General features: G+C 42.2%; 3 protein-coding genes, 1 non-coding gene and 1 pseudogene across 10 annotated transcripts in view; 2 read left to right on the top strand and 3 right to left on the bottom strand.

The window, feature by feature from the left end:
• Nucleotides 1-643: 643 nt before the first annotated feature.
• On the bottom strand, nt 644-52,593 carry GPLD1 (glycosylphosphatidylinositol specific phospholipase D1). The gene is made up of 26 exons (XM_045551889.1): nt 52,581-52,593; nt 48,219-48,430; nt 44,717-44,772; nt 36,667-36,745; nt 33,623-33,720; nt 33,095-33,205; nt 32,271-32,319; nt 31,236-31,290; nt 25,557-25,664; nt 25,301-25,328; nt 25,071-25,210; nt 22,069-22,134; nt 17,422-17,545; nt 16,041-16,180; nt 14,332-14,518; nt 11,322-11,432; nt 9,934-10,008; nt 9,677-9,833; nt 8,977-9,118; nt 7,771-7,876; nt 7,590-7,683; nt 6,035-6,211; nt 5,472-5,632; nt 3,299-3,325; nt 3,124-3,174; nt 644-743 (listed from the first exon to the last, which is right to left on the bottom strand). Exons 1-26 carry the CDS (start codon nt 52,586-52,588, stop codon nt 657-659), a joined length of 2,649 nt encoding a protein of 882 aa, XP_045407845.1. The 5' UTR covers nt 52,589-52,593; the 3' UTR covers nt 644-656.
• Nucleotides 52,594-53,741: 1,148 nt separating this feature from the next.
• On the top strand, nt 53,742-87,136 carry ALDH5A1 (aldehyde dehydrogenase 5 family member A1). The gene is made up of 10 exons (XM_045551891.1): nt 53,742-54,200; nt 60,419-60,502; nt 61,510-61,680; nt 63,105-63,221; nt 67,276-67,419; nt 70,082-70,225; nt 72,762-72,920; nt 79,102-79,271; nt 82,383-82,441; nt 83,707-87,136. Exons 1-10 carry the CDS (start codon nt 53,847-53,849, stop codon nt 83,910-83,912), a joined length of 1,608 nt encoding a protein of 535 aa, XP_045407847.1. The 5' UTR covers nt 53,742-53,846; the 3' UTR covers nt 83,913-87,136.
• On the top strand, nt 57,576-57,684 carry LOC123638944 (annotated as a pseudogene).
• Nucleotides 87,137-96,955: 9,819 nt separating the features above from the next.
• KIAA0319 (KIAA0319 ortholog) overlaps nt 96,956-144,179 on the bottom strand; it is a 78,544-nt gene continuing 31,320 nt past the window's right edge. For 2 of the 7 annotated variants that reach the window (XM_045551893.1, XM_045551894.1), the window contains exons 2-21: nt 143,245-143,404; nt 138,883-139,631; nt 130,839-131,031; nt 127,688-127,786; nt 126,441-126,538; nt 125,256-125,343; nt 124,180-124,272; nt 122,621-122,753; nt 118,891-119,119; nt 118,324-118,447; nt 116,682-116,814; nt 115,554-115,702; nt 112,907-113,058; nt 111,157-111,295; nt 110,557-110,716; nt 106,631-106,773; nt 105,155-105,277; nt 103,829-103,919; nt 100,157-100,248; nt 96,956-97,369 (exon numbers count right to left, since the gene is read on the bottom strand). In XM_045551893.1, the coding sequence (XP_045407849.1) occupies nt 97,191-97,369; nt 100,157-100,248; nt 103,829-103,919; nt 105,155-105,277; nt 106,631-106,773; nt 110,557-110,716; nt 111,157-111,295; nt 112,907-113,058; nt 115,554-115,702; nt 116,682-116,814; nt 118,324-118,447; nt 118,891-119,119; nt 122,621-122,753; nt 124,180-124,272; nt 125,256-125,343; nt 126,441-126,538; nt 127,688-127,786; nt 130,839-131,031; nt 138,883-139,631; nt 143,245-143,299 (3,222 nt within the window). In that variant the 5' untranslated portion in view covers nt 143,300-143,404 and the 3' untranslated portion in view covers nt 96,956-97,190. Of the gene's footprint in view, nt 97,370-100,156; nt 100,249-103,828; nt 103,920-105,154; nt 105,278-106,630; nt 106,774-110,556; nt 110,717-111,156; nt 111,296-112,906; nt 113,059-115,553; nt 115,703-116,681; nt 116,815-118,323; nt 118,448-118,890; nt 119,120-122,620; nt 122,754-124,179; nt 124,273-125,255; nt 125,344-126,440; nt 126,539-127,687; nt 127,787-130,600; nt 130,620-130,838; nt 131,032-132,754; nt 132,786-136,581; nt 136,741-138,882; nt 139,632-143,244; nt 143,405-144,179 lie in introns of those variants that run through there. The other 5 variants (XM_045551895.1, XM_045551897.1, XM_045551896.1 and 2 more) reach the window with 5 other exon arrangements.
• LOC123639074 lies at nt 142,227-142,364 on the bottom strand. The gene has a single exon (XR_006735640.1). It is a non-coding gene; the product is annotated as a small nucleolar RNA SNORA76 (small nucleolar RNA).

The raw sequence follows: 144,179 nt of genomic DNA on the forward strand, positions 1-144,179 counted from the left end.
TGACTGCAAATTTTTAGTGATGCTGAAACCGTACAGTACATTCATTTCCCTTAAATGTGCCACACTGCGGGGACTGGTAGATGAACTCTACCCTACTAAAGATAGCCCAAGATCAAGTGAAGCCAAAGCCTGCTTCCTCCTGTTGCTCCCTCACTTAGTTTGTCCCTTACAGTAAGTAGCCTTTGGCTCAGGCCAGATCTCTCCTTTCTGCTCAAGTTCTGTTGGCACAACTTGGGGCAAACATGCAACAAAGGCCCCTCATGAAGTGACTTAAAACTAGTGGAGAGTCTCTAGGTTCATCAACTGTTAGAGCAGCTGTCTCTACAAAAGCATTTGAGGACACAGGTGATAAAGTTTTAGTTTTTATATTTGTCCTTCACCATATAAAACATTGAAAAAGCAATAATCTTCATTAAAAAAGTATCAAATGAGAAGTGATTTGGGAGTGTGAGGTTATCCCTCACTCCCATACTCTTCTCTCTATACCGTTTCTCACTAGTACTGTTAGTGCGTGTCTCTACTCCTAGGAGCCCCACCTCTTTTCAGGATGTACCACAGCTCCACTTGATATGCCACTTTGTCCGCCAGAATGCTCATCCTGGAGATGACCCAACACATGAAAGGGAGAGGCAGAGCGGGAAAATGGAGTGAAACTTTTAATCTGAGCCGAGGCTATAGACATGAAGTGCCCCAGACAGTCGGGCTCCCAAAGAACTCCTTCCAGCAGCAACAACAACTTGGTTCTGCAGGGAACACAATACGGACAGAATTCACGATTCACTTGCAACGTCTGTTAAGTTCCTACTGTGGTCCAGGCATTGTGCTATGCTCTGGAAATGTAAAGATGAATAAAACATTGGCTAAAAATCCCGTGGCTTGGACTTAAATGTTTCTTGACCTTTGTTTGTATACCACTTTCTCAGATCTGTAGGTTCTAAAAAGCACAGCTGAGGAGTTCACCCCCAGTACCTTCTCTGGCACGTAAAGAATAAAGGGAAAGTACCTTACTATATGCTTATTCCAGAATTCTAGTTGTGGTACAATGCAAACGACATATCTTAAACATTTTCAGTGGTGGCAAATCTTTATACTTCAAGGTTGGATTTGATTGAAACTGCCAAAAGTTACACTGAACTAACAAGGGTAGCAAATGAGGTATGGGTGGTCAAACTGCGTGATGGTGTTTTGGTCAAAGCAGGTGTGACAGTTTCTCACTGATTTTATTTTGAAAACTACTGATGAAATCCAGAAATAATAATATTGGCTAAAATGTATTGAGCTTTTTCCATTGTGAGATACTATACTTAGCCCTTTGCTAGTATTCTCTCTTAATACCCCAGTGTAAATTAAAAGGGAAAATCAAAACTTGAGAAAGGAAAATGAACCAAATAGTTATTTCTTCTCCCTCTCTTATTTATGGAATTACTCATTTACTAAATTTGTCTGTGCTTTGGCTATGAACTAAGTCTCCTCTCCATCCATTTCCCGGTCAAATCATGCCCATTTCTAAAATCAAATCTTCGCTTGTTTCTTTTCTTGCTCTCTGTCTGCCTAGTGAGAGTCTAATCATCTTTCCAGATGCAGCGCGGAGCCCTGAGCGCTGCACAGCCTTCCCTGATACTCCAGCACAAACTTCTACTGCAGCTGCTGCCTGACTGCCTTTGGCTCTTGGTCATCATATGTTGACCTGGATAGTCTTGTGGACGTGTTTTATTTTCCCACCTAGATGATAGGCACCTAGGGGCCAGGACCCTGTCTCAGGTTTCCTTGTCTAACTCTCTGGTGCTCAGTATCACTCTGCTCATGACACTCACTAGTTGCTGCTCTGCTGAGGCTCACACGTGACAGAAGGCAGTCCCATGAGAGGTTTCAGACATATGGAGACAGTGACAACACTACCTAAGTAAATGCTGATTTTAGGGTATACACTCTAAAATCTATGAAGGTTTCCCCAGGCCTTCATCCCCCAGTGAATACTTATTGTTCACACTATTTAGCATTCAGTCCCACGCTGATTTGCATTTTATTTAACTTCCCACGTGTATAAATCTTATTTCTCAAGAAAAAAGGACTTTGCCTTCTCTTTGTTTATAGCTCTCAGAAGCCGAGGACAGTTCTGTACAATGTCATGTCATAAAATGAATGAATAAATGGAATCAGTAGTTTAGAGGTATGTTTTAAGGTAGAACTCTTTAATCTGCTGTATCTGTTAAAATTTAAAATGTGTACACTCTTTGATGTAGCAGTCCCACTTCTAAGATTCTCACCTACAGGGAAAGCACAATCATATAATGATGTAGGTGCAAGAATGCACACTACAGCATTGTCTGTAATAGTAAAAAAAAAAAATGGAAATAACCTAAATGTCGATGAGAATGTGAACTAAAGAAATAAAATATGATGCATCCAGACAATAAAATACTATGCAGCCATTAAAAAGAATCAGGTAACTCTGTATGTACTTGTCTGGGAGGAGGCAAAATATAGTACCTAAAAATGAAACAATGACTAGAAGTATGTGTGTGGTGTGTCTGTGTGTGTTATATAAAAACTCTGAAAGTCTTAAAACACAACAAACTAGTAAAAATGATTATCCTATCAGGCAAGGGCTGGCCAACATTTTCTGTGACAGGCCAGAAAATAAAAATTGTGGGCTTTGTAGGACATCTGTCTCTGAAGCAACCAATCAGTTCTGCCATTGTAGCATGTTAGCAGCCATAGATAACGTATAAACAAATGTGTGGCTATGTTTCAATAAAGCTTTATGGACGTTGAAGTTTAAATATCATAAATTTCACATGTCACAAAATATTGTTTTGATTTTTTTTTCAACCATTTAAACATGTAATGACCATTTTCAGTTCATGACCATACAAAAACAGGTGTCAGACTGGAGCTGGCCTGTGGTCTGTAGTTTGTCAACCCCTGCTGTAGATGATATAAATCAGGAGTAAGGGGTGGGGAAACTTTTCACCCTCCAAAAAAAGTGATGGGATTATGTGTGAATGTAACTTTGTGTGTTCCTCTCTTTTTCAAATAAAAATAAAATCTAAAATAAAAAAGCAAGGTCACCAAATCCCAGCCTTAGAACAGTCATTAAAGAAGTGCAGTCGTTGTACTCACCTTTTCCTTGGACCTCACGGTGACCAGAGAGCTCCCAAACCTTGAGCTTGCCTGTAAGACAGACTCTGTTAATGAGCTTTTGAGAGCATACTATAGTATTTTACCAGTTTAAAATTAGGGAAAAGGGCATTTTTGGTAGTTTTTCTTTCTTCAGTCCTTCAGGAGAAATACTTACTTCTGGAGAAATCAACACGTATTCTGCCTAAAAGAAAAAATAGGGGAGAAAAGGAGACTGTTATTACTGTTTATGTAGTTTTTGTAAACCAAATTTAATTACACCTTTACATTCATATTTCTACATTTTTTGATTGACCTTACAAATGTGCATGCTCTTTGACCCCAGAAATTCTTATAGGAATATAGCTCAGAAAAATAATCAGATGTATACAAATGTTTATGTGAATATTTACCACATCATTAATTATAACACTGAAATTGGAAATGGCCTAAGTGACCAGTAACAATTACTTAAATAATGGGTAAATAAACTACAGTTTATGTCTAGATAAAATATTAGGCAGCCAGTAAATATATTGTATAAGAATATCAGATAACATAAAAAAATGTTCTTGATATATCAGTAGATAAAATCAGGTTACAAAATTGTATACAAAATCATGAATATGATCACAATTATTAATAAAAATATACACACACATAGTGTAATAGTTAAGAGTAGGTTGGCCGGTGTTGTGGCTCACGCCTGTAATCCTAGCACTCTGGTAGGCTGAGACGGGTAGATCTCTGGAGCTCAGGAGTTTGAGACCAGCCTGATCCTGAACAAGAGCAAGACCCCATCATCTCTAAAAAAAAGTAGAAAAGTTATTTAGCCAGCCATGGTGGTGTGTGCCTGTAGTCCCAGCTCGGAGACTGAGGCAGGAGGATCGCTTAAGCCCAGGAGTTTGAGGTTCCTATGAGCTAGGCTAATGCCACGGCACTCTCGCCCAGGCAACTGAGCGAGACTCTAAAAAATACAGGCTTTAGGCAGGAGCGAGCAGCTGCTTGCACCTGTAATCCCAGCGCTTTGGGAGGCTGAGGCTGAAGGCCCACTTGAGTCCAGGTGTTCGAGGTTGCAGTGAGCTATAATCGCATGACTGCACTCCAGCTTGGGTGAGAGAGCTAGAGCCTGTCTTTAAAATGAATGAGTGAATGAATAGATAAAGTAGGCTTTAGAATCAGATTTTTGTTCAAATCCCTGTTCTGCCACTTCCTAGCAGTGTGACCTTGAATAAACTTCCTCTCTGACTTCACTTTCTTTATCTGTAAATGGGCATAATACCAACTTCATAGCTTTGATGTGGATTAAATTATATACATAGTACTTAGCATGTGCATAGTAAATGCACAATAAATGGTAGTGATAAGATTCATAGAAAAAGTACAAGAAGGATCCACTCTAAAGATTAATAGGCATTAGCTGTGCAGAGCAGAATTCTGGGTAGATAATTTTTAAATTTCATCTTGTACTTTTTCATATTCTCTACAATTTTCACAGTGAACTTTCATTAATTTTGCAAGTTAAAAAATAATTTTTTTTTAAAGAGACAGGGCCTCGCTCTGTTGCCCAAGCTGGAGTGCAGTGGTGCAGTCATAGCTCACTGCAGCCTAAAACTCCTGGGCTCAAGCAATCCTCCCACCTCAGCCTCCTGAGTAGCTGGGACTACAGGCACACACCATCACGGTCAGCTAATTTTTCTTATTTCTTGTAGAGATGGGGAATCTCACTATGTTGCCCAGACTGGTCTCAAACTGGCCTCAAGGGATCCTCCAGCCTTGGCCTCCCAAAGTGTTGGGGTTGCAGGTATGAACCACTGTACCCAGCCAAAAAATAATTTTTTTTGATACCCTACAATGGATTCATCCTGAAAAAAATAATTTTTAAATTAAAAGGATAATGGTCAGATAGTTTAGGTCCAGGAAATGTAACTTAAGGAAACTCATGGAATAAAGCAATAAAACAAGAAGCAAGAGAATGAAAATTTTTACCAAATGAGGGAAGCATGATGAAAAAAAAAAAAAAGAGTGGAAGTTTTAATGAAACTGCAATGGCTGTGGTCTGTCTTCTTTCTTCTGCTGTGGGCCCCTAACAAAGCAGTGGCAGGCTGTGACCAGGGACCAACATAACACCAAGTCCTGTGGGACTTTAGCTCTAGGGACAAACACTGCAGAACTACAAGAACTGCAGACAGCTGGTGCTTACAAAACACAGGCAAATGATTGTGTCCTGCCCCAGGACCTCTGAGTTCAGGTAAAAATTCCAAGAGTTTCACAGTGGATGTGAGTTAACGAGGAATCAGCAATTAGAGATCCTTCCCCAATGAGGTATAGAATTTTGCAAAACACTTTACCTTTTCTTCTGGACATGGAGTTATCCATGATTTACATTTGCCTGTCATGTCACCAAGGGTGGCCTGTGTGCCATTATATACATAAACTCGGCCATCTTCTCCCCCAATCAGTCCAGAGGTTACATCTGAAATCCTCAGCGGGGCTGCCATGATGATTTCATCTGTAAACAATAAAAACCGGCAGAAGGAAGGATCTGACTCCTCACTATCATCCTTTCCTTGTTCCAGTACTGGATCCTAACCCAAGCTCCTGCAAATATCAGTGTCTCCTTTGAATAATGTGCCCTGATTGCACCCTCACAAAGTCAAAGGCTTTTGTTTCCTCCTTCATCATTCATCAGTAACAATTATCATGGGTGACTCTCATGTTACCATCTTCAAGAAGTGCAACTCACTCTTGTACATCCAGCTCTGGTCTTACCTGATTCAAAATCTATCTAAAGGTCCTTGGGTCACTGGGCTGTCAATTATAAGGGCAGATCCTCTAGATTATCCAATTAGGGGACTGATCCACTGGGGCAAAGGGATTCCATTCTTGGCAAAAGGCCTTGTTGCTTTCTTACCTAAGCCATCATTATCCAGGTCACTCAAGTGCAGAACTCCACCAAATCGCGAGAAGCGGCGGTCTCCACTGAAGGTGCTGAGCAGCAGGGGCTGTGTGTCTGGTGTGAGCGCATACATCCGAGTTGTTCCACCTTGATGCAAGGTCATGGTCAGGAATGCCATTTTAGACACGTCATCTGAAATGAACCACAGTACCTGCTCGCATCACACGAATGAAGATGTAGAACATTGAATAGAATCCTATTCTTGCTCCGTGCTTGTGTACCTCAGGCGATGCAGATCACTCAGAATCACACAGGGCAGTTGGTTTCGGTGCTGGTCAGCCCTGACGGTTAGGAAGGCCCAGCTAGCTTGGGTCTAAGACCAACATTGCAGGAGCTCAATGATTTCCCAACAAACAGGTGTTCCTTCTTCCAGTCTTACCCCCTTCTAACACATCCTCCACACAACCACCACTTTTTTGGCTAATTTTTTCTATTTTTCTGTAGAGACGAGATCTCACTCGTGCTTAGCCTGGTCTCAAACTCCTGGCCACAAGTGATCCTCCCACCTTGGCCTCCCAAAGCGCTAGGATTACAGGCATGAGCCACCGAGCCGTTTTTTTCGTACATCACAAACTGCCTGTGTCACTCCCCTGACTTATGCGTCTAAATGTTAGGGGACTTCAGATGGAGTCAAAACGCTTCACAAGGCCCTATGCAATCTAACTCCTACTTAGGGGTCCAGTGATATCTCAGGCCACTTTCCCCTTTTCACCCACACTTTGTCCATAATTAACTTAAACCACAGCCCATTATACTTCTTAAATCTGGGCCTTTGGACATGATGTGTTCTCTGCCTGGAAAAGACACCCCTCCCCCACACCCTTGCTCTCTCTGTTCACGCCCCTCTGCCAGCCACTCCTGCCCATCCTTCAGAATTTGGCTCCAGTGTCCCGTCCTCTGGGAAGCCTTTCCTAACCTCTCTGGTCTAGAGTAGGTGCCACCAACTCGCACTCCCACACCACGTCCAGGGCCTTCCTGGCACGTGTCACAGGGCAGCAGCGTTTTCTATTAACTTTTGGGTCTCCTGCATCAGGCTGTCAGTTGCATAAGTGACAGGTCCATGTCTTTGTCTTTCTATCCACTGTACTAGCATGCAGCTTGGTTCTGCCCAAGCACTCCATAAATGGTTTTTCAATTAATGAATTTTGAATAAATTCAAAACAAAGTTAATTGTTAGATTTTTGCCTATAAATGTAATCATCTGGAACACAACTTTGATTTCAGAAATGAGTACCTTCTCCAAAAGACATAACGGCATTGTGGGTTGGCGGGGCCGGTGGTCCTCTGGGTGTGTGCCCTATGTAGTCACCAAGGCACTGTGTTTAGAAAGGCCCTATTTGGCTTCATGCAGTCCTGTCACTGACTTGAAATTCTTAACAATCTTTTAACAAGGGGCCCCACATTTTTATTTGGGACTGGCCCCCACAAATTGGGTGGACAAAATACAAGTGAAATAAAAATGGGAAAATCTGAACAATGTTGGTGGATTGTATCAGTGGGCGTGGCGTACCGTGAGTCGGGGCCCCGACCAGCAGCACTTGCGTCAGCGTCCCATTCACCATGACACGGCCACTGGACAGGGAGGTGCCCAGTTTCCCCATGGCCTGTGAAACACAATAGATCAGTACTGCAGAGCTGAGAAAGCTTCCTCGGCAGTGTCCACTCTCCTGGGGAGGAAGGGCTTGCCATACCTTGTCTCCGGAAATGGTGAACCAGCTCTGGCAGTTTGGGGGGAAGTAGCCATACACCCTGCCAAGGCTCTTTTTCTCATCACGGCTGTGGTACAAATGGCCCGGCCTAGAATGAAGCACACAGAAGCCAGGGCACAGGATTAAGAGTGGCCAGGTATTCAGGTCGCCAGGTATTCAGGTCCAAGGAAAGGAAACACACCTCACCCCAGCCAGGCCTCCCTGCATGCTCTCTGTCCCTGTGATCCTAGGTCTGGACATGTGGGGGCTGTCGGAGTTACCCCCAACATCCAGGCTCTCCAGATGCCACACCCAGCATTCTGCCCGACTGACAGCCAACACACGGAGACCCATTGTTGTGGCTGAACACCGTGTTCCCCCAAACTCCTGTAGCATCTCAGAACGTGACTGCATGTAGAGATAGGGTTTTTTTTTTTTGGGGGGGGGAGACAGAGTCTTGCTCTGTTGCCCGGGCTAGAGTGAGTGCTGTGGCGTCAGCCTAGCTCACAGCAACCTCAAACTCCTGGGCTTAAGCGATCCTCCTGCCTCAGCCTCCCGAGTAGCTGGGACTACAGGCATGCGCCACCATGCCCGGCTAATTTTTTTTCTATATATAATTTTAGTTGGCCAGATAATTTCTTTCTATTTTTAGCAGAGACAGGGTCTCACTCTTGCTCAGGCTGGTCTTGAACTCCTGACCTCAAGCGATCCACCCGCCTCGGCCTCCCGGAGTGCTAGGATTACAGGTGTGAGCCACCGCGCCCAGCCTACAGATAGGGTCTTTAAAGAGGCAATTAAAGTTAAAATGAGGTCATTGTGGTGGGCCCTAATCCAATATGGTTGGTGTCCTTATAAGAAGAGATGAGGACACAGACACATGCAGTGAGGACACAGGGAGGGATGGCCATCTGCAAGCCAAGGAGAGAGGCCTCAGAGAAACTAACCCTGCCGACACCTTGATCTCGGACTTCTAAGCTTCCAGAACTGTGAGAAAATAAATTTCTGTTATTTAAGCCTCCCCAGTCTGTGGTACTTGGTTATGGCAGCCCAATATACTTGTCTTTTGCATTTTTAAACTTCCAAGGAGAATCTGCAGCCTTGCCCCAGAGTCTTGGCTGTTCCTTCGAAGGGCGAGAATGTCTCAGCCCCATTCCCTGAGCCCCACACTCGGTGGGTTCCCACAGCAGCAGGCACCGGCACCAGCCTCACCTGCTGGCATTCTTCCAGGTCGGGCTCCCGACCACCAGCAAGGTCCTGTTGTCCACACCGACGCTGTGAAGGGAGTATCCAAACCAGGCGTAGTCCTCCTCACCGCTCACCGTCCAGTCGGCTGCCCCCACGTTCAGCTTTTCTAAAGAAGTGACCAGTCCCTTTTACTGTAAGTGGGGAGACTACTGGGATGGAAAGAATGAGTCCTTTTTTTAGGCTAGCGAGAAATGGGTTTGTTCTGCCGAGTTTCTTCCAGAACTCTTAAATGTCTCCATGCTGATCCGGCACTCTGACGTCAGAATTGGATCTCACACTTCACAGAAGAAGTATTAAATACATTTCCAGAGTTCACTTCTGTGGAGTGGAGGATGCTGTTTTAAAAGGCCCTTCTTGGGACAAGTCAAGACCACCACAGGGATATTTCTGGTCCTATGCCGCCCCTGTGTTTCTACTTACATGGGACACTATGGGAGTAGCCTATTGGCCTTCTTTGGATCTGGCTCTAGAAGTTGGATCACTGTTTGTATATTCAGTGAATCTATGCATGTCACTCGCCACATCTCTAACAGTGAGGGACTGTTAGGAAATTTTGGTAAAATGATACAGAATGAGGAGAAAGAACATAAACCCATACGCAGAAGTCATCGCAGACCACACAGGGCACTAGAAGGTCTCTGTCCATCCCCCCGTCGGGCACTACCTTTGTCGCTCCGGCCGGGGTCAGAATAAAATGCAGCCACAATTCCCTTCTGCTTCCCTCCACCTGGTGCAAAAGGGGAGCCAATCACCAGATCCGGCTCGCTGTCTCCGTTCACGTCGGCAGCCAAGAGCGTCCAGCCCAGGTTACAGTAGACGGCCTTAAGAGGAAACCAGGAAAGCATGTTTTACCCAGCCTTGGAGGCAATCAGGATGCAGCAAGTTCTAGATTCCTGCACCTGGCTAACACGGTAAACATACCTGGCAAGAGATGGTGATGTTAGGGGGAGAAGACATTCTTCTTTGTTTGGAGCCAAAGTAGACGTACACTGCACCCTAGACAAGGACAGCAGACAGACCATGAGGATCGGGTGGTGACCCAAGAACCTTAAATAATAGCAAGACAATGAAATAAATCACCATCATTCCTGATGGTTGGGAGGTTAATGACCGACAGAAACCGATCCTGTGCGCTGCTGCTGGGCTGAAAGGAATTTTCTTTAAAGCCTGTCACTTCCATCAGACTATGCAAGCCCCCAAAGCAGAAACCGTGTCATTTTCATCCTTGCCTCCCCAGGGTCTTGCTCAGCATCTGCCATAGATAATGGTGCCGTGAGTTTGCAGAATGACTCACTCAACTCCCCACTTCAAGGCCAGTGCGGTTTCTGGCTCTTCCCCGCCCCAGCCTATTGTACCTCTGAACACTAAACACACCACGTGCCATTCGTTCACCTGGGGACACACGCTATTATGCTGTGTTATGAATCAGTTCCTCTTACAACGTGCCTGTCTCCATCCCCATTCATCTATAAGCAATTATGTTCCATCATGAGCCACGTACTAGGTACACGATGACAAAAAGACCAAGCTCTGTCCTCCCGCAAAGCTGGCAGGCAGGTAATTACAACACCGCGGTATGGAAGGGGCTACAGTGGGTGCAGGCACAGGATGCTACATGAGGACAATGTAGCAGTGGCCTCACCCAGGGGTTAGGTGACATTTCCTGCAAGAAGTGACATGTCACTCCTAAAGGGAGACAGAAGAGAACGGGCTTTTCAGGAGGAGGATGCCATGTGAGCAACGGTTCCTAAAGTGAGGTAGCCTGCTGGGTTCAGGAAGTGACAGATCGGTGGCATGTCTAGAAATGAAGCACGAGGAGGAAGGGGCAGGAGGGGCCTGCAGAGAGCAGCGGGCGATGCAGGGCCTTTGACCTCGTGGTCGCACAAGGCGCCTGACGCTTGGGCCCCGCTGTCGCTGTCGTATGAAGCACACGTGGGAAGGAGCCCTGGGGGCCAGGGCCCAGGACCTCTGCCTTGGCAAGGCAGCAGGCAATGGGCTGGATTCCGAGAGGAAAGGACCCCGGGAAGTCACCTCCTGCCGTGATGACCAGATTAGCCAGGATTTCTGTCTGCTGCCACTGACATTCGGCATCATGGAAAAGGGAAAAAAGAGCAAAGTACCTGGTGGAATTTGGAAACTGTGAGGCCAAAATAGGCCAGGGAGGCAGGAACAGGTGCTACAAGGGAACCCAAGGTCACGGCAAGGACCCACAAATTCTCTGCCTGGCACGCTGGCCATCTGCTTTGCTCCAACGGCTCCCCCAGTGCGGGGCCCCTTCTCCTCCCCGTGTCCCCCACCAGCAACCTTACCTTGTACGTGAGACGCTCGGAGTCCACCGAGGGGGCTCCCACGGCCAGGTCGGGAACACCATCCTTGTTAAAGTCCAGCACGGCCAAGGCTGAGCCAAACCGACCTGAGGGCTGAAGAGGCACAGGTTACTTCCCCTGGGCTACGCCACAGCCTGCAGAAGAGCACTCCTGACTCCCTGCGACAGAGAGGCCCGGGGACCTCTGTCACCCAAAGACCGAGGCACAAAACCACAGCAACCTGTAACACATCTGCAACACGTCAGTTGGGCAGCTCTGCCCTGAGGATATTTTTGGCACATCCATCTGCCTTGAGGGGAAGTGGAGACGCCAGAAAGAAGAGGGTAGATTGTTACAAGTTCTAGGTTTGTAGAAAATAATCTTGCATAGACTCCACCCCACATTAAGCATCAAACTTATCTTTGAAAGCATCTGAAATAATAATCACACAACAGCAGCTAACATTTATCGAGTAGTCAGGATGTTCTAGAGTCATGCTGTTCAAGGTGGTTGCCACTAGCCAAATAATTAACATTAAATAAAATCTAACACTCATTTCCTCAGTTGCAATAGCCACATTTCAAATACCCAAAAGCCTGTGTTCAGTGGCTCCCACAGTGGACAGCGCAGCTATAGAGCGTTCCTGTCATTGCAGGGAGTCCCACAAGACCGTGCTGCTGTAGACACTGTTCTAAGCACTTTTCATGGATTAAGGTAGGCAGTTATGATCCCTACTTTCACAGTTTACAGATGGAAAAACTCTCTTCAGGTACAATTTTCTTCCAAGGTGGATTTTATAGATCTTTCTTCTCCTACTGTCTAGAATCAGGCCAGACCTAAAAGCAATAATTAGCTCCTTCAATTCTTTCACAGCTTACATAACAATGAATAGCTTTTCACATGGTGGTGCTTGCTACATAACACGCATGCCCGAGCGCCCACATTCATTATATGTTGGCTAATCTCTCCACGCCCGTGTGCAATGGCATCTGTGGGCACTGCCCCTTTCACCAGGCAGAAACTTGATAAACAAGAGAAGATTGCTTGGGGACACAAAGCACGCGGGGGCAGCGTGGGGACCAATAACCACTGAGGACCAGTTTGTCTCATCAACACCAGCTGCACCATCCGGCCCCTCTGCAGGTCGGCCGGTCACTCCCAGGGAGCACAGAAGTTTAAAGCCGACAAGTCCTTGAGACACGTACCCTAATTCTCCGTGGTATACATGAGGACACGGAGCGTGTCGCTGCAGCCAGGGCCAGAGGGCAGGATCCCCATCCCGAGTCCGTGCCTTAATCTTGCTGCAATCTTCCTGCCATCCTCCAAATTATGGAAGGTCACTGGGGGAGGAGGGCATGGAGCCACCTCCTTCCTTGCCCAAGTGCTCTTTGAGAGAGTTCGTCACCCACGGGAAGGAGCTGCCTCTCTCATTCCCTGCCTGTATCAGCCCAAAGGATTGTGCTTTACACAACGGTCTGACAGGGGAAGGGCTTTGTAGAGAGGTAAGAAGCAACCGGATTGGTTTATTTTAGAAATTTCTTGTGCAGTGTCAGAAGGCTCCAGAAAATGCTGTCCCTCTGGGACTGTGTGACTTTACACACTCACCAGTCAACGTGTTTATACATGTTGGATTCAGGGCTCCTTTCAGCAGAGCCTAAACTAGATCATAAACCATTATACTTTTTATCTTTTAATGTATGGTCAGGTGTGCCATCTTCTCTTCTCTTCACAGCACTTTTTTTTTTGAGGCAGACTCGCTCTGTTTCCCGGGCTAGAGTGCCGTGGCGTCAGCCCAGCTCACAGCAACCTCAAACTCCTGGGCTCAAGTGATCCTCCTTCCTCAGCCTCCAGGGTAGCTGGGACTACAGACGCGCATCATCATGCCTGGCTAATTTTTTCTGTTTTTAGTAGAGCTGAGGGGTCTCACTTTAGCTCATGCTAGTCTCAAACTCCTGGTCTCGAACTCCTGACTTGAAGGGATCCTCCCACCTGGGCCTCCCAGAGTGCTACGATTACAGGCATGAGCCACCAAGACTGGCTAATTTTTTCTATTTTTAGTTGCCCAGCTAATTTTGTCTATTTTTAGTAGAGAAGGGGTCTTGCTCTTGCTCAGGCTGGTCCCCAACTCCTGAGCTCGAGCGATCCTCCCGCCTCGGCCTCCCAGAGTGCTAGGATTACAGGCGTGAGCCACCACGCCTGGCCCTCTTCACAGCATTAACTTCACAGCGAAAGGTTACATGGCTTCCCCAGGGCAAGAACCACAATCTGACCCAAAGACTACATTTCCTTCCCCTGGTGCTTGATACTCACAGCATGCAGCACCAGGCCAGGGTCACCAAAAGCCCCTGCACTCATCTGTGACTAGCAGCAGGGCTCTGCCTGCCCCCCGTTATTTCTGCCATAAGGGCTAATCCCTCTAATGTTTGGAAACCCTTCGGGACCCCGCACTTCCAAGAATTAATGCTCAGACTCCGTGAGGAACATTTGTATAGTCACTATGGATTTGTTTCTGGTGATAAGTAACCACTTAAAGCCAAAGAATGCAATCTGAACAAAGTCTAGAGTTTAGTTACTAGCAATGTACCAATGTTAGTTTTTTATTTTTGACAAGTGTACCATAAATATGTAAGATGTTAACACAGGGAAAATGGGTAAAGGCATATGGGAACTCTTTGCACTGTCTTTACAACTTCTCTGTGACTCTAAATTTTTTAGAAAGTTTTGTAAGTATAAAGAGGTTTGTATTATCAAGAAATCATATCCCATTTGGCCTCTGGAAGCAGTTCTAAAGAGCATGCATGTTTTTGGAAGGCGTTAGACTACACACTCAAAGTTAATGAGATAAATGACATGAACAGAATTTGAAGAATAAAAAGTATGACATGCATGTAGGCCACCAGCTGTTTGTTATGGTAATTATTCATTATTGATTATTCACCCTGGAGAATTTGCCACAAGATGCAAGCAGTGACTTACTGACCACTGAAAGAGAAAACATGAGATGGTGTCTCACCTGGAAGCCCTCGAGGATCCCGTGGGCCTCCTTGTCTAGGTCCAGGTCGACGGGGGGCAGGCCCAGGTCATTGCCGTAGATGAGGTACACACGCCCCACCTGCACGTGGCCAGGGTGGCTGTAGCCTGGTGCGCCCACCACAAGGTCACCGTGCCCATCCTGGTTGAGGTCAGCCGAGGTCATTGCCCTTAGTGAAGAGAAGGGACCCACGGCAGTGCCACTGAGCACTAGGGTTAAGACTGCCTCCTGTTTCTTTCCTGCCTAGAATCCAGGGCTTTAACTTTCTCTCACTGATTTTTCCATCTGTCATGACTATTGAACATTCACTTCTGAGACTGTACTGTTTGTGATTCAGTCTCACTCTCCAAGGGGAAAAACAAAACAAAAATGGACAAATCACGGCCTCTGAGCATCTCTGGATCACATAACCTGAGCAGATGAAAAGTATCTGCACGAAGCATCATGGCTCAGATGCGACACCCAGGGTAGCCGAAGCACAACCCGGGGCTCGCCCTGAGAACAGAGAGGAAGTTCACGTCCAGCCAAGCCCCTCCAGCCAATGGCACAGGCCGCTTTCTGATCTGCTCAACCCGTTTCAATTTGTAACCTGATCAAAGACAAGCTTGTGTTATAGACTGTTTATTTCAACCACAGCTACAGAGGGTGCCTAGTACTGGGCCAACAGAAATGTCCAGCACATTTAGTGGATGTGCCTAAATGCAATTCCATGACCTACCAGTTATAGTGCTGGCCAAGCTGAGCCAAAGGTTCAAATGTCACTACTGGGGCTGGAGAGACCTCTTACTGCCACATTAAGAACAGATGGCAGAACGGAGGGAAACAGCAAGAGGAGTTTCTCAAGGCTGTGATGCCTGGTGGAAAGGGCAGGGACCCCAGTGGAGCTGCTGCTGTTCTCTGCACTCCTGAGGCTGATGCTGGCCAGTGATGGCCCCCCAGGGAAGGCCTTGTGGATGCTGGCTGGGTGTGGCCACCAGCCCTGCAGGAGGCTGTCTTTTGGATCTTGCAGGAATGCGGCCCAGGAGATCCATTATTCACAAATCAATGGCCAGTAAAGCAGCATTCATCTCCCAGTCCCCTGTGCTAACGCTGACCACAGTAGTGTCCCCCAAAGGAAGAGCTATTGAAAAACTGTTCAGAGGAAATGCAATGCCACTCGGATTTAAAGAGTGTGGTTTAAAAAAAACAATAAGCCTTCACCAAAACCTCCAGAAAAGTCAGTTGGGCCCAGTTTGGGTTGAATTTTAAAATCAGAGGAATCCCTAACATTCTCTTTATAAAATTAGCATGATATACCAGGCTTTTACTATATGAAGTTACAATACTCTAATCACTATAACAGCTATCTGCTTATATCTTTCTAATGTCATTAGATTGCAAAAATAAAAATGTAATGACTCCAAGAATATCAGAGCTTTACAAATATTCTGAATATTTATTCTATAAATAACCACAACTTTATTGTGATTATCTAGCAAAGTGAAAGCTCTTTGTATTTAAATATATTTGACCAACTTTAAGGAGATCATTTCGTCTTAACAATAACGCAACCACTAAATCAATGCTTTTGTTGATGATGAACCGATTTGAAAATAAGTTGCTAATGAGTATGATTTTAAAAAGTTGCTGAATGACTAATGAAATGAATTTACTGATGAAAGCATTCGCAAGTTAGATAAACTTATACGTACCACCCAAGCCGTGCATAGGGAAATGACAAGAAGTAAGACGCTAAGGGACTGGAGACATGCTTCCGCGACCCCTGAGAGCCACCTGTGAACATTGTCCTTAAGTTCCTTTCCAAAGCCTGGTACATAAAGGATATGGAATCCTGAAATAAAAAGATTATTATAGACAGAGAAAGACACAGAGCATAATCAACAAAGCTAGTATTTCCTGTCAAAAGTGTTGGACTTTTGTGGCAGAAATGAGTTTTTACAAGTGCTAAAAAAAATAAAACATCGATTCTTATCAACAAGTAAGATCACTTAGGACAGACAATTGCACAGTGAGATTGTACCCCCAACTTACGCTGGAGGATGGTAGAGTCTTAGCCTGAGAGGTTGGGGCCAGCATGAAAAGAAAAGGGTTAGCTAGGACTTATCCCAAACCAACTACGTCAGGACGGTCTGTACTAATCTGTAGAACCCAATGGAACAAAATAATTTTTATGGACTAAAATTTTTTTAAAGTCCATTCAATCTACAACTATAATTTTATTTGTGCATATATCCTTTTTCCCCCCCCCAAACAAATAAACTGGAACACCACCAGAATGCCACAGACGCCCTCTAAACCACACCCAAATTAAGATGCCGCTGTATTTGCTGCCTGGCAGGCATGACAGGTCATACACAGAGTGCTGGGAGCCGTAGGCAAGAGAATCTAGGAGACAACAAGGTCCTCAGCCTGGGATGCTGAATTGTTCCTAATGTGGTTACTGCAGAGACACAAATCCAGACCGGAGTGGCTCTGAGCAAGCTGGCCAGGCACTAGATTCATCCAAGTTACGGGGATGCAACTCTAAATTCACCCATGGGTGGGTGACATGGAACCAAACATACTTCCCAGGCCTGCTCCAGAACAGAGCAGAATTGTCCCAGAGCCACGAGGCAGCCCAGACAGCCCAGCTCTGGAGAAGCACAGGGTACAACGCTCCTGCAGGTGGGACCACACCTTCTGCTCTGCCCACTCTAATCCCACCAGCAGGCTGCGCACAGATTGCTCATCCTAATGCCCAGCTCTGACTTGCTCATCCATCCAGGGGAAGCATTTAATCAGCTCCTGTTGTATACCAGGCACCATGAAAGATGCTGGGAATATAAAGTCCCCTGTTATACAACTCATTTTTTTGCAAAGGAGACAAATCCACATATGGCAAGACAAAATGATATGTGCTTTGATAGAGGTTCCCAGGTCCCAGGGTGTCCCTGGAACAAATCACATTTGGAGGCCAAGGGTATTTGCTGGCCTGGCACATGCTGCCCGGGTGACTTTCCATGGACGACTAAAACAAGATATTCCAAGAAACAGCATGTTCCTCTTTCTCAATATAAAGCAGAAAATTCTCACCGGGGTCCAGGAATCCACACTAAAGTACACTCCTCTTTCAGTATAGTGTATGCTTCTTTCAATATTTTTAGTTAGGGATGCAGTCACATTTCTGTGAAAATCATTCTTCTGCACTTTTGAGCTGCTGAAGAGAAAGAGGAATAAACCAGTTAAGGCTGAGAAAACAACCAACCCCCTGAGTAACTGAGTTGAGGCACGCAGACAAGTTAATCACGGGTTAAAAGACCATAACATTTCAACATCTGACGGTTGAAAGAACAACACAAAAAATTGTAGAAAAACTTCATTCCACAAAATCTTTCAGATAATATATTTTCAAGGGTTGAAAGCCCATCCTTACAAAAAATGATTATTTCCTATAGCCTCAAAGTTCTACAATGAGTATAAAAGGCTTGAATTTATTCCAGATTAAAAAAATTAAAGCTGTATCAATATTTCACATAAAAGGTCAAGAAGAAGGTATATAGCTGGCAAAGAAACTGGTATGCAGGCATACTGATTTATCTTTTGTTGTTGTTGTTGAGACAGGGTCTTGTTCTGTCACCCAGGCTGGAGTGCAATGGCCCAGTGATAGCTCACTGTAATGCCAACTCCTGGGTTCAAGTGATCCTCCTGCCTCAGCCTCCCAAATAGCTAGGATTACAGATGCATGCCACTATATCTGGCTAATTTTTTTTTTTGTAGAGAGGGGGTCTTGCTATCTTGTCCAGGCTGGTCTCAAACCCCTGGCCTCAAATGATCCTCCTGCCTTGGCCTCCCAAAGTGCTAGGATTACAGGTGTGAGCCACCACACCTGGCCCTGATTTATCTTTAAAGATATGCTAGAATTAATACACAATAAAAATACATTTTCAAATTCTGAGGTTTTAACAAGCTCATAAAGTAGGTGTCTAGAGGAGGCAGACAAGCCTCAGAAGCGACTACATGGAAGGCAGGTGGCAGCCATGAATAAAGGGGATTCTGGACAAGATGCTGGGAGTGTAAGGGTTCTGGCAATGCAATCTAAAGATGTTCAGCTCAATTGAAAAACAACCACAAAATTCACCTAATTCAAATAAATTAAACAATAAGGGCTTAACTGAACCTTTTCTGCATATTCTCAATTCTTCCAAAGTGCTAAGATCATTCTTCTTAGGACCTTTCAATGCAGACGCTCCTTTTGAGTATCTAACTCTTGCTCACCCTTAAAGATCTCACGTGAGCCATTACTTCTTCAAGCAGACCTCTCCGGTGCTGGGGTTAGGACACTCTGTTGCACCATTCCAGCGTGCCCTGCTCTTTTCCTTCCTAATACTTACCAATGGCTACAATTGCTTGTGCAGTGCCCATCCCCCTGCCAGGCCATATGCCCTGATAGCAGAACAGTTTCTATCTTGCTCACAATGCTATCTCTGGTGCCTGAGCCAGTTACTGGCACCTAATGATTAATAAATAGCATTTTACATTATTTACACTATTTTGCTGTTATATTTATAGCTAATAAATATACCTTGGAGATATTGCAGGTATTGTTCCAGATTACTGCAATAAAGCGAGTCGCATGCATTTTGTTTCCCAGCACATATAAAAGTTATGTTTGCGCTATAGTGTAGTCTATTAAGTGTGTAATAGGATTATATCTAAAAAATGTATATACTTTAATTTAAAAATACTTTATTGCCAAAAAATGCTAACAGTTATCTGAGCCTTCAGCAAGCAGTCATCTTTTTGCTGGCGGAGGGTCTTGCTTTGAGGTAGATGGGTGCTGGTTGCTGAAGGCTGGGGTGGCTGTGGCCATTTCTTAATATAAGACAACAATGAAGTGTGTCACATCAACTGACTCTTCCTTCATGAAATATTTCTCTGTAGCATGCCATGCTGTTTGCTAGCATTTTACCCACAGTAGGACTTCTTTCAAAATTGGAGTCAATCCTCTCAAATCCTGCAGCTCCTTTATTCCCTTAAGTTTATGTACTGTTTTAAATCTTTTGTTGTCATTTCAACAAAGTTTACAGCATCTTCACCAGGAGTAGATTCCATCTCAAGAAACTACTTCCTTTGCCCATCCTTAAGAAGCAACTTCTCTCTGTTAAAGTTTTTTTGTTTTTGTTTTTAGAGACAGGGTCTCACTCTGTAGCCCAGACTGGAGTGCAGCGGTACAATCATAGCTCACTGTAACCTCAAACTCCTAGGTTCAGGCGATCCTCCCACCTCAGCCTCCCAAGTAGCTAGGTGTATAGGCATGCACCACCATGCCCAGCTAATTTTTTAAAAAATATTTTGTAGAGATGGGGTCTCGCTACATTGCCAGGCTAGACTCAAACTACTCCTGGCCTCACGCAATCTTCCTGCCTCAGCCTCCCAAAGTGCTGAGATTACAGGCATGAAGCACCGTGCCTGGACTCATCTGTTAAAGTTTTATTGTGAGATTACAGGAATTTAGTCACATATTTCAGACTCCATTTTTAATTCTAGTTCTCTTGCTTTTTCCACCACATCTGCATTACTTCCTCCACTGAAGTCTTGAACCCCTCAAAGTCATCCACGAGGGTTGGAATTAGCTTCTTCCAAATTCCTGTGAGGGTTGATAATTTTTACTTATTCTCGAATCATGAACGTTCTTAATGGCATCTAGAACATGAATCCTTTCCAGAAGGTTTTTAATTTACTTTGCCCAGATCCAAAGAAAACATATCAATGGCAGTTATAATTTTATGATGTGTATGTCTTAAATAATAAGATTTGAAAGTTAAAATTAGTTCTTGATCCACAGGCTGCAGAATGGATGTTGTATTAGCAGGCATGAAAACATTCACCTCCTTGTACATCTCCATCAGAGCCCTTGGGTGACTCAGTGTATTGTCAATGAGCAATAATATTTTGAAAGAAGTCTTTTATTCTAAACAGTAGTTCTCAACAGTGGGCTTAAAATATTCAGTAAACCATGCTGTAAACAGATGTGCTATCATCCAGGCTCTGTTGTTCTATTTTTAGAGCCCAGGCAAAATACATTTAGCATAATTCTTAACAGCCCTAGGATTTTTGGAATGATAAATGAGCATTGGCTTCAACTTCAAGTCACTAGCTGCATGACAAGAGAGTACCAAGAGAGTCAGCCTGTACTTTGAAGCCAGGTATTGACTTCTCTCTAGCTATGAAATTCCTAAATGGCATCTTCTTCCAATAGAAGGCTGTTTCATCCACACTGAAAATCTGTTGTTTAGTGTAGCCACCTTCATTAATGATCTTAGCTAGTCTTCAAGATCATTTGCTGCTGCGTCTCCATCAGCACTTGCTGCTTCACCATGCACTTTCATGTTAAAGACATGGCTTCTTTCCTTAAACCTCATAAACCAATCTCTGCTACCTTCAAACTTTTCTTCTGCAACTCCTCACTTCTATCAGCTGAAGAGAGTCCAGGCTTTGCTCTGGATCAGGCTTTGGCTTAAGGGAATGTTGTGGCTGGTTTGATCTTATATTCAGGCCACTAAAGCTTTCTCCATATCAGCAATAAGGCTGTTTCACTTTCTATCATTGGTGTATTTACTGGACTGACACTTTAATTACCTTCAAGAACTTTTCCTTTGCATTCACAACTTGGATGTTTGGCACCAAGAAACTAGCTCTCGACCTTTGGCTTTTGATATGCCTTCCTCACTAAGCTTATTCATTTTTGGCTTTTGATTTAAATTGAGAGATGTGTGACTCTTCCTTTCATTTGAATAGGTAGAGGCCATTGTAGGGTTAGTAATTGGCCTAATTTCAATATAGTTGTGTCTCAGAGAATAGGAAGGCCCAAGGAGAGGGAGAGAGGTGGATGAATAGCTGGTCCATGGAGCAGTCAGGACACATAATATTTATCAATTAAGTTCACCATCTCATATGGGTGTGATTCATGGCACCCCAAAATAATTACAATAGTAATATCAAAGATCACTGATCACAGATCACCATAACAGATATAATAATAATGGAAGCTGAAATATTGTGAAAATTACCAAAATATGACAGAGACATGAAGTGAGCACATGCTGTTGAAAAAATGGTGATGATAGCCTTGCTCAACAGGAGGGTTGCCACAAACCTACAGTTTGTGAAAAGCATATCTGTAAAGCACAATAAAAGAGGGTATGCCTGTATTTTTTTATGATATTAATCACATTATTGAATGAATGAATGGTGGTTGGTACCTGGCTCCCTCAGGCGATATCACCTCTTACAATGCAAATCAAGCCTTCTGGCTCTCTTCCTAAGAAATTACCAAAGAGGGCTTCTCCTCACCCTGTCTTATTGATAAATACTTTTTAAGGTGAAATTTGGGTAACATTTATGAGTAACAACAAAAATAATGATAGTAATAATAATACTAACTACCAGTTAGTGAACAACTTACTACGTGCTAAGTGCTTTACATCCACTATTGCATATGATCCACACCATAATTCTGGGAGTGGGGATGTGTCTTTTCTTCCATTTTGCAAAAGGAGGAAGCTCTGGCTCAAAAAAAAAAAAAAAAATGAAGCAACTGACTTAAAAATCACACAAGTACAAATGGCAGAGCTAGAACCTATATCTGTCTGTCCACAGATCCCATGCTCTCAACCTCTGCAGGGCACCCCCTCCAGGTGAGATGCTCTTTTTCTATGAACAATTTTGGAATCTACTTACCCCTGGGTATTGTTTTGCTGGCCACCGCATGCAATGAACAGAGGGTTCTCAGGTAGGTTGCAGTCACTGGGGAAACAGTCAAATGAATTAGGCATTTTTCTACATTCTTTTCAAGTATGAATTTCACTGAGAGTCAGTGATATACTTTGACCACCTCCAAAAAAGGCTTAAAGTGTTCATGACCTAACCATATAGGACCGATTAAGAGCCGAGTCCTCCTAGACAAGGGTGGTTAGGCTGACAGCTGGTGGTTTTATGGTCATACAGGTAGCACCCCCACCCCCACCCCAGACTCACAGCCTCCCTCTTCCCTCCTGCTGAGCTGCTCCAGGCTGACGTGAAACATCTCAGAATCAGATACTGTGGTAGAAACTGGTTCCCAACTACATCACCTTCTGCCCACTTCTGCCCATTTATGTCCAAATATGTCTGAAGTTCTCAATTTTACTTCTTTAAAAAAAATTCTATAAATTCAATAATTAAATAGGTAATGCAGTATCCCCTTTTACAAGTGAAAAGACTGGTGAGAATGTAAGGGATGAACGCTCTTAATTAGGGGCTTTCCTCCAAGTCTGAACAGAAGCATCAAGGGAATGGGGATTAATATTAGAAGAGTATTCCGGAATGAAGACTATTTTTGAGGAAAAGAAGAATTGTATGGAGGTCATGAGGGAGGCTCAGGGTAGTCTGAAGCTAGTAGAGAGTGTAGAGGTGAGAAAAACTAGTTGTAGAAAAGGAATTTAGAAAAGGAAGAAGATGAAGGCAAACTTTTCCTGCTAAAATCTTTCTTCAGGCCAGCTTTGGGATAAAGTAAATGTTCTCTCTTTGAAGCCTCTTTTTTCCACCCCAGGATTCAGAAGGCAGTCATCCAACATTAGTATTCTATTTACAAATACACTTTGAGGTAAGTAGCGATCTGGGAATGTAATTAGCACTATTTCTTTAGAAAAATACACCATGAACTCCAAAGAACATACATGAGCTTTGTAAGATAAGCTATTACTATTAAGTTGGGAAATGCCTGCTTATGAAAATATTTATAGTTTTTCTTTTTGTCATGAATTTGTGTTATCTCTCTTTGGAGCCTTCTCTAAATTTTTCAAAAATTCCTGTAAATTCTGACAAAGCTTTCTTTGTACATGTGTGTGAAAAAGCAATCAATTCACGGAATTTCATGCCTTGGGAAATTGGGACAGGGAACCAAGAGACAAGAAATGTGTTCCTTCACAATTATTTCTTCCTAATTAAAGAATAAGGCCCAGCTACATATCTTTCCTGAGCTATTTGGAAAACTAAACCAAAAACAAACACCACAAATTGTTTTCCAGTTTGAGGGTTGTTACATGTGGATTATGTAAAACAAGTAAACGCAGGTCATTCTCTCCCCAACGTGGCCATGTGTTAAGAATCCTTCCAATATAAACTTAACTTCCTTCCAATAATAATTATAATAATAGCAGCCAACATTTATTGTTTACTACATGCTAAGCCCTTTACATGAGTGATCTCATTTACTCCTCACAACAACCCTATGATAAAAATAGTCTTACTGTCCTCATTTTGCAGATGAGGAAACTAAGGCTTAGGGGCGTGGGTTAGCAACCAACTTGTTCCAGATAACTCAGTAGCGAGTGGCAGGTCTCTTAAATTCCAAAGCCCATCCCCTCTACAACCACGCTAGCTGCACCTAGAAACCCACAACCATGGAAGGAAGGCTTGGACGATTTTACTTGAGATGTATTTCACTATTGAAAATGGCATTCATATTAGATTTTTTATCCCTGCCAAATTGTTACTCACCAAGTCTTAAAAACAAGTTTACTATGTACAAAGCTAAGGTTGAATTTATCATCAAAAGGAATTTAGTTTCAAAACAACACAATATGTAATTAACATTATTTCAATGCTAGCAAATGTGTTTATAAGGGCAAGGGAACATCATGCAGTATAATGCACTGGAGCTATGCCTCCGTGGGTCACTCCAACATATAAACACCAGCCCTCCTATAATCCCGACCTGGGACAGTTTCCCAGGCACAGCTCCTGCCCAGAAAACCCTCTTTCCCACTGCTAGTGACACAGCCTAAGCTTTTGGTGTGTCCCAATGTCCCATTGCTTTCCTACTCACACCTGCATCCTGGCCCTGTTCAGGTCGGCAATGGGGAGAGACTGCATACCCCATGGTGTGTTAGAAACGAGTCCTCAGAGGAACCTTGGCTCCCCCAGATCGAGGGCTGGACTCTGTGAGACCCTAATGGGAGTGGGGACAATCCCAGTCTACGCTGATCTATATTTGGTCCGAGTTTCTGATGAACACTTGTCCTGAGCATGCTGAGTAGGAGAAGAAAAGGAACGGGAGACTGAGCGACTCTCCCATCTGGGTTAGATATCAAATTTCCCCAGAAAACTGTGCTGTATAAATGCATTTATTTATGATTTTATTTTGGAGTGTATGTGTGTGTGTGTGGGGGGCATACCTGGGGTTCTGTTTGCATCTGTTTTTTTTTTTTAGTAGTAGGTGAAGTACCCTTTGAAACCCTCAAACCCTGAGAGGTGAGTTGGGGTGGAGAGGTGAGTCACCACACCCCTGCTGCTACAGCAAGAACACAGCAGCTGAGCCACTCCCAACTCTGGGCCCCACAAGGAGCTGGGATTCAGGCTCCCAGTATGGGTTCTCCCAAAAGAAACAGATGGAACACTATCTGTAGAGGCTGATTCCTTCCTGCCTGAGCCATTTCTCACAGACCATAAATTCTGCAATATCTGTCTCCCTATCCCTAAAACATCAGAGGCATCAACAAAGCCAACCGGATGGGAACTAGTCAGGTTTTTGAGATGACTGTATTTCTATTCTTTTCCTCCTTGAATAGGTTAGGAAAGCACTTCATGAAACTTTTTGGGTTTTGTTTGTATTTGATCAGTTGAAAAACCTGAGAGCTATATTGGGGAACAAGGTAGAAAGACAGGGAGTGACTGGTATAAGAAATGGAGTAATAACTCACCTGGTCCCATTCTCTAACATGAAGCTTGTTAGACGGTAAATGTTAGTGGACCAAAACGCCATATCATCCAGTCCTCCAAGGAAATACTCTTGGAATTGTTCTACCAAAAACGGGGACTTGGTAGAGTAAGTAGGATAAAGCTACGGAGCAGGGAAAGAAAAATAAATCAACAAGGAACTCTTCCTGGTATTTTTATAATCCTTTAAGATTTGGAAGAATGAGGCCTTTACCTTGGAAACAGCCAACATTTCGCCATACCTGCAATACAAACAATGATTTTGACTGTTAAGTTGCGGTTTCTAACACAAAAATGAAGCAAATCATGACGAAAAAGTTCCAACCACCCATAGCCCACTACCACACACTGCCTTTGAATAAGCAAAATCCATAAACCCCAAATCCACTCTCAGGAACCTAGAACATGACAAGTGTGCTAAGGAAGTCACGATAAAATCAGTTCCAAACTTTCCCCTGGGTTACACTTACATTTCCAAGAACTGAAGGTGTGAACAATCAACAATTACATTTTTGGTGATGACTTTTCGACCATAAAGTTTATCATAAATTCCCAATAGATCTTTGACAGGCACATACCTGAAAAATGTAGAATAAAATAAGAGTTGCTTTGATTCTGAAGTTGAAGATAACAATGACGCCGGCAGCAGCAGCAACTGCCAGTTATTCCATGTTTATTATGTACCAGGCACCATGCAAAGTCTTTACATGCATGAGTTATTTAATCCTGCCAGTGACCCAAAGTGGTTAGTACTATTATATTCCCATTTTATATAACAGGAAACTGAGACACAGAAAAGTTAAAAAATTGGTCTAATATGCAGAGCAAACAACTGGTACCTTAAGCAAATAGTGACCAAGATACGCTCAGAGATTGGAAACTATTAATAAAGTATAAAAGGAGTGTTTAACTTTGTGACTTGAGAGTTTAAGAAGCAATTTAAAGTATTTTCATTCTTTTGAGCTGAATTTTTCTCAAGAATCATTTTAAAAACACCAAAAATGACTCCTCACTCCAACATCTTAGTTTCAAAGTAGACAGTATAAAGTAGTGAAAAGAATTCTAAGTCACGCTTTTGGTTCACAGATATTGTTTATTTCAGTTGGAGGAAGAGCATCATTTAAAAATTAGATTTATATGGATCATCTTTTATCTTAATTTTGACATCCTCAGAATACACAAGACAGGCCGGGCACAGTGGCTCACGCCTGTAATCCTAGCACTCCGGGAGGCCAAGGCGGGTGGATCGCTCGAGGTCAGGAGTTCGAGACCAGCCTGAGCAAGAGCGAGACCCCATCTCTACTAAAAATAGAAAGAAATTATCTGGCCAACTAAAATATATACAGAAAAAAAATTAGCCAGGCATGGTGGCGCATGCCTGTAGTCCCAGCTACTGGGGAGGCTGAGGCAGTAGGATTGCTTAAGCCCAGGAGTTTGAGGTTGCTGTGAGCTAGGCTGATGCCACAGCACTCACTCTAGCCCAGGCAACACAGCAAGACTCTGTCTCAAAAAAAAAAAAAAAAAAAAAAGAATATACAAGACAAAAATCTCAACCAATAAAATCTGGTCTTAGTGTATTTACAAGAAAGAAGCAATTGAGATGTTCACTTTTTTATTCTATATGAGCATTGGAATGGCCTTCCCAATAAAAATAGCTTAAGAGACTAGACAAAATAACAATATTTTTTTAAATGAATCACTAAGCTAGCAAGAAAGTGGAAATGTTCCAGAGGCCCAAAACTAACAGAAACTGAAAACCTCGGGGGGGTTAAGTGAGTGGGAAAGCCAGTTTTCGCCCTGAGGACATCTGCCTCTCCCTGGGACAGGGCTGTGTAGTGTGCAGATGACAGGAGACAGAGCATAGGAACCACGCACAGTGGCCATCTCAGAGGCGATCCCTGCATTCAACCTAGAACACAAAAGGCTTCATCTTCTGCATAAGTATCAGCTAGAAATAAACCAACATACAAACAGGGCAGCAAAGAAGACTGATTGTTTTCATCTTGGCATTGGAGAGAGAAAAAAAAAAAATCTGTTTCCAGAATGCGTAACCACTAGCCAGTCCCACAAATGTTTTGTCCTGCATTTGTGTCACCTGTGTGGTCAGAAAACTTCAAGAGTTGACTGTGACTTAAAGGGGTCCCTGGGTAATCGTGCCTCAAGGCAACCTGCAGAAGGCAAGGCAAACCCTCTCTGGAGAAATGCAACTCTAACTAGAGCCCCAAGTAATTCAGGTACCACAGAATATAACCAAAAGATGACCAATATAACTAATCATATCTGATAAAATAGACTTTAAGGCAGCAAGCATTATTAGAGATCAAGAGGATCACTATATCATGATAAAAGGCTCAATTTGCCAGAAAGATATGATTTCAAAATTGAATGTACCTAACAGTACATATTCAAAGCATATATAGCAAACTTGGACAGACTTACAACAAGAAATTGAAAAATCCATCATCATAGGGGGAGATTTTTAAAACTAATTTCTCCCTCAATTAGACTGACCTGATCAAAAGTAAAAAAAAAAAAAAAATAGTAAGTTTTTCTTACTTATAGCTTACAAATCTTTTTAACTTAAATGTAAATTTAGTAAGTTAGAGCTAATAAGCATATATAAGTCATCAAACCAAAAATTAGGGAATTAACATTCTTTTTAAGCATGCATGGAATATTTATAAAAATTGATCCTGTTCTAGGCTATAAATCAAGACTCAATGAATTTCACAGGAATCCAAAAAATGTAGAAGGAAGAAAAATATGAATAGAAAGTAACAGAAAATGAACATATAATAGGGAAGATCAATAAAGGCAAACATTCATTCTTTAAAATAATAAAAAGAAATACTAAACAAGATTAATTATTTAGAAATATGAGACAGGATAAACAACATCATGGTAACAAAAAGAACATAAGTACAAATAAAACAGGAGGAAAAAGGATAATAAGAGCATATTATGAGCAAACATATGCCAAAATGTTTAAAGACTTAGACGAAATAGAAAAGTCCCAGAAAAATAAAAAAATTCCTTAAGAAGTTTAAAAAGTATATAGTCCTATAACCATTAGAGAAGTTTTTTTTTAAGTCTCTACAAAGAAATCAGCAGTCCTAGATTGCTTTACAGGCAGGTTCTACCAAACATTCAAGTAATCAATGTTTGTTACAAAACTACCAGGGAATATAAAACAATCCCCAGCTAATTTCATGAAGCCAGCAAAACAAAATCAAACAAGTAAAAAGAAGAAAGGAAAACTACAGTACAAGCTCACTCATAAACATATATGCAAAAACCCTAAATAGAATAGATTCAAAGAATATAAAAAAGATGATATGTCATGACAAAATTGGTTTTGACTCAGGAAGTAAGGTTCGATTTAATATTAGAATATAGGTTAATATAATTAGCTATATTAACAGAGTAAAAAACAACTATCTCAACAGATATAGAATAAGAGTTTTTAATACAATCTGAAATTAATTTATGAATAAAAACTACTAGCAAACTAGAAGTAAAACGAAACTGCCTTAACTTGATAAAGGGTAAACACAAAAATCTATGGCAAACATTATACTTGATGAAATTTTAAAAGCATTTTCTTTACAATCAGGACCAAATAAGTATGCTCAATATCACCACTTCCATCCAGCATTGTACTGGAGATATTAGCCAGGGTGAATAGCAGGAAGAATGAATTAAAGGTATAGACATTGAAAAGAAAGTGCAAAACTGTCACAATTTGTAGATGATAAATTGTGAGTCTATAGTAAATTTAAAAGAATCTCCAGATAAATTATTAGATTAATAAAATACCTTAGAAATGTTGCTAGATATAAAATCAAACTGAGAAAATCACTTGCATTTCTATATACCAACAATCAGTTAGAAAATATAGCTATTAAAAGTTACCGTTATGGTAGTAAATAAAAATATAAAGTCTCTGGAACTAAATCTAATAAAATGCATAAGACCTTGGTGGAAAAACTTATCAACTTATAAAACTTTAAAGTCATTAAAGAAGATTTAAATAAATGGAATATAAAACATTTATTGATAAAAATATAAAATATTGCAAAATTCTTAATTCTCCCCCTATTCAACTCTAGATTCAATATACTTCTAGTCAAAATTCCAGTACAGTTTTTCTTGGAACATGATGACCTGATTCTAAATTTTTATTTGAAAGAGCAAAGGCAAAAAGAATAGGTAAGGTACTTTTGAAGAAAAAGGACTAGTTGAAAGCTCTGCCCTAAAAGATATCAGAGTTCAAGACTTATTATAAAGCTACAGTAATTAAAGAATTATTATAAAACTACAGTAATTAAAACAATCACTATTAGGCCGGGTGCGGTGGCTCTTGCCTGTAAATCCTAGCACTCTGGGAGGCCGAGGAGGGAGGATCACTTGAGGTCAGGAGTTCGAGACCAGCCTGAGCAAGAGCGAGACCCCATCTCTACTAAAAATAGAAAGAAATGATCTGGACCGCTAAAAATCTATATAGAAAAAAACTAGCTGGCCATGGTGGTGCATGCCTGTAGTCCCAGCTACTTGGGAGGCTGAGGCAGGAGGATCTCTTGAGCCCAGGAGTTTGAGGTTGCTGTGAGCTGGGCTGACGCCACGGCACTCTAGCCCGGGCAACACAGTGAGACTGTCTCAAAAAAAAAAAAAAAAAAAAAAACAATCACTGTTGTTCAGGATAGTCAATTAGACCAACAGAATATAACAGAAAACCTAGAAACTGACCCATACACACAAAGAATTTTAATTTATAACAGAGTGTATTGCAGATCAGCCAGGAGAGTATAGATAAATCATTCTGGGACAATTTAATTATCTCTTTAGGAAAAAGTGAAATTAGATTTACATTTCAGAATATACAAAAAAATTAATTCCAGGTAAATTAAAGACATAAAGCTAAAAAATAAAACTATAAAAGCTTTAGAAGACTAAGTAAGAGAATAACCTACTGTAAGAGAATTAACAAATTCTATTTGCCAAGATATACCATAAAATAAGTAAAAAGACATACCACAAACTGTAAAAAGATATTTGCAACAAGTGACAAACTGACAAAAGATTAGAAGTCGGAATACACACATGCAAATAAAACGGAAAAACAACCCAGCAGAAAAACAGACTAAAAACCAAAAATGGTTTTCACTTAAAGTCAAACACAAATGATCAATAAAAAAGAAAAAAAAAAGTTCAACCTCATTACTAATCTGGGAAATTCAAATTAAAACTTTAATGGCATACCATTAGAAACCAAATAATCTGGAAAAATGTAGCCATTGGACAATACCAAGTACTAGAGAATGCAGAAGAAGCAGAACTAATTATACAAAGCTGATGGGAGGATAAATTGGGAAGACCATTTTGAAAAAGTAAAGTTAAATATGCATAAACCCTATGATCCAGCAATTCCACTTTTGGTGATGTTTACTTGAGAGAAATTCCCCTCTGGTGCATGAAAGTATGTATGAAAAATGTTCATACACAACACCAAGTGTAATGCAAAAACACTTAAAACTATTTCCATGTGCATCAACATTAGAATGAAGTAATTCATTTGGTGTATCCATACAGTGGAGGACCACATAGGGGTGAAAATGAATGAACTACATAGCTAAATATATCAGTATGATTAAATCTCAAAAACATAATTATAAGAAATTTGTAGAAGAATATATACTTTATAATTCCATTTAACTAAACTGAAAAACCATATAATAATTTGCATATGGATACATACATATGTAGCAAAACTATAGAGAAAAGCAACAAAATGGTTAACAGGAAACCTAGAATGATGATTACCCTACATGGGAGAGAAGGTAAAGTGATCGTAAAGGTAAGATAAGGAGCTTCCAAAATATCAGTAATGCTCTATTTCTCAAGGCAGGCAATAGCTACGTAGGTATGCATTATCTTCTTCTATTTATAAATATATATTCTTTTATGTGTTTGGTATAATTCACAATTGTTTTAAAGAATCTACTTAGACTATTCTAATCTGCAGTTTTGCTTTTCAAAATTTACAAATGCAGAAGACTCCTAATTATATTGTTATTATCCTTTCTAAGAAAAAGAGTCAAGGTCCAAAATGCCATTAAGGTATCACATATTTAAATGTACATTGCTCTTACCAGCGCCGTGCGAGGTAATTAAAATTAAATTCAAACTGGCTCAACACATCTCCTCCTACAGTATGAGAAAAATTTACACATGGTGGATTAGTGACAATCACAGCATGCTTCTTTCAACACAAGTTCTCACAAGCTAGATTATTAGTTCTTCACATTGTTACACATTTTTGTTAATAGTTTTAGGAACAGGCATTTTTTTTTTTTTTTTGAGACAGAATCTTGCTCTGTTGCCCAGGCTAGAGTGCAGTGGCATCAGGCTAGCTCACAGCAACCTCAAACTCCTGGGCTCAAACAATCCTTCTGCCTCAGCCTCCCATGTAGCTGGGACTACAGGCATGCGCCACCATGCCTGGCTAATTTTTTCTACATATTTTCAGTTGTCCAGCTAATTTCTTTCTATTTTTAGTAGAGACGTAGTCTCACGCTTGCTCAGGCTGGTCTTGAGCTCCTGACCTTGAGAGATCCTCCCGCCTCAGCCTCCAAAAGAGTGCTAGGATTACAGGCGTGAGCCACCACGCCCGGCCTGGCATGTCTTTTTTTAAGAAGCAATATTTTAAAAATCTTAGCTAGTGAAGCATATGAATTAAGAAAGAATTGTCTGGGCACAGTGGCACACGCCTACAGTCCTAGCATTCTGGGAGGCTAAGGTGGGAGGATTGCTTGAGGTCCAAGTTTGAGACCAGCTAGAGCAAAGGCGAGACCCCATCTCTCCTAAAAACAGCAAGAACTAGCCAGGCGTGGTGGTGCGTGCCTGTAGTCCCAGCTACTCAGGAGACTGAGGCAGGAGGATCGCTTGAACCCAAGAGTTTGAGGTTGCAGTGAGCTATGATGATGCCATTGCACTCCAAATGGGGCGACAGAGTAAGACTCTGTTTCAAAAAAAGAAAAAAAATAGATAGTATGCATATGTCTATGCATATACATATCTATGCACTGGCAAAATATAAAAAAATAAATATTTAAAGTACATTAGTGATTACATTATGAGTGAACTATAACTATCACAGGAGAAAATCTGGCAAATGTAAACAGTACCAAAGTCACCAGCCGAATGAGCCTCAGAATAAGAGTTGTGAAAATCAATCTGCAAAAGAAAGAGAAGCATCTGGTGTGTATCACAAATTGTAGCCCAAACTCTTACCCCCACAATCAAGCGAGTACTGGGAAGATGATAACCTAACCCAATGAATTGCTGAGGATGCATAATAGATGCACTCAATTTTCACACTAACATTTTATTATTAATAGTAACATAATTATATTGGCAGCTGAGTTGTATATGCAATGTCTGGTAATGAAGCTATTGCAAGGGAATTATGCCTTATAGGGTATGTATAAAAACCAGAGTCCAAGTTCAACCTTCTAAAAGAATGAAATTAATATCAACTAATGACTAGAGGGGACTTCCAGAAGACAAGTCACCAGGTAAAAATGACAATTTTCAGTATGATATATGATATTTTCATATAGAAAACTAGAAAGAAAAAACAAAAAAACTGGAACTATTACTTCTAAATAGAACTATGTGGCCAATATTCTCATTAAGACACACAGCTTGAATGAAATGTAAAATTTCTCAAATATTTTTTTGTGACCAGAACAGAACACATCTCTCACTGTTTTTAGTGCACATTTGTCACTCTGCTCTTGATGAATCTACCCAGGCGGCATGAAGAATAAAAGTAACAAATTAGAAAAGATGCGACTCTAACCAAACACTGCTTTGGGCAAGAAGTCTTGTTTGCACATGACATCTGAATAACCTAACATTTTCCTTTCCTTTAAAAGGGTCAGTTTTTGATCTTGTGTATGACAGTATAACTCCCGTAAAGTTATTAACCATAAAGAGATGTACTCACAGCTCCCATTGTCCTAAGGAATCCTTGCTCAATGCCCAAGCTGTGCCAGCTGACATCTGCCACCATGTGAGAGGTAATTCCAAACAAGAAAGCTACCAATTTCTCTGTGTCCTGCCAAATAAGCAAATTAGAGTCACGTGTGATTTTATAACAATAATCCTATTAAAAGTTTTAATAAACATGAATTAGTTTACATTACTGAGACTTAACAAAAAGTTAGAGGCAGATGCACTGTAGTTTCTAGTTATCAAAAATCACATAAGAAGTTTTTGAAATGTTTTGTAGAGCCTTGAAAGTGTTTTCAAATTAATTACTATTACAGCAAAATGACCAAATGACATACTCCAAACTTTTTTTTTTTAATAGCTTTCTCAAGTATTAACCAGCCATCTGCTATGTCACAAGTACTGTGCTTGGCATCGAAGGTAGAATGGTGAATAGCCCTCACAGGGTCTGGGGGGAGGGTGCAAAAGCAGTACTTGGCAGGTTTGGAGCTAAATTTTCTTAGGATCAGAGGGCCGTGCCTACCTTCTCCCAGGGAAGAGGATAGTTCTCTCGGATGTAATGAATGCTTGCATTAAGAAACGGAGTCCAGTGAGTGCTCTCAGACACATCATGGAATTTTCCTGACAAAACAAAAGCAAGGCTCTGGATTCTTTCTTAAAAGTTGGAGCATCTAAATCAAACTTTCTACCACCCCCCACTGTGTTGGCATGTTCCTTCTCCTCTTTCCCTCTAAGCCCCTTAGTTTCTTCTGCTGACATTCAAAGGAAGCCTCCTAAACAGAAGAGTCAGCTGAAATTTTGGAACAGGCATAGTGCTGTCTGCCGGATGAGTAGAGCCCTCAGTAAGAGGAAAGGAGGCTAAGTTGGCTCACGGCATCTTGTATCACCTGGTTAGAACAGAAACCAGAAGTATTTCCATTTCTGTGCCTTATAAAGCTAAGGAGACAAGTTGTTTGTCTGTTTGGGTTTTAAAAAATATCCTTTGTCCATTACTTTCAAGCTCTCTAGGAGTACAAAAAACAAAAAGCATAAACTCCAAAGACTTTCAAGCATCTGAATCTATAATAATTGTTTTAAAATGGCACAGGCCCCCACAAATATTTTACAAAAGCATCATTTGAGTGGGCCAGTGTGTGCCCCGTGTAGCTCTTTCTTCCCACAGGAGGGGTAGGAGACAGAACTGGCATCTGTTCTAAATCTCTAAGTGCCACAAATTCTTCATGGGGTTCCAAGTGTTACGGGGGCAACTGAGAGCAAAACTCCAGAGTTCAGATCCCTCAGTTCCAAATTTTTATGCTGCTGCTAAAGTTGCATAACCAGTTTTAAATCATTGTTTTTCTGAAAATGATTTTTATAGAAGTTGGAACTAAGAAATTTGATTTGCTCCAACAGTTTTCCTAGAGATAAAACTTTAAATAATTCCTGTTCTCCAAAATACAGTTAAAAATACAGAATTAAGTATAGTAGTCGTTCTTTTGATCAACCTCCACTTAACCAAACTGCCAAATGAACCAAAGCTCTCTGGTCCCTCTGTAAGTCATACAAACCAGAAGCTAAAGAAAGTCACCCCAGGGCTCGCCAGATGCTGACAGGCAGCAAGCCACTGCCCAGAGGGTTGGGCTCATCTGTCCGCACCATCATACCGCAGCTCACCGAGGGTCAATCAGATCTGTTTCTAATCCTGTTTAAACCAGTTGTCCTCGTTGTAATTATGAAAGTTAATTCAATATTAGGTGAGCCGATGAAATATGAATATATAAACAAAGATCTTTTTGTTTGGCAACTAAGTATCTAAAGTAAGTACTTCCCAAAGATACAATAAAAGCGAATCAGCAAAGAAGAAAAACTATTGTTGCATTAAGTATGTGTAAAACAAGGTAAGACTTAGAAAAATTCAGTAAAAAATCTAAGAGAAATCTGTATTTGGAGCTGATATATAATGATTCCTTGCAATCATTATATAATGCTTTCTAATTGACCTTTTGATTTGTCAGTCATACATGGGTCTTTATATCACATAAAAGATTACTGCTTTATAAAAAATATATAAAATGTTAAATAGTTTGAATTCCTTTTCCACTCTTCTCAGAACCTTTATTATTGTGTGTTTTGTCTGTCTCTAAAAATGGCAAATATTAAGCAATATTTCTCAAATTTAATGGATGAAAAAATCCTTCTTTTTTTTGTATAAGACATAAAGGGACTGTTAAGATATCAAAGAACAGTAAAGGTCTCATGAATATGGTTTGGGAAACGCTAAATTAGAAATTATAGGTTAGAAAGAAGGAGAGGCCGGGCGCGGTGGCTCATGCCTGTAATCCTAGCACTCCGGGAGGCCGAGGTGGGAGGATCACTTGAGGTCAGGAGTTCGAGACCAGCCTGAGCAAGAGTAAGACCCCGTCTCTACTAAAAATGGAAAGAAATTAGCTGGACAACTAAAAATATATATAGAAAAAATTAGCCGGGCATGGTGGCACATGCCTATAATCCCAGATACTTGGGAGGCTGAGGCAGGAGGATTGCTTGAGCCCAGGAGTTTGAGGTTGCTGTGAGCTAGGCTGATGCCATGGCACTCTAGTCCGGGCAACAGAGTATGACTCTGTCTCAAAAAAAAAAAAAAGAAAAAAAAAAAGAAAGAAGGAGAACTACAACATGCAACATGAAGGCAAAATAATAGGATTGAGAAATGGCAGTTAACAGACTAAGAGGGAAACAGAAAAAAACTACTTATAAATATGAGCAATACAAAAGCTTAGCTGTCTGGGATTCTAACCACAGGAGCAGGTAGCCCTAAACATTTCACTGACCCTAAAGGCATCACTGTATTAAAGGAATGATTAATTGGCAGATGACCCGTTGGCCCAGAAATGGTTTATACGACCACTCAGTGTGCTGGATGGCTCCCGTTTGTCCCCCCAGATCCACTCTCCATCCCTATCCACCCTGCAGAGCGATTCTGAGGTCCCCTGATTCAGCTGGCTTCTTTGCCTTCTGGCGTTGGCTGGGTTGGGTTTGGCCAATGGAGAGAACCGACAGGAGGTCAGAGAAAAGGAAGACAGAGAGGTTGGGGGCATTTATTTTCCCACCTCTCCTTCTGTGGGGTGGCAATGGGCTGGCTGTGTCCCTCGGCTGAAGGTCCAGCTCCCCTCAAGTGTCCCTCCCCGTGCAGCTCTCTGTCTGTAGTTCCAGTAATCGCTCCTTCCCCTGTACTATCCCTCACAATTCCTGACCTTCTTCTTACACTTTTGAAAACAGTGGCTGCTTTATTAAAGTCCCCTCCAGCTACTCAGTTTGAGTGTGACTTCTGTGTCCTGCTGGGGCCATGACCGATATAACCCAGGAGCCCAATTTATGAATAGCACTACCTTAGATGTGCACAACATTTGACAATACACTACACAATAATGCCAACAACAATCCAGTGAAGAAGCAGGTAAATACTAAGTCACTGACCAACAATAATGGAAAATATATTGTGCTATTATATGTATATACATCTTTAAGTCACACTGATTCCTATTAACCAAGTAAAAGTGATATTGTTTGGTCTGCAAACCTTCATCTTACCTCCTTTGCAGATGCTAGGGTAAAAACAATCAGGAAACACAGCTCCAGCCTGATATGCATCCTGGTGTTCTAGTAACAGCTGGGGAACAGGAAAACACAAAGATTGGGGAGAAAGAGTCAACAGCCTGGGAAATTCAGCCTCTCCCCTCAATTTCCAGTGATGAGATGCTAAAACTATGGGGGATATGGATGGAATGAAGGAAAAAAGAAGGCAGGTATAAGTAAATAAATGATTAAAATCCATGCATAATCCAAGACAACACACTACAATATACAACTTCAGGTTCTTCCCTCCCTAACACAATTGGTAATTAAGAAGTAGCAAAAATCACCTATTTCAACTTTATCTCATTTCACTTTCTCTTTCACCTAGTAGAGTAGGATTTCCCTAAGTCTATTTCACTGACCTAGAGCTGGTTTTTGATAAGATTTTCAATGTTCCATAGTGAAATGAGAAAAATACATATATGAGAGAGGGTTTTCAAAAATTTCATGGAAAAATGCATATTATGAAAAAACTATGCATGGCTTTCAAATTTTGGGAACCAGAATAAACTCATAGTAACTTGTTATATTGGAACAGGATCTAGTTTGAGGCACTAAGAAGGATAAGACATTAGTTTGAAAAGAACCCCTAACACAGCAACTCAAATTCAGCTAAAATTAAAACAAGGATAAATATCAAACTTATGGTGAAGCTTGGGTGGAAGAATGGTGAAATCGTTAGTGTTTTAGAAAAGTTTATGGGGACAGTGCCCCAAAAATCAGCAATTTACAAATGGATAACTCATTGTAAGGAGGGACAAAATGATGTTGAAAATGAAACCCGTAGCAGCAGACCATCCATATCAATTTGCAAGGAAAAATTCATCCTGTCCATGCCCTAATTGAAAAGGGCTGACAGTCAACAGCACAAACCATAGCCAACACCACAGACATATCAGTTGGCTCAGCGTACACAATTCTCACTGGAAAATTAAAGTTGAGCAAACTTCCCACACGATGGGTGCCAAACTTGCACCCACATCGGCTGCAGACAAAAGCAGAGCTTCCGATGGAAATTTTAAATAAATGGAATCAAAATCCTGAAGTATTTCTTCAAAGAACTATAACAAGAGATGGAACATGGCTTTACCAGTATGATCCTGAAGACAAAATCCAATCAAAGCAATGGTTACCAAGAAGGGGAAGTGGTCCAATCAAAGCAAAAGTAGACCAGTCAAGAGCAAAGGTCATGACAGCATTTTAGGATGCTTAAGGAATTTTGCTTGTTGACTTTCTGGAGGGCCAAAGAATGATAGCATCTGTTTATTATAAGAGTGTTTTGGGAACGTTATGAACCCTTTGAAGTCTCCTCGTGTGTGTGTGTGTGTGTGTGTGTGTGTGTGTGTGTGTGTGTGTGAGAGAGAGAGAGAGAGACATATATACCTACATGTATTTAACAGTTTGTATACATGTGCTTTAGTGTAAGATTATGTCATTTGTGCTTTTGAAGGGTTACAAAAAATCCTTGAGCTTCAAATCTGTGACAAGTAAAAAAAATATTTTAAAATTTAAAAATATTCCTTCCCATTTAAAATTTTGTGAAAGTAGATGGTAGGGGATTTCTTTTAAATATTCTTCCTTGGTTGACTAGCTCAGTCCATTCTAGCTTGCCTAGATGCATGGTAGAGACTACAAGACAAAGAGTACATTTCCCAGGCTATCCAAAGCTCAGAGTCTGATGTGGCCCAGCCTCCATCATGGTGCACACCTGCTTCTTTGGCTAACATGGAAGCATTTGGTCTTTTGCCAGCACAGGAAGCAGAGGTCCCAGCATTGCAGCTCTAGCTTCCCACATGTCCATGGGTGCATGGGGCATCCATTTTGCTAGTGAGGAGTGTGGCTGGAGTGATGAGGTCCCAGAAGAGTCAAGGTGGTGCCTTCTTATTTTCTAAAATGTACATGAGACAGTTGAATCTTGAGCCAGAAAATGGGGCAGTGGCTGTCTGACAACGGCACAGGTAGCAGCTCCTTGGCAAGGCCAGTCCTGGGAGTCCTTTCTGGACACTTGGCCTAGAGCCTGCTCCTCCAGTTCTCGCGGTTTATAAGCAGCGAATTCCCTAGTTCTCAATATTAAGCCCTTCCCTGCCTAAGCTAGTCAGGTGGGTTTCCACAATCTGCAATGAACTCTGATTGACACATTGGGCAAAGTAAAAGTTTGTCAACACAACTTTTTTCTTTTTCAGTAAGGACTTACTAATAATGTGGACCATACATGGAGGCAACAAAGAAGTACCTCGGAAACTTAAAACACAAGAAAGATAGTATCATCTGTTTCTTGGTTTTGTTTTCCCAACCAGTATCCCACTTCCCTCCTTCTAGAGACAGAATCATCCTCTCCTGAGAAGAGCCCACCCCACGCTGCTCAGGTGGGGCTGACCACAGGGACAAGTGGCCGGTGCATCCAAGCCCACCACAGTGGTTGGCTCAGACATGGACATTTGGTCGAAGCTAGTGTAGTCAGCACCTTCCCCAGGACTGCTCAGCGAGAGCCATGGGAAGACACCCTCTTCCCTTTGGGGTTACTCAGCTTTGAGGCTGCGTTCCGGGCTATCAGTGTCTTCCGTGTGGAGGGAGATACAACACCATCAAGACCTCTGGGCCCAGCTCTACTCTGGCTATCAGTTACATGAACCAATGAAGTCCCCTTTTTCTCAAAAGACAGCTTGAGTTGGACTTTTGTCACTTAAAAATAATAATTAACTTTATTGACTATTTACTTTACCAGCCACTGTTCTAAGCTCTTGATATGTATGAAGACTTGTTGAATCTGCATCTCCCAGTGAGGTAGATATGTTATTGGACGTGACAAAATGATTCTGAAGTAAATTTTGAAAAACGTGCAAAATAGTCAAGAAACTGATACGGAAGAAAGAAGAGTACTAAGGAAGGATGTATCCTTCAGATATAAAAATGTATTTTTAAGCTACAGAAACAAAAATAGTATACCAGAACCAAAAGGAACAGAACAATGAAACAGAACCAAGAGTACAGAAACGACTTAAGCACACGTGTAACTTAACGTAAGACAGGTGAATAAAGGATGGAGTGATCAGCAAACGGTGCTGTCATAACCCCACAGCAAAGAGTATTCCATCTTTGCATGGGCAAATCCATGTTTTTGAAATTAACATTACCAATAACAGGTCACTAGATCCCAATCAAGCTTTATGCCAAAATAAAGACAAGATGAATTAAAAATTAAATGTCAAAAATGGAGCCATAAAATTAACAGTACAAAATTTAAGTGAATAATTGTACAACTGTGAAATGGGAATGATTTTTCTAAGCATTACAAGTAGAAACCATAACAGAAATGATTGTGCATTTAATTACACAAAAATTTAAGAGTTTTGCATGGCAAAAAGCACTAACAACACATTTAAAAGAAAAATAAATAACCATGAGAATCATTTGATAGATTAAGGGCTAATACCTTTAATACTAAACCATGCTTACACATCAAGATAAATATCCTAATAGAAAAATGAGCAAAAGACACAGGCATTTCACAAAAGAGGTGACAGAAATGGTCAATAAACACTTTAAAATATATTTAACCTCATTAGTAAGTTGATAATTAAAATGCCAATTTAACTCAAAACAAAACTGATTTTTCACCTACCAAACTGACAAAGATGAAAAGAAATAAAAATTAGGTCCTAAAAGCAAAATCATTTCCAAATCTGAAGATACTCAAGAAATTTCAGTGAAATACATAAGCAATTAAGGCTATTTACCCTTCCTCTGTCATATATAATATATCTTCTCTATATGTCTGTCATGTTATGTTTTGTTTTGTTTTTCATTTGTTTCTGGGCCAAGAGGATTTGTCAAGCATGGTTAAAAAATTACATACAAGGAGACTGAGCATGTAAATAAGTATAATTGAGATTAATGGAGTCAGGTTTCTCAATATTGGAGAAAGGAATTACAGACAAGGACACGTAGAAGGGTAGAATAAATCCTATAATGTCAGATTAGAATTAGTGGTATTTTTGTGTGAATTTATGGTTTCAGACAGGTAGATAGATGATATAGATAGACAGACAGACTAGCCAACTTGAACCCAAATCTGGGGCAATTTGGTATCAAGATAAATGACAGTAATGTATTATAAGCCATTAAACAAAAAAGGAATCCATGAATATACACTGATGTAAATAAATGTATAAATGGAGAAGAAAGAGCTCTACCTCACAGGAGAACACCAACTAATAAATGTAGAAGGAATGATGGAATCAGACCAACACCATTTGGCAACCATCATAATGACAATGATTTCAGGCAAGAATCATTCATGGATGCTAAAACTAGTGGGTAAAAGTTTCATGAGAAATGGGATATTTACATAACCTCAATATATCTCCCCACAAAATATTTGCTTACTAATTAATTGAAAAGTCGAAAATACTTACTGATTAACTTTCCAGCGTAAAAATGTGGCAAACACCATCTTAACCAAGTGATAAAAATTAACATCCCTAGGACTTCTGCTCCCAGGGGGATGGAGCAGATGTACTTTTCCCTATTCCTCCTGCTAAGTGCAATGAAACGCTCTGAACATAAGACGGCTCTGAAAGGTGGAGGTAAGTATGCAGACTGGCTGGGGAACTTGGGACCCAAGGAATGACACTGACCCAAGGAATGACAAGTCACTGTGGTGACTTCTCTGGGCTTTCTATTTGCCTCATATATTCTAAACTGGATAATGGAAAAGCTACCAACATGGAAACACCATGGGGTATACACCAATAAAAAGCCCCAAATGAAGCCTGTTCTCTCTAGCCATGGGACCAGGAAAGGGGCAGCCAGGCAAGAAGAAAACTTTTGACCACAGTCTCTCTGATCCAGCAAAACACCACAGACAAAACAGTGGCCAAGGGTAGATTACCCTGCTGTTAGCTAAAGCCCAGTGAGGAGCCTAGACTTCCACTGTCACCAGACTATGATGAGGTACTCAATACTCCCACCAGGGCAATGTCAGAGAAGGTCAAAGAGGGAGCCAGGACTTTCATCCCTGCCGTCCTGCCCCCACCTCTACACTTTGGTGTCAGTGGCATCCACCAGAAGAACCTGGACACCTGATCCCAATTGGCAATAACGAGGCACCTCACCCTTCGACCTGGCAATGAGGAGGTGGGGTCCCCCCACCCCTTCCACTACCAGAGTGATGTCAGAAGCAGCCGTCTAAAACAAGGTTTAAATAAGATTCAGAATCTCATAACCTAAGATCCAGGTTTCAATCAAAAATCACTTATCACATCAAGAACCAGGAAGATCTCAAAAGTTATGAAAAGTCAGTCAACAATACCACCGCAGAGATCACAGAAATGTTACAATTATCTGACACATATTTTAACACCATCATAAAAATTCTTCAGCAAACAATTAGGAGCCCGCTTGAAACAAAAAAACATAGAAAGTCTCAGCAAACAAATAGAAGATATAAAGGTGAACCAAATGGAAACTTTAGAACTGAAAACTACATTAACTGAAATAAAAATTAACATCACCATAAATGGGATAAATTGTCATTGCATGCTTTCTGGTGTGATACAATAAGAAGAATGCAGCATCACTTCAATGTTCTACGACATTCCTGCCCAAAATGTGTAACCTTCAGGGGAATCTAATCATGAGGAACCATCAGATGAAATCAAATTAAGGTACATTGTACAGAGTTACTGGATTGTATTTTTCAAAAATATCTGGTCAGTAAAGACAAGGTAGGCCTGAAGAGCTATTCTGGATTGGAGGAAGCCAAAGAGAACTGACAACTACATGCAACACTTGGAATGAGTCCCGATCTTAGACTGGCCCTAGACCCATAAAGGACGTTATTAGGACAACTAGCAAAGCCTGAATGAGGTCTGAGACTTGGGTGATAGAGTTATTTCAGTGTTGACTTCCTGGCTGTGGTTATTATTAATATTACGGTTATACAGGACAGTGTCCTTGTTTTTAGGAAATACACAATGATGTGTTAAAGGATAATGAATATGACATCAGCAGCTAACTTGCAAAGAGTTCAGGGAAAAAAACACTGTGTATAAATAGACCATGAAAAGGCAAATAGGATAAGCTTTCAACAATTGGAAAAGCTAGGTAAAGGGCATACAGAAATTATTTGTCTAATTTTTCCAACTTCTCTATCAGCTTTAAATTATTTGAAAATAAAAAATTAAAATAGGGAATTAGTTAAACAAATTACCATACATTCTGGATAATAAAAAAATATGTAATTGTTAAAAATTATTCTGAAGATCTATTTACCGACACAGGAAGATATCTCTGATACATTAAACGAAAAAAGGCAAACTACAAACAGGGTGCAGAATGGAATCTTTTTTTTTGAAAAAAAAAAGTGCAAATAAATATAGAGAAAATGCCTAGAATGACATAAAGCAAAATGTTAATATTGGTTATCTCTGAGAATTTTTTTTCTTTGTAAATTTTTCTTTTTTTTAAAGATGGAGTCTCACTATGCTGCCCAGCTTTGAACTCCTGGGCCGCTTAAGCAATCCTCCTGCCTCAGCCTACTGAGTAGCTGGGACTACAGGTATGTGCCACCATGCCCAGTTGTTGCAGAGACAAAGTCTCGCTATGTTGCCCAGGCTGGTCTCAAACTCCTGGCCTCAAGTGATCCTCCCACCTCAGCCTCTCAAAGTGCTGGGATTACAGGTGTGAGCCACCACACCCAGCCTAAAATTAAGTTAATAATACAAACTCCAAATACCTCTACTAGAAAATCACTCTGCGCGTACTCAGCAATGATTGTTCATGTGACTAATTAGGCAGATTCCTGCTTCTCCTGCTCTTTCCTGACTACTTTCCATCAAGGTCAATGAAGATGACGATCAGACATCAATGCTGTTTTTCCTATAGGGCCTGTTAAATTGGCAAGTAAAAGGAAGTTGACTCCTATGACTTAAAACGGTTTGTGGATACAATAAATTTCTTTTATCTTACCATCCTGCTTTCTATAATGGACTATCAAGATTTACCGGTAATAATTTGATCCAATTCTGATATCATTCACGACAGAATGCTAACCACTCTTATCAAATGTAGGTATGAAAGAATCATCTTTGTCACAAAGCATTATTTAGCCATAGAACTAGAAATAGTACATAGGGTCAGAATGTGTTCATTTGAGGACTGGTAAAGGTGAGTCATCAGATAGTCCTACCAGGATATAATAGAACATATAGCAAGAGGGAAAACAGAAGGAGCATCTCAATGCATACTTCTTTTTTTTTTTTTTTTTTTGAGACATAGTCTCACTCTGTTGCCTGGGCTAGAGTGAGTGCCGTGGCATCAGCCTTAGCTCACAGCAACCTCAAACTCCTGGGCTTAAGCAATCCCCCTGCCTCAGCCTCCCGAGTAGCTGGACTACAGGCATGTGCCACCATGCCCGGCTAATTTTTTGTATATATATTTTTAGTTGGCCAGATAATTTTTATTTCTATTTTTTGTAGAGACGGGGGTCTCACTCTTGCTCAGGCTGGTCTCAAACTCCTGACCTCGAGCGATCCACCCACCTCGGCCTCCCAGAGTGCTAGGATTACAGGCGTGAGCCACCGCGCCCGGCCCCATACTTCTTAACAAATAATTCGTTCTCCTCTTACTGATACAATTTGTGTACAACACACAGTGACAAGAAGTGTAAACTAAATGATTTCTCTTAAGTATGACCTCTCTTCATAAAAACAAAAAAGATATACCATTTAAAAAATTCTGTCTCAAATATTTTTTAAAATTATGATTCATATCATTAAAATCTTTAAATTTTAAAATGTGATATATATGTGTATATATATATATATATATAAAGTTCAAGCAACACTTGGAGGGGACATACACTTTTTAACCATAATATATTAGCATTTTGTAAAGAAAAATGACTCTTAAAATTACTGTTTAAATATCTTTTATGGACTTTAGTTTGGCATCTACATAATAAAGTTAATACACAAGGAATAAAGGAAAAAATCAAGCTTTATACCTCTTTGTAGTTAACATGCCCATCTTGAAGATGGAGAAACTCCAGGGCTCTGTGTCCTGAGAGAAATGAACACATAAATCGATCAAGTTCAAGAATAACTAAAAACAAAACTTACCAGAGGTCACTTTGGGCGAAAATCTATAATTTTGTGGTTGTAACTGTCAAGGAAGCAGGAAATAAAAATTACATTTGTATTCTCTTGCAATTTTTATTAGGCATAATTAGATTTGTACATTATTTATATTGTTATAATACCAATCAAATTTACATGGTGATTTGAAGTTTCTGCTTAACCAGCTCTATGACCTTGGACAAGTTATGTAACCTTTCTAGGCCTCAGTTCCCTCCTATGGAAAATCGAATTAAAAAAATACCCACCTTCTAGGTTGGTGGAGAGAATCACAGAAAATAAACACTAAGTGGCAAGCACAGCAGTAGGAGGGCAAGAAAAAAAACTGTCATCAACATATTTTGCCTCAGAACTGAGGTAGATAAGTAAGCCTAAGTAGAAAATATAAGGCCTAATCCCTGGGCTGATCAATGATCTCCAAATGGTTTTTCATCATTGGACCACTTTGGAAGCACAAAATAGTCTCAGAAGGCCACCTAGTCTGCCCACAGCCACCCATATTCAGACACACCCCACCCCCAGCCTGGACCTACAGAGAATCAACAGGAAGACCAACATTCCTTGAGAAGATACACTCAAAGGTGATATCTTATTTCTATTGTGAATCATATCGAATTTTTTAATTCATGCAACACAAAAATATTGCCACTACTACATTATAAGCATTGATACCATAAAAGACAAGTCACAGCCCACACAAATAATCTATATATAGGATTCCAGTGATTTACGCTGCATGAGGCCAATTCTAATGAGCTAACTCACATGATGTCAACCTTCCACTCAGGCCCTTTATAAGAAATGAAAAAGTGAACCAAAATATTGATAAAATCATCTAAGTTATTAGTAAATAAATGATGGAGTTTTTTTTATTCTCCTTTTATGTAGCAAATTCTCAGAATCTGTGCTGACTCTATTTCAGGAATTGCCTTCAATTCACATAAACATATATATATAACTGTTTTTGGTTTGGTTTTGTTTTTTTGGAGATAGGGTCTCACTCTGTGGCCCAGGTAGAGTGCAGTAGCATCATCTTAGCTCACTGCAACCTCAAACTCCTGGGCTCAAGTCGTCCTCTTGCCTCAGCTTACCAAGTTGCTGGGACTACAGAAGCACACAACACCCAGCTAATTTTTCTATTTTTAGTAGAGATGGGTCGCGCTTTTGCTCAGGCTAGTTTCGAACTCCTGAGCTCAAGCAATCCTCCCACCTTGGCCTCCCAGGGTGCCGGGATTACAGGTGTGAGCCACTACACCCAGTCTATATTACTCTTAAAATATCCATTAGGATCTCTGGCACTTGATGAAGAAAGGCAAGCAATGATTTGATTTTATTAAAATTTCATATGTCATCTGTCTTGTAAATTCTTAAACTCTAAGGATTAAAGAATTGAATATTTCCATTTATATTGATTAAAGAATTGAATATTTCCATTTATATTTAGCCCCTCTTCCGTTCACTCTATAGTTCTGGCAATTGCAACTTCACAGAGCTTAGAGCTGGAAGACACTTTAGAATTCATGAAGAAGTTCAACTCTCTCATTTTATAGTAGAGGAATTGAGAGATTGGTAAAGTCCATTGCTCAGGCACACATCTACCTTACAGCACAGCTGGTATTAGAACCTAAGTCTGATTCTCTTTTCCATTATTGTTTCCTGACTCCCTTTTAGCAATAAATGTTGTTGTTTTTAAGTGACAGAATCTCACGCTGTGGCCCAGGCTGGAGTGCAGTGGCATAGTCATAGTTCATTGCAACCTAGAACTCCTGGGCTCAAGTGAGCCTCCTGCCTTGGCTTCCTGAGTTGCTGGGACGACAGATGGCTAAGCAATAAATGTTTAATGGAAAGAACACTGGACTAGCTGTCAGACATGTAATTCTAGGCCAAGCCGCTAACAAGTTATCTGTAAAACTATCTAGTATCAGTTTCCTCATCTGTAAAATAAAAGAACTGGACTCAGTGACCTCTAGTGTCCTTTCAGATTGAAAAATTTTGTGATCATAGATAGGTTCTTGCTCACCATAGCTCAATATCTAGGTCTAGTTTGCGCTGATAAATTCTCATATTTTATCTATAGTCTTGTTATTCTTTGTAACTTCTGGAGATGGCATAACTATAAAATATTGTTATTGTTTTTATCTAAAGAAAACCCAGAACATCAGATATATCAGAAACTAATCTGAAAACTGCTGTAGAATGTACTTATAGCTAATTATGTTACATTTACCATGTGCTAAAAATATTACACATATACTTCATATAAAAAGCAAACCTTTGGCCAGGTGAGGTGGCTCACGCCTGTAATCCCAGCACTCTGGGTGGCCAAGGGGGGAGGGTCCCTTAAGCTCAGGAGTTCGAGATCAGCCTAAGCAAGAATGAGACCCCCCTCTACTAAAAATAGAAAAAATTAGCTGGGTGTGGTGGTGTGTGCTGGTAGTCCCAGCTACTCAGGAGGCTGAGGCAGGAGGATCGCTTGAGCCCAGGAGTTTCAGGTTGCTGTGAGCTATGATGACACCACTGCTCTCTACCTGGGGCGACAGAGCGAGACTCTGTCTCAAAAAAAAAAAACCAAACCTTTTTGCTAAGAGAGTAGATAACATGTTCTCACCACACATGTAACTATGTGAGGTGATAAATATATATTTATATAATTTATATATCAAAATATCACATTGTACACCTTAAATTTATACAATTTCTGTTTGTCAATCATACCTCAATATAGCCGAAGTAAGTAAATTAAGAAACAATTCTTTGTGCTACCATCTACCTATATCCAGATAACTCTGCCTTTGCCGTTGAAGTCAGTGGCACCAGCTTGCTGTACCCTCTCCTCCCCAACTCCTGCCATCTTCCCAGGCACCTCTAATGCCAATGACCATCCAAACTCCCTTGTTTCTTTGACATTCCAGAAGCCAAACACCTTTAAAGCTGGTTTGACTCAGGGGATCCACTCCCATAGCCACCACACATGGTTCTTTACACATACTTGGAAATGCCTGCTTTTGGAAATGTAAAACAACAAAAATAAATTCCTCCCTCCTACCATATTCCATCCATCTTTCTCCTCTCCCATTCTATTACTATCAGTTCTGCTTCACTGCAACCTCTAGTTTATTGAGTTCCTCACTATTTCCCAGAGAAACACCTAGGAACCCTGTGACCCAGGGGCAGCGGCTCTCTTGCTTACTTGCCCTCCACTGAACCCAGCCTGCACGACTGCAATCACAGCCTTCTCTTCCCCACAGTGAGGCCGCTCACTGCAGCGGGGGGAATTGCATCAACACGTAGGACAGATTTTCAACCTCTTCCTTAATGTCTTCTGACAGATTTATTGTCCTCTCAATAACACGTCAAGGCACCAGCACTCACCTATTTCAACGTGTGTTGAAATGCCACATGCTGAGCCTCTAGGACAGAGAGAACCCAGCAGGACGAGCAGCCCAGACCACAACCTGAAAGCAGACATGCTCTCGTTCCTCACCGGCTCCTCAGGGCGCACGGGAATTCTCAGAGCTGTGCCAGGGCTGGGACTCTGAAATCCAGGCGCAGATCCACTGCTTCTCTCTAAGCAGGTCAATGACCTGGAAAACCAAGCCTCATTTCAAAATAATATTGTTTTCCAATGAAGTCAACTGTTCAACTACTGTTTAGCTTCACCAGAACAGCAAACAGACTCTGTCCTCCTGGAGAGGAGAGGGCATGATACACTGAAATCTAAAAGCCTCTAGGTGGACGCATTGCATCTTCTGACCCAGGTTTTTCTCTGGATTTTACTTTTACATGAAATTTGCATGGAGATACAAGCAAAGTTGTCTCCAAATATATTTTGCTTTCTAAAAAAAGACTCACCTGTGCATATTGATGTCACTATATTGGACTGCCTCAACTTACAAGGGGGGTCTCTCATGCATCCTTTCCACACATTTCTCCGTCTGCCCTGCTTCCGCAGCCTCCGAAGCTACAAGTGCTGGGAAAGCTTTTATGGTGATCAGCTGGAACTGGCTTCTCTTTCAGTATTTGGCAACAGATACTGACACTTGTATGGGATTACACAAGAGCAACCACTCCTGGTCTATCTCTGGCTGTTCTGAAAGGGCTTATCCAGAGCCTGTGGCAAAGTCAGATTCTAGCAGCCCAAGCGAAGATGCTGATTCCATCTTGGGAGGTGGAGGGAAGGGCAAGATTTAGGGGGAAGAAACAAGGGTTTGGAAAATGCTAGGCTCAGAACATACCAGTCATGAAGTAGCCAATCCATTGTACTTAACCTTGAAAAAAATTAAGCTCTTTATGAAAATGATGGTAATCTTAAAGCACAAATTATGCATGTTATACATCAAAAGCAAGAGAGAAGCTCCTAAAAGAGTGGGAGGAAATGGTAATCATTCTCAGGTTAGCCAGATGGAAGCGTGAATAGAAAGGGGGGGTCTTTCTCCGCTTGTGGAGACTGACCTGTTCCTCTCCCTGCAATGCATTTTCACCTGGGGTAGCTTCCTTCTTTACTTTCACTTGGTGAGACCACCTTTACAAATCGATGAAGGGGTGCAAGGCGAGAGCTGTGGGAAGGGCCTAGCTAAAAATAAGGCACAGGCCTAACTAAAAATGATAGTAATTAGCCACTGTCCCCCTATTTGCATCTCTATAATTGCCACCCTGGAGCCACACAGCTGGTGGTCATAAAGATTCTCAGCTTTCCTCATAAATGACATCACCTTTTTGAAGCTTCTGAGTTATTTTCAAGGTCCCGCCTTCCCGAACTGGCTGACCCACCCAGACCAGCCACCCAGACAGAGGAACTGACTTAACCGGTCATGTGACCCTCCCCCCTCCAAGAACCTGGTCAGCAAAGAAGAGGATTTCTACAACCCTATGGTTTTGTCCCAAACCCAGCCAATTAGCAGATGCAATTGCCTACACCAAACTGTCTTTTAAAGCCCCGTCTCCCAAATTCTCAAGGAGGTGGATTTGAGAAATTTCTCCCATCTCCCCGCTTAGCGTTATGTGGAATAAACTCTTTCTCTGCTGTAAAGAAAAAAAGAAAAAGAAAAAGAAAAGAAAAGAAAAGTGGGATGATTTGAAACAGTGTGTGCCAATAGTTTCCTCTGTAACCTTAACTCAGCCACCTGCAAAGCACCAAGGAAATGAATCCTGCTGCGCTCCCCAACCCTGAAGGCATTAGGCCCAGCTGCTTCTGATTACTTTTAGGCTAGAGGCCACACACTGATGTGTTTTGTGTGGCAAACAAGGTGTTGTATAAACTCAGGCCAATTTTTTTTTAATGAGAAAATTCATATAGAAATCTAGATTTCTGGCTCTCTTAAAAACAAACAAAATAATTGGCTACAGGAACTGACATCCCCATGTGACGTAACAATCTCCTGGAGCTGAGGAGCCAGCTGCCCCACTTTGCGTGCCCTCCTAGATGGCCTCCTGTCCCCACCATACACAATGTGTGCAGGTCTCCATACCCCTTCTAGCCACCAAAGGCCTTTCAGTTTGCGTCCCTCTCACTCTGGGCCTTCTAAAGCTTGTGGGTGAGGAGGTGGCAATTATAAATTGGGGCTTCGGTAAATTCAGAGCCTTCCAGGAGTAGTCAATCAAAGGAAACAGTTTAAGAGAGTTGCAAAGGGTCGCTAGGGGGGAAAATAATGCTGCCTGGAAACAACATCTAACCTGATATAATAAAGCAAACCCATCCAAAAGGCACCAGAGAAAGAAATGGGTTCAGTTACTAAATAATACTAATCCCAAATTTCTCATTATCTCAGTATTTAAGGTTCAGAATGACATGAGCGTATGAATTTAATAAAATAGAAGGGAATTATTTGCTGAGGTGGTGTGATGATTATGAATATGGCCTTTAGGTGACAATACTGCTTAAATTTTTATGAAGTTTGTATTATTTTTGTAACCATGAAAACATCAAAGATATGACTTTAAAAGAAAGTTAAAATGTCGGTTGCAATATTAAGAAAACTATCTGACAAATAATAAGTCTATGGAAATCTTTTTCTAAGCCACACCCCCTTTTCTAATACAGGTGGCTTTGTGATAAGCAAGACAGCATCACTCTGTCATTTAGAACTCTTGTGGAAATACAGACACAAGATGCAGTTACTGTAGGGAAATATGGGCTTGAGAGCCAAAGGGCCTCAAGCTTCATTTTAGTCCCTGTTCTGCTACCTTCTATATCTGGATGACCTTGCACAAGTTATTAAAAATTTTTATGCCTCAGTTTCCTTGTATATAAAATGCAGATAATAATAGCGCCCACCTTATGGGGTTGTTATGATGATCATCTGAGTAAAGTGCCTAGACTAGAGCCTAGTATATAGTGTTTAATGCATTCAAAAGAAATTTTCCTTCTTCCAAAGATTCACCATAGATTTCTATTAAATAACTACCTTCCTTATGGAATTTTTCAAAAATCAAGAAAAAAATATTTTACACAATGGTACTCAACCTTATATCTTTTTTTAAGCATTATATCTTTTGTAACAATTTAGATTTCTGTATAAAGCAAAATTAGGTGAGGATTTTGAATTGAAGGTGGTTCTCCTTGTGCAGATAAATGAGATGCAGCTTTTAATGTCCAGAAACTTTTGAAATAATAGCAGACAATTCCAACTCACTTCTACACCAGTCTCAAAAGTTGCTGTCATCATAGGGCCATTAGAGCAAATGGGGGAGAGGATGGATAAAGGTGGCAATTGGCGGGTGGAGGTGCCCAGGACAAGAGCAGGGTAAGGAGAAAGGAGGAAAAGTTCCCTGTCACCTGGTGGTCTTGTCCTTGCAGGCCCTGGTGAGCACACCTTGCAGGGGGCACCAGGGCAGCCCAGAAGTAAGACACAAGCCAGGAGGGAATTGTTCCCTCTCTGAACCAGGGCTTGCAGAATGCACAAAACAGTGAGGGGGAAGGAGAAGGCCACACTGTGAATTTCCTAGGCTCTATGCACTTTTGCCTTTGTTAAGCCCTCCCTTTCATAAAAAATACATAAATAATTAATTAAAATCACATTTTACATCTGCATTGGTATAAGATTAATATATTAATATTCCACCTAAAAGTTCATTTTCTTTTTTAGAAGAAATGAAACATTTTTGTTTGCTCCTGAAAGTACTATGGGCTCCAGGCTTCGTACCTACTATGCCTAATGGATAAGTCAGCAGGGAAGGGGAGAGGGCACCGTTTGAAATAGAACTTTAAAAAAATAACCAGGCCAGGCACGGTGGCTTATGCCTGTAATCCTAGCACTTTGGGAGACCGAGGCGGAAGGATTGCTAGAGGCCAGGAGTTCCAGACCAGCCTGGGCAATAGCGAGACCCCATCTCTACCAAATATAATTTTTTAAAAAATTAGCCGGTTATGGTGACGCGCGCCTGTAGTCCCAGCTAGTCGGGAGACTGAGGCAGTAGGATCGCTTGAGCCCAGGAGTTGGAGGTTGCTGTGAGCTAGGCTGACGCCACTGCACTCCGGGCCATCACAGAGCGCCCCCTGCAGGCAGCAGATGTAAACACGCCTACTCCCCAGCCCAATCCGGATACCCATCGTCTGACGTCTCCATCAGCACTCCCTTGTCCTCCCCAATTCCTTCAATAAGATACAGAAGGAGGTAGTGAATCCACACACATAAAAGATTAAACTCTGCTGTCACCACTCCTGCCATCTGTGAAGGGCTCAAAACTGAGTGGATCTGACTCAGCAAAAGACAAAGTCAAAATTTAAAGCATTACCTCAGCATTTTGCCAATGTCCAAAAAAAATCCAACGTCCCAGAAAAAAGTGAAGAGCTCACAAGCTCCGCAAAAGCCAGCAAGACACACTCAACTCTGTAGGAATGGAGAATGGGAGATATGTCGACACTAGTGATCTAAAATCAGTGCATAGGGTTGGGCTTCATTTGAACCCACAAATTCCGAGTATAGGCATGCTATTTTTCTTTTTATCCTCATTAAGGTTTAAGCTTCCTTGCTGCTTCCGGAGTTTTAAGCCCAAGTCTAATTTTTGAATGGACGAAGAGTGCTGTTTAAAGGTGACCATAGCTCCTATATGAAACTTAGTTTTGCAGAAAAAAATAAAAAAATAAAAATAAAGGTGACCACAGTATGCTCAATCTTTTTACCTTCATTAATTCAATTTTGACAAATTGTTCCATTTACTAGTTGGCAGCCTAACTTTAATCTTACTAGTGGCTTGACTAGGACAGCTAGTATGACTTTGAACAATATACTGAATTTAAGGTAGCAACTGTAGTACGCATTGCACGTTATCTCACAACAAACCTATAGCATGGGTATTGTTGCATTTTACAAGTAAGAGGACTGATGCTAATTTGTCGAAGGTCACACAGCTTGTCGGCAACAGATTCTGAGTTTGGACATAAACAAGTCTGTTTATGTCCAAAAGCGCTGATACTTATCAGGAGCACACCGAAGACACCCCTAGACGCACACAGAACAGCGCCCAGGCAGCAGAACGCGGAGCGGCGCCGCGTCCCCGCATCCCCCTAAACCTACGTGCGCAGAAGCTGCAGAGATGAAGGAGGAACATGATCGCGGCCTTGGCATCTGGGGCAGGCACCAGTGCATCTGTGCACGGAGCACAAGTTCCTGTGGCAGGGGGTGCCGGATTTGGGGGATGATAGGGGGAGGGAGCGGCTCTAAGGCAGTTGTTGGGGGTCTACGGAGTAGTTACAGACAAATGAGCACCAGAGCGGGGGAAAGGTGACGGCGGTCGGCAGGTGCATCTCCCGGCGAGCCTGCCCCAACCCTGGCCCCAACCCTCCCCTGGAGAAGGTCGCCGAGGGCGCGCGGCCACAGAGAGCGGCGCGGCGGCACAGCGCGCAGGGCGCGCGGAGAGGGCGCTGTTCCGCGACTCCGCAACCTTCAGCCCGCGCGTCCCCGCTGCCTCCTCGCTCCTCCCGCTTCCCCGCGCCCCCCCCCGCGCTCCCGTGCGCGCGCACCCGCTTGCCTGCTTCCAGCCGCCGCAGCTGCCCGCGCCATGGCGATCTGCTTCTGGCTGCGGAGCTGCGGAGCCCCGCGCCTCCGGCCACCTCCTCCCAGCCGCCTCCTCTGCCCCCGCGCTGGCGGCTCGGGGCCCGCCTCGGGGACCGCGCCCAGCCCGGCTCAGCTCCGCTGCTACGCCGGGGGCCCGGCGGGCCTGTCCGCGGCGCTGCTGCGCACCGACAGCTTCGTGGGCGGCCGCTGGCTCCCGGCCGCCGCCACTTTCCCGGTGCACGACCCGGCCAGCGGCGCCGCGCTGGGCATGGTGGCCGATTGCGGGGTGCCAGAGGCCCGCGCCGCCGTGCGCGCCGCCTACGAGGCTTTCTGCAGCTGGAGGGCGGTCTCGGCCAAGGTGAGAGCGCGCCGCGTGCTGGGCTCGAGAGCTGACCCGGGGCCCGGCAGGGAGCACAGGGGTCTTGGCTCAAAAATGAAACCAGCCGTGTCTCCTTCCCCACCTCAATTCCCCGGGGTACACAGAACGGACAGTCAGAGCAACAAGAAAGGAGCCGATCAACAAATAAGTTTGGAACATTGACTTTGGCCAACCTCTGCACCAGGCGCTAGGGACACGGCCCCTGCCCTCAACCCTCATGTAGTGTACTGCCCAGTAGGGGAGGCAGAACACAAGCACGTACTACAAGTGAGCTGCGTGTTATTGGTAACCGCCTGACCTTGTGTGTGTGTGTGTCTGTGTGTGTGTGCAGGGGTGGAGGGTCAGGGCAGTGAGAGAGCACGTGTGGCGCTTCAGAGGATATGAAATACCTCCCCTGCTGCATTGAGCCCCCCTAGGAGGGCCACTGCAGTGGTCTGTAAGGCGGCTGGTAGTGAGTGCCCTGGTTTAGTCGGCATCAGGAACAGAGAACTGTAGAAAGATTCAGACTTTGTGCAGGGGAATGGAGGAGTCCAGGACTATTCTCCAGGTTTTTAACCTGAATAGATAAATACTATTTACTGACATAAAGAACTAGAGACTTGGGGGTAAGGGTGGGGATCATTAAGTAGGGAGAATAGAGTAAGAAGAAAACTAAGAAATGTTCTTCCTCCTTCATTTATTATATTACACCTGGAGCCAATCTTGTGAAGTCATCTTCTACACTATCCTTGAAAGCCCTCCCTGTGAAGATATGCATCCAACGATCTGTACAAGTACCAGAGATTCTTAACATTCATCTGTCCTTCAGCTGTTTACTGAGCACCTGCTATGTGCCATGCACTGGTGGAGGTGCCTGGGATACAGTTGACAAAAGAAATATTCTGCCCTTATGGAGCTCATATGAGGCAGAGGGGAGATCTGAACTATAGGACAATGAACATAATGCCTATGCAAATAAGTATGTTAGAGGTGGTATCATGACCGGGAAAAGGTAGAGGAAGCAGGAGAAGAGAATCAGGGGCCAGAGGGAAGGGGCAGGCACAGTACAATGCACATAGTGTCTGGTCAGGTGTAGTCATGTGCTTGGGCTGCCATTACAAATACGCAGACTGGAAGGCTTAAACAACAGAAATTTATTATCCCACAGTTCTGGAGGCTAGAAGTCCAAGGTCAAGATGTCATCAGGGTTGGTTTCTTCTGAGGCCTCTCTCCTGGGCTTGCAGATGACATGGTCCTCCCTCTGTATGTCTGTGTCCTCATCTTTTTTGTAAGGCCACCAATCAGATTGGATTAGGGCCCACCACAATGACATCATTTTAACTTAATTACTTCTATAAAGACCCTCTCTCCAAATATAGTCACATTCTGAAGTACTGGGGGGTTAGGACTTCAACATATCAACGGAGGGGGACACCTTTCAGCCTGTAACATCGGGGTAGGCCTCACTGAGGACATGACATACAAAGAGCAAAGGAAGTGAGGAGATTCAGCTGGAGCCAAAGTTGGGAGCGTGGCTGATGTTTTTTGCAGAACAGCAAGGAGGCTCACGTGGACTGAGCATGGGGGAGGAGTTGTAGGCAAAGAAGTCGTAGAGATATGGGAAGGAGGGGGCTGGACCATGTGGGAGGAACGGGGCCTTCTAAGGACTTTGGGTTTTACTTTGAGTGAGGTAAGGGCCGTGTCAGGGTTTTAAGTAGAGATATGATCTGATTTACATTTTGAAGGGACTACTGTGGCCACAGTGCTGAGGACAGATGAAGACGGAACAGTGGTGGAAGCCCGGAGACCTATTGGAAGGATGGTGCAGGGATTTCAGTGGGAGTCATGGTGGCATGAACCAGGGTGCAGCAAGGGAGGAGTCCATGAGACCCCAGGGCTTTTGGCCTGAGCCACTGAAGGATGAAGGGGGTTGAGACTTCGGAGCTCAGTTTTAGACTCTGAGTCCAAGATGCCCATTCACACCCCAGTGGGAATGTAAAGTAGGCAGCCGGCTCTGTGAGTCCGGGGTTTGAGAGTGAGCCCTGGGCTAGGGATGTAGATGTGAAAGTCATAGCCATGTGTGCTGCAGGTATGCTTACAGCGGTGGGAATGACCTGGCGTGTTCAAGGCCTGATCCCTGGTTCCTCCAGCGTCATTCCGGAGTCCCTCTAGGGCCTGCAGGATCAAGGCTGCTGTACAATGATGTTACAGTGCAGGGGTCGGTGGTAGTTTGGCGACCACAGGGCTGATGTTGGGGCTTCTCGCTGATGCCAGCAGTGTCACCCTGTGTTCTGCTCACACTACTGTGCTGATAATGTCTGTGTCCCTTGAACATTGCAGTGATGTCAGCTTCCATCTCAAGGGCTTTTTAGGGAAACTTTGTTCTTGAAAGGAGGGATTCTTGGGTCCTAGAACATCTTATTACACTAAGGGAGTGGTACCATCAGCTTCCCTAAGGGCCTGGCACTGCAGCTGGGAGATGGTGGGGCGCAAATCCAGTAACGTGGCAAACACAGTTTGCAAGGTGGCTCTGTGATTCATCCCTCTCCTGCCTCCAGGGCTTTGCTGTCTTTCTCCTGGGTCTGTTTTCCCCTCCCTTCTCTAGGCCCATCCATGTCCCACCCATTCTTGAAGGTTTACCTCTTGTGTAACTTCTGCCTTTGAGCCTGTCTAACCACAGCCTTCTATTATTCTCCCTCTTCCAAACCCCCAGGCCTGTTCCATGCACCTTGTCATCTTCTGCATTGCCTCATGTGTTTTATGACCTCCTTTTTCCTACCTCGTGAACTCCTAGAGGACAGGGGAGGAAGGGAACTAATAATTGTTGGCTGCCTTATGCATGGATGCGTCTGTTGCCCATGGCCATTGTAACGTATTACCATAAACTTAGCAGCTTAAAACAATACAGATTTCTTCTCTTTCAATTCTGGAGGTCAGCAGTCCAAAATAGGTTGGCAAGGCTAGGTTCCTTCTGCAGGCCGCAGGGACAGTCTGTTTCCGTGCCATCTCCAGCTTCTACAGGCTGCCCACATTCCGTGGCCCTGGCCCCGTATCACTGCGACCTCTGCTTCTGCTGCTGCCTGGCCTTCTCTCACTCTGACCCTCCTGCTCCCTCTTATAATGACCTTTATGATTGCACTGGGCCCACCCAGATAATCCAGAATAGTCTCCCCACCTCAAGACCCTTAACTTAATCACATCTGCAGCATCCCTTTTGTCATGTAACTAACATAGTCACAGGTTCGGGGGCTTAGGATATGGACATATTTGGGGGCTATTGTCGTGCCCACCACAGCTAAGTATTGCTCTTGGTGCTTCACGTGTGTTTGATTTCGTCCTTTCAGAGTCCCCGTGAAGTAGATATTTGATTGGTGTATTGCTTCTTGGCCTTTTGGCTGAGATCAAGTGTAGTATCTGTTCTTACCAGTTTAACAATTCATGGTACACAGGAGGGGGCCGACTGAGAGATCCCAGGTCACCATCCGTCACTTCGCTGGTGGTCACAGGGAGGCCCTGAGGTCTGAGCACCACGTGACTCTGTCCACTGTCCCACCTCTCAGGAACCCTGTCTGAGTCTGGCACTTCCACACAGCCCCTTATACAGACTGTATTAGTTTTTTACAGCTGCTGTAACAGAATACCACAAACTTGGTGGCTTAAACAAAAGAAGTTTATTATCTCAGGTCCGGAGCTTAAAAGTCTGAAATCAAAGTGTCGGCAGAGCCGGTTCCTCTGGGGGGCCATGAGGGAAGGGTCTGTCCTAGTCCTCTCCACTCGGCTTGTAAGTGGCCTCTTTCTCCTTGTGTTTCTTCACGTTGTCTTGCTTCTATGTGTGTTTCTGTGCCTGTGTCCAACTTTCTCCTTTGTATAATGACACAGTCATATCGGATTAGCACCCACCCCAATGACCTCATTTTAACTTGATTACTTCTGTGAAGACCCTGTCTCCAAACAGGGTCACAGTCTGAGGTCCTGGGCATCAGGACTCCCAACATATCATTTTTAGGTAGACACGATTCAACCCATACTTACTTTGTGTACCGAGGGCTTTGCATGCTGAGGGTATTTTGTGGCTTCTGCTGGTTTATGTGTTCAGCCTGAACATTGTGTTTTCTGCCACCAAGCAGAAGCTACTTTTTGTTCTTGTAGTTCTCATGCTATTTCATGTCCTTCTCTCATTCTTTCTCAGACTCAGGATGGTGCTTTATTCACAGCAGGCCATTTGCTTCAGTATTTAATTTACTTCTCTGAGCCAGATCTCCTAGATTTTAGTATGTCATCTCTCGCCAGAATAATCCACAGGCCTGGAGTCACCAGATTCTTAACTGATATTGCAGGGCGTGAGGGTAAACAAAATGTAATGACTGTAGTAATATTGTTTTAAGAGATGTTGATGCCTCTTCTCCAGGGTTTGAGATTTAGAGGCCTTAACAACACCCTTGAGAGACAAGAAAATGCAGCTGTTAGCCTGTCCAGAATAGAGAAGGGAAGTTACCCAGAAAAAGACAGCTAGTGATATTTACACACGCTCAGGCTCTCTGCTCATGAGTGTTATAAGGAAAGAATTAAAATCTTAGACCTGCTGAATGGATTAGCACATCCAAATGACAAACCAGGTGTACTCACTGCAGTGGGCAGTCCTTCAGGCAGGGAGGAGTAAACCAAAGATTCTTTGTGGCTTTGGATACACCTGTTCTGATGCAGGAGGCTGAAGCCCCGGGCACATCTCTCTCTACGGTGCCTCTGTGCAGCCCTGCTGGCCTGATTCTCCCAGCCACCTTCTTTTTTTTTCCAACTGGTTTTATGTAAATGGATTTTTTTTTTTAAGTTTTTTTACTTTTAGAAGACATTTCTTCCATAAGCTGAATAATCTAATTTATCCTTTTATCTATTCTTTGCTCATTGGGAATTTTTTAAAATTGTGGTGAAATATACATAAAACTTACCATTTTAACCATTTGTAAGTATACAGTTAAGTGCCATTAAATACAATCACATTGTTGTGCCTGGGCCCTCGTCTTAAACGTAGAAAAGCCTTTCTTAGGCCTCACATACCCCTCCATCCCCACCCCAGTCTGTGGGACAAATCCAACTTGCCAGCAAGTTGACAAAATAGAGAATGATACTTGAGGACATTACGTTGAATGAAAGGAGCCAGTCACAAAGGGGCAGATCCTGCATGATTTCACTTATACGAGGTACCTAGAGTTGTCAAATTCATAGAGACAGAAAGAAGAATGGTGGTTGCCAGGGGCTGGGGGAAGGGGGGAAGGGGAAGTTATTTAACTAGCACAGAGCTTCGGGTTGGGAAGATGGAAAAGTTCTGGAGGTGGACGGTGGGAATGGTTGTACAACACGGTGACTGTACTTAATGCCACTGAACCGCACACCTAAAAGTGGTTAAGATGATAAATTTTATGTTATGTGTATTTTATCACAATTAAAAATAATAATATAAAAACTGTAGGGAACTATACCTTTGTGTAGTAAAATTGAAGTTATTCTTATTTACCATAAACAATAATAGCTGCTTCCACAAAACTTTTTTCTTTCGTATTTATGACTCATACAGTCCTTTAGATGCAACTTGAAGTTGGATCTCTGTTATTACTTATCAAAGAAGGGTCAACATTTGTCTTCCCAAGGACATTGCTTGGGGTTCTGAAGAGGAAGAGAACTAATAGGATATAGATAGGTAGGAAGAGACTTATTTTGAGAGATTGGCTCACATGATTGTGGATGCTAGAAAGTCCCACAATCTGCTGTCTGCAAGCTGGAAGCCCAGAAAGCTAGTGGTTGTAGTTGCAGTTGGTTCTGAAGGCCTGAGAACCAGGAGTGCCAATGTCTGATGTCTGAGAACAGGAGAAAATGGATGTCTCAGCTCACACAGAGAGCCAGTTCTCCCTTCTTCCGCTTTTTTGTTCTATTCAGGTCCTTAATATACTGGATGATGCCTGCTTGTATTGGCAAAGGCAAATCTTCTTTATTCAGTCTACTGATTCAAATGCTAATCTCGTCTAGAAACACCCTCACAGACGTGCAGAATGATGTTTTACCCACTATCTGGGCATCCCTTAGCCCAGTCAAGTTGACACCTGAAATTAACCATCACACCAAGGATGAATCCACATAACTATTTTAAGAAATTGAAGATTATTTAGCAGTCTGTCTTATACTTGGCATTTCATTACTTCTCTGTCTTGTTACTTCTTTTTCAGGAAAGGAGTTCATTACTGAGGAAATGGTATGAGTTAATGATACAAAATAAGGATGACCTTGCCAAGATAATCACAGCTGAAAATGTAAGTTCAGGGTCCTGGCTCACTGAGAACATGTCCAGGAATTCTTAGACTAAACTTGGGAAGTCCTCTGACTTCCATCAGTGCTGTCTGTAGCTAAAGTATATGTGATTTCTGATCTACTGATTAGATACCAAATCATTATTGTGCCAGGGCACTCACATTTGGTAGAATAAAATTTGTGTGTTCTGGTTTATTCATATTGGCATCCAAAATTAGATTTTGTTTGGAATTATATGAATACTGCTTTTTCACCATTCCAATTTTTTTTTCTATGTGACTGTTATGGTTGATTTTTCCTGTTGTTTTATATATTTTAAAATGTACCGGCCGGGCGTGGTGGCTCACGCCTGTAACCCTAGCACTCTGGGAGGCCGAGGCGGGTGGATCATTTGAGCTCAGGAGTTCGACACCAGCCTGAGCAAGAGCGAGACCCCGTCTCTACTAAAAATAGAAAGAAATTATATGGACAACTAAAAATATGTATAGAAAAAACTAGCAGGGCATGGTGGCGCATGCCTGTAGTCCCAGCTACTCGGGAGGCTGAGGCAGGAGGATTGCTTGAGCCCAGGAGTTTGAGGTTGCTGTGAGCTAGGCTGACGCCATAGCATTCTAGCCTGGGCAACAGCATGAGACTCTGTCTCAAAAAAAAAAAAAAGTACCAGTAGTTCCTCCCTAAGTATAATAAATGGTTTTACACCACGGTTACAGTATTTGGATATTATTGGAAGGAGGAAAAAATTAGAAGATGCAGTTCCAGGTGTCTCCTAAACATATTGAGAATGCAAATGATTCTTGTGGTTTAGGGTGCTACAACCATGCTTAATCATTGTTTCTAGTTCTGCTTTCTGAAAGTCACACCCAAGTTAGAAATTTCCCAACAACCCTGTAAGTTTTGTAATGGGAGACTTTTCTACTCTTTTTGCAGTCTTGACGAATTTAGAAGCACAGAGTCCTTGTTTTATTATTAGAAGGTAATAATAAATGGGTTCTTTTCTGATTTAATTTAGGGAAAGCCACTGAAGGAAGCACAGTCAGAAATTCTCTATTCCGCCCTTTTCCTAGAGTGGTTTTCAGAGGAAGCGCGCCGCATTTACGGAGACATTATCTATACCTCGGCAAAGGACAAGCGGGCCCTGGTCCTCAAGCAGCCTATAGGTGTGGCTGCGATCATTACCCCGGTACGTGCCAGGATCAGCAATATCCCAGGGTAGGAGGTTGGGAAACAGTTCATGCTTCCCCATGAGCCGGTGTGCTTGTCCTGCTAGCTTTATCACCTGTTCTCGGTTTCCTGATTCCTTTGCTGGAGGCAGAGCTGTGTTTCCTGGTCCTCTGTGGTACGGTGGGTGTGGTGGCAGCAAGTGGGAGTAGTATTTGCTAATGCCTGGGAAAGGGATGACCCACAGGAGGACCCAGGCAGCTTGTCTGACTGGGCATGAAGGCTTCTCCCTGACATTGTACCTCTGAAAAGATCTTTTGGTATTTATCATTTTTAAAAGGACTTAAAATATGACATATTTGTTTAATGTGCCATAGTTTAGAAAAAATGTTTCATTTATGGTTATCAACAACAAAGCATTTGTGTATCTACCTACGGGCACTAGACCAGGTTCTGCAGGTTAAAAGGCTAAGAAATGAGGTATTGCATCTGGCTGGATGGGGCTGCAGCACATCTGTGGGTGCTCGGCTTCCTCTCTGGGTGACCAGTCTTTCTAGGACCTACCTTCTATGAGGTCCCATACTGACTTCTCTCCAGTGTCTGCCAGCTGGTCTCAAGACTGCTGTTCTTTCCCTGCTCGCTGTAATTACAGATAGAATCCCCCTTACTGCCTGGACTTCCTAGGTTTGGCTTGAAGCTTCCTATATACTAGCTGTGGGACCTGGGGCAAGTTGCATAACTGTGCTGTCTCAGTTTTCCTAGACCTGCTAATGAGGATAATACCAACATTGTTGGGTTGTGATAAGAATTTAATTAATTATAATTTTAAAGTGCTTGGAACCATACCAGAATAAGCACTATATATGTGTTTATCGAAATAAAATACTGTTTTTTACAGGTATAGATGTCTATAGATATCTATAAATATGTATATAGAGGGACATAACAAATTATCTGCGATTTTCAGAATCACTGTTGCTAATATTTTCTCCCAAGGTCCTCAAACAAATCCAGCCCACTGTCTGAGTTTGTGAATAAAGTTTTATTGGGACATGGCCACGCCCATTCACATACATACCATCTGTGGCTGTTTTCACCATACACCTGCAGAGTTGAGTAGTTGTGACAGGAACTGTATAACCTACAAAGCCTAAAAGATTTACTGTATGGCCCTTCACAAAAAAAAAAGTTGGCTGACTCCAGTCTAGATAGTTTTATACAATGTTAAATTCTGAAAATACTTCCTGTCTTTATCAGCCTTTATCTCCCAAGTCCCTCAAGCTGGCAGGGGTGAGGTGTTTGGAGAGTGCACCTGTGCAGCCAGAGAACAGGTTTGTTGGTCAGTTGTGCAATGGAATTTGTTGACTGACTCCCTCACCTGCCTTCCTTTGGACTAACGAGGCAGTCTTTCCTCTGACATACTTTCCTCCGCTCTTCTGACCCCAGTGGAATTTCCCCAGCGCCATGATCACCCGGAAGGTAGGGGCCGCCCTGGCAGCCGGCTGCACCGTGGTCGTCAAACCTGCAGAAGACACGCCCTGCTCGGCCCTGGCCCTGGCCGAGGTGAGTGTCCCTCCCTGTGTTTGTACAGAGCCAACAAAGTCCAAAAATGGATTTTTTACTCTGTGGCACAATCAGTAATGCATTGGACTTCTAATGCAAAAATGGACTTTTTTATCTGGGACAGAAAGAAGCAGTTTCGGAGCCTCCTTCTTTGTGTCTGCTGCTGCATGGTGTTGTGTTTTAATCAGATATTATTTTAAGTCAGATGTTGCTCTTTTCAGAAAAAAAAAATGGGTAGGGGATTTTCTGATATTTGTAGGCCATGTATTTTTTTAGCCCACCATAAAAATGGTATCTATCCATCAAATAGGCACTATCATCACATAGGCACTAGAATGTGGACGTTCCTCACATGTAGGAAACCTCTTATTTACCACTCCCATCCCCAGTTCAATGTGCATTCCATCAGATCTTGTCATTGTTCTGTTTGGAACCCCCAAATGGCTTCTCACATCATTTAGAGTAAAATCCAGACTCCCTGCAGTGGCCCTCAAGACCCTGTGAGATGTCACCCCCAACCCCAGTACCCCTCTGACCTGATCCGTCCCTCCAGAGCCCCCTCACTCATCACTCATCTGTTTGGGCCACGCTGGCTCCATGCCACCAGCCTCACCCTCGACTTGGGATTTATTCTTTTCCCTCTGTCTGGAGCACTCTCCTCCCAGACACTCCTATGACTTGCTTCTTTGTCTTTACTCAAGTGCCACCTTCTCAGAGAGGCCTTCCATGGCCACCTTATTTAAAAATCACAGCCTCTGTCTCAGGTGCTCCTGATCCCCCTCTCTGCTTTGTGTTTTTCCCCAGAGCACTAACACCACCTACCCAACCAGTGTTTCTAGGCCTTTTCAGTGGGCAGGACTGGGGGAGGTACAGTATGCACGCACACACACACAAGTGCAATAAAATACTGCATAGATTCCTATAGAAGCTTGGGATTCAAATTTAGTCCTACAGGGTTTTTACTTAACCTCTTTATATTATACCTGCATCTCCTTTCTTCCTGGGTCCCAAGGATTCAGTGAATGACTGAATTATTAATATCCCATAGTTACTCATTATACATACCACAGCCCCTGAATATTAATTTTAATATCATCACCAGTATGTCTACTGAAAATGGTTTAACTTTGTTGTATTTTCTCTCTCCATGCTCTCATTTTTACTAATAACCTTTTTATTTTAGAATAGTTTTACATTTACAGAAAAATTGCAGAAATCAATACAGGGGTTTCCCACACTCCCCACACTCAATTTCTCCTATTATTTGCACCTTACATTCGTAGGGTACATTTGCTACAATTAATGAACCAATATTGATACATCATTATTAACTAAAGTCCATACTTTAAAAAATTCATTCTTGGGATTTTATTAGTTTTTACCTAATGTCCTTTTTATGTTCCAGGATCCCATCCAGGGTACTACATTACATTTAGTTGTCTTGTCTCCTTAAGGATCTCTTGGCTGTGACAGTTTCCCCATATTTTAAAATATGTTGTACTGTATCTGAATTGCCAGGACTATACCCATTGCATACTCTGCTCTCTCCCTTTTAACCCACCTTTAGATAAATTCAAGAAGCAGCCATGTATTTGTTGCTCACCACCAGTGCTCGTGTCAATATCTCTCTAGTCATTTGGTTATTTGAACTTTATTCTCTATTAGATTCCTCAGGAAGGACTCATGGGAATGATACTTCTGATTCTTAAATATTGACAGTAGTTTGTGCCCAGTATGCTTGTAAATTAGGGTTTTTTTAATTTTATTTTGGGTGGAGTGCAGTGATACATCATAGCCCACTACAACTTTGAACTAGCTCCTGGGCTCAAGCCATCCTCCTGCCTCAGCCTCCAGAGTAGCTAGGACTACAGGCCCACACCACCTCAACTCAGCTAATTTTTTTTTATTTTTTGCAAAGGCAGAGTCTCACTATGTTGCCCAGGCTGGTCTTGAACTCCTGGCCTCAAATTATTCTCCCACCTTGGCTTCCCAAAGTGCTGGGATTATGGGCATGACCCACTGCACCTGGCCATAAATCAGTATTGCTGGGTGTAAAATCCTTAGCTGACATTTTGTTTACTTGATTATCTTAAATACATTCTTCATTTTCCAATGATATAAAGTGTTGAAAAGTCTGATGATAATCTAAGTTTCTTGCCTTTATAAGTCAAGGTTTTTTGGGGGGGTTAGGTTTTTGTTTTGTTTTGTTTTATTTTTGCCTAGATATGCAAAACTGAGTGGTTTCTTTCCCCCTTTATCTTTAAAGACCAGTAATATCACTAGAATATTGTTCTGGGTCCATGCTCTAGTTATGCAGCATGCTCTTTCAATATGTAGTTCAGAACTTTTTTTTTGATTACTATAAAGTTTTCAGGATTTATTTTTCATCCTTGATTTGGTTTACTTCTTCAGAAGCTCCTGTTATCCATAAGTTGAATCTTTTTGTCACATTCTCTTCTATCCTTTTCCCTAATGTTTAAAATTATCTTCCTTTTCACGTTCTATTTTTGTTAAGGTTTTATGTGTTGTGTTTATTCGTTCTTGTGTGTGTTGCTTCTAGTTCTATGTTTCTTTTTTATTCCTTATATCTTCTTTTTATCCCATTAAATATAGTAGTATGTTCTACATTTCTGAAATGATTTTTTTCTTTTTATTTCTAATTCTTTCCTATATTCCCTCACCTCATTTCTAAATTTTTCTAGCTCTGATTCATGTTGTTCTTTTGTATCTCAGTATACTTTTCTTATTGTCTTTTACCTTGTTTTGAAATAGTAAGTTACAGTTAGGGTCTGTTTTGTGGGCATGTCTTTCTGTTATTTTGTTGTCTATGAGGATGTTATTCTACTCCTTATTCTCTCTTTTTTTTTCTTTTAACAACTTTATATGGGATTTGACCTCAGTGCTTTTCTGAGAGTTTAGTTTATTTTTATGTGAAGTTAGTTTTCCCAAACTTTTAGAAGAAGGCCTGGTTAGAAATAGTTTCTCTGCCTTCATGGAATAACTTTTGCTCTCTTGTGTGTTGTGTTCGAAGATAAGGCAACTTGCTTGCCGAGATTCCCTGGCTTCGTGCCCTTCCCCACTTTTATCTGGGCCTTCTCCTCTTGCGTCACACTGTTCCCAGGGGCTGGACCCTCCACGCCCTCTCCTGGATCGGGCAAGGCCCTCCCACTCGCAGCCGCTGTTTTCCTGTGAACACCTGTGGGCTGTCAGGGGCTCCGTGTTACCAGGGGCATCCTGCAGCCTGCTGCTGCCCTCTGCTCCCTCTCATACAGGTGCTGACGGGACGCCCGGGTCTTATCACCGTGGGCGGTGTGTCCTCACCCACTTGTAGTCTGTGTTTGTAGAGATACCTTGTCATCTAGCCCTGTAAATGTCTCTGATATTTTGGTTTTGCTATATAATTGCTGGTTTTAGGAGGAGATTTAGGGAGATTCCAAAACTCTGTTGCTATCACCATCTTCGTCAGATGTATGCAATAAGCTACTTGTTAATGGAATCCTGAAATTAAAATAATTCAGGATATGCCTTATCCAAAGAGAATGGCCATAGAAAGAGCACGGGTTTCCAGGTCAGGCAGCTGTGGGTCAGCATGCGGTTCTGTTACTCCCTTGCGTGTGGCCTCAGCTGGACTCTTCCCTCCTGAGCCTCCCTCTTCATCACTGCCCTGGGAAATAACCTATGGAAAAGCTTTGCCCCACTGTGCTGCACCTAGTACATGCTCACTAAATGCCGATTTCTACACTGCCATGCTTGGTCCTACAGGTGAATCAAATAACTTTTTTCTTGGAATATCTGATTTTTTCTTGGGAAAGAAATTCGAGATTGTTTGAACAGAAGGTGGCATTGAAACTCACACTCTAAGAAATTGTAATGATGTTTAACAATATATTAATATTAGTGTCATTTTAGCACTAATAAGAATCTTATTTCAGTTCCATACATATTCTTACTCAATACCCAAGATCAGCTTAATTTTTTTTCCATTACTTTTTGAGTTGAACATCTATTTGTTTCTGTTTTTTTCAGTTTGATAATTTGCTATTTCTCTTTATAGCTCGCAAACCAGGCCGGAATTCCTCCAGGTGTATACAATGTTATTCCCTGCTCTCGAAAGAAAGCCAAGGAAGTTGGAGAAGCACTTTGTACTGATCCTCTGGTGCCCAAAATTTCCTTTACTGGCTCAACAGCTACAGGAAAGGTATGTGATTTAAGTCTCAAAGGAAAATAAAATTCCATTCTAGTATTTTCTCTTTATAGAGTATAAAAAGACTGTTTCATCTTAGTCACCATATTTAGAAAGATTCCAGCAGAGTGTTAAAAGCTCTGTCAAATAAAGCAATGTCTAATCATCCTCTGGAGATATTTTTGAATGATGTTTCTTATGTAACATGACGTACATTCCTATTTGACAATACCAAACGAATTGAGGCTGCAGGTCCTCATTATTTTCCCATTATTTGTTGTATGTGAAGTAGTTAAAAGCTATCCATTTTATTTCTTCAATTCTTGAATTCATGTTTTTTCATAATCTAGAATTAGAGATTCCAGAAACACACAGTTGATGTTGAAATGGATGCCTTAGAATTGAACAAAAATTGTATTTAGTATAAAGGTATTTACAGAAATGGAAAGATATCTTGTCTTTTTTTTTTTCCTTGAATGTCGAAAGGGTCTTTCCTTAAAACTTCATATGTATGCCCGTAAGTAGATTTTTATTTATCCTTTTAAATGTCCAAAAGAGAAAAAAGTCACGGTAGAACAAAAGTTTTTGTTTATGGTGTCTCTTTCCAGATAGTATACTTCTTTCTCCTAGTTTGCATTAATACATACATGTATACACATATGTATCTATACTCATCCTGGATATGTACATAAACACACAGCAGACAGAAATAATATAATCTAATTGGAAAGTTTCTGTGAACCTGTGGTCATTTTTGGAAACCATGAGAAGAGGAAGGAAGAAAGCAGTTTTAATACCTGCCAACCATAACTACTTTTGTCATGCCATAAACTCACACTCAGGGAGTAGCACTTTGGAATCCTACCATTCATTCACGTCAGAAATAGGAATTTTTTAATCCATGAACTGCTACGTTCCTGATTAATGGGTCTTACAATGCAAATGTTACTATGAAGCAGAGAAAAAGAGAGCGGCCTGGGAGAAAGGGTTGTAAAACCTTTGCCATTCAAGCCAGAGAAATTCCCAGGATACTGGGCGAACGGCAGCATTATATTGCTTTTCCTCAGTTTTCCCAGCAAATTGTCATCATCTGACAGGCCTCCAGGAAAATGTCTACCATGTTCCTGCCAAATCTAGATTTGCTCCTATTTACTCTGGACAGCGATTGACCACAAGTGGCTTAAAGGGAAGAATGACAAGTATAGCTAAAAGAATTACTAATCTGTATTGCAAGGGCCTCTTCTGAGCTGGTCTTCACAGAGGTCAGTGGCTGAGCTCCTGGTCCGGGGGCACAGAATCTTGTCTCTTAACTGAGGCCCACACCATGAGCCTCTTCTAGAGATGCCTGCCGTGCCCTCCCCGCTTTCTAGGGGCGCCACCCCTCCCAGGGCCCTGCCGAGGAGACAGCAGCCGTGTTTTATAGCATGTGACACCTTGGCTCTTTCTGCACAGAGAACTGAACCATGAGTGGTCATTGACTTGAGGGAAACACCTCAACAATGTATAGGCTGGCTGGGGACCTAGGACAAGTAGCCTGGCATGGAAAGGTGAGCCGGCTCAATCACATTCCATCTTTGGAGGCTGTGGGCCTGAGGAGGTCCGCAGTGGGAAGTGGAGCTGCAAATATTCGTGAAGAGGTGCCAGGAGTTCACACAGTACTGCAGGAGCCATGGCAAGCCATCGTGGGAAGTGGAGCCTGAGTGGGGAGGAGACACTGTCAGAGGACGCAGAGCTAGTGCACCTGGAGGGACAGACACGAGGAGACAAGGCCGGGTGGAGGTGAAATGGAGTGACCCAATAGTGAGAACCTTTTTTATACTGGAGCAAATTCAGGAAAAGTCAGTGGCCTGGCAGATGGCATTTCTTTAAAATTCAAAAATAAAATAGCTATGTTGAGTCCAAGAAAGAAATATATTTAATCTTAAAACTTGTACTGTTTTGTTGAATGGTGACATTTCAGTGAGATAATTGTTGCCACCGTTTGGCTGCCAGAATATTAACATCTGGGCACGTAGAGAAGTACTGGCACAGGCCCGGCTTTCCAGCCATTCTGGATTTTTACCAAGGGCCCTATCACAAAACCCACAACCTCGGGGTGTGCATCACTTGGGGAAGTGTTTGTATAGCCACCTTGGGCTTGTGAATACTGCCTGCTTCATTTGAACTGTCTCAAATGGTTCCATCTTGCCTGTAGCCATAACTGGACCAAGACCTACTATCCTGACATAGAGAGTTTAAACAGTATCTCAAGAATGGAAAAACAGACATGACATGTACTCACTGTTAAAGTGGAACTAACTGATGAGCACTCATGTGCACAGAGGGAAGTAAAACTCAGGAAATCAACCAGGGGGGAGGAGGGGAGGGGAAAAAAAAAACCTACCTAATAGGTACTGTGAACACTATCTGGGAGATGGGCACGCCTATAGCCGGGACTCAACCGTGACAAAAGCAATCCATGTAACCAAAACATTTGTGCCCCCATAATATTCTGAAAATAAATAAATAAATAAATATTCTTGTTTCTCCCTTTTCTTAGGCAAAGAATTATCCTGTATACGCATACACACTGCTATGTACCTTGCTTCTTTAATGATTGGGTAATTTTTTAAAACAAAGGCTTAATAGTCATGGTAGTTGGTTTCAGTGCTCACAGCACTCTCTCCTCTGCTTTCAGATCCTGTTGCACCATGCGGCAAACTCTGTGAAAAAGGTCTCCCTGGAGCTGGGTGGTCTTGCTCCATTCATAGTGTTTGACAGTGCCAACGTGGACCAGGCTGTAGCAGGGGCCATGGCATCTAAATTTAGGAACTCTGGGCAGGTAAGTCCTATGGAGCAGTGGTCCCCAACCTTTTTGGCACTAGGGACTGGTTTCATGGAAGACAATTTTTCTATGGATGGTAGGGGCTAGGGGAGCATGGTTTCAGGATGATTCAAGTGTGTTACATTTATTGTGCACTATATTTCTGTTATTGCATTGTGACTTGCTACTCACTGATAGTGTTTTGATATGAGTGTGCAAGTAATTGATTTATTATGGTCTCTGTACAGTCAAACCTCTCTGCTAATGATAATCTGTATTTGCAGCCACTCCCCAGTGCTAGCGTCATTGCCTCAGCCTCACCTCAGATCATCAGGCATTAGATTCTCATAAGGAGTGTGCAACCTAGATTCCTCGCATGTGCAATTTACAGTAGGGTTCACGCCCCTGTGAGAATCTGATGCCACCGCTGATCTGACAGGACAGGAGACGGAGCTCAGGCAGTGATGCAAGCTATGGGGAGTGACTGTAAATACAGATGAACTTTACTCCCTCACCAGCCAATCACCTGCTGTGGGGCCCAGTTCCTAACAGGCCACAAACTGAACCAGTCTGTGGCCTGGGGGTTAGGAATCACAGCTGTAGAGTTTTTCAGAGGGGGGGGGTTGTGTGTGTGTGTGTGTGTGTGTGTGTGTGTGTGTGTGTGTGTGTTAGGAATCACAGCTGTAGAGTTTTTCAGAGGGGGTGTGTGTGTGTGTATTACAAAGATCTTATCGCCTCATCTCCTGGAAGAAAACCTTTGGGTTCCTTCCATTGTTCATTCTTTATTCATTCACTCTTTTGGCAAATATTTAGTAAGTGCTTTATTTTTTGCAAAGCTATGTAAGGCAAGGAGGGTCCACAAAGAAATAACATATAGCCCCTGGCTTTCTTTAAAGAGTTTCCTAAACAGCCAAATGTCTTTTAGTCAAATAGTTCTCTCATCTCTTCTTTCCCCTACCCTTTGAATCTGGTTATTTTCATAGTTTTCCCTCATTGGGCTTTTCTCAACTGATAGAATTGTCTCTTCAGAAACAAAACAGCCTTGAACAGCTAGGGTCTCTGAGGCCCACATTCTTAAGGGAAAGAAGGTAGGAAAATGTGGAGGATGGTGTCTGGAAAAACTCAAAACCCTGGCACTTGCTGAGACCTACCAGGGCCTGGCTCACCTGAGATGGAGGGGGCATCAGAGGTGCCCACGACACGGAGCAGGCCCACCCCGGCATGTGTCCAAGGAGGGTCCATGCTGTCCTGGGAGAACAGAGGCCGGAGTTCACATCTTCATAAGAATCTTCATAAGAAATCCTGGAATATTAGATGATCTGGCGGAGACCTTCAAAGTTATCTGAAACAAACCTCACATTTTACAGATGAGGAAATGAAAGTCTAGAAAGACTAAGTGGCTTCAGGTCAGACATCCTTGGGCCACAGTCCCGACTCTGCTGAAGAGCTGGGACTCTGAGCCAGTGGCCCTTTCTCCCAGTTTCTATCCAAGCTGCTGCCAGGATCCTTATTCCTAAGTGCTTTGTCTTAAAAGTACCATCAATATGCAATTTTAAGTGCCTTCCAGAAACAGAGTAAATACTCCTGAAAAGTTATATTGTGAAAAAATGACAAAATGTTTTGTGATATTCTCTATTAAATAATTTTCATCCTTGCTTTGGCCTTTGGTAACTTAAACTTAGGCTTGGTTTTGTGAGAAACAGATATGTTTTCTTTTACAAATGCAAAATGCCAATATTAACACTACACTTTATGGTTACACTATAAATATTACACTTTATAGTTTCACTGTAAAGCTACAACTTTGGGGTATGTTGCTGTAAGCCAATAAAAATGCATAGGACAAAATTGTACGTACCCTTGTTTCTAGTAGGAAAATATGTGATTAAGGAAAAAAGATAAGTACATTTATCAATGATAACTACATTTGCTATAATGTGGTTATATTTTATAGTTTAAAAATACTAGGTCTAATTATAATAGAAAAAAATAAGCAAGATCTTTTCAGTCATTTAGGCTGACATGGAAGAGTGGTCTCATGTCCATTTTTTAAATGTCAGGTTCAGTCAAATGCTTAGAAGTTTTAAGGTAAAGGATTTACATTATGCTTGACCTCATTCCTCCCAGCCTCTGCTCACTGTCACTGCCACATCACTGTCTCTCAGGAGGGTTGCAGTTTCTGTTTGGGGGGAGGGGGGTTTTGTTCCTGTTTTTGTTTTTTTGCTATTTGTTTTCCAGTGGCTTATTGAAGCCATTTGAAAAAACATGGGGTGGCTTTTGTGTGTGTGTGCACACAAATCCTTACACTCGCTTACTTGTTTGACCACAGATGTGTGGCAGCTGTGGAGGGAGCTGGAGAGGAACATGCACTGACTCAGTGCTTTTATCTTTGGGGCCAAGCCCACGTGGGGAGGAAAACAGCAAGTTGGACACATGATGATAACCCCCTGGGGAAGTGTGTTCACAGAGTGGTGGAAGCGATCACATATCTATTGGTTGGGTCAATAGCTTCTGACAAACTGTCTACGTGAGTTTGTCTTTGTCTTCTGTCTAGACGTGTGTTTGTGCAAACCGATTCTTGGTGCAAAGGGGTATCCATGATTCCTTTGTAAAAGAATTTGCTGCAGCAATGAAGAAGAGCCTGCGTGTGGGTAATGGATTTGAGGAGGGAACTACTCAAGGCCCATTAATTAATGAAAAGGCAGTAGAAAAGGTAAGTTCATGTTATTGTCTAGTAAAGTAAATTTCATTGTTTCAATATCAAAAGCTTCTAGTGAAAAACACTTTGGCTGGAAGGGTGGGGGTGAGGGGGTAGGGAAAGGTTGTTTAATGGATACAAAATTATAGCTAGATAGGAGGAATATGTTCTAGTGTTTCATAGCACTATTGGGTGACTACAGTTAACAATTCATTGTATATTTTCAAAATAGCTAGAGGAGAGGATTTTGAATGTTTCCAACACAAAGAAATGACAAATGTTTGATATGCAGATTATCCTGATTTGATCATTACACATTATATACATGTATCAAAATATCATACTGTACCCCACAAATGTGTACAATTATTATGTTTCAATTAAAATTAATAATAAAAGGAAAATAAATAATCAATAGCATTGAAAGGTAAAAATAAAAAGTGAGAACAAACAAAAAGGCCGCTTTGGGAGGTTGGTAAGATGGTGGACTAGAAGCAGCCCAGGTGTACCGCTCTCAAGCAGAGGATTGAAGGTTGCAGGTGGATGCCCACCTACTAATGGCCTTCCTGGAAAGAGCATTGTGAATCATCCGAGAAGCAATGGGGGACATTCAGAGTGAAGGAGAAGATGACAGGAGATCCATTCGACAAGATCAGAAGGAACCTGGGGGAGGTACCCACATGTGGGTAAGGACAGGAGGAAAGAACTCTGGGGCTCCACACTCCCCTGTGGGCACTGGGGCCCGAGCTGTGAGGGGCCCCCACCACCGTCACAGACCCGCAAACTGATCAGGGAGCTGCTTGGAGTCTGTGCAGCAACATTGCACTGGAGAGTGGGCACAACATGGACCTGGGGGCTCTCATTCCAGGTTAGTGCAACTGACATCATTCCAAGGTCTCAGGTCCAGAGCACGAGGTCTACACTTAGCTTGGCTTTGCTGCAGCTGCCTCGTCATTGCCTTGGCTGGCTGGGGAGGGAGCAGGGAGAGTGGATGATCTCGCATACCCCATGACAGGGAGCCAAGCACCCTTCTCCCATGGAGGGCTGAACAGATCGGGCACCACAGACACCACCTGAGAAGCCCTTCAGCAGCTGCCTCTGCAGGATCTGGGCTGGGAGAGAGCCCCAGCAGCCCAGCAGCTGAGCCACACAGCTTTGTCTCTGCAATCCCCAAGCTGCCACCTGGCCCCATGGTTCTACACCCATAATTCCTGCAGTTGCCCAGGCCTACCCCCAAGATGCCAGTGTCATCATTGGGCCCAGCAGCTCTACCCATGAGGTTCCAACACTGCCACTGGGCCTGTGGGCCCAGCTCCCAGGACTTCCTGCTGCTGTTGGGTGTCGTGGCTCTGCCCTCAAGGCTCCGGTGCCACCAGTAGGCTCCACAGCCCCAGCACTGAGGCTCCCTACTGCTACTGGGCCCTGCGCCCTATTTCCAAGGCCCCAGCACCACCACCAGGCCTTGCGGCCCAGGTTCTGAGACCCCCCTGCTGCCGTTGGGCTCCACAGCCCCACACCCAAAGCTGCAGTGCCACTGCTGGGCCCTGTGGCCCTAGTTCCAAGGCCACTTTGCTGCTGTCAGGCCCACAGCACCACCCTGAGGCTCCAGCGCTGCTGCCAGGCCCTTTGGTCCCACCCCCACGGCTGCCACCAGCTGCCTGATAGGCACTGCCCCCATGGTCCAAGACTCTACCAGTGACCCACTGGCCTTGAGATGCCATCAGAGCTGGTTGGAGTGAACGCTGCCCCCAGTCCTAACAACCATGACCACTGCCTAGATAGCCTTGTCCAGCTGCAACTGTCACCACTATAGGCAGACCTGGGCAGAGCAATCTTCCACAATGCCAGCCTCCATGGGGAGGGACTCGCCCAGCCCCTGACCCAAGCTTGCAACAGTGGCCTGGGGAACAACCCACCACTCTGCACAAAGATTGTTCAGGACAGGCTTGAACTGTGACAATCACAGGGGAATGAGACAACACAAATCAGCTGCAGTATAGGCTCTCAGTGCATCTGCCCCTCTCCTGCCAGGTCAGTCTTCCAGAGTAGATCACAAAAGTACCATTAAGGGACTTCTCCTTCTTCTCACTAAGTAGGTGAGCTCCCAGCAAAGGAGAACAGTTGTGGTGTAAACCTATCTGCCCTGAGCTAAGAGAAGAGGTTTCAGATAAGAAGAGACCAGCAAAAGAATTCTGGCAACATGAGAGAACAAGCTGGTTTGACACCCCCAAAGGATCACAATGGATCTATAGCAATCGACCCCAGCCAAAAGGAAATTGTCAAAATGTCAGAAATGGAATTCAGAATATGGATGGCAAATAAGATGAATGGGACTAAAGAAAAAGTGAAAACCAACACAAAGAAGCCAAATAAATGTTTCAGGACATCAGTGAAAAAATGAAAGAGTCACTAAAGAGCTGGACAACATACGAAAGGATATAACAGAACTTAAAGAAATGAAAGTCATTTAGGGAATTTCAGAGTACAACAGAAAGCTTCAGCAACAGCATCGAGAAAGAGGGACTCCTCCCAAACTTATTCTACAAACCCAGTATCACCTTGATACCAAATCCAGGAAAGGACATGACAAAAAAAGAAAACATGTGTCCCAGATTCCCTTATGAATATAGATACAAAAACCCTCAATAAATGTTAGTACTAGCAAACCAAATTCAACAACACATCAAAAAGATAATTCACTGTGATCAAGTAGGTTTTATCCTAGGGATGCAAGGATGGCTTAACATAGGCAAATCAATAAACGTGATTCACCACATAAAGAGAAGCAAAAACAAAGGTCATATGATCATCTCAGTAGATGCAGTGAAACAGTCAACAAAATCCAGCACCCTTTCCTGATAAAAACCCTCAACAAACTAGGCATAGAAGGACCATACCTCAAAATAATAAAAGCCATTTATGACAAACCCACAGCCAACATCATACCAAATGGGAAAAACCTAAAATCATTTCCCCTAAGAACTGGAATAAGACAAGTGTGCCCACTGTCACCACTTCTATTCAACATAGTACTGGAAGTCCTAGCCAGAGGAATCAGGCAAGAGAAAGAAATCAGGAAAGAGGAGGTCAAACTATCCCTGTTCACTAACAACATGATCTTATATCTGAAAGCCCTAAGGACTCCACCAAAAGACTCCTAGAATTGATAAATTCAGCAGAATCTCAGGTTATAAAATCAAGGTGCACAAATCAATAGCATTTCTATATATTTTAATACTAATAACAGTCAATTTGAGAGTCAGATCAAGGACATAGTACTGTTTATAATAGCTACAAAGAAAATAAAATACCTAGGAATATTCTTAACCAAGGACTCAAAAGATCTCTACAAAGAGAACTACAAAACACTGATGAAAGAAATCACAGATGACACAAACAAATGGAAAAACATCCCTTGCTCATGGATTAGTAGAATTAGCATTGTTAAAATGTCCATACTGCCCAAAGTGACTTACACATTCAGTGCAATCCCCATCAAAATACCGTCATATTTCAAAGATCTAGAAAAAATAATCCTGTGCTTCATTTGGAACCAAAAAAGAGCCCAAATAGTAAAAGCAGTCTTAAGCAAAAAGAAGAACAAATGTGGCGGTATCACATTTCCTGACTTCAAATTATACTGTAAGGCTATGGTAACTAAAACAGCATGGTACCGGTATAAAAGAAATATAGACCAATGAAACAGAATAAAAGAACCCTGAAATAAAACCATCTACCTGCAACCAACTGATTTTCAACAAAGCAGACAGCAACATGCGCTGGGGAAAGGAAGCCCTATTCAATAAATGGTGCTGGGAAAACTTGATAGCCACATGCAAAACAATGAAACAAGACCCCTATCTCTCACCATATACAAAAATTAATTCAGGATGGGTAAAACACTTAAATGTACAGCATGGAATCCTAAAAATTATAGAAGAAAACATAGGAAAAAATTTTAACAGATACTGGCCTAGGCAAAGAATTTATGACTAAGACCCCAAAGGCAAATACAGCAACAACAAAAATAAATGGGATTTAATTAAATTAAAAAGCTCTGCCCAACAAAGGAAATAATCAACAGAGTAATAATAAGAACATCAATAAGTAAGATTTTCCCGAACCAACTGCAGGGTTTTGCCCAGGGGCCCACCCATCAGGTACCACGTATGTTACAGCATGGCAGCTCCAGTTGCCTGCGCACCACGCGGCTCCCAAGGTAAAGAGACATACGTGTGAGTTACATATGCTTCATGAGGCCCTGGCTCAAAACTAGCGTGAGTTAAATACAACTCACATGGCAGTTAATGTGTCAAAGTTTACATTTGTTCTGCTTGCATTTTAGAGGTGACTTTGGACCCTGGGTACAAACTGGGGGTGCTCATTCATCCAGTGAAGGCATTTCGGGTCTATACCAGCTGTGTGGTTCAAATTGCAAACTGTTGTTTGTCAACCCACACTGTACCTTTAACAACTACACAGGCTGAGGCATTGCATTTTTTAAGTGCCCTAGGTGATGCTCCCTTTGCAGCGAGGCTGGGAAACCATGCAGTCTTTTTTTCTCCTAAGTAAAAATGCAGACATTGTCCTCTAGACGGCGCTGTATGCTAGGGTTTCAAACAAGCACAATTGCCCAGTTTCCTTTTTGCTTGAGAGAAGTTTGGTAGAAACCACTTTGTTTAAAAGCAATCCATTTTGTTGGCTATGACGTACACGCTGTCATACAGTGGGTTCCAGGAAAGAAACACTGCATATCACATTAATATGACAAGAAAAGGGCAGAGCAGATTCTACTTGGGGGCAAAGGAGTCGGCCCCTGTTAAATAAGTTAGTTAAACGGAATTGCTTTAAAAAGATAAATTGTAGAAAGTAAGCCATCCTGACTAATGGGGTTTTGTTGTGGACGATGGACTTTGAGAGCATTGCAAGGAACATGGATTTTAAAAGGGTGAGTGTGGATGGCAGAATGCTCCCAAGCCTGTATTTTTCTCTCTTCTGAAACCCTATAAAAATTCAGCTGAAAATGGAAGGGAAGAGGATTCCAGTGGACCAAAGATTGTGATGAACTTCTGGAAAGCAGAAGGGATGGTATTAACAGAAATATCAGAGCAGATGAGTGTGCCCAGGGGAAGCCTGCCAAGGGAATTGGTGTCATTTTTTACAAGTAGTTGGTGAAGAACATAGAAATAGGAGGATGAGAGAGAGAGAGCTGGTTGATTATGCTTTTGGGTAGTTTTCTGGGTAATTCCCATTATCCCTCCCCACGACTGCCACCACTAAGAGTCACAAGACAGCAGAGGCATTTGTTCTAGGCAGGACAGTACTTCCGAAGAAATAGTCACCATCTAGAAAGGCTATGGCTTCAAGAGACATGCTGGGGCTGGGCACGGTGGCTCATGCCTGTAATCCTAGCACTCTGGGAGGCCAAGGTGGGAAGATAGTTGAAGCTCGGGAGTTTGAGGCCAGACTGAGCAAGAGTGAGACCTTGTCTCTACTAAAAGAAAAAAGAAAAATTAGCCGGGCACAGTGGCACATACCTGTAGTCCCAGCTACTCAGGAGGCTGAGGCAGGAGGATTGTTTGAGGTTGCAGTGAGCTATGATGACGCCACTGCACTCTGGCGAGGGCGACACAGCAAGACCCTGTCTCACCAAAAAAAAAAAAAAAAAAAAAAATCAATTATGCAGTGTAAGAAAACTCAAAGTAAGAACTGAAGTGACCAGTAGTGAAAAAGTAAATAAAGAAACAAAGAAAAAAAAAAGAAAGAAAACTCAAAGTAAGGCACTATCAGCATACCTTTTTCAAAACAGCTACTTGAGGAACGAAATGAAAGTGCAGTCCAGGAAAGAGGACAGCATGAGATTTAAGAAGCTGGAAATAACCCCAGAGTGAGATGAAAGCAAATCCCAGGGAAACAACTGAGCAGCAAGCCTGGGAAGAGGTCAGTGTATATTAGACCATTCAACAAATATCACTAATAGGATCCAACAGCTGGAAATCAAAGAGCGGGAACGAAGGCAGCACTGCGCATGCCGTCTTACGGCCTCTGCACCTCTGCAAATGTGGTTCCTTCTGCCTAGCAGGAACAGTGTGCTTTGTTTTTATCTTAAAAGTAAAGTAAAAAGAAAACCAGTTACAGTGTAAACATTGTAAAAGATTGTATCCTTTGGAAAGCTCTTCTTTTTCTAATCGTGCAGGTGGAGAAACACGTGAGTGACGCAGTTTCCAAAGGGGCCACGGTTGTGACAGGCGGAAAGCGACACCAACTTGGAAAAAATTTCTTTGAGCCCACCCTGCTCAGCAATGTCACCCAGGACATGCTTTGCTCTCATGAGGAGACTTTTGGGCCTCTGGCACCAGTGATCAAGTAAGATCATGCAGCCAGCAGGAAGACAGGAGAAAGAACAGAAGGGAAAAGGAAACCAAGAGAGAGAGTCCTGTGCTTTTCGAGGGCTGGCTGCGGGAGGCAGAGAGCTGTGTTGAGTCAACTGAAGAGCAGAGTTGAATTTATGAGTTTTTTAAACATCACTTATTTAGATCACAAAACTTATCAAATTCTTAATTTCTTCTTGCTTTCTGCTGAACTCATTTTCCTTCTTAATGGAGTACATCCTCAAAGGGTTCTTCCGTGGGAGTCTGTAGGAAATGAACTGTGATCTTTTGTCTCACATTCACAAGGAAATGACAATTCACTTGGATAAAATTCTGGGTTTAACACTTTGAAAATATCACTCCTTTGTCTGCTGATATCCAGGGTGGTTGCTGAGAAATCTGATGTCTGGCTCTGGCTCCTTTGAAAGGGATCTACTTTTTCTCCTTGGAAATTTTTAGAAATTCTTTTGTTCTTTGATGTTCTTAAATTTTACTGTAATAGGTCTGGTATGGCATGCTGTGATCTTTTTCATTTTGTGGTCCTAATGTCTTTCTTCAGTATCTGACAGGTTTGTTTAGTCCTGGGAAATTCTTAGTCATTATTTCTCCAAATATTCTATGAATACGTCTCTCCATTTATCTTTTTTCCAGCCTTCTAAGAAGTCTATTACTGTGATACTTCTACTTCCATCCCCCGCTTCTGTTAGCTCTTTGTTCATTCTCTCTTCATCCATTCCTGGTGTCCCCGAGAGCCCTTCCCCTCAACTGCCAGCGTATCGATGCATCTCCACACACACCCACTCTGCTAGCCAGTGCACCCACCTCGTTCTGTATCTCAGCAAGTATTTCTTCCATCCAGTTAATATCTCCAGTTGGTTCTTCCCCATAACTGATTCTTCCTGCTTCATTATTCTCCCTTATTTTGCTGTAGATACTTATTCTTTCCTTACATTTTTATTCTGTTCCACTGTTTCTGCCTCCTCTCGGATAGGTTGTGCTGTTTTATCTTGGAGCTCCTCAGATGTCTTGTTATTTTCCCTGTGGGCTCATTGTTAAGCCCTTTGAACTCTTAGCAGCCTTGGATTGTAACATCTACCATGGGATTGCGGTAAAAAAGCATAGACTTGAGTTTGTGCTCCTTCTCATGCGTTTGGAGGGCGTGAGGTTGAGCCTCGCAAAGGGTTGAGCCTCGCAGAGGGAGCCTCTAGTATTAAAATCTAGTTTCAGGCCGGGCGCGGTGGCTCACGCCTGTAATCCTAGCTCTGGGAGGCCGAGGCGGGTGGATCGCTTGAGGTCAGGAGTTCGAGACCAGCCTCAGCAAGAGTGAGACCCCGTCTCTACTAAAAATAGAAAGAAATTATCTGGCCAACTAAAAATATATATACAAAAAAAAAAAAAATTAGCCGGGCATGGTGGCGCATGCCTGTAGTCCCAGCTACTCGGGAGGCTGAGGCAGTAGGATCGCTTAAGCCCAGGAGTGTGAGGTTGCTGTGAGCTAGGCTGACGCCACGGCACTCACTCTAGCCCGGGCAACAAAGTGAGACTCTGTCTCAAAAAAAAAAAAAAATAAAAAATAAATAAATAAAATCTAGTTTCAATGCCACTCCCCCCGCCCCAGGTATCCTTTGCGGCTGGGGTATTTCACGGTGCCCTCTATTTTACCAGGTTGGGGAGAAGAGGTCCTGGTCCTGCCGCTGCCTACACCTGTTCAGGGTGGTCAGTGTACCCCCTGGTGCCCCAGGCTGGCCCTGCTGATTTGCTGCCCCATAGCAACCTAGCTTTGATCCAGGGATGCAGATTTGGAGGCAGGTCACCTAGAGCTCACAGGTTTGATGGGACAGGCGCAGCCCTGCCTCCAAGGCTCCACAGAGCCATTGTTGCTCGGCCTACCCTCCATGGGTGGCCTGAGCTCTCTCTCACTTGAGGCCATCCCTGCACCCCAGGATCTAACCACCTTCTTTTTTTTTTTTTTTATGTCAAGTTATCTTGGTCACCAGCTACCTTCTTGGCCTCCAGAGGTGTCCTGCAGTTTTGGTGTTGGTTGCTGATTGAGGTTTTTTGAGCCGTGATTTTGTTTCTCTCTCCCTTGGCATCTGGAGCGTTGGGTTCGCAGAGAGTGCTGCCAGCTGGTGCTGACTGTGCCTTCTTGTCCAGGAGCAGAAATCTTTTGTATCATGTGCTTTACTGGCCTTGTTACCATCTTGCTAAGGAAGTTTATTTTTGTTCCACCATTGGGGACAGGGACCACTTGAAGAACTTTTATATTCTTAGTTTTAATAAAAACTTTATACCTAAAATGCTAACTAGACATTCCCACAGGAAACTGAAAAGATGCAGTGGTCAGGAACGCAGGCTTGAGTTGACTCAGGCCTGTCGATTCAGGCTTTGCTTCTTCGTACCTGTGTACCCTTGGACAGGTTAACTTTTCTGAGCCAGCTCTGCCCTGGCTCCCTCTGCAGCCCTGCAGAGAGACAGCTGCCACCGCTGGCAGACCTCTGAATTTAGAAATTGGGGTGCTTAGAACATTTTGGCCCAGTTACAATTCAGGAACAATAAAAAAATACCACCCACATCTTGTTCTTGAAGTACAGTTACAAAGCTAGAAGAGACTGCATGGGGCTTTGGTGCACTCCTTCATTTCAGAGAGGAACAAACTCCAAGCACCAAGGCATTGTTAAGTGGTACTAAGTGGTAGAAGCAACATTAGAAACCAGCCTGACCTCCCTTGAACAGTTTTCTTTCTGCTTCATTATGCTGCCTTCTAAAGTACTTGTTAGGATTGTTATGTATTCTCAGTGGGTACCAAGAGTAGTAGTCCTTTTTTAAAGGGATTTTGTTTGGTATTCTAGCTATGCCACAGTTTCCTGCACGTTGGCCTGCTTTTTAGAAGAGCTGAAGCCGGTATTGGTTTGAACGTGCCAGCCCTGAACACTGAGTTATCTTGGAATGGTACTGTTTTCTTCTGTACTCTGCCCTCCGATCTCTTTGCAAAACTCTGATTTACCCCCTGCCATTATTTGGGAAACAGATTAGGAGAAAAGAAAGCTGGGTTTTTTTTACTCTCCCTCTTACAGATTTTGCTTATGACCTATCTTAACTTTGGCAGATTCGATACAGAGGAGGAGGCTGTCGCCATCGCTAATGCAACTGACGTTGGGTTAGCAGGTAGGTGTTTGTCCTTGTTCAGTAGCCGTCGTGACCATTTTCTCAAGCTAATGCCAGCCTTTTTGCCTTTTAAACATTGCCCTGGGTTTTGAGAAAGAAACTTCAATGGGGTATGTGTTTTGTTGATTTCCAAGTGGCAGGGGTGGATTTGTGCAAGTGCATGTTCTTTTGCCTTGTCCCCCCGTGAGACACATTTGGGGTCTCTCTGGTTAGAGCTGGGCGGACAGGGGCAGCCATGGGAAGAAGAGATAGTGCAGATAATTCTAGGCGGAGAACTGCACACACCTCAAAGTTCCATGTCCTTAGCAATTAATGCCCAGAAATTCCAAGTGCTTTATCTTCCCCTTTGCTGGGCTCCTGAAAGCCTGAAGGAAAGCAGCAGCCTGGGCATGAGCAGAGAGTGCCAGGGACAGTAAAAGGGGTGAGGAGTGTGTGCAGAGGGTGCCTCACTGGAGTGGCTGCCATCCTTTTAGTTTGGACATGGTCAACATGGCCACAGTATGTACCCTACAACCCTGAGAAAATTAGTATTAGCGTCCTCAGTGAATGAACCACCGAGGAGGATACAGAGACACATAAGATATAGTAGCTACAGCTCAGAGTATCTGGGGTGAGATGTGTGCACAAGGGCGCTTGTAACAGTAAGGTCAGCATTTGTGTCTTCCCTTCTCAATGGGATGATGGTAGAGGAAGCCGTGGCCTGAACTGGGTCATAAACAATGGGCAGGATTCTGGCCGTGCAGAGATTGGAGGAGGGAGACTGTAGGCAGAGGGGACCAAGGGAGTTCAGAGGCAAAGTAAGGAAGGGCAAGGAGGATTTGGTCAACAAGCTTGGAGAAGATGGTGATTGGAGTAGTAGAAGGTAAAGCTGGAAATGTTGATTGAAACTGCATTAGGGAGGGTTTGAATTCCCACTAAGGAATTTAGCCTTATTTTTATAGATAACCAGGAGTCACCAAAAGGTTTGGGCAAAAATGTTATGTGGAAATCTAACAGAGGTGTGCAGGATGGATTGAATAGCAGAAAAAAGGAGCTGGATAGAAGAAGTGAGAGCCCTAGAAAGAATGGAATGGAAGAAAAAGATGATTCCCAAAGGTTTTGAGTAGAGGAAGTGGACATGACCAACTTGAGGCTTCATCTGGGAGTAGGGAGGATTCCAGGCCGGAGCAACTAGACAGTTGTCACCAGTGGTGTCCTCAGCTTTAGACATGATGTCTTTAACAAATAGTCTATATACCTTACATGTCCTTGTATCCCTACGACAGGTTATTTTTACTCTCAAGACCCAGCCCAGATCTGGAGAGTGGCCGAGCAGCTGGAAGTTGGCATGGTTGGCGTCAACGAAGGATTGATTTCCTCGGTGGAGTGCCCTTTTGGTGGAGTGAAGCAGTCTGGCCTTGGGCGAGAGGGGTCCAAGTATGGCATCGATGAGTATCTGGAACTCAAGTATGTGTGTTTCGGAGGCTTATAGGATTCTCCAGTTCCTTAAAGAGATGAAAAACAGGAGGCTTACCGACATATATGAGGACATGCTATTCGTTATTTTAAATAGACTAATAGGTTATTGGAATTGTGAATTTTTCAGAACTCATCCAGTCCCCATAATCCTACCCCACCCCTCACCTAACTAGGGACCACCTAACTACATGCCTGTGGCTGTGGGTTCCAGGAGAGCTGGCACTGGGTTTACAGAATGAATCCCTTGGCACGCACAGTCCTGGCTGCCTCGGAGCAAAGCACACTGAGGCAGGCCGGGCCCTTTGCACCATCACAAACTCTCAGTCACTGCCTGGCCAGTGGCACAACCATCCCCCACGTGGCTGTGGAATGAGGGCCCAGAGCACTTCACAGGTGACCCCTGACTGTGACTGACAGGCAGCTCGAGGGTCACAGCACCCCCTTCCCTGGCATCTGCCAGCTCAGGACTGAAGACACTGTGTATTCAGAGGTTGAATTAATGACTTTTTTCCAAAGACTTTTGAAATAGCACAGAACTGCCTGTGCTTCTGTGAGGAATGAAGGTGCACCTCTTCAGCTGTTTTTGGACCATTTCTTAAAGTGAAGTCTTCACTATCCTAAACTTACCCCTTAAAAGGTTATATTTTCATTTCTGTCCTACTCACCACTTCATTTTGTTTCCTTTAGGAGATGAGCTGAAATTAAAGGAAAAACTAGCAGAGGCAGCTCGGTAGGATGGAAGGCTGGCCTGGCTTGGCCTGGCTCCCTCAGTGGGTGGCCTTGTGCCGTGGACATGCATTTAGCACCTCCCAGCCCAGGGTCCTGTGCAGAGCGGAGGTTCTGTGCAGGCCTTACTTAGCTTGATGGGATATTGTGAGCCTGACAGAAAGTGAAACTACTTTGCAAAGAAATGCCAATTCGGAGTAAGCGCAGGAGCCATCCTCATGAGCAGCCCCACTCAGCCTTCCCTTGTGCACTGGTAGCAGCTTTGCCAAAGTGAGGGGAGGCCCTGCCCGTCTGCCCACCCTGCTGGCCTGAGGGAGTGGCTGCCACATGCAGCCTGCTCTTGCTGTCCTGCTGTAGTGCTGCTCCTTCCCCTGCAAATGAGCAAAAGCACTTTCACTACAGTCCTCTCCAAAGGGAAAAAGATTTCCATAATTGCCAATTCACCTTGTGGAAGAGACTTGAGACCTTGAATTTCAGGCACCTTTTATCTAACAAATTTTTACAGTTTATCATTCAAATAACACAAAAAACAAACAACTCCTCTGACTGGTGTTGCCTCTCACTTTGAAAGAAGAACTCCAATTAAGAAAATTCTAGGCTCTTCTAGACAGGCCTCCCATGCACATAGGAATAAAGGCTGTCCCGGGCCAAATAGGTGGAAATGAAGCGCCTTCCTCTCCCCGCCTCTCTGTGTGTAGACTCCACTCACATTCTGTGGGTACAACCGGTAGTGGAAGGAAAATATGGATGACAATAGTGCTGGGTGCAATTACTCCTGAACCACCCAGGACTTAGCATCCCCCACTGAGCCACTAGGGAACCATGGTGAGTAACTAACAGTCTGGAAGGTCCCTGTGTGCACAAGGGTGGCCTCCAGTCCTGGGGCTTCCTCGCCTCTGGCCTGGATTATACCAGCCGGACCCCAAACCCCTCAAGAGAAGAAAGAGCTAAAATCTGCCTCCTGGTGACAGTGCCCAGGCCCTGTCAAGAGTCACATACTGAGCATTTTGACAGTTAATTTCTACTCTTTAGTTGTATAGTTTTTAGGTGGTTTATATAACATTTGAATTACTTAAGGTTTAGGTATACACATCTTTTTTCTATTAAGAATACAAATGCTCCCACATTATTTTTTGGAACCCTGAATTACTGATGCTGAGATGTGTGGAGGAATACTTTCAGATACATTTTTAACTTCATAAGCCAATGGATTCCTTGGCTGGGTGGCAAATTTTGAGTTTTCTTGCATAGTTGGCTCACTAGGTACCTAAATTGAGGGCCAGAGACTCATTGTAATAATCTTGGTCAATTTTTCAATTAAAATTATTTAAAAAGGAAACAGATATTGTTTAGTAAAATGGTTCTGGGTTGCATGAAGAAAGACAGGTGTTTTTAATTGAACATTTTTTGTTGTTATTTTTTAATAAGGTAATCATATATGAAGATGAGCTTTTTCAAAAAAAGTATATTTTACAACAGGAAATAGAAAAGGAACATTAGACCAGGGTTTGGTAAATCTGGCCTGCCACCTGTTTTTGTAGAACCCATGAGCTGAGAATGGTTTTTATATTTTTTAATGGTTGGGGCAAAAATCAAGAGAAGAACAATATTTCATGACACGTGAATATTATATGAAATTAAAATTTCAGTGTCCATAAATAATATTGCAACATAGCACACCCACTCATTTATGACATGGTCAGTGACTGCTTTCTTGGCAAAGTGGAATAGTTGGGACACAGACAGTATAGCCTGCAAATCCTAAAATATTTATGATTTGGCTCCTTAAGGAAAAAGTTTGCCAGCCCCTGATCTAGACCAAAAGGGAGATATTGACCTTCCCATGTTTGTCAGGCATTATTTCATTTTATTTAACACCCCCTGTGAAGAAATTACTTTGCTAGGCATTGCTACCGTGAGCTCTCAGCAGGAACGTGGCAGCAATTATAACTCAAATGAAATTACCCAGATAACGAGAGTCTACTGGCCTTGAAAAAAATACTTCTCCATTTACATCCTTCAGCTACACAGGGATTCTCATTTAAAGAGCTGATCTGCATCTGTTATTGTCATCCGTTTGAGTGGCTTTTAAATAGGATTTTATGTCAAGTGATGTCTCCTTCCCATGTCTGCCTTTGTGCTTAACGGAGAGACTCAGTGAAAATAAAGCTCAGAAGCAAATGTAAACAAATCTATGTTATTGTTAACTTCAATTATGAACTTGAAACTGTGCCACGTGATGTTTTTTCTCTGAAGACTGGATCCCAGTGTTTTAATTACCCATGTGCAGCTATCTTAAATAGCTTTTTACTTGAATAATATTTATGCTGTGATTGTTTCATGCTGTACTTTGTGGGATAAAACTTGGGAATAAGAGTAGTGAGAAATGTGTGAATGTTTTGCTTTTTAAACGTGGACATGGCTCATTTTTCTAGTTTTTGACAATTGTGTGTTTCAGTTTCTAGTCAGCAGATAGAGCTGTGTGTGTGATTAATAAATGTTGAATTAACAAAATTTCCTATCCCTGTGGGGTTTTTTTGTTTTATTTATTTATTTATTTATTTTTTGAGACAGAGTCTTGCTCTGTTGCCCAGACTAGAGTGCAGTGGCGTCAGCCTAGCTCACAGCAACCTCAAACTCCTGGGCTCAAGCGATCCTTCTGCCTCAGCCTCCCGAGTAGCTGGGACTACAGGCATGCACCACCATGCCCAGCTAATTTTTTCTATATATTTTTAGTTGTCCAGCTAATTTCTTTCTATTTTTAGTAGAGACGGGGTCTCACTCTTGCTCAGGCTGGTCTCGAACTCCTGACCTCGAGCGATCCTCCCACTTCAGCCTCCCAGAGTGCTGGGATTACAGGCGTGAGCCACCGCGCCCGGCCTCCTTATCCCTGTGTTAAGGTGTCTAGTTGGGAGGTTTTTTCTTGCCAGGTCATGATTTGAGTTTTTATTGGGTGGTATTGGACCAGTTCGGATGTGTGTAAACAGTGTTTCCTCCCTAGAGAGCTACAGTCAGTGCGTGCCTCTGTCCAGAAGCCAGCGTGTGAAAGCAAGTACCCCAGGACCCAGAAGATGGCCTGGCCATGGTTCTTGCTCACTACATGTTTGCTGAACTGAACAGAGAATTTACCTGGTTGCAGGGTGGCTGTCACAGAAGGGGGTACCCCCCAGCTCTTGCACATTGGCCCATCCCTCTTTCCTATGTGCTCCACTGTTATACACTTTTTTCAAGGTCTTTTTTTAATACAGAAAAGTATGAAACACTGCTGTATAGATATAATCACCATTCATTATTTTAACAGTGTATCTTGTATTTTTATCCAGTGTTCATTTATATTTTAAGAAATTCCATGTGGCCTCATGGAACCCAGAACTATAACATATCAGTAAGCCTTTAGCAAAGGTAAGGTTTTCACTGGAAGAAAGAACAGTGTCACCAGATACATATCCCCCCCTGTCATTCCACTTAGTCATGCATTTCTTTTAACCTGCTTTTGATTTTTAAAATTGCTTTGTTACCAGAACAAACTATCCACTTACCTCTCAATTTACATGCTTGTCCTAGGCCTCTTCTTAGAAGGAAATTTATTGTCATCTTCCAACAATTTTTTTCACTGTCTTATCAGTACATTTTCACCTGTTACAGGTGCTTTATCTCTGGTTTAGCTTACAACAAATTAAAAAGCAAATTAGTGTGGTTTTCGTTAGTCAAATCTGGGAAACCTATCTGGAAAAAGAACAAATCCTGTTTATCTTTGCTCAGTCTGAGAGTGGTGAAAGGCCACAAACATATTCTCTTTGCATGTAGTATTTATAAATGAGTAGAAATGGGTTTGGAAATCTGTGGTCTGCAGATTTACCTATACCCATCCGTTTTATTAGCTAACTAGGAAGGACTAGCCACGATCTAGAACACAGACGACACTCCTGCCCAGTGTTTAGTGGACACGGGTGTTTTTGCAAATATTGTCTCACATGATACTGTCACACATCACCTAACAATGGGAATATATTCTGAGAAACACAGTTGGGCTATTTCATCGTTGTGCAAACATTAGAGAGTGTACTTCCGCAAACCTAGATATATAGCCTACTACACGCCTGGGCTCTATGTTAGAGCATATTGCTCCCAGGCTACAAACCTATATAGCATGTGACTGTACTGAACACTGTAGGCAATATCAACACAGCTAACCATAGAAAAGTACAGTAAAAATATAGTATAAAAGATAAAAAATGGTACACTTGTATAGGACACTTAACCATGAATGAAGCTTGCAAGACTGAAAGTTGCGTTGAGTGAGTCGGTGAATGGTGAATGAATATGAAGGCCTAGGACATTACTGTATACTACTGCAGACTTTATAAACACTGTACACTTAGGCTACACTAAATTTATAAAGAATAGTTTTTTCAATAACAACCTTAGGTTACTGTAACTTTTTTACTTTAAACATTTTTAATTTTTTTAACTTTTTAAACTTTTTCATTAAAAACTAAGACAAACACACGTCAGCCTAGGCCTATACAGGGTCAGGATCACTAATATCACTGTCTTCCACCTCCACATCTTGTCCCACTGGTAGGTTTTCAGGGGCAATGACACACACGGAGCTGTCAACTCCTATGATAACAATGCCTTCCTGAAGACCTACCTCCTGAAGGACCTGCCTGAGGCTCTTCTTAGGCGGTATCACTCATCAGCAATATGTCTATGGTGGTTTGCTTGGTTTGTTTCTTTTTTTCATCATAGATTTGCTTATAAGCAGATAATGCACCGTGAACATTCCTCTCTATTAATGAAAGCCTTCCAGTGTTGGGGTCCATGTTTTCACGCTTTTTAAGGAGCTTGTTGAAGTCTGCAAAAGCTTCTGCTAAACCCTTCACTGTTAATTTTCTTGGGGGTTCTATTCCTTCCCCTGCAGTTTTCTTTGAGTGTGTTCTTCCAGATGTCATTCATACACTCTTTGGTGACATCATCCCCAAGCCCAAACAAGGTTCTTGATGCAGTCATAAAGGCTGTGGTCCTTCCAGAATTGCACTGATGTCTTTTCAGGGTCTTCCGCATTTGCAGCAATCGCCTGGGCAGAGGTCCTCCTCAGGTAGTAAGCAGGCCTTAAAAGCTGCTGTAACTCCTTGATCCATTGATTGGATCGAAGAGGAGGTATTTGGAGGGAGAAACACCCCTTTGATATTGGGATAAAGATCACCAATAAAAGGGGGATGTGCAGGAGCATTTTCAACAAGAAGCAAAATCTTCTCCAGTGTTTGTTAGTATTGTTGCCTTCAATGAGGCAGATCCTTTGACAGCTTCCATCATTTGTTCTTGTTTAAGATCGTAGCTATGGCGGGATGGGACATGGCTGACTGATGAGCAATAACCATCACTGATTTCCCACCTTCATAGTCCTTAATCCCTTTTAATTTTGTTTCCAGCTCAATCACTCAATGTGGCCTCTTACTGGCAACATTAACTATGGATTTTGTATGCTTAGGGGCCACGATGAACAAAACAACATGAGATTAAATCAAGCACAAGAGAAAATAACGCAATCAAGAGACTCTGTAAATGAGATTTATGAGGCTGCTGCCAGTATAACATGGCAAACTGTTTTACAGTAAACTTTTTTATAAGTGGAATGAGTACACTCTAAAATAACAAAATTATAGTGTAGTAAATACATACACTAGTAACATAGTTGTTTATTATCAAGTATGTACTGTACATAATTGTATGTATGTGCCGTATTTTTATATGACTAGCAGCTCTGTAGGATTGTTTACGCCAGCATCACCACAAACATGTGAGTAACACAATACACTGCAACATTACAATGGCTACGATGCCACTAGATGACAAGAATTTTTCAGCTCCATTATAATCTCATGGGACCATAAGTCATATATGCAGTCCATCGTTGACCAAAATGTCATTATGTGGCACTTGACTGTTAGGGCTGTAGGTGCTGTCTTCCTGTTATGGTAATATCTCATTCCTGCAACGCTGGGCTCATCATCTTTTTTTTTTCTTGAGACACAGGCTTGCTTTGTCACCTAGGCTAGAGTGCCATAGCATCATCATAGCTCACAGCAACCTCAAACACCTGGGCTCAAGCCATCCTCCTACCTCAGCCTCCTGAGCAGCTGGGACTACAGGTGCACACCACTACGCCTGGCTAACATTTTGTTTTTAGTAGAGACAGGGTCTCGCTCTTGCTCAGGCTGATCTCAAACACCTGACCTCAAGTGAGCCTCCCGCCTCAGCCTCCCAGAGTGCTAGGATCACAGGTGTGAGCCACTGCACACACCTGTTCTGGGTTCATCATCTTTAGGAGAACAGAGCTGATGATACTCACTATGTAGGCTTCAAATAAAGGAAGCTGAGCCATTCTCTAAACTCAAAAACGAGGCTCTATGGACCAATTAGTTGGAGAAATAATGATTTTTCTTTTTTTCTTTTTAAAACTTGGTCCTGATTTTAATGGAAATGCTTGTAGTGTTAAATATTTTACTGTTAATCATGGATCTGGCTTTTCTCCTCGACATCTTTTAAATTTTAATTTTGAAATAATTATAAACTCACAAGAAGTTGCAAAAAATAATGGAGAGTTGGTGTACCCTTCACCCAATGGTTAACATATTACATAACTAATACCATGTCAAAACCAGGAAATTGACACCTGTTTAATACAAGCCTTATTTGGATTTCACCAGTTTTTGTGTGTGTGTGTGTGTATAGTTCTACCCAATTTTATCACATCAATAGGTAGATTTGTGGAGACACCACCACAGTCAAGGTACAGAACTGCTTCACTTCCACCAAGAAAATCCCTCGAGCTACTACCTCTTTATAGTTGGTTCTGAAAGCAACATCATTTGGCAAGGTTGTTTTTTGTTAAACTTTTCATGTAAGTATAATATACATGCAAAAAGCATATATAACTGAACAAGTGAACAAGCATATATAACTGAACAAGCTCGCCGAACTCTCAGAAACCAAACACCATGTGAACCAGCCCCCAGAGCTATGCCACTTGTGGAATGACTGGTTTGTTTTTCAGTGAAGTCACTGGGGCTACTGGTCTCTCTCGAGGACTTAAATGTTGGGAAACATCTCACTTTTCCTTTAAGATCAGCAGGGTAATACTTCACTTTGGGAACCTTTAAAATAAGAGTTTTATGCTAAGTTTTAGGCTGATTCAGAGTTACCTCAGTATATTAGTTTGCCAGGGCTGCCATAACAAAATACCAGCCTGGGTGGCTCAAACAAGAGAAATTTATTTTCTCACAGTTCTGGAGGTGGCAAACTGGAGATCAGGGTGTCGGCAGATTTGATTTCTCCTGAGGTCTCTCTGCACGGCTTGTAGACAGCCATCTTCTCGCTGTGTCCTCTCGTAGTCTCTCCTCCGTGCGTGTGCGCCCATGGTGTCTGTCTGCAGGTGCTGCTCTCTTGCCCTAACAGGAACACTAGTCTGATTGCATTAGGGTCTACTCCATGGCCTCATTTTACTCATTTTAGCTTAATCACCTCTTTAAAGATCTCCAAATACATCTGAGGTAGTGGGCTTCAACATGTGAATTTTGAAGTAACACAATTAATTCAGCCTGTAACACCAAAGAACTAATTTTAAAAATTCCTTTAGTTTCAGTAATGGAAAGTCATCATTGTTGAGATTATAAAGATTTGCTTCATTTACTAAGCCTAGTGTTAGTCTCTCGGCAAACTAATAACAGAACTCATACGGGACTGAAGATAATCCGGGAGCCACTTAATTAGTTTAACTATTAACACATAGCCCTGTTCCCATTACCAGCATCTCAACAAGTATTTACTTCATCAAAGCTGCTGACAGAGGCCCAGTGCAGTGGCTCGCACCTGTAATCCCAGCACTTTGAGGAGCTGAGGTGGGAGGATCACTTGAGCCCAGGAATTCAAGACAAGCCTAGACAACACAGTGAGACCCTGTCTCTATTTTTACACATTTGCTGTCTTGCTCCAAGGAAAGGCCATGTGAGCACACAGGGAGAGCCAGGAAGACGGCCCTCACCCAGACCTGAGTCAGCCATCATGTGGATCTTGGATTTTCCAGTCTCTAGAACTGTGAGAAATAAATGTCTGTTGTTTAAAAAAAAAAAAAAAGGAAAACAAAGTTGCTAATAGAGTAGGTTAAACAGCTTGGAAAAGAGAGAACTTCTTGTTTGAGGGGGGAAAGTTCCAGAAATGGAGACTTACAGTATGGACTCAATTTATACAAAACTCTAGAAAATTCAAGCTAATGTATAACAATTGCCAGGGGAGGGAGTGATTACATAGTATCACGAGGAAACTTTTTGGGGTGATATATATGTTTATTAGCTTGACTGTGGTCATGGTTTCACAGGTGTGCACACATCAAAACTTACCAAATTGTACGATTTAAATATGTGTACTCTATTGTGAATTATATGTCAATATGCTACTTTTTTTAATGACTTTCATTTGGTCAGGAAGGGATTGCTAAATAAAAGAAAAATAAATAGATATAAAATGGATTCATTACTGATACAAGCTAGATTAGGGGATGTGGTATAAAACACTCACCTGAAGCTAATCACACCGTCCTCACCACCAGCACACTGCAGGCCCCGTCCAGCAGGGGGCAGACTGTTCATAGCAGGGAGCGCTCTAAGCAGAGCGGCGGGCCCGACTGAGCATGCTCAGTTCCTCCCGCGCGCCGTTCCCGCAGGGATGAGGCAACAGGGGTGTTAGTCTAGGCTTCTGCGCGTTGTCCGTGTAAAGGGCCAGTTAGTAAATATTTTAGGCTTTGCAGAAAGTTTCTGTCAAAACGACTCAACTTTGTTGTAACCCAAGAGCAGCCACAGATAATACATAAACAAATGATTGTGGATGTGCTCCAATAAAACTTCATGAGCACAAATATGAAATTCATATAGTTCACGTTACAAAATATTTTTTTCCAACCATGTGAAAACATAAGACCCATGTTTTGGCTGGTGAAGTCTGCAAAAATAAGCTGAGGGCAACAGTTTGCTGACCCACACTCAAGGGAAATCCCTCTGCACAGAAGCACAAAGAAAACATTACCGCTCCCCTCCCATAACTAAGCACTACAGAAAATACAGACACCTTTATTTAGATTAGTACATATATTTAATAGTGTCATATTGGAAATGATACCTTGCCAACATACGTGGGAAAACAATATATTTTAAGAAATAAAACCAAGACTTAAAACAGAGTCCATAATAGATTGGTCACACACAAGAATAGTAGTCCCCTCCTCCCCACCCACAAGGGTGGCATCATTGGCAGGTTGAGTGGCAAATTTTCTTACCTCATTGCATGTTTTTCAGGAGGTTCTTTTTTGGTTGGGGGGGTGTTTGGGGCAGGGGACAGGGTCTTTCTCTGTTGCCTGGGCTAGAGTGCAGTGGCATGACCATAGCTCACAGCAAACTCAAACTCCTGGGCTCAAGTAATCCTCCCACCTCAGCTTCCCAAGTAGCTGGGACTACAGGCTCCGCACACCACACCCTGCTAATTAAAAAAAAAAAAATGTTATGGAGATGAGGGGGTCTCACTATGTTGCCCAGGCTGGTCTCAAACTCTTGGCCTTAAGCAATCCTCCCACAGTGCTGGGATTACAGGCACGAGTGACTGCAACCAGCCAAGGCTGTGCTTAGCCATAAATATGCTTAGCCTCTTAATGCTGTGGGTTTGGCGACTCCTTCACTGAATCTAAACCAGCAACTAACAGTGCTTGTTAACTGGTTAGTCCTATAAATACCCCCTCCCATATTCTTTGGCCTGTTTTTCTCCATCTGCCCAAAGCTCTTAGGGTGCTTCATCTCCCAAAGACCCTTAATGATAAGGAGCACACGATGAAGGATGCTGGCTGGTCACTCCACCTCGTGCTCTGGTCCTCTGATGGCAAGTGGAATAATAAGAGATGACCTACTTTCTGATCACAGTGATGGTTGATTCCCCATAGATTCGACATCCTTCTGTGGTGGAAGGACCAGAGTGGCCAAGCTGAGTTGGCCAGGGACAGAAAAGGGGGAGTGGCAGAAGCACACTGCACACCTGGAGGGAGGGGGCCCAGATGGGATCTGACAGGAAGACCAGGCAGGGAATCTCTCCCTTTGTTTGTTGCTCTCTGGACCCATCATAAAGGAATTCCTCTTACTCCTAGGAACAGAACTTTCAGGTGGTCCAAAAGGTCCACCAGAATTTGACTGGGGAAGGAGTTCTTTGTGTAGAGGAAAGCAGGACTTGTAGGATTTTATAGTTTAAAAAATTTACATTCACTTCCCAGATCCACTGTTTATTGGCTGTGACTTCAGCCAAACTACTTAACCTCTGCAACATGAGAGTAATAGTGACTCCTCTTCAAAGTTGACTACAGGGATCAAATGAGTATGTAAGTGCATATATTATGTACATAAAGTGATAAATGTTCACTCCTTCATCATTATGCTCGATGACTTCATATTAGGGCTGCCATCCTTGATGCTAGAAATTTCAAGGTGTGCACAAAAATAACATAACCCTGGTCACCAGGTAGAGCAGATTCTAAGTTTATGAAGCTAAATACTGGTGTAAAAAATCATTTTCCTTCTAACATTATAGACGGTATTAAACTGGTTAACTATGCAGAAAGTATAGGCATAAGCAAAGAAATGTTAAAAATAAAATGACACTCCTAAACTTTTTAGTTCTGCCATTCCCCGGTAAAGTACAATCATTAAAAACAAGATGGTACCATGACAATGAAAATTCCTGGAGATGACAAAAGCATCTGAAAGCTTAATTTTTTTTTAAGAGCCCAGGGAGAAGCATTTTCTCTGGCACTCCTACCCTGATGCTTTAAATGCCTTGCTTTTCCCCTTAATCAGCAATGCAGTCCCAGTTTTCCCCATGTGTTACAAAAGCATGTGCAACAGGATATCGTTCAGGTGTGGTCACATTTCTTTTTTTTTTTTTTGAGACAGAGTCTCTATTTCCCGAGCTAGAGTGTAGTGGCATCATCATAGTTCACTGCAACCACAAACTCCTGGGCTCAAGTGATCCTCCTGCCTCAGTCTCCTGAGTAGCTGGAACAAGAGATGCATGCCACCACACCCAGCTAATTTATAAATTTTTTGTAGAGATGGGGTCTTGCTATGTTGTTCAGGTGGGTCTGGAACTCCTGGCTTCAAGCAGTCCTCCCGCCTCAGCCCCCAAAGTGCTAGGATTACAGGCCTGAGCCACCATGTCTGGCAGGTGTGGTCATGCTTGATGCCACAACCCTGGTTCTCTCATTCTTATCTTCCCACGAAGAACACCAAGGGCACCACCAAGGCCACCAGCCTCAGGACCAAGGGTAGGTGGGGAACCACTGTGAGCCAATCAACTTGGCAAGCTACAATTAGCTCTAGTCCATTGCTCTGGAGTCCTGTTTCATGGATGGGAATGGTTTAGTTTTTTTCATGTGTTTGAAATAAGATTTACTTGGTAGAAACATTGTTGAATAAATAAATATATTTTTAAAACATATGAAGTGAATATGTCAATGTGCAGTTACTATTATACAAAGTATCTGTAAGGGCCCAGAGTCTCACGACCATACCATTCTAATGAAGACTGTGTTTCAGAGTCTGGGAACATACACACGGTTGCTGAGTCCTTATCTCTGTAAACGGCAGTCCAAGTGCATGGCCTACAGTAGGTACTCAATAAATGTTTAATGGACGAACCATCATTTCTGTGTTTAATGTGAACTGGGGCTAAGCAAGGCCTCAGTGTAGTTTTTCTTAGAAAAAGAAAAGACAAAGAATGGTAAACGCTACCTTCGACTTTAACTTACAATGCATGAAACCCCTCCTCCCTTTCCATTGCCGCAGTTCTTAGAATACAATTCTTAGCTCTCGAAGTGCCAAGAGCCGCTCTCTAGAGAGAGCACAGGAGCGGTGGTTGGCCGTAGCCTAGGAGTGAAAACAGGAGGGCTTTGCTCTGAGTTTCACCGTCAGCACAGAAAGCCTGCTGCACTGAAGACGGCCATGCCTCTCAGGGCAGCTACGTTAATACACACAGCCATGTGACTCTGCAGGTCCTACTCGAGAAACCACGTTTAGAAAGCTGTCCTTAAAGGCAACCACAGCTACCAAGAGAGAAATCAGCCCTCTTTAAATCCTTATTTAACTCACCTTCCCTGAGGGTGTACAGGTAGAAACAGGTGTTTTCTGTTTCTTCCCCCATGAGTCATTTGGGAATGAGAAACAGGTGTTCATCTTTAACAGGGGCAATACAATATTGTGACAGCTACAAAAACACAAATCCCTTCAAGTATATACCTTAGCGTTTTACCCAGCCTTTATTCTTATTAATAAGCTTCCCAATTAAAAGAGTAATATTTTTGTTTTGTTTTGTGCCTCGAAAACCAATAAGAAAACAGGGCTTTTAATATGTAGGGACACACCCAGCCACTGTGGAAGGACGTAAATGAGTTAGTTTCGTGTTTTAACCCCACTGACCGGTCCTGGATCAAGGATCCCTGAGGGGTCCTTGCATTGTACAACCCACTGCTCCATTATCTGTCCTTTGAGCAATAACTGAAGGAAGCTCCGTTTCTGACGGAGCCATTCATGGAAACCTTTGGATTTCCTCTCTCCATCCTTTCTCGGCTGAAGATTGTGTCCTGGTCACTGTCGAACTCCGACTCGGACACCATCAGGCTGGAGTTGTGCTCTGTGCTGCGGTGCTTGATACCTAGGGAGAAGCAGACAGGCCTCTGAGGAGCAACCGTCACTCACTGCCAGCTGCCTGTTCTGGTGGCTGCGGGTCAGGTGAAGAGCACGAAGTTGTGTTTGCTGCACCTTCAAAGCCATCACCCACAACACGGCAGGTGCTTTGGGTTTCCTGATGAGTAATAACAGGGTTTTGGTGTCACACCTGGGCTTGAGCCCCAGCTTTGACACTCACCAGCTGTGTGACCCTGGGCAAGATGCCTAACCTCTCTGGGCTTTCAGTTTCCTCTTCTATTAAGGTGGAGAATAATGAAGCATCTACCCCCATGGGTTTATGGGGGAGATTAAGTGAAGTAGTACATATAAAGCCCTTGGCCCAGCATTTAACACAGTGAGCACCCAATAAATGAAAGCTTTTGCAATTTAACTATTTGGTTCAAATATTTTTGGTAGAATATTTGATCACTGGGGGTCAAAATAAGAGAACAAGTATAAGGTATGATCCCTGTTCTCAAAGAATTTATAGTGTCTAGCCAAGGGTTCAAGACAAACTCTCGAGAAGATGGCTCATAACAGGTGAGAAATTTAAAAAATAAATCTTATATGAATCAAGATAAGCGTGCAAACCTGTGGCTGGGACTGCCTCAGTGCTGTTTCACATAGGATGGGATTTGAAGAAAAAGGAGAATATGGACAGGAGGACAGGCGAGGAGGGACATGATGCGTGCAGAGGCATCCAGAAATATTTAGAGAAAACCAGTCTGATTGGAGCAAATGATTCGTGTAGGAAACAACAAATGAGAGGCTAGACAGAGAGAAGCTCTCACAGAAAAGCACACGAATACAAGGTAAACCATGAAGTTTGCATTTTATCCTATAAGCAGAAGAATGACATGATTAAAATGTTGTTTTAAGATATTAATAAAACCACGGTGTGCAGGATAGAAGGACAAAAGAGGCCACCGGAGAACAGCTTCTGTGCAGACACAGAGCTGCTATGGTCTGTTTGTGCCCCACATTCATGTGTTGAAACGGAACCCCGAAGGTGATGGGACTAAGAGGTGGGGCTTTTGGGAGGTGACCGAATGGGATGAGTGCCCTTATAAAAGAGGCTCTGTGGGCTGCCTTGCCCCTTTCACCACTATGAGGAATGGGCCCTCACCAGACACTGAATCTGCCAGGCCCTTGAACTTAGACTTCCTGGCTTCCAGAATGGTGAGAAATACATGTCTGTTGTTTATAAGCCACCCAGTCCATGGTGTTTTGTTATAGCCGCCTGAATGAACCAAGCCAAAGGCAGCGCCGGGTAGCGGAGGCAAGCCCAGGCTCCGGAGCAGGCAGCCTGCTCCAGTCCACCTCTGGCACTCACCAGCTCTGCTACTTGGGCAAGCTGCTTTCCTTTGCCTCAGTTTCCTCTTATGTAAAATTAGGATAATCATAGTACATACCTCATAGAGCTGTTGGAAGGATTAGAATTAAATGGATAAAGTACTTCAAAAGTACCTAGTACATATTAAACATTAAACACCTGTTGACTAGTATTGTTATATTAGTTCAGAGGCGGGATTGTGAGGATCTGAACCAGGTGGTGAGGATAATGATGAGGAAAGAGGGCAAGAGACTAGGCAAGATGGGGCAGCTGGAGCAGGGGTAACAAGCATGGGGGTTCCATGAATGTCAGAAGAATGAGCGAATTTGAGGACAAAGGTAGAATGAGATAATGCAACCTAAAGCACTTTGAGCTCTGATATTAAATTATGTAATCCAAATGGCAAGCACTCAATCAGTGCATGCTACCATTTGCATTTCCTGTGAAGCTTTTCCTGCCAAAGCCCTTTAGTTCCATTCTCCATACACAGGCAGTCATTTGAACCCGTGTTCCCACCGGGCATCGCCCATGCTTCTGCAGGACTCTGCACTCCGCAGAGTCATCCTCCCCCAGGCTGTGAGCCCCCGCAGAGGGAGGCTCTGTGCCTCATTCCTCTCCCTGTCTCCAGGGCCTAACCCGGTGTCTGCGCACAGCTGGGCACCTAACACTTCCTGTGGACCACATTTTGCATCTCACCACTTTGAAAGTGATTCTGTCCCTCTGTAAAAATTCATTTAGTTATAAACCCAGACCTAGGGAAAATCCATAGAATAGATGTTAAGCAGCCCTGGAGAGTTAAAGAAGTTTCATTAAGTAGGCGACAATTAAACAGGAATCAAAAAGTTAAGTGAGGTGAGCAAAAGCTGTTTCGAAGCACAGGGATCACTACACTTTGTGAAGAAAGTCAATTTCTGTAGGAGCCTTTGTATCTCCCCATATACATGGCTAATCAGCTAATGCAGCTGCAGCAAAATGATTTAAAGTCCAATTGTCCTCTTGCTGGATTTCTGGTCTCGTAGACCTAAAGGGAGCAGCATTCAGAGACGAGCTGTGGGGAAACATCATCGCATGTCCCCCACCCTCCAACCAGTAGCAGAAAAAGCCAGGCACTGGGGACACTTTGCCCTGTGGTCATTTGGTAGATGTTCAATTGATAATAGGCATTTCATATCCCTCATCCATTAATTCCTCAAAGTATTTTTGCCAAAATTTCATTAAATTTCTAATAAATTCTATCCCCCATCGCCCCACCCCCAGTTAGCATGTCCTCAGGACCAACTCAGGTTGTTCTCATAACAGAGTCATCCCAGCCTCCCTCTTCCTTCCCACTAAAGTGCGACTCCAGGCCTTTGTTCTCGCCGTGACCCAGGTTAACTCTCAGGCAAATACCTGGACTAAATAAGAGTACCAGGAAATCATCCTGGAGACCGACCGTCTTACCATATTTGGGCCTCAGTTCCATTCTTTCCTGTTCATCCATGTTATCCAGGATGGTGTACTTTGTTTTTTTCCTTATTTTAGTCCTTTTTCGTCTGAAAGGAATAATAAAAAGCTCAACTCAGATTCTCAGGAAGGTAACTGGGGTCCAGGATTTAAAACACATGGAAGACAGTGAAGGAAATGTCTTAAATTTGGTATGTAATAGTTGACATCTTTTATTAAACAAACACATGCAAGGCCAGGTCAGACTTCAGTGGGGCTTAAGTACATTATGCATCTTGGAAAACACATTTAGGGCATGACAGCCACACCACTATCACCCACCCAACTACAGGTCTCAGCTAAGCCTCAGGCTGTGGTGCGAGGGGCCCTTAGAGCAATCGTCAACACCTGTGCATTGGCCCAGGGAGCTTTTCTCCTTGAATAATTCCTTACTCAGAAAAACCTGCATGAGCAAATTTTCCCCGGAGCCTGTACTACCCTGGAATGTCCAAAGTTGCAGGAATGAAAAGATGTCATGAACTAGCAATCGGAAAAATGAAAAACAGCAGAAATTATAACAAATTACCAGAATTCATTAGCAACAACCCAATCTTTCATTTTTTTCCCCCACAATATGAAAACTGGGCTGTTCCTATGTGCCCCAGCCTATGCTACAGAGGATTATTTGAAAATACACATCCAAAGCATGCTAAGATATGTGTAGAACAAAACAATAATTTCACAGCACAAAGGCAATTTTCTGATAGTGTGATGATTAAGAGCATGGCTCTCTGGCCCTCATTTAGCACTTACTAGCTGGTAACTTTGAGAAAATTATTTGAGACTTTTGTGCCTCCATATCCTCACCTATAAAATGGGACTAAGAATAGTCCCTTTTTCATTTGGCTGATGAGAGGATTAAATAAGAGAATTAGATATAATGCACTTAGCCATTAATCACAATGGCAAATACTTTTTTAAAAATTTGTATAAATCTATGGGGTACAGGCGTAATTTTGTTACATGGATAGATTGCATAGTAGTAAAGTCAGGACTTTTGTGTATCCATCACCAGAATAATGTATTAATACATTGTATCCATTAAGTAATTTCTCATCATGCATCCCCACACCCTTCCAAATCTCCATTTTCTATCATTCCATACTCTATTTCCATATGTACACATTATTTTGCTCCCACTTGTGACAATGTGCAGTATTTGTCTTTCTGTGTCTGAGGTATTTCACTTAAGATAATGACCTCCCATGTTGCTGCAAAAGACATAATTTCATTCTTTGAGATTGTGTGTGTACCACATTTTCTTTATCTAGTCCTCTGTTGATGGGCACTTAGGTTGATTCCTTATCTTTGCTATTGTGAATAATGCTGCAATAAACATACAAGTGGCAGGTATCTTTTAGATACAATGATTTCTCTTCCTTTGGGTAGATACCCAGTAATGGGATTGCTGGATTGAATGGTAGTTCTGTTTTTAGTTCTTTGAGAAATTTCCATGCTGTTTTCCATAGGGGTTGCACTAATTTACATTCCCACCAACAGAGTTCCCTTTTTTCTACATCCTTGCCAATATCTGTTATTTTTTGTCTTTTAAATCATAGCCATTCTTACTGGTATAAGATGATATCTTATTGTGGTTTTTGTTTGCTTTCTCTAATCATTAGTGACATTGAGCATTTTTTCACATGGCAATGGCAAATACATAATGTTCACAGTCATCACTATCATCATCTGCTTGATATATGTATCACAAAGCTGCAGAATGTTTATTTTATTTATTTATTTATTTGTTTTTAAGAAGTGAGGGGCAGGGGAAGACAGGGTAGGGAGAGTGAGAGATGAGCATCCAGATGTTTAAAACTATGCCTCACAGGGTGACTACTGCCCCATATGGCTCTGGGAAAACTTAATGGGGTTTAGGCCTCTAAGTGCCTGTGCCTGGCTCTCGTTCACCAGTCTTACCTTTGGGAATGTAATTATGACACTAAAATAATCTGTAAGTGATTTCTGAAAAATAATGATTATATCTATATTTTAAATCACATCTTCTTTGGAGACCACTTATAGTGTTTTATATAAAAAGGAGACCCAATGCTGTCTCCTAGGGACTTTCCCTACAAGTCTCCTTACAGAGGGTTGAGCATGGGCTTCTGGAAGATTCAGACAATGAGGCAGCTCAGGGGCTTCTTAGAGGTCAACTCCATGGATAAAGGAAAGTGGAAAAACCTAAAGCAAAAGTTCTCTTTGGTTGTGTTATTGCCTCACTTGAAGTTTTAAACTTATTAAAAGGGATTTAGATCAATTGGATTGTTGCTTCACATAATGAAAATAATCAAAATCTACAATTTTACCAGTATACTTCTAGAACTCCTTCCTCTACAGAGACCTGTAAGGCCAGTTAGGTATTTGTGATATTATGATATACATTGGTTTTATCCATGGTTTCTGGCTTGTAATTCCCATAGCCCTTGGTATAACGTCGGGTACTTCAGGCCTCAGAAGAAGCCTCAGAAAACAGAACCTCTCACTCTGACTTTCTCCTGCCCTCCTTTCACCTGCTCCTTTCTCTCCACAAAGCAGGAATCTCCCCCGCCTTTCTGTCTTGGAGCTGGCCATAAATTCTCTGGCCTGCCTTATCTGATTATAGATCATAAGACCCCCAATCCAGGAAGAGGCCTGCCCCACACCCTGGAGGAAGGAATGCTGCACGGAGAGGTCGAGAAGAATCTGAACAGACAGGCCTTGCTGGGTTTCCCTTCTCAGTATATTAGGATCAGATCCAACCCTTTTGGTCCAATCACATTTCTACATAGTTGTCAATTGTGCCTATCCAATGAAGTCCAAAGAAGGCCCAAGAACCTGGGGTACAGAGAGCTTCTGGATGGCCAAACACACGGAGGTTCCTGGAGGGTGATGTGCCCAAGGAGGGCATGAAGGCACCACGCCCCTTCCCCCATATCTAGCCCTATACATCTCTTCATCTGTTTCCTTTGTAATATCCTTCTTAATAAATCAGTAAACATGTTTCCCTGAGATCTGTGAGCTACCGTAGCAAATTAATTGAACCCAACAAAGAGTCTGTGGGATCCAATCAGTCAGAAGCATGGGTAAAACAACCTGGGACTTGTAATTGGCATGTGAATTAGGAGGGGCAATCTTGGGGGCTGAGCCCTCAACCTGTGGGATCTCCAGGTAGTGTCAGAGCTGAATTAGAGGATGCCCAGCTGGTGTTTGCTTCAGAAATTGATTGTTTGCTTGGTGTGTGGGAAGAAACCCCCACACATTTGGTCATAGAAGTCTTCTGTGTTGATTGCCGAGTGACAAAATAGAGAAAACACTTTGGGTTTGTGGTTTTCCACTCACAGTACTGCCCTCGTGAACATAATGTGAGATAGATAGAGAATAACATTAGATAGGACAGAGAATCATTGAACTTCTTAGAAAACGTGAGAACTACAATGAGAAAAGGCTGCCTCAGGTTGTCCACTTACCTAGCCACTTCTGCCTTGTGATGAAAATGCATTACAAATGCTTTTAGAGTCTAGTTCGCCTTCATAAAAAAGTGACTGTTAAATAGTTTAGCAGTTTAAAAAAACCCAAGCAAACAATCCTTGAGCTATCACATCACATTTAATGAGATGTTTCTATTTTACATAAATAAGCACCAGGTACCTCTTGCAGCAGCAGATGCAAAGCCAAGTGAGACCTCCTGTTAGCACAGTAAGAGCAAAAGTCAACACTGCCACGTAGAATACGCTCCACTCTGAAAAACAAGAGAACCAAGTGGACACAGTTGTATACTATTTGCAAAGAAACTTCATTTTGACGATTCATAATGAACATTTCTGAGTCCCTACAAGTAAAGTCCATCTGTGCTGTTGCTAACACCTCACCGGGCTGGTAGCAGAGAACAGCAAGACAAAATGCAAATAACTAAAGAACAACCTAAAACTGCCTTGTTTTTGCCATTTGGTTCAGAGACCTCATGGAGTACATATTTCATGCTGACTTGAGAAGAGAATAATCTGAAATAACCAGAACTAGTCAATTACATACTAATGCCTCTTATTTAAACACCCACGCATGTGTGGCACATCAAAATATTCCTTCCAGAATCCCAAGCATCACAACCCTCTCCCCCAAAAAATTCTGGCTTGGTTTTAATGAAGCAAATCAAGTAGCCATATGGCTGTCTATAGCATGAAGACATTTTTCAGAGCCAGAGAACAATTTGGAAATTACCTGATCCTCATTCCTTCCACAAACTTGCAGAATCCAATGTAAAAAGCTTTGCAACCACAATTTCAGGAAGTGAGAAGCCCAGGAAGCAAAGACACAAGGTTTAACTCTATCAAATGTTATATAATCTCCTTGGAATAATGATCCAAGAGCTGGCTATTTTCTTATTTTTATGTAGTATTAGGTGGGAACATAATTTGGCAGTCAACTCTTAACAATTTTTTCTGCCAATTATATCCATCTGGTTCTCCCAAACAACAAATTTACTCTTAGAAGTAGACTGGCATTAAAATATAGTTTTCTCCCCAGAAGAGACTTAATGGCATCTTAGCAGGTTTGCTTGCTAAGGCTGCGGCTCTAATTTCTGGTGCCTGTTTGGGTGGACAGCCCTGAAGAGTAGGTCAAATTCTCTTCTTTATCCAATTCCAGCAGGTCCACACCAGGGGCCACTTCACCAGAAAGTCACACTGAGCCTAAGTCAAGGCAGGTGTAATCTGGAAATGCGGCCCATGGCCCAAAGCAACTCTTTCTTAGAAATGCCGGCGATAGTCAAATCTGCTCTGCCACAAGCCTAAACACACCCCTCAAAGCGAACTGTGGGGAGGACCCTAACTCATTACCAAGTGAACTGGTTCTCTGGGCTTCAGGTGAGAAAAGGTCGAATGTTCCCAGCTGCAAAGCTAGGCAGGTATCTCTGATACCTGAGGATGAGTTGCCTGAAAGCTCCTCGCCCAAAGTCACCTCCCCACCGGGACTCACCGCAGTTGCTCTCCCCGTCCTGGATGTAGCGCTGTATGAGGTTCTCCATCCACAGCTGAGAGCAAACGCAGCGCTTTGTGATGGGGTCGCAGTGACCGTGGCCAGAACACTTCAGAAGGCAACCTGCAGGGAGGTGTGCGGGGCGGAGGTCACCACAGAGAAAAGAGAAATCCCTGGCTTTGGCTTTTGTGTCTTCCACAGCGTGGGCCCCACAGAGATGCATCTTGTTGAATTAAGAGCCCCTTGCAGTATGGACAGGGATTCTGAGAACAGTCTCATCACTGACAATCTCCTCAGGAAGCAAATTGCAGAAAAAAGCCAATTCTCACCACGTAGCAAAAGCCTTAAAAATGTAGCAAAAACATAGTACCCTCTGGCCTGAGAAAATAATTCTAAGAATCTATCCAGTGAAAATAATTGAGGATATGCACAAAAATTTATCTACATTGTAGCATTATTTAACACAACCTTCAAGTCCATGAAGAGAGGACTGGTTGCATAATTATGGAACATATTCACAGTAGAGTATTATGTGACCATAACATCCTACTGTACAGAAATTTTAAAGGACTGGAGAACATGATCAAAATATGAGTTGAAGTTAAAAGTCAGATTAAGAAGATATATATATACACATATATCAAATCGTCCTGATAATAATGAGTGTTCCTAGAGATGGGTGAACTGGAAGGCAATACATCAGTTAACAGAAGTTGTCTTTGGATGGTGGGAATTCTAGAATCTAGAGTATTATTTTCTTCTTTGTAGCTTTCTGGATATTCTAAATTTCCTACAATAAATAAATATTACATAGCTAGGAAAAAGGTTATTAAAAAATTAAGTTACTATATGTTATGATTGAGAAAGTCATATATCTGAAACAAATTGCATTTTCTTGCCCAAACATTATAATGTCCCTTGTAACCCTCATGTTCCCCAGAGTCTACTGAAATGGCCACTTCGACATGTTACTCATGAGACGAAGATGGGGACTGTGGCACTATGAATCAGTTTGTGTCCTGGAAGGGGTGGCAAGCAAGGTGCTAAGAAAAAAGGGACAAGTGGAGAAGGCATTTATAAGCTATCTCAAATTTTCAAGAAGCTACATGACACCATCATCACAACCTAAGGCATGATATCCAAGGAAAATAAATCATATATACATGGCTTTCCCAGCCAGTAACACTTGTCTTTAACACTGTTCTGACATTTTAAATATGAAGTATCTGAAAATGGCCATTATCTATGAATATAATCTTGAATTTTAACCCATGACTAGTATCGCTCTCTAGTTTTTTCTGAGACAAAGAGTAGCTGGCAAACGTGTGTTATAGTAAACCTACTGGAGAAATAAATACAAAACAAGTCCCTGGGTGTTAAAGTGAAAATGTTCATGTCACTTGTCTTTCTTGCCTGTAAAACTTAACCATGACTGTCAAGTGTGATTCTTTTAGAATATTCCTCTCAGAGACATACCTGCTGTGTCAATCCTCAAGACCTTGAAAAGCAAGAAGTCAGCTTTCTCCTTCGAGAGCCGCATATGCAGATTTTGGGCCACTTCAGCAGCTTTAAGAACCTTGAAAGGTGGCCCACTCTGTACATAAAACACAATCACGGTGCTGCAGAGGAGACAACGAGAGAGGACAGCCACACAGTCAGATGGTGACCAATACGGCATGTCCACCGTAGCCATCTAACCTATGAAGCCGGGGAGTAGACTATTACAGCTCTGTGGCCTGGCAAGGACACAGGGGCGTATCTGTGGGCCAAGAAATTGATCTGTTTCTATTCACAAAGAAAGGGTCTTCTGTCTCAAAGCACAGCTGATCAAAGACAGACCTTCAGACAAAAGGAGCAATGTGTAAATTATATTTCAATTATAAAAAATCCCTAACCAAAGGGCTTTGGAGAGCTATCACCTTGGTGAACAAGAATGCATCTATGTGCTGGGAGGGTGGAACACCCCAAACTCCACAGGACAGAAGCTCCTGTGCTAAGTAAAAAAAAAAAAAAAAGGAACAATAGGAATAATGTGTATGAGTACAGACAGACCCAACTATGTGCAAAATGATAGCTTTTAGATGTCTTTCATCTTGCTGAGATATAATTTATATATCATAAAATTTACCCATCTATTTTTTTAAATTTTATTTTTGTTTTATTATTATTATTTTTTTTTTTGGAGACAGGGTCCTGCTCTGTCACCCAGGCTGGAGCATAGTGGTGCAATCATAGCTCACTGCAGCCTTGAACTCTTGGGCTCAAGCAATGCTCCTGCCTTGGCCTCCAAAAGTGCTGGGATTACAGACATGAGCCACCATGCCTCGCCAAAATTCACCCTTCCAAAGTGTAAAATTCAATGGCTTTTAGTATATTCACAAAGTTGCCCAACCATCACCACTTTAATTCCAGTACATTTTCATCACCCCAAAAAGACAACCCATACCCATTAACAGCCACTCCCCCTCTCCTGCTACAGTCCCTGCAACCACTAATCTGCTTTTTGACTCTATGGATTTGACTATTCTGGACACTTCATAGAAATGGAATCATATGATATGTGACCTTCTGTGTCTGGCTTCTTTCATTCAGCATAATGTTTTCAAAGTTCCTTCATGCTGTGGCATGTGTCAGTGCTTCATTCCTTCTTACTGCCAAGTAATATTCCATTGTATGACTATATCACATTTTTATATCCATTTATCAGTTGATCTATATTTGGGTTATTTCTACAATTTGGCTATTATGAATATGTGCCATGAACATTCATATACAAGTTTCTGTGTGGACATAAGTTTTTCATTTCTCTTGGGTATGTGCTGAGGAGTAGAATTAATGGGTCATATGGTGACTATATTTAGCATTTTGAGGAACTACCAAACTGTTTTCCACAGTGGCTGTATCATTTTACATTCCCACCAGAAAGGTATAAGTGTTCTAATTTGTCCACATACTCTGCAACACTTGCTATGGTCTGTGTTTGGATTATGGCCACCCTAGTGGGTGTGGAGTGGTACCTCAATGTGGCTTTGATTTGTATTTCCCTAATGGCTAATGGTGATGAGCATCTTTTCATATGCTTATTGGCCATTTGCATATCTTCTTTGGAGAAATGTCTATTCAAATCTATATTAATTTCCTAAGACTGCTGTAAAAATGTACCACAAACTGATGACTTAAAGCAACAGAAATCTCTTCCTACAGTTCTGGAGCCTAGATGTCCAAAATCAAAGTGTCAGCATGGCTGAGCTTTCTCTAAGGCACTAGAGAAGAGTCTGTTCCACGCCTTTCTGTTAGTGTCTGGTGCTGTCAGCAATCCTTGGTGTTCCTTGGTTTGTAGATGCTTCGCTCCAGCCTCTACCTCTGTCATGACATGGTATTCTCCCTGTGAGTTTCTGTGTCTCTTGTCCTCTTCTTGTAAGGACACCAGCCACACTGGATTAAGAGCCTCACCCTACTCCAGTCTTAACTAGAGATATCTTCATCTTAACTAATGATACCTGCAATGATCCTATTTCCAAATAAGGTCACATTCACGGGTCCCAGGGGTTAGGACTTGAATATATCTTTTGGGGAGCACAATCCAATCCACGACAACTATTTTCATCATTAAAGAGTGTTGGGTTTTGTTAAATGTTTTTTGTACTTTTTGAGATGATTATGTGGTTTTGTCCTTTATTCTATTAATGTAGTTTGTTACATACATTGATGTTCATATGTTGAACCACACTTGCATTCCTAAGATAAATCCCACTTGGTCACAGTGCATAATCGTTTTAATGTGTAGCTGGATTCAGTTTGATAGTATATCGTTGTGGATTTTGCCTCTATATTCACAAAAGATATTAGTCTGTAGTTTTCTTTTCTTGCAATGTATTTGTCTGGTTTTGGTGTCAGGGTAAAACTGGCCTAACAGAATAAGCTGAGAAATATTCCCTCCTCTTTTGTTTTCTGGAAAAGTTTGTGAAGGACAGTATTAATTCTTTATTGTTTTGCAGAATTCAGTAGAGCCATCTGGTCCTTGGTTTTGTGGGAAGTTTTTTGATTACTAATTCAATCTCTTTACTTATTATAGGTCTATTCAGATTTTTAATTTCTTCTCAAGTGAGTTTTGGAGTTTGTCTTTCTAGGAATTTGTACATTTCTTCTCAGTTATCGAAAGTGTTGACATACTATTACTCATTATTCTCTTGCAATCCATGTTCCTTCTTTCCTTCCTGATTTTAGTAATTTGAGTCTTCTCTACTTTTTCTTGGTCTATCTAACTAAAGTTTTATCAATTTTGCTGATCTGTCCAAGGAACAACTTTTGTTGATTTCCTGACATGTCTTTGATTCAGTCTTTGATATTTGGTAAGTAAGGGAAATATGTTACCCATTTTAGAAAGAGTTCCATAAAAATAATTAGAATGTATATTAATTCGTTATTTTCTTTTTTTTTTGAGACAGAGTCTCACTCTATTGCCCAGGCTAGAGTGCTATGGCATCAGCCTAGCTCACAGCAACCTCAAAATTCCTGAGCTCAAGCAATCCTTCTGCCTCAGCCTCCCAAGTAGCTGGAACTACAGGCATGCATCACCATGCCCGGCTAATTTTTTCTATATATATTTTTAGTTGTCCATATAATTTCTTTCTATTTTTTTAGTAGAGACGGGGTCTCGCTCTTGCTCAGGCTGGTCTCGAACTCCTGACCTCGAGCGATCCAACCACCTCAGCCTCCCAGAGTGCTAGGATTACAGGCGTGAGCCACCGTGCCAGGTCAATTCGTTATTTTTCTAAGTAAACTTTAGTTCTCTGGAAAACTAACCTAAGTGGAAGAGCTGAGAATAGCTGGCAAATGGAGTTACTGTGAATGGTAGGTTTTCATTCCCATATTCTTTTTTTTCTCTCTCCTCCCAATCATCCTAGGTCGGATAAGAGTTTAAATATAAAAACTCAATTAAATACAAACATCTCATAAAAAACAAAGGCCAGAGTTTCAGCATTATAGACTTCCAGGAGAGAGCAAATGGTAATCGGTGATCACACTGAGGGAAGCCTCTGTCCCCTTGAATGTGGGGCAGGGATGGAGTGTTGCTGTGAGACATCTTCTTCACATGCCCCAGACCACGGACATGCCCTCCGAAGTCACCAGAACTAACAACCAGCTCCCTCTGATGGTCCCCAACTCCTTCATTCAGAACATTCTCAGTCAACAAACATTTACTGAGACTTATGGGAAGGACCTAGAATGATGTTGTCTCTGCTCCTGCCCTTTGAGAGGAAAATGTATATGAGTGGGATAAGAGTGTGCACAAAAATATAGAACAAGCCGAGGAATGAACCACTTTCTGCAGGACTGGGATGAGGGGAGAGCTGGACCTGTGCAGGGCCGAGGCCCTGCCATGGGTGTGCAGCGCATACCTGAGGTCCGAGTGAGCCTGGATCTTCTGCACCTTAATGTCCGAGTCCAGCACATTCAGCAGCACCGCCAGCTGCCTCACCAGGGTGTCCTTCTGCTGCTCTGTCAGCTGCCCCACGCCAACCTGTAGGGTCAGCTCCACCAGGCCACTCTTCCTGGGGTCTAGGAAAAGAGAAGTGTTGGCATTTCCAGCTGGTGATCACAGGCTTGACAATATAAGGAGTGAGGCCTGTATAGGAGTTTAAAATTAATCATAGGCAATTTCTATATTTGGGATTTAGGACTCAGGGGAGCTGCCTTCCCTCAGTGCTCCCGTATGGAAGCCCTGTGTCCTCTTCTCATTAGGGCTTTGTCCCCTGGCAGGAAGACAAATGAAACGTGAAAAGAAAATCTTGTTGCCAAATACAATTCTCCTTAATGAGTTATGAAACTGGACCTGTTTGGGGACACACAAGTATAGAGACATCCTCAAAGCAGGCCCAGCCACGAGCTGGAGGCAGCCACAGGAGCCAGCCACAGTGGGTCACACCTGTTAACTGCAAACACCCCAAAGACTGATGAGCCCGACCATGCACGACTTGCATCAGGGCCTGGGAACGCACCTGGCTGCACTTCCACTGTGGCAGTGTCTGTGTCCACGGCCCCCTGACTGTCAGTGACTCGCAAGCGGAAAGTGTACACTCCCTCCACCAGATTTGTAAGCTGCAGGGCTGCACCGCGGTCAGAGCCATCGATGACATCCTACAAAACAACACCGTTCACAGGGCAGTTGTCAACCACAGTTCCCAATTTCTGGGTTTCTGCTGACCCTGAACCTCAGTGTCCCTTCTCGTTAACATATGCATGATTTTAAAAGGGAGGCTGAAGAGGAACCAGGCTGGCAGGTCAGCTGAAGATGGGAATAATTCTCAGCACCTCTTCCCCATAAAGCACCAGGGGCACAAATTCCTCAGACAGTATTTCCTGAGCTGAGTTTACCAAGCATTTTCTGGGAATTACCAAATGATTAATTTTATCTGACAGAGGGAGAGACCATTTGAATTAGAGCAAGGACAGGTCTTCAGGGTCTTATTTTCAAACACAGTTTTACAATACTCTTGTCTTGTGTTCCCTCATGGTGTATCATGTTCACCTTCTCAAATGATCAAAAAGCCTTGGTAGAAACATCTGTTTTGTATTCCTCAAGGTTCCAAAGAATTAGAGAAGAAACTCCCAGACCACTGCTCACAGAAGGGATGGTAACTTGCTAACAGAAGAGGATGGTAGCAAAAAATAAATGCTCTGAACAGAGATCCATTGTAATTACATTTAGAAGCTAATCCACTAGCTATCTGATAATATTAATTCTAGAAGTGCTTTAGAAAGTATGAAGCAATTCCAGTTCCTTCCCTGTGACTACTCCTTTGGTACATCTCCAAGAGTATATGTGCATCTCTCCAGTCCTTAGCAACAGCAGGACTGACGATGTACCTGAATTTATAGCTTAAGAGGCAGAGTGATCTAATGGGAGAAAAATGCCTTCCAGGAGCTAAAAACCTGGGTTTGCCTGGTTTTATCAGGAAAGAGTTAGTTGACCTTTGCCAAGTCACTCTTGATCTCTGGATGTCACTTTGTACACCTGTGAAACGTAAATATCAATCCCTGACCTACTGACATATCTGGTACAATATGAGGAAGAGGAAAGAATCCATTTGGACCAAAATTTCCCACTGGAAGAGTTTGCTTCAAAGTACTTCCAGGCTATGGCTTCCTACCCCATCCAAAGTCTGGTCAGGGAAAAGTCAGAAAGGGCTTCAGCATTTGCTTAAACCTAACAGCAGCCTACTGCCCCCAGTCCTCAGGACGGTCAAGTGTAGAAGCATAAGCACCTTACAGGGAGCATGGGAGTGTTCCCTCAGGAGAGATGAGGCCATAACAAAGACACCGCTGTGGTCTGTATTGTGTCCCTCCCAAATTCCTGTGTTGAAGCCCTAACCGCAATGTGACTGTACCTAGAAACAGGACCTATAAGCAGGTAACTAAGGTTAAATGAGGTCATGAGGGTAGGGCCCTGATCCGACAGGATTAGTGTCCTTATAAGAAGAGACACCAGAGCACACTTGCTCTCTCTCTCCCTGCCTGCCACGTGAGGACACAATGAGAAGGCAGCTGTCTGTAAGCCAGGAAGAAGGACCTTACCAGAAACTGCACTGGCCAGCACCTTAATCTTGTCTTCCTAGCCTCCAGAACAATGAGAAAATAAATTTCCATTGTTTTAACCTCCCAGTCGTGGTATTTTGTTGTGGCAGCCCAAGCTGACTGATGCAGAGGTAATGATGAGTGGTTTAGGAGTAATTCTCTTTAAGTACTCACTCCAGCTGCTGGACTCTGGCCATCCCGGATCCACAGATAGGACACAATTCCTTGGTCATCAGTAGACCTTGAACCATCCAAAGTAATGGAATTATTGGGAAGCACAAGAACATGTCTGCCACCAGCCTGGGCTCTGGGAGGACTATTATTTTCTAAGTCAAATATAGCAAAAATGAAAGCAGAGAGATTGATTTAAAACACTGGTGATAGAAGTGTGTCATAAAACATCCGCAACTCTTCCACTTCGCAGATACAGTAAGTAGATGTAAAATATCCAAAAGGTGTTATTTTCTGCCCCAAATACCTATAAGATAATATATAAACTTCCTTAAAGCTCTGTTTGTGCTTAGCTAGCTATAATTTGGAATGAAAAAGGTAAAACAGGTGGCAGGCTACACACTGGGAATTTTTCTAATATTGTTATGCTTTTTCTCTCCTTGAAAAGAGAAATAATGACCTTACTTAACTTTAGGGTCCTGAAAGTGAAAATATTTTGGTTTACAATATATTCTGGATCATTTTGTACTAGTCTACACTATCTGGCCACAGAAATATTTTGATTTCTGGTACTGCCAAATCTTGAATGTCTAAGATAAAAAATTTGAGTAAAAAATAATTAGACCCTCACTTCTCTGACGAGGTGTTAGATATAAATGAGGCAATGTAAGAGCCATCTCTGATGTAATAGCCTCAGGAAAGAGGGGCCTGGGAGCATTGAACGAGAACTTGGTGTGGTGGGGAGACGTTAATTAATAAGACACAGCCTCAATTTGGAGATGAGGTTATTAAAGGCAAATGCTGCTTGTTCAGATGGGGTTCTGGGACCCAACTTCATTCCTCTCAATTTCCCCTTAGAAACAAGTCAAGCAACAAAAACTGAGGGTGAGGACAGCCAAGCGCTGATCCAAGGGAGTGATTAACATCCACAGGTCACCAAACATTTTCACCCTGAGAAACGATGCCAGAGATTGGAGCAGAGACAACTGGTGCCATTACTAGCTCTTCCATTTCATTCACCACACTCCATTTTGGGGAGGATTTGGAGATGGGGGAGAGTCTGGTGTTAAGGAGGCTTAATTCCATTGTGGATATAGGAGAAGGCAGGAAAAAACAGACTGGCAATAAACTAAGTTAACCCAGAAGTCATTTGGTCAAAAACAATGTCTAGACCCTATTCAGGTTCACAACCAGAACTTAAGACAACCATTCTCCTTTTACGATTATGTGCTCTTGAACTCCAGTCATGATGCTCCCCGAAGCACTTCACCTAGGCACTCCATTGCCACAAATTCAATGTATCAAAATCTGGACTGAATTCTTCATGCTCACAAACCTACTGCTACTCTTCTGTGACCCCTGTTTCAGATAATTGTGCCATCACCCACTCATCTGCTGAAGACCAAACTCTTGGTGTCATCTTAGCATCTTAGACAATCTTTCTTACTGTCCAGATCCACTAAGTTCCCAAGTCTTGAGAATTTAAGCCTCTAAAATATCTTCCCAATCTATCCTTTTCTCCCCTGTTCTCCCTTTGTTTGGCCTCAAATGGGGCTCATATAATCTATTCTCCAGACTATTACACTTGCATTCTAACTATTCTCTCTTCTTTCAGCCTCTCTTCTTATCAATCTTTTATCTTTTTAAAAATCCATACCTTCCAGCTAAAATGACATGATGCTAGGGTTTGCTCCAAAATGTTCCAAAAACTAAACGAAAATATGAATTGATAAATAAAAGATTGGCAAAATGTTGACAGCTGTTGAAGCTGAAGGATGGGTATATGATGGTCTGTTAAGATTATTTTCTCTACTTTCATGTATGGTCGAAAACTTCTATAATAAAACCTTTGAAAAAATCCAAATCCTCATCACTTTCCTGATAAAACTGCTCCAACCCCTTTCAACTGCCCAGAGAATAAAGTCCAAACTCCCAGGCATGACCCACAGCACACATGACCCTGCCTGGCAGAGCCCCTGCCTCAGGCTGCACCCCAGCTCTTGTTGTTGCACAAACTCAGACCTTTTCATCCAGCCGTGCTCTTTACTCCTCTGCACTTTAACTCATAGTAACATCCATCCACTAATTCATTCAGCATTTATGATTTGCCGTGAGTCCATCACTCTGCTAGACAGAGGACACAGGAACATCTGAAGCGAAGGCACTCGGGCATCTCACAGTCAAATGGGAAAACAGACAAGGAGGCAAGTACCTGAAGCAGCACTACACCAGTCTAGGCCACAAAGTCCACATTAAGAAATAACACATTTTCAGGGACGTTTCATTGAAATAAAAGAGAAAAAAAAAGAAATAACACAGAACTTGAATTTTTAAGGAACAGAGAAAGCAAAGCATAATGGTGTCATTTGGACATGGGTCTTTCATTGCCAGTAGTCACAGAAAGAGAGTGAAGCCACTAGAAGATATACTCCACAAGCAAAAGGAAATGCTGTCTTCTTGCAGAAGGCAATTGGAAAATAGCTAATGTGGATAGAAGAAGTTTGGCTTTGCTTGGCCAGGTGGATTTTGGCATCTGCTATGAATACATAAGTGAACACCAATGTCTCTGAACAATCGAGGCCTGGCTTAGGGTCCGGTAGGACTGGAAAGCAGAGCAGGCCCAGCCCTCTCCACCCTCAGACCCACTCACCCTTCTTCACAGCCACGGTGAGAGTGGACGTGCTGCTCAGTCCCTCCTGGTCTTTCACCGTCAAACGGAAGTGATAGGTTCCCACCTGAAGACCAGTGACCGTGGCTATCGCCTTGTCAATATTTTCCATCCCCACCGCATTGGGGCCCCTATAAACAGGAACGTGGTTAACAAAAGGGAGGGGGTATGGGATTCTGAGTATGGCAGGCATGTGATTTGTGTCCTTATAAATGCTTTTTTTTACCAGCTAGAATACATACCATTTAGAGAATTCTAAGACAACTCTTCATCATTTGCATTCTCTAGTTCAGTGTAAGAGTCAGAAACTAATGCCAATTTCAGTCAGAGACTGCTAGATTACTGTGAAAATTTTGCTTATTTTTTTTTTTAATTGAGCTGCCAGTGAAATGATCTATCCTTGGAAAATGGGAGCCTTAGAAACTACTCCCATTTCTTCTTTGGATAAAATTAGGTTCAATCCTCACCTATGTTTAAGGGGAGTGTGGGGGAGGAGGGAATGAGCCAGATAATCGATCTCCTAAGAGAGAAATTATGGTGTAGTCGGTAAGATTGTGGGGTTTCTGGTCACCCTAGGTGTGAGTCCCAGCTCTTCTCTCACTATCTGGGTAACCTTAGGCCATCTGCTATCATTAGTCTCCACAAGCCTCAGTTTCTTCAACTTCAAAATGGGGCTAAAGTTAGTATTTGCCTCTTAAGAACTGACATAGGAGTCTATGAGCTTAAGCATGTAAAGCTCAGAAAATGTTAGATGACACGGGTCTCCCCTCACACTCTGCACTCCTGCTGTCCACAGTCACTGCAGGGCACGCTGAGTGTAGACAGGCCCACACACAGGTCTCCTTGCACTTCCTCTGCATCAAGCTCACCTCACTCCCAGACTGCCCTGCACACCTGCCCTGGGCTCCACCTGCCTCCACTGTCAATGAATATCCACCCACACTGGAGACAGCCTTCAATCAATAATGCCCAGCCACTTCTAGAAACGTGCTTAAATCCTGACTCCTCAGCAAGCTAAGCTGATAGTTTACTACACATCCCCCAGAGAAGGGATGTTATTAGCATTCAGAACGGGTGTGAACCCGGCAGCTTGGCGGTGAGATGCGCTACCTGACGTGCTCCCAGTGGTAGAAGACAATGCCGTGGTCGTCGCTGCTCCTGCTCCCATCCAGGGTGGCGCTCTCCACCGGGAAGACCAGCTCCTTATCAGGGCCAGCCACCGCCACCGGAGGCCTGTTTGTTTCTGGAATTACAGAAACAGTGTGAAAGAGTATTATCTCTTTGCCTTAAGTCTGAAATCCCCTGATTTCTTGAGTTAAGCAAATCATTCACATTCAGATCAGGCAGCTACTAGAGTACACAGAGTCCTCTGGGGATCCTTGAGGAAGTGCTGCAGTCTCCTGGCCGACCACGGAGTGGAACAGTCCGAGTTTGAGACTAGACTTACAGGCAGCAGGAAAACTGATAGATACATGTTTGGTTTCTTTAAAAGATCTTCAAAAGTCATAGAGTAAAGACAGAAGGAAAGGGAAGAAGGGTAGGAGGAGAGAGGGAGGAAGGATGGGAAGGAGGAAGGAGGGAGAAAAAGAGAGGAAAGAAGTCAGAGAAGGAAAGAAGGAAGGAGAAAAGCAAGGAAGGAGAGAGGAAGGAAGGAAGGAAGGAAGTCAATCAGTTGACATCAGTGTGAAGAGACCTACTTTGTCAGGGAGGGCTTACTTTTTTTGTCTTTGTAGCACAAGTGCCTAACACAGTACCTGGTAAACAGTAAATGTTCAAGACATTTTAGTTAAATGTTGACAAAAGTAAAAGTTATAAAGTATTGTTGATATTATTATTGATATTAAAAGATACAATTTCTGTTAAAAAAAAAAAAAAGTCACGTAGTCAAAACCTGAGGCAGCCCTTACCCAATGTCCAGACCGCGTCACAGCCCCGCTATCCTGCTCAGCACGGTTCAGTGGTTTCCCGCTGCCCTTCGGGTGAAACGCTGCTGTGACCATGCATGTGCAATGCCCTTTATGACGGAGCCCCTCACTCCCACAGCCCCACCTCTCTTTCTCTCTGTCCAATCACACTAATTCCTTTGAATTCCTTGAATGTTCCAGAGCCTCTTTCACCCTGCGGCCTCCATGCATCCTGTTCCCTCTGCCTAAAAACTCTTCCTCCTGCCCTCCCTTCCGCCCTTCACCTTCTTCACTAACTGCTACCCATGCTTCCACCCTGAGCTCTTGGAAGAGCTCTCTGGAGACGCCTCAAGCCCAGCAGGCGCCCCTCCCGTGGGCCCCTCTAGCAGCCTAGTAAAGCACTGATCACATAGTTTTACGCAATTCGCCCATAAGCCCTGCGAGTGCAGAGACCAAGTCTATCTTGTTTAGTTTCCCATCCCCAGGGCCTCATAGCACTTTTCACATATTAGCTGATAAATAAATAATTTATTTATAGATTGAGTATATTCTCATTGCCAGGACATTGGACAGACTTTCTGGGACCAGGAGGCCTCTTCTAGAAAAGTTCTAAAGTAAGACCATTGTCAAGCAAAGGTCTAGCTACCTTTAAGGTTATTTAAATCCAGAGGTAGGCAGAATGCTGGGTTTTCATGAAACTGTTAATGGACAGTGAGTGGAACTGGGGCCAATGCTCCAAGGTCTGGCTAATCTGAGTTACCACCAAATTTGATGCCTCTGAAGCCCAGAAGCCCAGCTATCAGTTCAGCTTTAATCTCTAGGGCCAAATCTCTTTTCCATCCACCTACCAGGCTGGACAGTCACAGTGACCACAGCAGTAGATTGTTGCCTTGAAGAATCTGTCACCATCAGCTGAAACGTATAATCTCCTTCCTGCATTGCAGATAAATGAAGATACGGTGTCTGTACTCCCTGAGTAATAGCGAACACAAAAATGAAAACAAAAGCAAAAAAAATAATATTAAAAAAGCACCAGTAAATAACATGACATAATGAAAAACTAATGATTCTACTTAATACAGAGATCCGGCTGGGAAAAGAAATTTATGTGTCTCCAGGAAATGCAACCTAAAGTCCATTGTGTATCCTCATACACTACTGAAGGAGTATGAATTAATACAGCTTTTCTGGGGGGCAATATGGCAACATCTATTAAGATGTTAAATGAGCACATTATTCAACCCAGCAATTCCACTTCTTAGTATCTACACTAGAGAAATGTACAAGGAGACTCGCATGTGGATGCTGACTAAAGCATGGTCTGTAGTAACAAAATATCTCTGTTGATGCCCCCCCGCAAACCAATACTAGACAGACAGACAGACGAAAGTCTGAAGGCAGGATGGAGAACTTGCCTGCATGGCCACCTTTTTGTCCTCACTCCCAGGGGCCAGGGACCACTGATAGAGGACAATCTGGTGATCATCACTGCTCTGATTTCCATTCAATGTGATGGAGTTTTGGGGCAAAGTTATGGTCCGATTTGGTCCCGCATTGGCCACTGGGGGGTCATCCACAGCATTGTTGACTATTATGGCTGCAGTTGTGGAGTTAGTGGCTCCATCTGAGTCTGTGATGGTCAACCTACAAGAAGGAGAGGAAGCCATAGTTGCAAGAATTTGTCAAATTTTAAGGTAAATGGTCCATTTAGTTGGCTCATAGCATAGTTTTCAGAACAATTCAGAATAGGTGTAAATAGAAATTTGAGGATGAAGCTAAGAAAAGCACACAGGCCAGGCGCGGTGGCTCACGCCTGTAATCCTAGCACTCTGGGAGGCTGAGGCGGGAGGACTGCTTGAGCTCAGGAGTTCGAGACCAGCCTGAGCAAGAGCGAGACCCTGTCTCTACTAAAAATAGAAAAGAAATGATCTGTCCAACTAAAAATATATATAGAAAAAATTAGCCGGGCATGGTGGCACATGCCTGTAGTCCCAGCTACTCGGGAGGCTGAGGCCGTAGGATCGCTTAAGCCCAGGGGTCTGAGGTTGCTGTGAGCTAGGCTGACGCCACGGCACTCACTCTAGCCTGGGCAACAGAGAGAGACTCTGTCTCAAAAATAAATAAATAAATAGTAATGATAATAACTTTTCTGAAGTCTTCTTGGGCTTTTAGACCAGAAAGTTCCCACAAGTCTATATTAGCAAACCCCTCAGATAAAAAGTAAACATTAATTTGGCAACATGTAACAAACACCTGTGACCCAGAAATTTTGCTTGCACCCTAAAATTTAAGTATAAGGATGCTCCCAAACATTGAATAATGGGGCTGAATTAATAAACTATGATATATCTGCACAGCATCAAATATGATGTTGTAGAATATTTAATAGCATAGATATTAATAATAAATGAGGAATCTAAAAAAAGACCCACATAAATATGAAAACTTGATATAGATGAGAGTGGCTTTGCAGATTGGGAAAGGATTGACTCAACAATAACTAGTACTGGGATAATTGGTTGATTATACATGTGGGAAAAAAATAAAATTAGATCAAACCACAGCTGAGATACAATTAATTCCAGATAGATAAAAATTTGTTTCTTCTTTTTTTTATTTTTTATTTTTTCCATCCTAATTTGTCCTAATATAGATAAAAATTTGAACGTGAAAGATAAAACTTTTAAAATCTTACGGAAAAAAATAGAAGGTTGCTTTAAAAATTCCCTATACATCTTGATCTGAGTAAGAAAAATAAAAGGTTTTATATTTGCATGTGTATAGAAAAAGGCCTATAACCAAACTGTTAAGGGTGTTTATTTTTAGGTAATTAAATTATAGGAGGTATTTAATTTCCTTCTTTCTGCTTATAGATGTATTCTGGGTTTTTTAAATTTTATTTTTATGGCAAACATTCATTACTCTCACTCCTGCATTGTTACTTGTCTCTTGAAATCTCTATTTTGTCTGAGTGGAGCTGTGCCTGCCAAGGTGGGAAACACAAAACAAACACACGAGCATGGGACGCCCCACGCAGCTGCTCAACCTGCCTCCACAGAGCCTGTACATTTCCAGGGATCTACTCTTAATAATAAAGTAAGCTTGCAGAGCTAGCTAAATTTTTTTTAATTGTGGTAATTTTTAATTAATTAAAAAATTCTAATGTTTAATTTTTAAATTGTGGTAACATACACATAACCTAAAACGTTGTAACCATTTTAAGTGGACAATTCAGTGGCATTAAGTACACTCACATTGTTAAGTAACCATCACTAATCTCTCTCTCTAAAACTTTTTCATCATCCCAAACTAAAACTCTATACCCATTAAACAGCAATGGATTAGTCCCTCTTTCTACCTGTCCCTGGCAATCATGATTCTGCTTTCTAATCTCTAATGAATTTGACTACTCTATCTACCTCATATAAGTGGAATCAGACAATATTTGTCCTTTTGTTCCTGGCTTATTTCACTTAGCCTAATATATTCAAGATTTATCCATGTTGCAGCACATATCAGAATTTCATTTCATTTTAAGGCTGAATAATATTCCATTGTATGTACATAACACGTTGTGTTTATCTGGTCATCTGTTGATGGACATTCAAGTTGATCTTACCGTTTTGGCTATTGTGAGTAATGCTGTTAAGAACATCAGTGTACAAGTATCTGTTTGAGTACCTGCTTTTAATTCTTTTGGGTATATATCTAGAAGTAGTTTGCTGAATCAGATGGTAATTCTATATTTAACTTTTTGATGAACTGCCACAGTGTTTTCCACAGTGGCTCCACCATTTTACATTCCCATCAGCAATGCACAAGGGCTCCCAGCACTTGTTATATTCTAGTTTTTTTAATAATAATCATGCTAAATGGAGTAAATCGTTTCTTAAGCCAAAATTTCAGATAAACCCAAACAGAAGCTTTTACAGCCATATGCAAAATCTGAAACACTCTGGAGCACCTTTGTGGGCCTTTTAGTCAAAGACGAATCCTGTCAGATACTTGAGAGTCTCTTAACAAGGCTAGACTTCAGAGGATCCATAAATAGATATATATGGGCTCCTTCTTGGAATTATCATATTCTTAAAGAGTTATATGACATCTGAAAAATATAACATGCCAGTATGTATGGGATACAGCTAAGCAGTACTTAAAGGAAAATTGCAGCTTTAAAAGCCTTCTAATACAGGAAGGAAGATATGTGTGTATGTGTGTGTGTATATATATATAATGACCTAAAATTCTACTGCAAGAAGGAAAAACAAACAAACTAAATCAAAAATAAATAGAAGTAAAGAAAGAACAAAAAGCAAAAATTAATGAATTAGAAAACTGACAAGGCCAGGCACAGAGGCTCATGCCTATAATCCTAGCACTCTGGGAGGCCAAGGCAGGAAGATGCTTGAGTTCAGGAGTTCAGATCAGCCTGAGCAAAGGCAAGACCTGTCGCTACTAAAAATGGAAAAATTATCCTGGCATCGTGGGGTGGCTGTAGCCCCAGCAACTCAGGAGGCTGAGGCAAGTGGATCGCTTGAGCCCAGAAATTTGAGATTGCAGTGAGCTATGATGACACCACTGCACTCTACCCACGATGGCAGAAGGAGACTCAGTCTCAAAAAAAAAAAAAAAAAAAAAAAGTTGTAAAAAGAAAAAGATTAAGGCAAATAATCAGGCCTGGTGCAGTTGCTCACATCTGTAATCCCAGTTTCTTGGGAGGCTGAGGCAAGAAGGTCACTTGAGCTCAGGACTTTGAGATCAGCCTGGGCAACACAGCAAGACCCCGTCTCAGAAAAAAAAAAAGATAAATAATCTTACAATTAACAGATAATCATAAAATTAATTCTGCCTCACTTTGAAGATACAAACTTTCTTTTGCATAACTCAATGAGCAAAAAGTTACCATCCCCATATTATTCCTGACAATCCAAACCAAACATTTCCAATAAACAAACACTTATAGGTCATATTATTTGATGAGGATATCAGAATTTACAGTGGCAGCCAATCAAAACTCACAAGAAAACCAAATCTGCCTTGCCTCTTGATCAAAATGAAAAGCAGCAGTGTTTTATAGGCCTTAATTTAAAGAAACAGTCAAAATATAAGTAGTGGAAAGCACAGTAATGGTGGGGACCCACTTGCCTGAACGTATAGTTGCCAGGACTAAGGTTAGACAAGTGCAGGACAGGGGAGTCAGCTGAGTTCTTCTCTTCTATGAAGGGCCCGGTAATTTCTTCCCAGTGATAACTCACTATTTTAGTATCATCTGTACTTTCTAAAAGATTAAAAAATAAAAACTAGAATGAAATGCAAGAACAGTAAAATATAAGTTTTATACTTTCTATTATTGCATATTTAAATTTGTTTTTAAATAAAAGTATATACTTGCATAGATCCCAATGGATATATATTATATATTAGAAGGAGGTTTTTTCTACTCCCTAAATTATCATCACTATTTTTCTCCTAGATTTCCACCAGATTTGAGTGGGACTATTCTCGTTCAGTTGAATATTTAAGAAGCACAGTGACAAGCACTATTGCTTTTTAAAAAACAGGCATCAACACAGTGAAGCACATTGAAATGCAACCTCTGTTCACCTCAACTGCAGCATATGAGAACCTACTGATAATTTTAAATAGGTATCTAAACTGACAGATTCATAAAGACTTAAGAGATGCTTATCTATAATTTACAAAACACCTTTTACTACCTTAATTTTTAAGGTATAAAGCAGAGAGGTCATATCCTACATAAAAACTTCCCATTCCTACTTTAAAAGGGAGTAAACAAAATGTGCCCTGCAGAATCAGAGAAATTTAATCCTGAAAGGAAGCCCGCTTTATATAATTCATTTAATGAAAGAACACGTTCATGTGACAGATTAATAATCCTGAACAGTTTCCTGTAACTAAGTCACACTGAATTCGAGGAATCAAAGAGTGATGCATTTTCTCCTGCAAATATTTCCATTTAAAATATGCTTTATTTTCACATTGCTCAGGAGGAAATGTGGACATCTATATCTGAATAGATGCAAATGGTCATGTCAATATGCTCTCCGTACATTTGCAGGCTTGTAAAATGGAGCAGCTTTAATGTCTAGCAAGTATTCTCCCAACAACCAAGGCAACTGTTCTTCACTCTGTACAAGGTTTGGTATTAGCTTTGTGATTAAATGCACATAAAATGCAATTACCAGGTACATTGATATTACTGAACCACATCAAACATGGGATGTGCTTTCAATCTATTTTCATCTGTATGGACACCTGTAGTTATGTTGGGACCCCTTCCACATAGACTCTACCAGAAGGAACAAAGCCTGAACCAAATTAACAAATAAAACACTAACCAGTCTCACTGTAGGCACCCCTTCTAAGAGTTGTTAGAAGTGATTTTCCAGTTATTAACCATATATACCACACTGGAAGGAGACTCTTTAATAATTGCTTTAATTCCCAATCAAATAGTTTGGCCCTAAAGAACTTTCTCATAGAATAGACAAATGCTGAGGAAAAGTAAACACAGGACAGAGAACTGCTGAAGGAATTAAAGAAGATACAAAATTAAAGAAGGAGGCAATCATTTATCAGTGTATTGGCCCATAGGTCCACCCAGCCTTGATGCAGAGCACTCTTTAAATCTTGTTGTATGTAGGGGAAAATAAAAAATCCCTGAAGTATCACAGTATACACACGGCTGCCATCGATGAGGGCTGACATCAAAGGCAAAGTGAGCTCTTGTACTTCGGGAGAAACAACTGCTATGGGTGGCAGGTTGACTCTTCTGGCTGTGACAGGAAAAAGGACAGTGACTGAACCCACGTTGTGTATGCATATGCTGTTGCCCAAATAAAATCATCTACTTTCCAAAAATTGATTATAAACATCCTGCCAAGAAAGTGTTTATCCTACAGGCTCAACTATGGAGAACACTTTTTATGATCTGGAGTCTTCCTATAAATTTTAGGAGCTTGTCTATACATTTACATTTTTGTATGTAAGCCCAGGCTCAGTGAAGATGTGCAGTGATAACCAAGGGGCTAGTCACAGAACGTGAGCAGTAATTGTAGAATAGGAGCAATGGATTATAGCTCCATCTCCTATTAACTGGATCTTAAATCTCTGACTGATGGAGTTCTCCCACCCCACCATGCTTTAGCTGTAATAATAATCAGGCAGAATATGTGAAAGAGCTGTCAGCCCCTCCGGAAAAGGCTGGAGGTGGAGTTGGCACAGAGGAGTTCTACCTCAATCGTGCATTGTGGGTAGTGGAGGCTGAAGGCCAGACCACTTCTGCTCACTGAGCCAGGGCTGTGCCCACCTGGCCAAAGAGCCCCTGGTTCTAATTCACACGAATGCACTGACCTATTGGCTAGTGGTAAGCTTGGAAGCCCATGGCACACATTGTCCCCTGCCCCCTTAGTTGCTCATTTGAATGTATTTGAAATGCCCCTGCTCCAAAGGTGAAGCTGAGTCATGGGAGTGGAGGTGGAAGGTAAGAGTGGATGGAGTAAATGTCACACAGAGCAGGCTAAGGCACAATTTGCCACCATTCAGAAACAGCAAGCAATAGCCTTGTAGTCTTAAATAGCCATGTCAAATGAGACCTAAGGGTTATACAGAAAGTAGAAAAAAAATTGAGAACATAATTCTTGTATGTTTTCTCTAAAACAGAGCCTAACATAAAAACATATATATAACCATGTCATCCAGGCACCCAAAACTGAGATAAACCCGTACAGCAGAAGGCCATTCTCTTACACAGGCTTACCTGGCTTAACAGTGACATTGATGAATGCTTCTCCAAAGGCATTTTCACTAGAAACAGCTACTTTGAAGGTATAAAGTCCTACCGACAACTGCAACATAAAGAACAGTTATACAAACACACATGCAAAAGACATCATGGGTTTACTACCTAGAAAAGGCTAAAATATCCCAGAAGTCATACTCCTAAATCAGCACGGAGAATGGGCTCAGGAGAAAAGTCTCATTTGGATCTGTCAAGAGTCTGCCACGTTTGAAGCCTGCATTCTGGAACAGTAAAGGTCACCTAGACAGGCCTTTAGCTTAGTTACAGATCTTCATGGGACTTACAGAGACCTAAGGGAAAGCAGCATTTGCAAAAGTGTGAGTTTGGAAAGCATGCATTTTTATCTCGTAGCTCTGGTGAGTTGGCTGCTGGTGGTCTGGGTACCACACTTTGAGAAACAGAACTCAATTAACATGGGGGTGATGCCCACTCATGTTACACCACTAGCTGTGTAGTCTCAGGAGATTAGCTAACATAATCATCTGGTAGGAAACCAGACCTCTGGCAGCTAAGTTAGTTTATATATCCTTACAGCCAAGAAGAGAGCATGTTTTTTATGAGGTGCTTATATCTTGGAGCAATATTTGAATAGTAAAAGCAATTTGTGAACTGGAATGGAATTATTGGCAACTCTAGAAATGTGCCCAATTAAGAACCAGAGAGAAGTAGAATGTCTCTAACACTGCAAGGAGAGCAAAAGTTAGAACAGGTTTTTAACCTCACCACAGAGATTTTTGGGAAACCAGACCCCTTCCCCTGAGCTGATATGCCAAATAACTCAGAAATAACTCAAATAAAGAAAAGCTATCTGAAGCCTATTTGACCATCTGCTTGCTATGTACATGGTATGTATGTATGTATCTATCTCACTCTGTCACCCAGGCTGCAGTGCAGTGGCATGATCACAGCTCACTACACCTTGAACTCCTGGCCTCAAGCAATCCTCTCACCTCAGCCTCCCAAAGTGCTCAGATTATAGGCATGAGCCACAATGCTTGGCCTTATTCACTTATATTTATATCCTTTATTCATTTATATCCTTCTTTTGGCCTTAATCCTAAAACTTTTGTGTTTAACAGCTAAGAAGGCATTAGCTGAATTCTGTGGCGTGCTGTCGAACACACCCAATCTCCAGTTACTTACTTGAGAGAGGTTAAGAGTTTGCATGTATCCTTGTTTTATTTCACCTTGGTAGTCTACAGGGTGGCTTATTAAACTCCATTCATAGTTGTAGGTTGTTTCTGAGAGCAAAAAAGAATTATGAGTAGTTATAAATTCTGAGAGGCCACTATATAACCTGTGCAGAGGGAAAGAGATAAAAGTCTTAAACCCAGTATTGATTCCCTTAGATATACTGAACTTGACTTTCAACTATCACCCACGTAAGGAATAACATTTTTACATCTTTTTCATGTAAAATTTATTTTTTATTATAAAAACATACAACTTACAGAAAATTCAGAAAATGAATACAGTTAAAAGAAACAGCTCCCTAATCTCATTGTTAGTATTCGATGATTTCCTTCCAGGGTGCTAAATCTGACTATCCATGTAAGTTTTAACATAGTATAATCCATGGTACTTTTCTCCTTTTAATAAAAGGCAAGGAGATTTCCATTCATTTGATCTGCTGTTGGGGTTTATTTAGGGACACAAAAATAGAGTAAACAACTCTATGCTGAGATGAAGCTGTCTCCCACCTTCAGATATTAGTGAACTGTGAGGTACGTCATCTCAAAGGCTTAAAATGCAAATGCCAAATATTATCATCTCTGTTTATAAAATTTTGACCCATATGTGATGGGGGAAAAATGAATCAAATACCTTAAGAATGAGTATATCTTAATAAAGAACGTATTTGACAGGCCACAGGGACCAGCCAAATGTTCACCGAACAGTAGAGCACGGATGAGTAGAAGAAAGAGATTTCTGAGGAACATTTTTTGAGCAGCTGGTGTGAGGTATCCTGAGAACCTCAGAGCCATGTTGTCAACTCTGCAGTATCTGCCAGCAAACCTTTGGGTGTGTGCTACCTCCCTCTCCTCACAGTGGCATCTTCCCAGGCTCTGTGGGTTATCACAGGTCAAGATCTTGCATGCGGCAACCTCTCCTGCTCCAGTGTATCACTCTGCTTTGCACATCAGAAATTGGCTTTCCATCCTGGCTAATTAAAGGGATATATTCTGTACTTAATTTCCTATACTGTTACTCCCCCATGTTAAATTATTTCAATACATTTTGATGCTTAGGATAATCAAACCCTTGTCTTCCACCCTTGTTTCTGACATGCAGTATGTGAAAATGACTCCATGTTGCAAACAACCTGTAAAGGCCTGGCAAGGAAGGCCTTCGCCACCCCAGGTGGCCACAGAGGAAAGTCAAGCTCTCACCTGCAGGGGGCGGTGGCGCAACAAAGGCCTTCAGTTCAGCGTCATTGTTGGGTAAAGTTATTACTAGGTTATCTCCCGCAGACACCGTAAGTTCTTTCACTAAAAGTTAATTAGAGATAGTACATGCCATTACATAATATAATGATGTCATGTTACTGCCCTACAATAGATCTATCTTTAATATCCATAAAATAAAATAGCACATGTTTTTATAATAGTTCTTCATATGATTTTACCTGAGACAATTTTTTCCTCTGGCTAGTAACTGAACTGTGCCCTATATGACGCTGCGGGGTTTAACGCCATCAATATGAGCTGGCACTGCGAAGAAAATAACGGTTTCAATTGACTGAGCAATGTGTCGGGTGACAAGAGTTGGGTGAAATAGGTGGGGCACTGTGGATCGGGCCTATTTTCCCTCTTGCTGCCAGCTTTGACTCCCTAGTGTGAGCTATTTTTAGTTATAAAAAGATTGAGTATAATCATAAGTGTTTCTGTGTCATTAGTCACACAACACTCAGTTCTGATAGTAACTTCATGAATTACTGCTAATAGCCTTGCTCTTGGAACCTTTCCAAGAAAAAATCCAATCGACCCCAATATAAAACGCCTATTTTAATTCAAGCAGCAGGAACATTAACTCTTATCAAAAGCACTTATCCACTCAGAAGCATTCAGAACAATACTCATTTACTTTCTCTATAACCAGGATTACATCGATATATTCATACAATGGTTCTATCAGCTTGACTCAACTGGACAATAGTTTCACTTATAAAATACATTGTAATATGTCAAATATCACATAGAACAAAGTAAAGATTTAAAAAAAAAAAAAAAGCTGCATGCACTCCAGAGGCATCGATTGCTTGGAGATGTCAGAGAGACAGGTTGCTTGTTTACTCTGCTCTTCTCTCAGTCCTCAGTCCCTCAAGTGCTCCCTACACCATCTGCAGAGGCTCTCAGTGGCTTCTCTGGCTCCTCTCTCCTGCCACTTGCACTAACTCTCTGCCCTGAAAGTCAGCAATTGTAGACCTAGAAGAGACATTGGTCCAAACCTCTCATTTTATGGAGGGGCAAACTGAACCCTAGAAAGGCAAAGCAAGTTGTCCAAGGCTATATGGATAATTAGCAATAGATCCACTAATATTTAATTAATTTAAATGTATTTATTTCAACAAACACTTACATACCAGATTAAGCACCATTCCAAGGGCTTTAAAATGATCCATTCACTTAATCCTCATAACAACCCTACACAGTAGGTTCTATTAGATCCCAAAGATCCTCCTTCCCAGGCCAGTTTCTCTTTCTAGGTACTACACGCCTTCTCTTCCACCATTATCCTTCTCTGTACTGAAGCTCAGGATCATAGTAAAAAAAATAGTTAAAGATAATCTCCAAAATACATGACCCACAGAAAAGCTCAGGAAAGGTGACCCTTAGGTCTTGTATATTCTAATAACTTCTTTATTAGAAAAATCTAAAGGAAGATTTTCAATCCTCATTGTGGCCTCTGCAACACATGGCACTTTGATCACTTCCTCCCTTTTGGAACTATAGGAGACCAGAATGTGCCAACCCAAAATATGACTGAAGGAGACTAGAATATGCCACTGCAAATATACCTCTTTAGTATAAGGATTATTCCAAGCTGATTCTTTTGAGAAACAGCAGACAAGGAGAAGCTCTGAAAACAGAGTAGAAGTTACTCTTTTGTGAGGGAAATTTACATCCATAAAGGAAATGGAGAAAGTGGAGACTTAACTCTGCATCACAAGCCTTCCTCTTGCTTACCTTTTTTGTTCTGGGAACCTACCATCACTTGCCTTCCCCACACCTTTGTTTTAGTTGAAGATGCTACATAAACTGGCGTTCTAGGCCATCTCTTTGAGATTTACTCATCTCCCTGGATAGCTTCCATGTATATATGAAATATACATGTTCATAAACTCCTGTTTGATTTTTCTGTCTTGTTACAGGGGCCCCAGACTAACTTAGAAGGGTAGAGGGAAAATTGTTTTTTTTTCTCCTCTACAGAATTCTCTCCCCCATTTCCTCCCTCATTCCATGCTTTGCTCTTTATCTCCCACCCCTTTGGCATAACCACCCAGTCAGCTCTGTAGGCTCCCCCTACTCTTCCAGCTCCTTATACAATGACATCCCCAAAGTCCCACCACTCTGCCTGGATAATCTCATGTTGCCCCCATGTCTTCAATTATCACCTCCATACTCCCAATCCTTAATCTTCTGCCCAACTGCTCGTCTAATTTCAGTTCCATATGTTCATATATCTCAGAGTCCTTTTCCTTCATTGTGACATCCAATCACTCATCAAATCCCAATGATTCTGCTCCTTTACTATCTCTTGAATCTAGTTCCTTCTCTCTATCCCTGCAACCACTTGCTATAGCCTTCTAATTAGGGTCTTCTTGCCTCCAGTCAACTCCACACTATTTTCTTAATACAAATCTGCTCATTTTCCTTTCCTGCTTAAAACCATTCAGGGATTCTCTGTATCCATCCAATAAAATGCAGATTCCTTAGCACAAAACACATGATTTTTCAAATTCTTGCCCTGTTTACCACTCTAGTTCCAGGCACAACGAACTTCTTACAGTTCTTCCAAAATTTCACATAAGCTCTTGTACTTCTCTTCTCTTGCACAGTAGTGAATGAGATGATGGATGGGAAGCACCGAGCATGGTGCCTGGCACTCCAGAAGTACTCAGCAAATACGATTATCGCTGTTGTTACTACACATGTTGGTCCTCGACCTGAATGACAGGCCAACCCCATTTTTGCCAGCTCACTCTCCCCTAGCATCATCTGCTCTGGAAAGGCTTCCCTGGCCTCTCCTAGCGAGTCAGGGTGCCCCTCTCTGCTCCCATAGTAGCCTCTCACAGCACTTACCATATTGTATCAGAACCATCTCTTTACCTGTCAGTCTCCTCTCCTGGACTATCGAGTCCCTGAGGGAAAGACAATGTCTTAATCATCTTTTTATTTCCAGTAAGCAGCACCGTTTCTGAAACATGATAGATGCTCAAAAATGCGCCTGGAGGGAATGAGTAAACTTTAAAAGTTGTGACTACCAAATCTACAGCCTGTTTTCAGCACATTTCTCCCAATTGTATTTTTTAAAAGTTACCTGTCCTGGGAGCAGTAGTAGGAGATAAGGGTTGCTCAGAGAGGGTGGACCCAGAGGGGACAGTGCTAGTGGGAAGCATTGGGATGCTGTGCACTGTGCTCCCCAGGCTGACTGTGAGCACTTGGCTTTCCTCCACGGTGGCTGGGCTCAACTCCAGGCTGGCTGGAGGAGGATTATGGGAAGGCATTAGAACCTAGGAAATCAATTACAAGGAAAAATCGTTAAGAAAGAAAACAGTTGAACTCTTCAAGCAACACAATGTCACTGACCTTTTTCATAAATTAGATTCAGTAACGTTTGAAAAACTATGAATAATATAGTAAAACTCTGGAACTCTAGTAGATCATCTCTTCCAAATAGACTCTCTGCTATCTACTACAAATGTAAGGCAACTGTGGGTTGGACAATTAGTATAGGTGAACGAACACACACACACACACACACACACACACACACACACTCTCTCTCTCTCTCAAGATAAACAGTGAAAAAATAATTATAGTAGCCCCTGAACTAATCAGTGTAATAGACTAAATGTTTGTGTCCCCCCAGAATTCCTATGTTGAAATTCTAAGCCACAATGTGATCGTATTTGGAGGTAGGGCCTTTTGGAAGATCATGAGGGTGGAGCCCCCATAATGTGATTAGTGCCATTATAAGAAAAGGACAAAGAGCTAGCTAGTTCTCTGTCCTCCATGTAAGGGCACAGCAAGAAGATGACTATCTGTAAACCAAGATGGGGTCCTCACCAAGAACCTGACCCTGCTGGCAACCTGATCTCAGACTTCCAACCTCTAGAACTATGAACTATAAATGTCTGATATCTAGGCCACCCAGTTCATGGTATTTTGTTATAGCAACCTGAGCTATAACTAAGACAATCAGTAAGGAAATAACTGAAGATGATCAAATAATTCAACAGTAAACAGGCTTCTAGAGTAAATGATCTCTATTCATACTATACATTGTATATAAACTATCACTTGAATTTACAGAGTTAGCCAAGTAAAAGTTTTTAAATTAAATATTATGTGCCAGAGGGAAAAATCTCATAACATGATAATAAAATGCTCTTCTGAGACTCAAAATAGCCAGTAACGATGTCTGGCCAGGTAAGTAAAATTTTAGGCTAGAACATAGGGGACCCAAAGGGGATATGTACAGTGAGAAACTCACAGGAAAAAAAAAGCTGTAATTCAAATGCAAACTTTAGAGTGGGTCATTGGTGCTTATTGAAAATACAGCTACTCTTTTCTACAGTTGAGAAAATTGAGCAAAGACCTGGTATATTTTTTGTGACTGGAGATGTGATCACTGTTATCATTACTAATATTAACTGAACCCCCACTAGGTGCTACATATTTACTAGGCAATTGGTGAAACCTTCTGTACCTAAATTTCCAAAACCAAGGCAAAAAAACCGAAAAAGACAAAACAATACGTTGAAGATATATTGATCAAACTAAGAGAAATCAATTGACTCACATTTAAAAAAAACAGGTAGTAGGTCTACCATAATTTTAAGATGCTCAGTTGCATTAAACTTTCAGGCAGATGGGTTTGTAAAGTGAGTGCTAATGGATAAAACTGTTTGTTGAATCCTGCTTGCTAAGAATAGTACTAAATTCAGAATCATTGCAAACTAGGGCTGCCAATAAGTGTCCATAACGTATTAAAATAGAGCCGCTGCAAATTCCATAATAATCCAGTATAAACTGGATTTTTTTTTGTATCAAGTCCTGAAAAACTATTGCCAAGTTGAAATAAAGAATGAAGCTAGACAGTGGTCAAAGAAATTAAGGCACCTTGGATGCAGGTCACAAAGCCACTAGGAAATTCTAGTCCTGCTCTTCTCTAAAACATTCACTTTCCCACCAAGCTGCCTCTCCAGGCTGGAATCATATGCCAATTCTTACCTTCATTGCTCAGTAATCTATCCATGACTTCCATCACAGAACTCCTTGCTAAGTTATCAGGATACACGGTTCTCTTCGACATACCCTCCAAAAGAAATGGATCCTCTATGGAAGTAACTGAGCACCAGCATCTCCCATTTCAGCCCTTCAACTTCAGCTGGGCCTAGTCAATAAAGGTCTCAAATGGCTCTTGGTTCTATTTTCTCTACTCTTACTTGCTTTGAAACAACTTGTTTTAGGTGAATCTGTATAGTCTTGTCCACTTGAAAACACAGCTACAAGAAAATGTCCTTTATGCTCTACAAGTTTGATCTTGATTTGTTTTTCCTAGATGTCCTATTCAATGGCACTATTTTATGAATAATGACATTATGGACAGTCATGTACAAGTCTTTGTATGGACATCTGTTTTTGTTTCTCTTGAATAAATACCTAGAAGTGAAATTGCTGAGTCATATGGTAACTCTATATTTAACATTTTGAGGAACTGCAAGACTGTTTTCCAAAGTTGCTGCACCATTTTACATTCCCACCAGCAGTGTGTGAGTTCCAATTTCTCTACATCCTTACTGACACTTATTATCTGTTTTTATTTTTTTATTCTAACTATCCTAGTAGGTGTGAAGTGATATCTCATTGTAGCTTTGATTTGTATTTCCCTAAAGATTAACAGTATCGAGCATCTTTTGATGTGCTTATTGGCCATTCTTCTATAATCTTTGGAGAAATGTATATTCAGACCCTTTGCCCATTTTTAAATTGGGTTATTTGTCTTATTATTATTGAGTTATGAGTTATCTGTATATTCCATATACAATATTTTTGGTATACGATTTACAAATATTGATCCTAATCTATAGGTTGTCTATACTTTCTTGATGTTGTCATCTAAAACACAAAAGTTTTTCATTTGATGAAGTCAAATTTATCATTGTTTTCTTTTATTGCTATGTTTTTGATGTCTTATCTAAGAAATTATTGCCTAACCCAAGGTTACACAGACTTACTGCTGTTTTCTTGTAAGTCTTTTACGGTTTTAACTCTTATACTGAAGTCTTCGGTCCATTCTGAATTAATTTTTTATAAGGTATGAGGTAAGGATCTAAACTCATTGTTTTGCATGTGAATCGCCAGTTGTCCCAGTGCCATCTGTAGAACAGAGTGTTCCTTCCCCATTGAATTTTCTAGGTATCTTTACCAAATACAATTGAACTATTTTAAATACTTTTTTGGTGAGAGGAGAAATCTTAGTTGCTGTCACTATTCACTTCATCAGAATAAAATGATATTAATATTTCTTATTATGCCATGGAGCTAATGTTTATGAACAGTTTTTTAAGGATTATCTACAATTTTTTTTTAAAGAGCCAAGGTCTTGCTCTGTTGCCCAGACTGGAGTGCAGTGGGACAATCATAGTTCACTGCCACCTTGAATTCCTGGGCTATCAAGTGATCCTCCTGCCTCAGCCTTCCAAGTAGCTGGGAATACAGGTACATGTCACCACACCCAGCTAATCTTTTTAATTTTTTGTACAGATGGGGTCTCCCTATATTGCTCAGGCTGGTCTTAAACTCCTCAAGCAATCTTCCCACCATGGCCTCCCAAAGTACCGGGATTACAGGTACGAGGCACGACACTGGCCTATCTACAACTTAATGTGACTGTAGAGGAAATTTTGTATTTCAATGGAAAACCACCACACCAGCCTTCTTTTGGCCTCCGTTTGCTTGAAATATTGATTTCTACCCCTTTATTTTCAGTCTAAATGCATCCTTGCAGGTTAGATATGTTTCCTGAAGACAGCAAACACTTGGCTTGTATTTTCTTTATCCATTGGGCCAGCCTAGGTCTCTTGAGTAGGGAGTTCAAGCCATTCACATTTATTGAGAGAACTGATAGGTGGGGCAGATTTCTGTTCATCCTGTCGGGTAGAACATCATTGCTATGTTTTCTCTCTTGAGCCATTGTGGTATCTGGCCTTTAATCTTTAGCTTTTGAGTGGTTTTACATTCATGAGTGTTTCTTGTGCTGGTCCGTGTGCAACTCTGTTTTGAGTACTTCTCGGAGGGCTGGTCTTGTCTTGGTGAATTCCCTCAGTCTTTGTTTATCTGAGAATGTCTTAATTTCTCCTTTGTATACAAAACTTAGCTTTGCTGGGCACAAGATTCTAGGCTGGGCATTATTCTGTTTCAGAAGAGTGAGAATGGGGCCCCAGTCTCTTCTTGCTTGTAAGGTTTCAGTTGAGAAATCTGGTGTTATTTGGATGGGCTTTCCTTTGTATGTTACTTGTTTTTTTTGCCTTACAGCTCAAAGAAGGGACTCTTTGTGGATATTTTGGTCAGTCTGATGACTGCGTGATGTGGTGTCTTCCTATTTGCAATGAATCTCCCAGGGGTTCTTTGGGCTTCTTGTACCTGTATATCTAGATTTTTAGCAAGGCCTGGGAAATTTTCCTCTGTTATATCCTCAAATAGCTTATCCAACCCTTGTGTATTTTCTTCTTCACCCTCAGGAATGCCCATAACTCTCATGTTAGGCTTCTTCACATAATCCCACATTTCTTGCAGGCTTTGCTGTTTTACCTTATTTCTTTGCTCTATCTCTGTGATTGACTTATTTAATTAGAAGGTGTTATCTTCAATCTCTGAGATTCTTTATTTTGTTTGATCTACCTTGCTCTTGAGGCTTTCCACTGTGTTTTGTAGTTCCCTGAATAAATTCTTCATTTCCAGGAGTTTGGTTTGATTTTTCTTTAATATTTTGATTTCTTTAGTGAATTTTTCTTCCAAGTCCTAGATTTTTTGTTTTGTGGTTTCTTTGTGTTGGTTATCCATTTTTTCTTGCATATATCATTGAGTTTTCTTACAATCCATGTTTGAAATTCTTCTTCTGTCATTTTAGTGTTCTGAGTTTGGTTAATGTCCATTGCTAGAGAGCTGTTGTTCCTCTTTGGGGGTGTGTTTTCCGTTTGATTCTTTATACTTTCAGAGTTCTTTCGCTGAGTCCGTCCCATCTGGATCAATGGTTGCTTCCCACCTTTCAGTTTTCGTTTGGAAAGTAACACGCCATGTGCAGGCTCTGTTCCAGTGGATGCTGTAGGGGCAAGGCAGTTCACCACTGCTGTCTGACAGCCTGCATGTGTGCATTTCTATGCTTACTTCTTCTGTCACTAGGGGGAGCCGCTAATGTGTTGTTCAGGGTTCTTCTACCACAGTTGGGAGGCTGCTCCTGGTGGGAGGGGTTACTTGGGGAGCCTGTTTGGGCCTCGTGCCAGGGTTTTTGTTCCCTGGCAGCAGATCCCACTGTTGGCAGCCAATCAGAGGCAAAAGTCCAGCCCCAGGGTTTTGATCTGATCAGATGACCAGAACCAGTGTGACGAGTAAAGTCACTGGGCTGACAACTTTTCATCTGCAGCCAAGATTCACACTAGCTGCAGAGAGAGAGAGTGGTTGTTTTGTTTTGTTTTGTTTTTTAGTGCAAACGTAGCAACTTTTTTTAAATCAGAGCCGTAGTGAAATATATGTAATTTTTTTTTCAGCTTATTATGGGGGTACAAAAGCTCAGGTTATATATATTGCCCATGTCCCGTGTATCCCCCTGAGTCAGAGCCTCAAGCGTGTCCATTCTCCAGACAGTGCGCCTGGTACTCACCATGTAGTCATACCTCCATCCCCTCTCCCCACCCCCCCCACCTCCCCGAGTCAGCACCTTCAAGCCTGACCATTCCCCAGACGGTGCGCAATGCACTCATCATGTAGGCATACACCCATCCCCCCCCCCGCCCGTCTCAGTCTGATATGCAGTTGATTTTCTTATCTCTCCCTACCTCCGAAGGTGGTGAGAAAGATGCTGGCTAGGGGGACAGGGTGGTGTCACACAGTCCGCTCAGCACCCCTGGGCCTGCAAGTTCCACAGGTGATAGCCTCCTCCGCCCCAGCGCCTGTAAATCTCATGGGTGTTAGCCTCCCACGACTAGGGAAGCACTCAGAGTTCATATATCAGAATGGGTCTGGCTAGTTAACCATAAGTCATGTAAGGGCGGAGCTTGTCGCCAGAGTCCCCAGGCTGGGGGAAGGGAGCCGCCCGACACCATATCACACCGCAGCAGCTGGGTTGTGGACCCCGAAAATGGCAACAGCCCACCCACAGAGCACTAGCACTGGGGGCAACTGTTCAGGGGTTGGCAGGTGCCAGGTCCAGGGGCTGAGTCATCAGGATGCCTCCTTTTCTCTTTTATGTTGCCCTCCCACAATCTCATGCCTGTCCCGCAGGAGCTCTCACTCTTTCTGATCCACTCTGAGTGGGCCTATTAGCCCATGGCAGATTCCAGGTTAGAATCCCCTATTTAGTGTTCACTTCCATGGATCTGGACCTGCTGAGTGGTAGAGGCAATTTACCTGTCTCCTAACTGCCTCCAGCGGTAGCCCAGACCCGTCCCTCCCCCGCCCAGCGCAGTCCTGGCACAGAGCTCGGGGAGTTCAAGATGCTTCCTGTTAATGTCTCCTCTTCACAGAGCCCCCACGTCTCCCGCGGTGATTTTGTTTGCACCGACTTCAGGCAGGTCCCTGAGTGGGTGTGGAGGTCAGTGGGGAAGCAAGATGTTCTCCTGTGGGACTGATCCCACCTCGCTCACTGGCCAAGCGGGCGCAGCCATCCCACGCTCTACTCTCCATTGTTTGTCTCGCACTCTCCAGATTTTCATGATTTTATCTCCTGTTCACCTTTTCTTTTTCCTGCTTTTTGTGTCCCATGCTTATTCTCCATCAGTTCACAACGCTGTTCTTGCGGGGGAGCGATCTATTCATGTGTAGCAGACCGAGATGTACACCTCTCTCTCTGGGAGCAGGAATCTAGGAGGTTACCTCCACTCTGCCATATTTTTCTTCCTATGGTATACTTTAAAACAAGTAAAAGAGTGGAATTGGAATGTTCCTAACACAAAGAAATGATAAACGCTTGAGGTGATGGATACACCAATTACCCTGATTTGATTATTACACATTGTATGCCTGCATCGAAACATTACATGTATTCTATAAATATATACTATTGTGTATAATTAAAAATAAAAAATTAATTGAAAAAAATTTTAAAATAAAAATGACTTCTAGACTTTGGTTTTTTTTTTTTTTTGCAATTTTTCTTGGTTGAGATTATAATATATAGTCAATTCAATCCATCGTTCTTCATTTATTCTATCCTAAGCACAGAAAACTTAAATACTATTTTCCTTTAAAAAATTCTTAAAAGGACTCCCATGTCTTTTTGTTACTTCATTTCCAACTGTATTCAGCTTCCTCTCTGATCAACATGTGCAACACATTCCCATCAAGTCCTGACCATTTCCCAAACAAGTAGCTCTAAGCTATCCAAATACACTCTTCTCATGACACAGTTTTCTTACTCTTTATCTCCCTGATCTTTTGCCATTAATACTTCGGCCTTCTCCCTGCTTTTGGTATCTCTCTACTCTCCCAATGATTCCCATTCTTTTTTCACCTGAGTTTTTTGTAAAACTTATGTTCTCTCCTTAGTATATCTCTCCTCCTATCTAACTGATTCATCATGTCACAGTTGAGTTTCTAGCAACTTAAGTACCTGCTGGGCCTTGAAGAAACCTATTATGGTAAATTTTTTAAAGCCTCTGGGTATATGTGCTGGCTCCAGGGACTTCTATAAAATCTTCATTCACTTTAAATATTGGTAGAGGCATCTTTAGGAAAAAGTGCTAAATCATCATGAGTTGGCTGACTTGTAAAGGCAGAACTCTGTTCTTTCTTTTCTGGTTTTTGTGGTTTTTTTTGAGACAGAAGTCTCACTCTGTCACCCCGGGTAAAGTACAGTGGTGTGATCATAGGTCACTGCAACCTCAACCTCCTGGGCTTAAAGTCCTCAGCCACCCAGAGTGCTAGGATTACAGGCATGAGCTACTGCGCCCAGCCCTAGTTCTTTCTAACAGCCTGGTCATGAAGGCACAGCAGAGGAATAAGATGTTTTGCTCACTGGAAATCTCTGAGAGACAGTCATCTGTCAAGACAGGAACCTACTTATGCTCACACAGCCTGAGGGAGAGCTGGCTCTTGACACTCAGCCCCTCCCACCCCAAGCACATCCTGAAGACACCTACCTCTTTTCCAGAGCTGTTGCTGGATTGTTCCTGGGGCTGAAAAGCCTCTTCTTTCCCCAGTACCTCTCCTGAAGATGGAGTAGTCACCAAGGGAAGCAACAAGCTTCTCTCAGCAGAATGTTCTAGGGCAGGGCTCCAAGCCGACTCATTCAGTTTGTGGAGTTCCAGGTCCTGCTGCTGATCTGCTGGCACTGCAGGGCTGTCTCCAGTAGAGGAGTTGAGGCCTCCCTCACTGCCAGGCAGCAGGCCCCAGTCGGTGTACTCAGCACTCCCTCTGGGCTCCTGCTTGCTCCTGGAACGGAAGAGGTTCTGCTCCGGCTCCCTGTAGTCATCGGAGTACTCAGACATCTCCTCTAGGCCCCGGTCTTTGCCTAGAAAGGGCAAGTCCTTTCTGATAGCCTCGGGTGAGTCGCCCCAGGCCCCTGAGGGGGAACCCCTGTTCAGCATCATCTCCCCGTAGTCCAGCAGCTGTGCAGGCCTCTGGACCGGCCTGAGCACAAAAGTGAGATAAGACCTGATGGGGCCCATCTTCTTGGGCTCGCAGTTCTCTTTGTGTGGGCAGCTCACCAGGTAGCAGCGGCCCTCAAACCACCAGGCCAGGTCACAGCTGGACAGGTCACAGCAGGCGGTAGTGCAGTCCGCCATGGAGAAGGTGTGAGGCACCCGCATGATTCTGGTCATTTCCAAGTTAGGTAAAATGACTGCGTTGGAATACATCCTCCCCTCACTGCACTGCTTACAGGCACAACCTATAAACAAGGCAGTCTCTAATGAGGGACACAGGCATACCACAGGGAAGCAACTCTACCTTAAGAAACCAGAAAATGAGAGCCTTATCAATCTCTGGCCTGTCTGGCAAGCAAATAAACAATCAGCACTTCCTATAGAAAGATGACTGCATTATCTTATAGTCAATCCATCAAAACACCCATGCATACATTTATCCTTCTACCCTTCTACCCACTCATCCATATTCCACCCACCCACCCACTTACCCATCCATCCACCCACCCATCCATCGACCCACCCATCCACCCATCCATCCTTCTATCCTTCCTTCTTTCCACCGGTCCATCCATCCATCCTTTCACTTACCCACCTATCCATCCATCCACCCATCCATCTATCCCTCTGTCCTTCCATCCATTCATCCACCCACCATCTACCCATAGATTCTTCCACCTATCCATGTACCCTTCCATCCATCCATTCTCTCTCTTCATATAATTTCACTCCACTTAGTTAACAGAAAGAGTCTTCTCTATGTGTGTACTGTTTTTATATTATATTATTTATATACTTTACTCCTCACATAAAATTCCTTATACAGGTTTACTTTACAAAACAACATCATGCCTTTGTTTTACTGTTGTTGCTGTTAGCTGATTTTTTTAAAAAAAATTTCACAAGCTTTCCTGATAATAGATCCATTGACAGGGAAATATTAAAGGAGAGAAAAACTTGTCCTCAGTACGTATCTATAACCAAGTAGTTTTAATCAGTTTCTAAAGAATGAACTGTAAGTGTTTCCAATCAGTAACTATAGGAGGTGGTGGTGCTATGCAAAGTATGGTTAGCTGTAGTGCAGGTCCACAAACTCTGTTATCATCCATGACAAAATAACAGAAACAGGTGCTTTTAGAAACTTCTATAGCAATTTTTCATTACTTAAAATCCAAGTGCAAAATTACTTTTCTTGTATTCTTGGTTTTTTTTTTTTTTTTGGTATTTTACAAAAAAATCAGTCTGTGATGGAATGGACACACAAAAAAAGCTGGTCCTTCAACACATGTAGTTTGAGAAGCACTGTATTAAGTTCTGCTGCAGAACCCAGAACACAAAGAGATCTCTTTCCTAGTGAGAGCTCATTACTGATAATTTTTAAAATAATTGCTATTTTTTCATATAAGGGATTGTCAGAGATTTCTTTTAACTAGAAATAAATGAAAATGGCTATACGTGGTATAGGAATCATCTTTATGTTTACCTGTACACACTATCATTGCTATAGATCACTCAATGCCAGACAATACCTCTACAGGAAAAACTAGTTAGTCCAATTGAATAGGAATTAGATAAAATAGACACGCAGCTTTCGCAATGAATAAGCTAGCAACAAACTGCTTTAACTAAACTGAAATAGCATTTTCTCCAACGCACATCTATTTTTTAAAAAACCACCTGAATGGTTTTACCTTTTTGTCCTAGAGAAAAGCTTATCTTTTTTAGAGGAAAAGCTTATTCTTGGATACAGAGAAAATAATAATACACTCCAGCTGAACATAACAAAATAATATCTTTTATCATGATGAAGAATGCAGCATAGAGAGAAAGGTAATCTCCAACTCCTAACTACTCTGAAAAACACTGTGCTCATTTTTAGAGATACCACTACATCTCTGAATTACATTTACATGAGGACCTAAGCTAGATATTTCTTTCAAACCTAAATTCCAGGATATACTTTAGTTCCCTTGAGAAATAGTTGGCTCATCTCCTTTTGGACAATGTGATTCAGAGAAATATTGTATTTCATATCTGGCTTTGGTCACGAGAAAGTTCAAGAGCCAACTTTTAAAACTGTGTCATAGGAACCATTGTACAGGGAAAAGTCTGTGACCCTAGAGCAAGCAAATTGTTACGAGGAGGTAAGGAGACCCTTCTATGGCAGGAGGCTTCAACTCCAAGCTTAGCACAATTTTCAGTCTGGCTGGAGGTAGAGACCTTGGCACACCTCTGGGATGCATGGTCCCTTTGTTCTGCAGGAAAATCACCTGAATAGGGGCTGTTTAGATATACATACCTTAAGTAAAGATCATAATGCTGAATAAAGAAATGTGATAAGGTGGGGCTCCCAACAACTAAATCATTCTTCCTTTAGCCAGGTTGTCATAATTACTTCAGAATCTATTAGACACATTCTAGAAAGCTCTTGAGGAACTACCAAACTCCTGGAGACCAGGAAACCTGTCACCCATATTTGCATGTTTTATTAATACACATCTTAGCCCAGTCTGTGAACATAGTAGGCACTTGATCATTGTTGAACAATCAATAAAATCATTGGTTAACATTTAACAGAAGTAAAGAAGATAGAGAAGGAAGACAAGCAAACTGCAAATAACATTATTGGGACTCAATAACTCAGGACTTGATTTTTTTTTTTTTTTTTTTTTGCGACAGTGTCTCACTCTGTTGCCCAGGCTCAAGTACAGTGACACAATCATAGTTTACTGAAACCTAGAACTCCTGTGGCTCAAGTGATCCTGCTGCCTCAGCTACCCAAGTAGCTAGGACTACAGGCATGCACCACCACACCTGGTTAATTTTCTTGTTCTTTGCCACAGTGTTGCTGCCAGTTAAAAGGGCCACTGCGAGGGATGGGGTGGCCATAGTTATGCACAAGCTGTCCTCTGGCATATGGCCCTGTGGCCTGACCCCAGGCACCATGTGGAGATGAGACATGGGCTCAAAGGCAGTGCATTGGCCTGGTTAATTTTTAATCTTTTTTGGAGAGACAGGGTCCATACACAGCAAGAATTAATGAATTAATGGAGAACACCTCATAAGAAAAGGGAGAAAAGGGGGCTGGGTGCAGTGGCTCAGGCCTGTAAATCCCAACACTCTGGGAGGCTGAACCAGGAGGACCACTTGAGGCCAGGAGTTAGAGGCCAGGCTGGGCAACGCAGCGAGCGAGACCCCCTCTCTACAAAAAATAGAAAAATTAGCTGGGCATAGTGTAGGCACTTGTAGTCCCAGCTACTCAGAGGCTGAGGTGGGAGGATCACTTGAGCTTGGGAGTTTGAGGTTGCAGTAAGCTATAATTATGCCAATGCACTCCTGCCTGGGAGAAAAAGCAAGACTCTGCCTCTTAAAAAAAAAAAAAAAAAAGTTTCTCGAGTCATTTCTCTACCCTCAATCCCTGACCTGACATACTCACATGGGCCTGGCCAGCCCAGCCTTGTCATGGATCACCAATGATGTTCACCAATGATTTTACGCCATGGGTGTGTACACTATAAGCAAACTGAATATAATGAAAATAAAGATTTATGATAAAAGAGAGCCTGACCTTTCCAGAAAGATCTACTATGCAATTCCTTTAAATATAGAAATACAAATTTTTCTTAGTATATATGAAATGTCATTTCATTTTTCCACCAAATAGTCAGGATAATAAAAAATTTAAATTTAAATTCCTGTTTCCAGAAAACCACTCATGCTTGAGGTCTGCCTTTCTTGCCTTTTATATGTAATATAACTATTGAAAAGCAAAAACACAGCCCTTTCACCTCGGGTTGATCAGAGCTGTTTAAGACAATCAAGTCCGGCACTGGTATCTCCAGGGCAGTGGCTCCCTACCTGCAATGGCCACCAGCAGCAGCAGTGAGGCGAGCACACAGGCAGGGGGCGCCATTCTGAGGCACACAGTGGGTGATGGCAGGCTTCAGAGGCAGCCGGCAAGGGTGTTTGGTGCAAGCTTCCTGTGATGTTTTTTAGGAGCCAGATTTGGCCTCAAGAACTTCAAAGGAAAAACAGAAAAGAGACAGCAAGGAAGAAAAGAACAGGTAAATGTGGAAACTTTCAAAATTATTTCTATCATTCATTCATGTCAGTGGGAAGCCTGCCCTGTTCACATCACAGGGCCATATCCCAGGCAACCATCCACCCAGAGGAGTTTGCTCACATAGCAAGTACAGTTCCTAAGAAGAGGCAAAGACTTTCATTATGGCTTCTCTTACAAGCTGTGAAAATAAATGAAGACCAACCAGGTGAGAAAAGCAAAGGCTATTTATTCAGAGCGTGTCATAGCAGATAGTCACCATCACTTTGTGTTTTTGCAGAGATTCACAGGCAGACAGAGGAGTGGAAGAAAGCTTTATGGTGGGGAAAAGGGAAGGCTTCAAGTGTGCCTTGATTGGAGGCTATTGGTGTGGGGAAGCTGTAGGGGGCTAACTAGGAGTGGGGCATCCCATGTGACTGGTTAGAGAAGCATGCTTGGCTTTCTCTGGTTGGTCCTCAGTTGGAAAAGGGGACAAAAATTAGGGAAGCTATCAGCTAGTAATCAAGTCCTGGTCATTTGCAGCCAATTGTTACTAGAGAATGCAACCTGGCTTCCTCCAAGTCTAACTTATAGAAGGCTGCCTTCCTGGGCTGTTTATTGTTGATAAGGGGCTGGTTTCCTGGGCAGATTGTTGCAGGTTGTGGTCAGTCAAAATTCTGTTTTTATATATTAATAGGATCTGGCCATCGTCTGTTTTTATATTCAGTCTCTCAAAGTTCAAATCTATGAAATA

Source organism: Lemur catta, chromosome 5, assembly GCF_020740605.2.
Source record: "Lemur catta isolate mLemCat1 chromosome 5, mLemCat1.pri, whole genome shotgun sequence".
Classification (NCBI taxonomy): domain Eukaryota; kingdom Metazoa; phylum Chordata; class Mammalia; order Primates; family Lemuridae; genus Lemur; species Lemur catta.

Excerpts from the sequence above, each read along its gene's own strand:
- ALDH5A1 (XM_045551891.1), top strand. The coding sequence starts at position 53,847 with ATGGCGATCTGCTTCTGGCTGCGGAGCTGCGGAGCCCCGCGCCTCCGG. Across the intron at positions 67,420-70,081 it reads GCTCAACAGCTACAGGAAAG|ATCCTGTTGCACCATGCGGC; the intron begins GTATGTGATTTA and ends CTCTGCTTTCAG. Across the intron at positions 79,272-82,382 it reads CCTCTGGCACCAGTGATCAA|ATTCGATACAGAGGAGGAGG; the intron begins GTAAGATCATGC and ends TAACTTTGGCAG.
- GPLD1 (XM_045551889.1), bottom strand. Across the intron at positions 33,206-33,622 it reads ATCCTCTTCCCTGGGAGAAG|GACACAGAGAAATTGGTAGC; the intron begins GTAGGCACGGCC and ends CTTATTTGGCAG. Across the intron at positions 7,684-7,770 it reads TCACCATTTCCGGAGACAAG|GCCATGGGGAAACTGGGCAC; the intron begins GTATGGCAAGCC and ends TGTGTTTCACAG.